This window comes from Abramis brama (genome assembly GCF_963993115.1).
Source record: "Abramis brama genome assembly, chromosome: 20".
NCBI classification, from domain to species: Eukaryota; Metazoa; Chordata; class Actinopteri; order Cypriniformes; family Leuciscidae; genus Abramis; species Abramis brama.
Window position 1 is genome coordinate 30,840,959 of NC_139982.1, and position 115,000 is coordinate 30,955,958.

The 115,000-nt window shown below is 37.4% G+C and overlaps 4 protein-coding genes and 1 long non-coding RNA gene across 6 annotated transcripts in view; 2 read left to right on the forward strand and 3 right to left on the reverse strand.

Annotated features, from left to right (window-relative positions):
• The window catches only part of kcnq1.2 (potassium voltage-gated channel, KQT-like subfamily, member 1.2), a gene marked incomplete at its 5' end in the record, with an annotated part of 148,552 nt that extends 145,117 nt beyond the window's left edge, over positions 1-3,435 (forward strand). The window contains one exon of the mRNA XM_084095240.1: positions 2,170-3,435. Coding sequence (XP_083951366.1) covers positions 2,170-2,322 — 153 coding nt within the window. The 3' untranslated portion in view covers positions 2,323-3,435. The remainder of the gene's footprint in view (positions 1-2,169) is intronic.
• A 16,154-nt stretch (positions 3,436-19,589) lies between these two features.
• Positions 19,590-23,314, reverse strand: cdkn1bb (cyclin dependent kinase inhibitor 1Bb). The gene is made up of 3 exons (XM_084095120.1): positions 22,627-23,314; positions 21,842-21,958; positions 19,590-20,836 (listed from the first exon to the last, which is right to left on the reverse strand). Exons 1-2 carry the CDS (start codon positions 23,057-23,059, stop codon positions 21,849-21,851), a joined length of 543 nt encoding a protein of 180 aa, XP_083951246.1. The 5' UTR covers positions 23,060-23,314; the 3' UTR covers positions 19,590-20,836; positions 21,842-21,848.
• Positions 23,315-24,842: 1,528 nt separating this feature from the next.
• Positions 24,843-33,814, reverse strand: yars2 (tyrosyl-tRNA synthetase 2, mitochondrial). Its single transcript, XM_084095338.1, has 6 exons — positions 33,239-33,814; positions 32,059-32,294; positions 30,375-30,542; positions 28,659-28,814; positions 27,719-27,889; positions 24,843-26,212 (listed from the first exon to the last, which is right to left on the reverse strand). The coding sequence occupies exons 1-6, from the start codon at positions 33,779-33,781 to the stop codon at positions 26,053-26,055; spliced, it is 1,434 nt and encodes a 477-aa protein (XP_083951464.1). The 5' UTR covers positions 33,782-33,814; the 3' UTR covers positions 24,843-26,052.
• A 7,481-nt stretch (positions 33,815-41,295) lies between these two features.
• On the reverse strand, positions 41,296-75,729 carry pparab (peroxisome proliferator-activated receptor alpha b). Of its 2 annotated transcripts, none has more exons than XM_084094199.1 (8): positions 75,531-75,729; positions 60,222-60,467; positions 58,248-58,405; positions 53,083-53,221; positions 50,371-50,570; positions 46,530-46,739; positions 45,538-45,781; positions 41,296-42,393 (listed from the first exon to the last, which is right to left on the reverse strand). In XM_084094199.1, the coding sequence occupies exons 2-8, from the start codon at positions 60,427-60,429 to the stop codon at positions 42,149-42,151; spliced, it is 1,404 nt and encodes a 467-aa protein (XP_083950325.1). In that variant the 5' UTR covers positions 60,430-60,467; positions 75,531-75,729; the 3' UTR covers positions 41,296-42,148. The 2 variants fall into 2 exon arrangements, with proteins under 2 accessions (XP_083950325.1, XP_083950324.1); XM_084094198.1 differs by lacking the exon at positions 75,531-75,729 and adding an exon at positions 63,827-63,964 and having other exon boundaries at positions 42,020-42,393.
• A 5,229-nt stretch (positions 75,730-80,958) lies between these two features.
• On the forward strand, positions 80,959-87,994 carry LOC311071393. The gene is made up of 3 exons (XR_014603821.1): positions 80,959-81,157; positions 81,237-81,347; positions 86,748-87,994. It is a non-coding gene; the product is annotated as an uncharacterized lncRNA (long non-coding RNA).
• The last annotated feature ends 27,006 nt before the right edge of the window (positions 87,995-115,000 follow it).

Sequence of the window (115,000 nt, forward strand, 5' to 3'; positions counted from 1 at the left end):
TATTGTCAACTTTTGACCCTTTCTCAAAATACATTTCATTTAGGATTTTTCTAAATATCTTTGACATGGTCCTTTTTACAAAGTATGTTAAGGTCCCAAAAGATAACCAATAACAGGGAAAGAGCTCTTCAAGAATTTTTTTTAAAATAGAAGATAAAAAATAAGCAAGGATAGGCAAATTAAATATCTAATCTACGATGCAATAAATAAAATACAGTAAACACAATTTTTCAATAACTGATATGGTGGCAATACATTGTGTATCAATATAAGAAATTATTTTTAGGACCATTACGAGTTTTTGCATTGTGACATTATTTTCATGACAATTTTCACCCCACATTCTCATTAATATATTGCAAAAAACAAACACACACACATTTATTTATTTATTTATTTACCTTCTAGGCTCATGGTAGTAATTGTTGTATACTAAATTTAATTTAAAAAAATTATGTTAATGAAAAATGTTATAAATGGCCCTTAAAATAGGCTTTATTTTATTTATTTTGATATTAAGATTAATTTGTGTCAAGGGTTAAACTGACTTTTAATGACTGTTAATGCAGTTCTTTTAGTGTTTAAAAGTAATGTTTTGTTGAAATAACAGTGGACACAATGAAGAGATGTTAGCCTGATGTTCAGACTCTTAAGGGTTAAACAATCGTGTGTCGTAACCTGAGGTTAAGTGCCTCACTGGAGCACAATGGTGATTGTTCATGGATTAACCCCTTGCACGGCTTGAACCTTCAACCTTTTACTTAGTAGCCCAGATTTGGGACGACACAACCACGCCACCCTAAATCTAAACCCTGAAATGAACTAGAAAAACAGCTTTATTTCTCAGCTGAGGCCACGTCTAATCCACATACGCATCCTTTTCTCTACGCTTTGGCCTTCAGTTCATACTGAGACAGCGAAAATTTAGATTTTTGAAGACGCTCTCCCAAGTGAATAAATATGAGAATGGAGGTTATGCATGTTTAGTCATGTGATTTAGATATCTATGTTTATACCAGTATGTGCCTGCGATGTGCAGTGTTGCTGAAAATAAATCTTCTGGATGTTATCCATGTTAAGGCATTCATGCAAAGATGCAAAACAATTGCAATTGCTGTCCTGCGACAAAACATGAGGGCAAATGCAAAGTTCTGTCATGAAACTCTAGATGGCGCAGACTGATTGGTCCTTAACTCATTCTGCTTGCAATCACATCATTCTCTATAGGGCACAGCTGATTGGTTCCTGCTGTATCAGTAGCCAATGAGCTCGCAGCTCAACCTTCAAATACTTGGTCAGCATTTGCTGTATGAGTTGAAGCACGCTTTCAGAAACCCTCCTCCTTCCCCAGCTCCACCTGTATAGATCTGCTATGGGTAATTCATGTATGCTATATTGTACAGCAGCAGCAGCATGTCTTACTTGCTCACAGCAGTGTGTCGTGTGTGTATTGGTAGTAGTAAATCCCGTACTTGACCAAGTACTATTCGACCAAGACCAAACATATCAACAATGTCATATCCATTGCCATGCCAAGCATTTAGAGAGCTGTCGTGACAGAATTGAGTTTTAGACCAAGCATTGAGTTGCAGTTTGGCCAGCTCTCTGTAAGTGGTGAGGTGTTTTGCTAATTAAATGATCTTGGCAGAAATATATCATGAGAACTTGACCTCTGACCTCTCTGTATGATCTTTTGTCACATTTTACCCATTCGTAGTAAGATGATTGTAGCGTTTTCCGACGGTGCGCACTGCGATTTTGTCCACGATTTGACCGTCTGAGACAAACTTTGCAAATCCTAAAAGATTCCTCTGATCCTAGGCTCAAATCTGAAGTCTCTGATCTCTAGTTTGACATGTTCACCGACAGCTGATTAATGACCGTTGTGATCAGATTTGACCTCAGACGAATTTCTGGCGGTGTCAGAAGATTTGAGTCTCAGTCAGTGATTCTTCTACAACCACCGTCACATTGTCTTTGTTTTCATGACCAAAATGAACATTAGAGATTTCTTTGTGGATCATGTTCGTACAGTCTGACAAGCAACAATCGTAAAGGACTACTATAAATCGCAAAGTGTGCACCCGGTTTTGAAACTTTTAGTGGACGGAGAGCGTTTTGTATGTGGATAAATGCAGACGTGGCCTGACATGTGTCTGTGTTTTGTAGGTGCTTCAGATGGACGTGAAGTTGGAGAACATCCTGAAGATCCTAATGGAGCATTTCCAGCCCAAACCAGAGCTACTGCAGAAACCCAGTCAGTACAGCTCTCGCGTCACCGTCATGAAGCGGCCGGGCGTCAGCATGGACGAGAGCCAATGACGCGCTCGCATGGACGACTCGCGCAATGCATTGTGGGAAACGGGGTCCGAGCGGAAGAGCTTGGTGTTTCCTGTTTCTGACTACAAACTGAACATCATATGAGTAGCGAAGTGGGAAAAGTGGTTGTGTGGAGATGCTCAGAATCTCCTGATCCAAGCTAAACTGTCCGTCGTTCATTATTTGGACGCATTATTTGATTGTTTTCATGGTCAGCGCTCTCACAGATGGTGTCGTTCGGACCCGTTTTGGTCAAGCAGGGATCATTAATAACGTTTCCAAACACAGCACTGATCCAGGGTACGACTCAGGCCGGCGTTGATGTATGGCTGTGGTAGGGCTTATCAAAACAGCAAAACACCAATGATAGATGCTAATGAAGTTTAATAACGCGCTGAGAAAGAAGGCTATTCACGGCTGTTGACGTTGAGACGAGAGCCAAGATTCCCGACAGTGGATCAGAACTCCAACCACGCCATAATGCCCTTGAAGCACCTTTTAGATGCGTTTGCTTGATCTGTGATCTATGATTATTTTTCTTATCTGAGATAATTAAACGCTGAAAGGCGAAGTGAGTTGACGGAAAATCAATTAATGAGATGAAAAAACACATTCCACTGATCTTTTCCAGAAACCACAACGCTGTCTTGAGGAAAATACCTTCATCCTGGATCTTTTCTCCAGACGTGTTCATCTGTTGGCCGTTTGCCTGGCACTGAATTAACATTGAATTCTTTCTGTTTTTTCATAAAGCAAAAACACACAATGTTACAGGGATGTAAAACACGGTAAAATCTCTATCTGACAGCTAGATCAGTTTTATCAAACGCCGACAACAGCTATATGAAAAATAAGGCAATGCTCAATAAATAGTTTAAACATTTATTGATTATGATAATAAGTGCAATAAAAATGATTACATTTAAAAAAAAAACGTCTAATACACTACTATTCAAATGTTTGAAGTCTCTTCTGCTCACCAAGACTGCATTTATTTAATCAAAATTGCAGTAAAAATTGTGAAATATTTTTACAATTTAAAAGAACTGTTTTCTATGTGAATATATATTGAAATGTAACTTATTCCTGTGATCAAAGCTGAATTTCCAGCATCATTACTCCAGTCTTCAGTGTCACATGATCCTTCAGAAATCACTGTAATATGATAATTTTCTTATTAACAGCTTCATATTTTTGTGGAAACCATGATACATGTTTTCAGCATTCATTGATGAACAGAGAGTTCTGAACTTTAAATTTTTTTTTTTTTTATAAAATCTTTTGTAACATTATAAATGTCACTTTTGATCAGTTTAATGTCTTCTTGCTGAATAAAAGTATTAATTTCTATTTAAAAAAAAAATCTTACTAACCCTAAACTTTTGAACAGTAGTGTAAACATTAACATAAAACATTATATAAATATTATAAAATATAATTTTAATAATATTTATTATATAGTATATAAAACATTTCACATATTGAATGCCATTATTAATAATAATAATAAATATTATTCATAATAAACATTTAAACATTGTAACTAATTGATAACATGCGGTCACAGGTGTCTGTTTATTGGTATTTTCTATTTTAAAATATATTTTATTCATTACTCTTAATTGTTCCACAGGATCTGAAACCCTGAAGAAGAGAGAGTTTATGGCTAGATAAAGTCTTGTCTTTTTTGCTGCTGCTGACGCGACTCTGTACAGTTTTATAAAACAAAAAGCAATGTAAATATTGTAGTAATGCCTTATTATATGTAGTGCTGAGGGTTTGGATTCATATTCTGATGGAATGATAAACTGATCTGTTGTAATCATTCGCTCCAGAAAACTGTAGTGTAAATAAAACATGCATTTAATTATGTATCACGTTGCATTTTGGCCGGTTGCATGCGGGAGTACCTGTCACGCTTTGAGTCACACATCATGTGTGAATGATTAAAGTTTGGAGACTCAAACGACCCGGAGAAATTGAAAACGACTTGTTTCCATCGGCTTATTTCTCTTCAGCAAACCACGTATTCTGTGCACAATTTAATATGCAGAATATAACTGCACATACATTCAGGTCTAAGCCCAAAACATGCGCCTGAGAGACCAGGGGCCTGTACCATGACGGGAGCTTAACAAACTCAGGGTTACAGGATTAGTTTTGAGTGGACAAAACCAAACTAATCCAACCAGGCTTTGTTGGTACCATGATGCTGATCATCAACTTTCTCTGTCAACTCAGGCTTTATACTGAGTTTAGGAGTGAGGTGTGACATCAGCAGTGAACAGCCAATCACACGCTGAGAAAGAGTGAAACTGCGATTAATTTCTCGCGAGAGAAGCGGCGCGATTCACGCAGAATATTACGAGATTGAAAAATATTATGCATTTAAACAAATTTACACAGCAAGAAGAAAATTAGTCTATGAAAGAGGACAACTAAAATAAAAAGTATTGCTATATCAGTGCAATTAAAGTTAGTTTATACAGTTGATAAAGGTATAGAGAGAATTGAACATTTCAGCTCACATCATTATCTATTGATTCTAAAGCGTATTTATATCACCTTCATATATTTATTCATTTAAACTGTGCGTAATAATAATTAATCAACTAAAATTGTACATGATGTGATCGATTAAGGGTATATCTAATAACTAAATCATACAAAATTATTATTCTAAATAAGCATTAGTGAAAGCCATATGATTTGGTCTTTAAAAATCATTTGCTATTTAGTGACTTTTTTTTATTTATTATTGAACAGATATAACCGCAAATACATAGTTACAACTCAAAACAGAATTAATAATGCAAACCATAATAAAAGCCAGTGAAAGCAAGTTAAATAAAAAGCAAGTAAAATAAACAGACAAAAAAATAATAATAATAAATTGAGCCAGGGGTAACATATGATTTAAAATAAATTCAAGAGAGAGAGAAATGCCTTGAGTCCCTATTTGTTTTCATTTTAAAAAAGCATAAATATTATACTTTGTGCACAATGTAACAGACTTTAAAGCTTTGGCATTGTTGGAAGAAGAGATAGTCCCCAAATAACAATTCAGGTCTTTACAAAAAAATAACAAAAAGAGGTTTGACAGACAAAAATTTACACTTGTGTACAAAAAAACTTGGCTAGAAAAATAAACAGATTTATAAGAAAGTACTTGTCTTTTAGATTCTTGTCAGAGTTATAAAATCCAAATAAGACACCCTTGAACACCAAAGAAAAATTTACTAATAAAGACGCACGTACAAACAGACAAAATGTCTTCCAAAAAGTAGCTACATGAACACAATCCCAAAATTAGTGACCTTTAATGTGGAGTAGAAACAGGTGGAGTGACTCATCACACATGTGACACTTTGCTCACAGCTGATTGGTCCAATTTCGGTTTGCAACCTCTTACCTGGAGCATCACCTGTCCCGGACCAGGTTAGCCGTGGAGCGCAAGTTACTATAGCGATGAACATGCTAAAAGCCAAACCACTTTCATAGTGCCTAAAACCCAGGGTTGGCGCAAACTAAACTGAAACACACCTGGCTAACCTAAACCGCCTCATGGGACAGGCCCCTGGAGGTTTGGTTATGGCTCTGAAGTGACGGGACCTTGAAGGAGAAGTGGAGAAGTGGAGTGTACAGGCCCAGCTGTGTGCAGGACACACACTGACGGCCTTTCATGTGCACAATCTCTGCGCTTTCAAAGGCCGTTTGATGTGTGAGCGCTGGATCATCCTCTATCCTCATGGAGAAGCTTTCTGGATCTGTGACTGCGAGGTTCACTTCTCCTGTGACGTTCCAGCAGATCCTCATGATGAGTGATTCTCTTTAATGCCGTTTCTCACTTCGGTTCTGCTCGCTTAACATCTTTCAAGGCTGAAAACACACTCATATTTCCTTCTTTCTCCCTTAACCCTGTAAAGCCTGACATATAGGTAATGACAACCTGAAATATCAGTTTATTGAACCTTTAGACCAAATACTTTGATACGTCAGGCTGTTATAACCCGGGACATGCGTCTCTAGTGTGTTTATCGTGCAATTCATACGCGAAAATAAGTTTTCACATGCATAGGATATGCATGGGTAGGTTTAGTAGTGGTGTGCGTGTGTATTATACGCTATAAAGTGCGTATCAAATGCACGCGAAAACTGCGCATCATATGCACGTGACATAAAAACTCATTTTCGCATATAAATTGCACGTATTTTCATGAGATCAGGCTGAGTGAGAATATGGAGGAAGAAAAACAGCTCAATTTTATTCAAAGAAAAAATATGCAGTTTGGTGCAGTTGCTAATATTTATATGGCAAATGAAGGAGATCTTTATAGCAGAAAATGCAAATAAATAGCCTATCAGTCGTCACTCTATATCTGCCAATAATATAAGATTATTGTCTTAGTAAGATGAAATTTAAATGATCAAAGCTAGTTTTAAAACATAATGCAATGCAATACAATGATGATTAAAAGATGCACAAATAAACCTTCCGTCTGATGATCATATTTGAACATGACATTAAAAAAAAGATAATCTAATAAATCTTAGTTGCTTCAGTTCAGTAATGTTCATCTTGAAATTTTACACTGAAAAAAAATAAAATAAAAATTTGATATTATCAATAATGTATGACAGCATGTGTTTTTACATTGCTTTAACTCGTCCAGATAAGTTCAGCAATTTTCAACAGTTTTTATAAGTTATAAACTGATTTTTTTAAAGTAATTTTAATGTCATTTATATAGAAATGACTCAAACATCCAAGTTGATTGTACTTAAAAATTGAAGGCAAAATTTTTTACTAACAATTATTCTTATGTTTTTTTCTTTCACAGCATAAAGACGTTTGTACAATTATATTAAAATATCTTTTACTAAAAACTATAAACTACCATCCCGACGACAGAAGGCATGGAGTAGATTGTGTGCAACAGGTTTTTCAGCTTTTTTCAGGATATTTGCATATCAAATATGATAAAGTAGACTTTATAGGGTTACGGTTTTAAGAATATACTGTGAATTTCACTAAAGGTGATTATTGCATTTCTGCAAACATGATTCGCTAGCTAGACGACTCATTTTAATAAGTTCTGCAAACTACACTGAAAAAAACTGTTGTAAAAATTGCTAGTAAATTTCACAATTCATTACAAAGAAATGGTAAGTAACAGTATTTTTAGTAACACTTTATCTTACAATATCTTAGTTACACACATTACATGTAGTTACTAGAGTAATTACTATAAATTGTGCATAATTACATGCAACTAACCCTAATTCTAACCCTAAAGTAATTAGGGAACACATATGTTCTTCTTACCATAGTAATAACAGTAATTAATGCATAATTACATCCTCAACCAATTCCTAATCCTGCCCTAACCCTATAGTAAGCACATGTAGTTATGTACTTAAATATATAATTATATTGTAACAATGACACCTTAAAATAAATTAAGTAATTATTATTACTCAGATGTATAATGTATAATAATTAAATGTATAATTACACTGTAACGGACACATTAAAGTGTAATAGTATTTTCTCATAAACAATAATCTTTGTTTTATTTGCAAATTGTTTTTACAGTGTAACTTGCAACATTTCTGAATAGATAATCTGCTAAAAAAATAAAAATCCGGTGTCTCTAAGGCCAATTTGGTCAATCTAGCGTCATCAGTTCGAGCAGTTCGACCGTCATCTGGTACAATGTCAGGTTTTCTGATGGCTAAAACAGAAGTTGGCAGTAATGCTGTCCAGAAATCCTCCACCTCCTCCATAATGGGGCCTGTTTGAGCCGATGACAAGCCCGAGGCGTGTGCCATTACTGGGGCCCCTGTGGCCCCGGAGCAGCAGCGGAGCCTGTGAAAGCAGACACTGGGGGGAACAGGTGTGAGGCGGGGGGGCGGCAGCTGCGCCTCTACAAATAGCAGAGCAGGAACAGTTGCGCTGGCGGCTGTTGTTGTGTTGGGCGGAGGGGCGGCAGTGACCCGTTCATCCCTCCATCCGTTCATCCAACCATCCATCCGTCTGTCCATCCATCCATCCGTTCATCCATCCATTCATTCATCCATCTGTCTGTCCATCCATCCGTTCATCCATCCATTCATTCATCCATCTGTCTGTCCATCCATCCGTTCATCCATCCAATCATCCATCCATTCATTCATCCATCTGTCTGTCCATCCATCCGTTCATCCATCCATTCATCCATCCATCCATCCATTTATCCATCCATCTGTCCATCCATCCATTCATTCATCCATCCGTCTGTCCATCCATCCGTTCATCCATCCATCCATCCGTTCATCCATCCATTCATTCATCCATCCATCCGTCTGTCCATCCATCCGTTCATCCCTCCATCCGTTCATCCATCCATCCGTTCATCCCTCCATCCGTTCATCTATCCATCCGTCCGTCTGTCCATCCATCCATCCGTTCATCCCTCCATCCATTCATCCATCTGTCCGTCTGTCCATCCATCCATCCGTTCAGCCCTCCATCCATTCATCCATCCGTTCAGCCCTCCATCCATTCATCCATCCGTTCAGCCCTCTATCCATTCATTCATCCATCCATTCATCCGTCCGTCTGTCCATCCATCCATCCATCCAACCATCTGTCCATCCATCCATCTGTTCAACCCTCCATCCGTTCATCCATCTGTCCTTCCATCCATCCGTCCATCCATCCATCCATCCATCCGTCCGTCCGTCTGTCCGTCCGTCCATCCATCCATCCATCCATCCATCCAACCATCTGTCCGTCCATCCATCCATCTATCCGTTCAGCCCTCCATCCATTCATCCATCCGTTCAGCCCTCCATCCATTCATTCATCCATCCATTCATCCATCCGTCCGTCTGTCCATCCATCCATCCATCCAACCATCGTTCATCCATCCATTCATTCATCCATCTGTCTGTCTGTCCATCCATCCATCCATCCATCCATCTGTCCATCCATCCATCCGTTCAACCCTCCATCCGTTCATCCATCTGTCCTTCCTTCCATCCATCCATCCATCCATCCATCCAACCATCTGTCCGTCCATCCATCCTTCCATCCATCCATCCATCCGTCTGTCTGTCCTCATGTCTGCTGCCAGTGTCTGGGAGCGCTGGGAAGGATCCAGGCCTGCTCTTTCTCTTTCTTGCATGACAAAAGTGAATTGACTTTTAGTTGGAAGCCTGATTTGTGACAATAGACCATCCATGCAATGGTACGATATATACAATATTACTGTTTATATAGATACATTTATATTGATTTATATATAATTTGTATATAATTATATGTGGGATTAATTTATATATAGAGAGTTATATTGTATATCAAATATTTTTTTATTTATTCTTATAATTAAATATAAAATTATATAATAAAAGGATTTAATATATAATTATATATAAAATATATAGATAAATGTATATTATATTGTTTTTCATGGAAATTATAAAAATAAATAAAAAAAGATTTTATAATATATTTTATGATATAGTTTTCATAATATATTCCCATGAAATACAATACATATATATAGGTTTTTTTTTTTACATCTATATATAATTATTAAAATATTTGTTGTGTTATTCCACGTCATAAAGCTGTACAAAGTTAATACGTTTTTTTTTTCTTCTGAAAACGTTGCTTTTTTATGCAAATTATTGCAAGTTGCAAACAAATAAATAAATGCATATGCTTATTTGAGGTGGGAAAATGTGTTATTTGGTGAAAATAAATAAACGTGAAAAACACATTTATAAAATCCTAGATGTGCATAAAAAAGTCATGTGACTTTGCCTTTTTTATTTGCATTATATATTACGTGAGGATTCCATTTCCATTTCTAAATATTTTTTGCATAAATTAAATTTAGCATGTTATCTGCATTAATAAGAGTGGCCTAAAATATCGTCCATCGTCGCGCTCGTGCCCGTCCTCACCCAGTCTGCTGTACAGCTGAGGGAATGTCAACTGAAACACATCATGTTGTTATTGAGCACACGTGTGGACTGGAGTGTGTGGTGAACTGGGTCGCATTGCTGTGGACTTCTCTTCCAGACGCGAGGAGGATTGCAGGCCTGGAAACACTTCAGTGCTGGTTTGGCGTCCCGAGGAGAATCAGAGAACAGCTGCAGTCGACTGGACAGTACATGAGCACACAGGCCGGGGACGACTGGACACACACACACACACACACAGAAAGCAGAAGGTGCGTGTGCATCATGTCGCAGCTGCTGCTGTTAAAGCCCTTTAAATCTTGATGAGAAGGTCGATCATCAGCCTTAGAAGGACATGATAAAAGTCCGAAACACTTCACAGATCAGAACTGCTGAGTTCAAACAGGCTGTCCATGACTTTTCTGCTGTTTCGGAAAGTCGTGGACACACAAACAGTTATTTATGGATATTTATGTGTGTGTGTGTGTATTTAATTTTTTTACTGCCAGGAAAAATGTCGTTTTGTAAAAAAAAATTATATAGCCTAAGCCTAGTATAAACATATATGATGACACAAATTAATAATAAACAAAAGTATTAGTTGTTTGTAATCATTTTTGTCTCCTTTATTAACTGATTAGTTAACTACCAGCCTAACTAAAATATAAACTATAAAGTTTGCCCAGTTTAAAATCTGTTTCAATGTTTTATTTATTTACCTATTCAAAATTAAGTGTGTGTGGTAACGTTGTGAAATAAAGTTGATATATATATATTAGGGGTGTGCAAAGCAGCCGGTATTTGTATCTGTATTTGTATTTGTTGAGGGGGGAAAAGTATTTGTATTTGTATTTGTATTCGAGTAAAATTCAAAATAGGTGTAAAAATCCAGTTTTTTTGCGTTACACTTCTAATTTACATTATAGTGTAAGTATTCTTTAATTATATCTATTATAATAAATATAGATATGCAATGTGTAAAATATTTTTTTCAAAACTGCATTCATATTTAATTTTAAAATGGCTTTTTAAACCTGCTAAGAGTTATCCAGCCAATAATAAGCCTAGAACTGCTTTTCTGACGGACTGATATTAATGACATAATGACGGCTTTTTATTTCATTTCTCATCTCCATAAATATATCTAAAGCTAATGCAAGGGCTAGAAATCAATTAATTCTTTGCTGATACTTCCTCGTCATCACGGAGAGCGCAGTTCGCACCGCTTTTTCCTTTCCACAAGCGCTTGTTCTCTCGTGGCGTTTGTCGTTGCTATGCAACCGTGAACATAGGCGCGCCTGGAAAAACGAGCGCTCTGCTCGCTTGCCGCGCGCCTACATTTGAAATCTGCACGCGCAAAAAACGCGCTATGTGAGCGAAATATTTCCATATGTGGCTCTTTCCTCCTATCTTATCAACAAGTGGACAGCCACCACATCAGCAGCACCGCCGGTCGCCATGTCTCATGAGGAAACGCAGCTTTTTGATATAAAGTTTTTCTTGTTCCCGAATACAAATATTTTTAAAGTATTTGTTCGAAATAAGTATTCGTAAAAAACACACTATTTGTGCCTTTCCGAATACCGTATTCGGGTTCGGCTCCACCCCTAATATATATATATATATATATATATATAGGCCTGTTTTTTTTTTTTTTTTTTTTTTTGGTCTTAAGTCAAAAACATTGTCTTTGGAATGTCCAGTGAAAAGTCTTCATTAAAATGTCATCTGTGTGTAACGGTGATGTTTTGACGCACGCACGCACGCTCGCACGCATAGCTGAGCAGATTATCGCGGACGGATAATGAAGTGTGTTCAGAAGCGCCGTGTTTCGGTCTGTGTGCTTCAGGAGCTCGAGCTGATAAAGCCTTTGACTGGCTGCAGGTGAGCCCGTGTAATGAACACTACAGGCCAGAGCTGGCGACAGCTGGGGATATCTGGAGATGTATGAAAGCCAAGCCAGACAGGGCGTGTGTGTGTGTGTGTGATAGATTCTGCGATTCTGTCTGTCAGGTGCATGTTTAATAAAAGTGATTTATGGCAATGACTGATGTTTAGTAGATATTCTCTCTGTTCCACAATCTAGTATGCTGCCGTGTTGTCTACTTCCTGCATAGGGAACAATGTTTTATGGGGCTGTTCACAAAAAAAAAGTGAATTTTTTTTTGTTTAGTTTTTTGCATTTACCTGCTTTTTACAGAGCCCCTAAAGGGACATGGCGAAGAAGAAAAAAATGAGATGGGAGGAAAAATTATTTGTCAATGCTTTTGCATTCACTCGCAAAAAACGCAAAAGTTTCTCAGGGGAATGCAAAACATTTCAATTTGTTTTTGAGTGCTCTACATAGGCAACACCTCTGTGACAAAGTACACGAGTATTAACCGTAGGATAGGCAATTTTGGAGTGGCTAGCAATAGCAAGCTAGCTTTGAAATCATAAGATCCCGCCTCCTTTCAGAGCGTCTCCAAAGCCACGCCTCCTTCAAAACACATGAACTGTACAGCCAGAGCAGAGTCTGCAAAGCGTCATGAGAGACAGCGTTAAATTACCACATTTTTCATTTTTTAAAATGTTACTTGTTTCAGAACGTTCTAAAAACATTCTAAAGTAACATTCAAAAGTAACATTCAAAAGTAAAATTCAAAAGTAACATTCTAAACAGTCCAAAGTTAATGTTTGCAGAATGATAAAACGGAATGTTTCATTAAAGGGACAGTTCACCCAAAAATGCAAATTAGCCCATGATTCACTCACCCTCAAGCCATCCTAGGTGTATACACTGTAATGAATTGCTGTAAAAATACAGTATTATTTTACAGCAACTGGCTGTTTTCTAATAACACAGCATATTGCTGTAAACTGCAATGCATTCTGGGGTAGCAAGGCGGTTTTACTCAAATATACAGAATATTGCTGTAAATCTCAAATCTACAGCGGCATTGTGGGATCTCCAACGGTCGAGTCGTTGAGATTCGGGTAGCGGCAAAAGGAGTGATTCACAACTGTGGTAAGTGATTTATTTTTTCAGGTTTTTTATTTTTCATGTCTGGTAACTATGTTGAGAATTACATGCTTTAATGACAACAGTTGGTATTCACGGGAACTTCGTGTTGATCAGCACACTTCGTCGTGATTATTTTATGGTGTTATCAAATTTGCACACGCAGTCATCTGTTAACATTGGCGCCGAAATGAAAACGCTTTGCTAAAGCCTCATGGAAGATGTGTCATATAAATTGTATTCGTCTGAAAGAAGAATGTCATATCCACCTAGGATGACTTGATGGTGAGTAAATCATGGGCTAATTTTCATGAACTGTCCCTTTAACTTTTGCATGACCACAAAAATGGAATTTTAAAACACTTTGAATAACTTAATGGGAACATTAGCAAAACGTTCTTAGAACATATTTTTGTAATTTTAATATGGGCCGTCCCAAACAGCGCACTCGATGTGGTCTTCACTTGTGCACCTCGATGTTGTAAATGGCCGTATTTCACAGCGAACTGCTTCTCGACAGTCTTCGAATTTAGTATAATGAATTTTTAAGGCCAGACAAGTCATTTGTTGACGTCAATTTGTAAAGAAAGACTAAATGTCTGTGCACATTTATATTCAAACACACATACCTATAGACTAAACGCGTAATACGCATGTGCACGATTCACAGATTCACGTTTTTGAAGTTTACGTGGAGATCAAGATGAAGTCAACGCTTGCTCCTTGGAACCTGTTTCAAGCCGCCAAACACTGTTGTCGTGCGAATGAACGGCCTGAACACATTAAAAGTTTTCAGTGAGAACGGTGTGGTGTTAGCGGCCCCTAAGTTAATAACTAATGATCTTTGTAGTGGAAGTGAATCAATCAAAACTAACTTTATCTGGACAATAACTTTATTCTAGAGCTGCTGTAAAGCCTAAACAATCTCTGTTACTGTAACTTCCTATTATCTCTGTAAAGCTGCTTTGAAACAGTCTATACTGTTAAAAGCGCTATATAAATGAAGGTGGCTTGACGTGACGGCATCACTTCCTCAAAAGCTTGACCTGTGAGACGTGAGACAGGACCTGCGTCAGATCTGTTACTGTAATCGACAGGCTACAGAGCATCAGTCTGGCCTGAATCCTCTTCACAGCCACTGGTTACTGGTCTACCAGCCGTCTGAGGTCACACGCAAGTCATTTATTGAGAATTTCATCTAATGACGTGCGTTGTGGTCGCAGGAGGAAACCAAACGGGGAAGCTCAGAGATTTCAATGAACTGCACAGGCCCTTGTTTACAGGAAAGGGTACGAGACCTGTGGTTAGCATTGCATTAGTGCATGAATATGAAGCACTTTCAGTCAGGAAATATACTTTATATCTGTGTGTTTTTGTTTTTGCTAGTCAAATCTTAAAAGACTGTTGCATTCAGACTACAAATTCTTCAACTTAGACACAGTGTCGAGATCATACATACAGGACAGGACGTTCTCCAAACTATGAGAACTATTTTCATTCATTTCCAAAGGGCCTGACAGTGGATGAACTGAGACTAAAGGTTAAGGTTTGGTGTTTCCTGTCCCGAAACAAGTGAAACACGGAGAGCTTTAATAGGAAATCAGATAATATACCTGAGTATTTCCTGTAGTTTGTGTGGACGGACCTGAAAGCTCGTTCAGAGGCAAAAAACTTTTTTTTCTGGTCAACATGATGCTTTCCTCGGGCGTTGAGAAGTGCTGTTCATATGCATCTTTCATGTAAATAATATTTAAAGTATGTTCTTTCATTCGGGGAAGGTCAAAGTGAAAATAATTTAAATAATTACTGTCCTGAAACAACAATAACTCAAGTGCATCATGCAGGGGATTGTGAGCCGTTTTGAGAGTAAAGTCAGTAATATTCATTAGTTTGTGAATTTAAATAGTCTAGCATACTAGCAGTATTTTTAAGGTAAATTGAACTTTTAGTTTTTAGGGCCTGTTCATGTTCATCGAGGTTTATTATGGAAGCACATTTCCATAAGAATAAAAAATATTTGGTAAATAGTCATAATTATGACATATAGTGTTGAAATTATGATATAGTAGTTATAACTATATAAAAAAGGCGAGATTGACACACTAAGTCATAATCATTATATAAAAAGTCATAATTGATAAAAAGTCAAACTGAATGTCTTATTATGACTTTTTAATCAATTGCGACTGCCATGATTTATCAAGATCAAAAGATTTAGTTTTGTTTCTTATATCTACAGTATATCATATTTCTAAAAAAGTCATTCTGCATAAAGACATGTTCTCCTAATGTTCATAATGACTGAGTGCTTGAATTGTTTAATTGTTTTGCATGTAAATCTGTACATATAAATGTACTTACAGGATTTTGCAATGTTTATTTTCACATTTATCACTATTTCAACAAAACATCACACAATGATATCGCAAGACCCTTTTATGGTACATTTTCATTGTTTTCGCTTTTCTGTGTGAGAACAGCTCAGAGATTGTGTAAAATAACTTGAGTTTCATAGAAGAAAGAAGGAACTACATGAGTGTGAGTAAATGATGATGAAGTGATAATTTGATTTAAGTAACCCTTACTTAAGTAACCCTTTTAACGTGGAAGTTATAACGTGCTTTTGGCCTGATCTGAGACTTTCAGATAGTTAGTAGTGTTTACTTTACCATCACAAAGACAAACAAAGCCTCATTGTGTGATAATTCCCCGTCAACCTTGTAAGAACGTCTAGTTGTTTTGTGTCACGTCTTTCAAACATGTTTCATAATGATCGACTCCCAAACCACTGAAATTGAAAGGAGCCACAGAATTGAAACCACAGACGTTTTATTTCCAGCTCTTTCTGACCGTGTCCTCCCAGTTTTGCCCGTGACTCAATGGACTCCCTGCGGCTGAAGTCCTTTCCATGGAACAATGAAGAGGAAATTTACGTTTTGCCCATTAAAACACACTGAACAGGGCTGGCGTGTTTTTATGCTCGGGTAGTATTGAGTTTCCTCGCATCTGATTGGACGAGGTCAGAGAGTCTCCGCTTGATGTCGAGGGCAAACCCTACATGACTTCTTTCTGGGCGACGTTGTTTTTGTCCTATACGAGTCCCAGACACAACAGAAGAGCGTTTTAACCTCTCGACGGCGAAGTGCACAGCACAAAGACGGCTGAGGTCACACACCTGCGCCTCACGAGACCTCAAAGCACTGATGCAGGTGTCTTCCTGTTTTTATTATGTGCATTTAATCCCTGTTTGCCTTTGTTGTTTTAAAAGGTTTGATTGTGTTGGTCTGTGCATCCATTTCGGTGGAACCAGTTCATGTGCAAATGTCAGTTTGGCCTTTTAATCACTTAAAAAATCGCTAAATGAGGGTGCGGTGGATGTTTTCTTGCTTAGATTTTGCTCTTTCATAGATCACGAGATTCATTTTGCATTTAAGTGTCACGTTTGTAAGGAGCCCTTAAAGGGACATGGTGATGGAAACATTATGTCAATGCGTCTGCGTTCTCTAACAAATGTTTTGCGTTCCCTCGAGAAACTTTGCGTTCCCCCAAAAAACGTGTTCCCTCACAAAACTTTTGCGTTCTCCTAAGAAATTTTGCGTTTCCTCACGAAACTTTTGGGTTCCCCGAGAAATTCTGCGTTCCCTCACAAATCTTTAACGTTCTCACTAGAAACTTTGCGTTCCCCCAAAAAACGCGTTCCCTCACGAAACTTTTCGTTTCCTCACAAAACTTTTGCGTTCTCCTAAGAAACTTTTGCGTTCTCCTAAGAAACTTTACGTTCCCTCGAGAAACTTTTGCTTTCCCCAAAAAATTCTGCGTTCCCTCACAAATCTTTAACGTTCTCGCGAGAAACTTTGCGTTCCCCAAAAAAACGCGTTCCCTCGCGAAACTTTTCGTTTCCTCACAAAACTTTTGCGTTCTCCTAAGAAACTTTACGTTCCCTCGAGAAACTTTTGCGTTCCCCGAGAAATTCTGCGTTCCCTCACAAATCTTTAACGTTCTCACTAGAAACTTTGCGTTTCCCCAAAAAACGCGTTCCCTCACGAAACTTTTCGTTTCCTCACAAAACTTTTGCGTTCTCCTAAGAAACTTTACGTTCCCTCGAGAAACTTTTGCGTTCCCCAAGAAATTCTGCGTTCCCTCACAAATCTTTAACGTTCTCACAAGAAACTTTGCGTTCCTCAAAAAACGTGTTCCCTCACAAAAGTTTTGCGCTTCCTCACGAAACTTTTGCGTTCCCCGAGAAATTCTGCGTTCCCTCACAAATCTTTAACGTTCTCATGAGAAACTTTGCGTTCCCCGAGAAACTTTTGTGTTCCCTTGAGAAACTTGTACGCTCTCCTGAGAAACTTTTGCTTTTCCTCACGAAACTTTTGCGTTCCCTATCACAACTTTGCCTTGACATAATTTTTCCTCCCATCTCATATTTTTTTCCTTCACCATGTCCCACCTTGCAATAAATTAAAAAAAAATCACAATTCCTGAGACTTTTTTTCTTGCTATTTTGAGTTTTCGTCTAGCAAATGTTTATTTATTTTTTTGTTCAATCAAAAATAAGCCAACCTAACAAATATTTCAAATATGATTTAAATATCGCAAGTGACTGTGCTTTGCGAATCTCAGCTGGAAATACAATAGTATTGTATTTTAGCATTGACCTAATGAATAATAGCCTTTCTGGAAGGATTCAAAGAGAAATGTTTGAGGTCATGTTGAGATTTCTGTCTTTTGATTGCAGACTTTGAAGAATCTTACAATACTTTAGCAATGTTTTTAAAGGAGGCAGATGGGACAGGCCCGCTGTTTTGCCTCGATCCGGCACTGAGCTCTGAACCTGTCACTTTCTAATTGCATTTCATACAGGTTAAATCGTAACATCCACACTTGGATTGGAAACTCCACGAAATTCCCTCTGTCTGTCCAAAACGCCTGTGTTTGTTGCTCGTCCCTGATCTCAGCAGTAAAGACGTTCTCAGGCAGATCAACTGATGCCACATGAATAAACACACGTTGTGCTATGCTTGGCACACTCAAACCAGCCATTAAAATATCACGTGGATTTTCTCGCCCCTTTTGGCTGGTGTCAGAACAATGTCGTGGATGAGAGAGTGGAGTGAAGAGTGACGTACCCACACTTTTTACAATGTTTCTGTCATGCAAATTAAATTTGACATTTGTATAGCTATACATTTGACTGAAAATAGCAAGCAAAAAGCATAACTGTGATTAGATGATTTTGAAAACGAGACGTTAGAGAGTTAATGAAGAAATAGACTAGCAGTGAGGAGCACCTGTGCCTCTCGCCACTCCCACTGTCAGTTTGTGTTTGAGTCAGCGCTGTGACTAACCGTTGGCATGTGTGTTTCATTCAGATGAGTAAATGACACGAGCGCCTGCTTGCCAAACCTAGGCAAGAAAGGTCACGCAGGGAGAGGACGTCACATCATTTTTATTTCCCCAGCTTCTTGCATAACTAAAGGATTGTATTGGTCTCTGGAATGGCTAAAAATACTATTTTGTTCTCTTTAGCATGAAGGAAGACTATAACATTCAGTGCATTGTTACAGCTAAATAAAAAAAGTGCATCATTTTTGTTTGCATGCTCAAGCTTTAAATGTGCATTCACTGAAAAAACAATTAGAAAATTTACTTGGCCAGTTAAAGTTTGTTGAGTAATTTTACTTAGTTGAAGTTTAATTTGCAATACTCTGCAAAAATTCAAGTATATTTTACTCAAACAATATAACACTGAATTAAGCCACGCTTTTAAAGTGTACACTTTACTTAGAAGAACATCTAAATAATACAGTAGATACTGTGTAGGTAAAAAGTGAGGAAACCCACGGCCTTAAAATTATTAAGTAAATAAACCATGCGTAATTGAAAAAATTAAGTTATGTGGAATTGTCAAGTTCACATAATTTTTTTTTCTTTAATTGCACATTAAGTTTATTTACTTGATCATTCCTCACTTTTTTTTATTTGTCAACTTATCACTTTTTACAGTGCATCTAATAGAAATAATGTGATTACTAAACCTAACAACAAAAGCAATGATTCAACAGTGTCAAAACAGTGAAAATGCAACCTTATTACTGGGAACACCATCAGAAAGTTAAATAGGTTTTATTTAATTTTATAAGTTTGATATTTACGCTTTAATTTCTACAAACCTAAATTGAGCACTAGTATAGAATTTACTTCTTGCCTAACTTATTCAGGTAGAAATAATAAATAAATAAAAATCTGTAGTATTTAATCACCACACAGGTTGTGTTTTGACAGAATATTATATAATGTTCAAATAAGACAGATGTGGGTTGAAATAATTTAATTCTCTTTTAATTGATTGCAGCACATTGTATAACCACACATAACAAAAAAGCACTTATCAAATATTTTAATCAGGCTCAGTTTGCAACCTCTTACAAATTTGTTAAAATAATATTACAACAAAATAAAAAAAAATAAAAACAGAAAGAAAGAAGCTACCAAAAAAATAAGCATTTACAAAAATAATGACTCAAACCTTGACCAAAAAAAAAAAAAAAACATTTTTAATTTCGAAAAAAAAAAGCTTGATATAAATAAGTTAGTTTTAATTTTCTCAGTGTTTTTACAAAGTTATGTACACAAATACACAGGCAGTGTAAATCGTTCAAATATTAATATTTACTTTCTCTATAAATACAGTTATGCATCAGGTTTCACCACAGAATCTTTTTGTAGAGTGTTTTGGTGGGGTGAAACACCCACTTCTGCAGTGAAAAAAACAAGGCAAAATCAAGGGTGATCGAGTCAAAGTCAAAAAAATATCAGTAGAAAATTTCACTCAAATTATAGATGATCGAGACACATCTTACAAAGAAATAATTTAAGAGGGTGAGAGATGTTTCTCCTCCATGGAAGTGCCTGATAGTAATACTGGTCGATGCTACAAAGGTTTGACCTCAGAGTTTCAACTTTTACATCACCTTAAAAAAAATTAAAAATAATAATAATAATAATAATAATAATAAAACAGGCTGAGATGTTCAGATCCTAAAGGATCCATTCAAAAGAACTGGTATTTTGTGTACCTCATCTGAAAAAGATTTTTTTTTTTTAATTTTTACACCACCAATATGAAAGCAGGCACACCGCCTTCAAAACGTGAAATTATGAACAGCATTTCGGAAATAATCTACACACGGCAATGGTGGCTCTTCAAGTCAAACCAAACTCACACCTCCAAAAAAAAAAATAGATTTGTCAAACATAATACTAATAATGTGCTACATATACGAAAATGAACAAATATATATTTATATACACAGGTAGTAAGAAAAAAAAAATGAGCAAAAAAGGAAATTAAACCTAATTGCACACTGCTACATACACCGCGTTCAGACGCAGTCGCTTTTTTTTTCTTTCTTGAGTGCCAGAACTTTAGTGTTTCTGTTTCAGTGCTTGAACACTCTTAGAGTTGATATGTTTTATTTTCCGCTCCACTTTCTCCCGCCAAAAAAAATCGTTCGTTCACCAAGCACTGAGGTCATCAAACCGCAGACGACGTCTTCAGCCCTGTCAGGAAATATCACAGAGAACACACATTATCGGTCAGAAACATCTTCATACATGCTTTCAATGAAAAAGAAAAACATCTTTATTTGTGCACACTATTATTAAATGCATTTTCAATAAAGATTACGCAACTTTCCATTTTTAGGTTTTTTTTTTTTTTTTTTGGGTCATTATTCACCTAATTTATTTTCTGCACTGATGTGCTTAGGCGATGTTGTAAAGGTTAACAATGGTGGCGATTGTCGAGTGAGTGTTTGAGTCGACTGCACCACAAACCAGACTATAACCCACACCAAAAAACTGAATGAAACTTAGGGAGGAAAAAAAATAATAAAAAAAAACGCTGGAAAATGAGATCATGAAACGTTTCGAGTCCCACCAAAGCAAAACACTCCTCATTGCTAATGTTATGACTTTACAGATGTGCGGCGACCGCCTGTTATTCGCTCATTGACTGGCGGCCCAGTGACACACTGATTTGGCAGGACGTTTCCTCACATGACCGACTGAGGTAACATCATCCTACGGTTACATCAGATTTCTGGACCAGGTGTTCGATCTAGACCTGAAACCTGCACTCACACTGCATGTAAACATTTAATCATGTTTACATGCAATTCTGTTGCAATGCACTGGCCATATTCGCACGGGTGTAAATGCATGCGTATAATAATAATAAACGTCATTCAGGTGTGAACACACTCATGAGTGAACACACTGCTGACGTGTAAAATGTTTTTCACTCTGAAGGAAACTGGAGCTCTCGTAGTAAATGCACCAGATTAACCCTTTCATGCACTTCCATGATGCTTTAAATACACATCAGATGAACATTATAACATAATGGTAAACTGGGTACTAATCCTATATTATTAACTTAAGTTTTTTTTGTTGCATACTACTCTATTTTTTTCATGTGCAAACTGAAAACAGTGTTTCTATCCGCTCTTCTGTGTAAAATTACTCAAATGATAGGATGCAAAAAGAAAAAGGAGTCGTGCTTACCTTGTGTTTATGTGGGTGTCGTTGGGTTGGGGTGTTTTCTGGGCTTTTTGGGTTTTCTGGGCGTTCGGGTCACTTCGTCCACACAGATGTGAGAGTGTTTGCTTTGACACGATGAGTCTGATGAGTCAAAACATGCATTTGTCATCTCACATCGGGTTAAAAACTAATTAAAATACTAAGAAACAGTGTAAAAACATGACTTGTATCTACCAATCTGAATCATTCATTTTAAGCATTTCGCACCAAATGCAACTACATTTTAACTTATCTAGCTTATTTTATCTGTGCATGATTGTAAAAGCTCAAATGCATAATGTTGTTGTGTGTCATAATTTGTCTTGCCCATTTAAAATAAATGCAAACATTTACATCTACATTTATTACATCAAACGGTGTGCTTCACAAACATAAGTTAAAATGCAATGAAAGTGGTGATCATGAAAGTGTGAAAGGCTTGAAGATAGATAGATAGATAGATAGATAGATATGCAAAGTGAAAATTCAGATAGATAATTATGCAAAGTGAAAATTCGGATAGATATTCATTATAGGCAAAGTGAAAATTCAGATATATAACGTTAGATAACTTAGATAGATAGATAGATAGATAGATAGATAGTGCAAAGTGAAAATTCAGATGCGCGGTCTATATATATATATATAGAGAGAGAGAGAGAGAGAGTAGCAGAATATTTTGAAAATTATGAATTATCATGATTATACATTCTGCTGAACTCAGATTGATAAATAAGATAATTTAGGAGAGAGACCGTGAGCGCGCATACCGAGACACGAGGGTCTTTTCCGCGGCTCTCGGGGTGTCTCGGGCGTCTCCTCGCGCTCCTCCGTTACCCGACACTCGTGATTCCCGTTAACATCCACATTATTGTCGTTATTATTCCCAGAGGAGCACATGTGAAGATTGGAGCCCTTCCCTCGCTCGGATCTGCTGTAGAAACCGGGAACCGAGCGAATATCCATCGCTTCCCACTGGAATCTGCCGTCGGCGCGCGGCGTGTGCGAGGAGAAGTCGAAGTTCCACGCGTCCGTCGACGCGTCCTCCATCGCCTTCAACTGCCGCTGGAAATCCTTCTTTAACTCTTCATGGTCCACCGGACCGAACAGGTTCCGACACGCCGATGGTTTGGGTTGATCGGACACTCGCGCCTCCATTCGCTCCAGCGTCGGGCTGCCGTTAGACAAGCGAACGTTAGACATTTCGAGTCGAAAACGCAAAGCCAACAGCTGTTATTAAAGCGTCAACGCGATCCAAAGCGACGGGCGTTAAGGCTAAACTCGCCCCGGTTGCGCCGCATGAGCGAGAAACACGGACAAGCGACGATCATCAAAACAAAAGCAGGCGTTCTCGATGGCCACTCCTGTCAACTGCGCGTCGTAGTAAAAGAGGGGAAGAGAAATAACAAGGCGAGGCTTTTCTGCGCCCAATATGGCGATGAAGGGGGATAGAGAACGAAAAAAAGGCGTGATTGACACAAAGAGCTCTTTAAACCACCAGAGGAACGCCGTGGATTGGTGCCTCAGAGATCCGCCTTCTCTCAACGCACATCCCCCACTCACAGTCCGAGAGAAAGAAGATCAACAAACACCCTAGCCCAGACGAGCCTCCGAGTCGCTTTAATGAACGAGTCGGTTCGTTCGAATGCTTCGTTTTTGAACCGGTTCACTAAATGATTCGCTGATCCGCAGAATTCGCCGCACGGCATTTAACGTGCTTATTGGTTTCAATGTTGTTAATATCGCTAAGTTTTCGAATAACTTTCAGCTGTTTTCAATTGTTAATGAATGTGTTGACTAAATAATTTTTCTGCTAGCTCAAAAAAAAAAAAAAAAAAAAAGCATAGGAAATGTTAGGTTTACTTCTAAATTAAGTTTTCCTACAGGCGAGTGATTCACAAATGCTGTGCACATTGATTCAACTGAATCATTTAAAAGGTCCAGTTCAAAACAAACGATTCATTTGTGAATCACTATCGAACGGCGATGAATGTCAAGTTCTGTAACAGTTAAAAAAAACAATGGAATCTTTTGCAAATGCTTAAAATTTCCAGTGAAACCGAAACTAAAAGTTTGTATAACAGCTTTATCAGGAAACTTACGAAAACCTTTCCTTCATAAATGAATCAAACAATTACTAAAAGACGAGAAATAGTCACTGCCTATTGATGTTTTCTCAGTATTGTCCTTGAAATCCTGAGGGGAAAAACCCATTGTTCAAAAATAATTGGATATATTAAATCTAAAAGTTATATGGGTTTAAGAAATTCGTTTTTTAAAAACTTCATAAGTCTAATGTGAATAAACACAATTTATTCATAGAAACTAATATACGTTTGATTTCATTAACTGTAATGTGTTAGTCTCTGGTATCTGAAGGTGATGTTTAAATTTGAGACAAAAAAAGGGGAAGTACAAAAGATTTACAATAAGTTGTTCCAAGTAATGAGAAGCTGCTATTGGCAAAACATTTCCAGGAACAATAGCACTGCCCTGATTAGACCTCGCAATCATCCTGACAAGAACTGAGACTCACACTTGAGTCTGCATGCGTCACGTGAGGCGTGTCATGAACCGTTTTTAACTAGTCTTTGGGAACTGTGACTGTTTCTAATCTGACAACTTTACACACGGCTGATGATGACCATGATGAGCATCTCATCTCTTGTCAACACACCAAATTTATGAAAGCTCAATAAAAATGTTGATTTGTTCCACAGTATTTATGTAATAAAAATATAGTCTTAAAGGTAGGATAGGCAATTTTCGGAGGCTAGCAATAGCGAGCTAGCTTTGAAAGCATACGATCCCACCCTCCCTTCAGAGCGTCTCCAAAGCCTCCTACAAAACACACGAGGAGCCAGCAAACAAAAGCATCACGAGTTTGGATAGACACTCGGCAGATTATTGTAAAGTGAAAGCACTTAAAAAAAAAAATGAAAGTATGAAAAAGTTTTGGAAGTTTAAATTTACTGTAAATCAAATGCAGTGTACTAAACATTTTTTTATTTTATATAAAATATATATTTTACAAGATAATTTTTACTATAAAATCAAAACCATACATCTAACCAAGTTATGTTCCAAATTTGAAGTTGATATCACAAAAAGTGAAGTTCCTATGCGATTTTGTTTAGGCGCTGTACCAAAAAAAATAAATATATTTTTATGCATTCTCCTGTAACAAAATACATTTCTATCACTTTAATCACAAAAGTGTCACCAAATATGGAACCTTGAGACTCAGACCTTTCCGACGATATGCGTTTTGTCAAGATTAGAAAAGGTTTGATTATAAAGTAGCTAAAATAAATTGTAATATGAAAACTGACCACTAGAGGAGCCCGCTAAAATAATTTTAAGTACCGTTTTTATGGTAAGGCAACATCCAATTTCAAAATGGTTTTCACAGGATGAATTTTGAGTTCGTAAGCTTTAAATGATACCTAATTTATAATTACTAAAATATGTGATACGAAAAAAAAAGGCAATAAATAAAAAGAGCGACAAGTGCACCGCTAGCAGAACGGTGACAGTAAAGGGGTTTTAAAGCGACCATTTAAACCAAAACCGCAGCGTGCGCTTATAATAAACAAAACGTTATCGTGCGTTGGTGTGGACACTAATATAGTTATTGTTCTTGGTGTGAACGGGTTTAATTCTGCATAATTTTGTATTTATTGCATTTTTATGAATTTACTGTACATCATTTGTTACTTTTAAATGTGCTTTAAAAATAAACCTGATCTATATAAACCTAATAATTTAAATTTAACTGATATATAACATAATATTGCAACATGTTAGTTTCACCTCAGAAGCCGAACTGGAAAAACAAAAACAAAAAACGTTAAAATATCACACTTAATTAAAGAGTTGAACAGAACCCAGTTTTCCAGTGTGATTTAAAATCAAGAGCGTATTCACACATCAAAACGTGTAATTTGTCCAAATAAAACAGGCACAAACAAGGCAAAGTCTGTTCTCATGTCTTTGATATATTCCACAGACATTCATATGGGGTTTCTCAACAGCACAATTCAATGTATAATTTCAAAGTCTTTGATGAGTTTGAGCAGACAGAGCACAGGTTACTGTCCTGAACTGAAACAGATCCTCTAGCGACCACTGCTGGTGAGCGCCGGGACTGCAGGACCGATTTTGAGTGCAAAACGTTGTATATCCGAGTTGGAGATTCACATACTAAGCCACTTTATGATGTAAAAGTTTCTCTTGCCCACTCGAATCAGGCTGAGTCCATTAGAGAGAATGTGCTGACCCAGAACCAGAACTTGCTCTGGGTTTGCTGCCCTCTGGTGGTTGATCCAAACTCCACCATCCTGGATCATCTGATACCTAGTCAAGAGAATAAACTAGTCAATTATATCAAGCAAAAAGGCATCAATGCAATTTCAAAATAAATGTAGGTGTTTTATGCTATGGGTCTTAAAATATGGGCTAAAAATGCTTAAAGGGAACTATTATGCACTTTAACCTCTCCCTTATTGTCTAATAAAGCTGTTTGTGCATGTAAACAATCTGCAAAGTTACAAAGCTCAAAGGCAGTGAATCTCTGCAACAGAAACGCCTCGTTTGCAGTCCTGTTATTATTTATCGCGACGTTACAATGTCATGCATTTGCATAAAGCCCGCTTGCTGGATACTAAGGCTGGGCTTGCACTTAAACTCAGTTATAAGGCCAGGAAGAGATCATCACTTTGCTTTTCACTGTTCAATTCCTCTGATTTTGGAAGTCCATGTAATGCTGTTTTCCCTCGAATCAGTGGTTAAAATTTATTTTTAACACTATTCCTCAGCAGTACAACTACAACCTTTTGTCGACTTCTCAGCATTTTTCATTTGCATTTTATTTTACGGTACGTGCACTTATATGTAAATAATAATACCTAAGAAAGTACCGGGTAATATAAGGTAAATACATGGGTTAAGGTTAGGTTTAGGGGTGGGTTCAGGGTTATTACCCAGTTATTACAATTACTATAATAATTACATAGTACATGGGGAAAAGGACTGTAAAATAAAGTGCTACCCATTTTAGCAACAACTGCTTTCTGAAGCGTGCAGTTCAGTGTGTTAATGGAGAAATAACACGGTTATAATAAGCACATCTTAAATGTAGCAGAGGTATAAAACATAAAATAAAATACCACTGTGAAACATCCTGCACAAGTCATGCTTACGAAGGAAGTTCGGGTCGATCTGCTCGTTCTTCTTGACTGTTATTAATCGGACTGATTTACTAGAGGTTTTGACAAAACTAATAAATATGAATGATTTTTTTTGAGTGAATGATTCAATGACTCACTCATTAATACTTTAGATGGATACTGTATGAATCAGTGTTTTTTAACGAATCACTTGAATGAATGATTCAATGACATGCATTTTTAAACAGTCACTTGTCGCCACCTACTGGTGTAATGATGTAATTGATACAATCTTTATTTGAAGTGCCATGTTACTTTCAAAAGGTGATTTACTCTGTTTTGATCACTTCCATAGTCATCAGTGTTTATATCCAAATTATAAACTTTTATCCCAGTAGTTCTGTGATAATATGAATATTTGTAACACCATGTGGTTGAAAAGACAGTTTGTGAAGCTGTTTAATACCTAAGCATGATAACGGCTCTCTCTGGCTCAGAACGCAGATCTGAATGTTCCCGTGTGATTTAGTCAAAGGTTTAGGAATGGGATCGCGTGGGTGTTTGAATCGAGATTCTACTTAAAAGTGTCACTCTTGACTAAAACGTAACAATGTATCAAAATGTGTCAAGAGCATGTGTTACTTTTAAACGGAACATTCCAAAACATTATTAGTCAGATTCAGGCGTCTCTCACCCTCGCGGTCCCTCGGGAATGGCTTGTGCCCGTCTGCAGGCGTCCAGCACCGTCGTCCCGGGATCCAGGAACAGCTCATGGAACGGAGCCTCTCGGAAAAGATCCTGGAGTTCAGTGTCACTCATCTGCTCCAGGGCCTGAATACTGCTGTGGTACAGAGCATTGGTGCACCTGCGTGTGTGTACATGCATGCATATATATATATATGAGTAACATTAATAAAGCATTGCATGCAAAAATATATAAAAGTAACATTAATGAAGCATTTATAGAACAAACAATGAGACTAAAAGGAATTGATTTTATCCATCTGGAATTGATTGGATCAATGAATCAAACAAAGAAGTCAAAAAAATAAAAAGTTGCATCTGAAGCAAAGCAAGTTCATTTAAATATTTTGATGAATCATACTAAAGAATCATGCAAAACTGGAGCAGGAATGTGCATGAATAGAGGGTTTATGCATTGACGGATCAATTATGCTAAATATATGATGGTAAATATTTAATTGATGAGTTATCAATACAATATATAACAATACTATATATAGAGTATGATTTTACCCCTAAATTCAGCATATTGACACAAAATGATAACTGCAAATCCACCTTTCACTGCCTGGAGTCCAGTTATTTCTGTGAATTGCAGCGATTCATTTGCTTCTCTGTTCTGTAGCTTTGTAAAAATATACCTCAGATTTATTGTCAAATCTAGTCAATCTCAAAGCTCTTTCCCGTTTTAGATGTGTTTTGTGTGTTTTTTGCGGGATTAACACTGAAAACCAATGCTGCCGCTCAGTCTTTTTGCCACTCAGCATGTGACCGCAGTCCCTCCGGCCGACTGTGACGTCACACGCATACCCTCTGTACAGTAAATAGGTGTGCTTTTGATATCATGTTGACTTTACAGGCAGAGATCAGAAGTGAGGATCTGCTCTTGCCTTTTAGCACTCTCTAACCCCTCTTTCCCGTGGACTAGCTTGGTGACTTCAGCGGCCAGGCGTTTGTGTGCGGTCCGCTTGCCCGGGTCCCGTCTCTGCTGCTCCATCACCTTCTCCACCTCAGCTAACGGCAGGAACGTGAAGAGCTTCAGGTACCTGGAGGATAACAAGCGTTTCCGTCAAGCTGAAGGAGCTAAACGGGCATTACTTTAGGGCTGTAACAATAAAGCGCAATACAAAAAATGCAACAATATGTATGGTGGATAGTTCACCCAAATTAAAATTCAAGTTTTCAGAGTTTTAGTGTCAGTACTACATTAAACTACTATTTATAATGTTGAATATAGTGTATAATAATGCAATGGGGGAATATGTGTGGGTCCTGATAATGCCAGATGTCTGATGTTAGTAAAAAGTGGCCTACGTTATTTTAAATATATCTAGTCAGTGAAAGAGAACAAGCATATTTGTCTAAAATAATGCATTATTTTCAGCTTCAGAATAATTCTGGTGTCTCTATTGTCCTGTGCTTTGAGTTTCCAGCACCAAGTCCAAGCCTATTCATTTACACCAAATTTAGCTTTTTAATCAACAGTTAATTTTTTGTTAACCTTTTATCATATCCTCCTGGGACCCAGGAATAGACTTTTGTCCACTGTATTGGACATTATATTTTAGTGAGTTTCTCTGACATCATACATGTCACATGTCACACCTGGATCACACCACATTCAGGACTTTTCAGAGACACCAAATGTTTGGAGGTTTCACCATGAAAACAACTTCTCCTTGGTCTTTAAAAATGTCTGACATTAATTTAGGGATCAAATGTAGCACTTATGGAAATATGATAATGTATTGTTATTATAATTTAAATCGGACTACTTTTCAAATTGTATTTCATAATCCAACATCTCAGGAAAACGTTATGGGGTTTCAAATCAACAAATGACTTTCTGTTCCAGGACAGAGCTTTGATTTCATACATGTAGAGACATCAGGACTTACATCATGTTTATCAGGCATTCTGTGAGACACAAGTGAATATGGAGATAAATTATACATCAATATTCCTATGAAATATTAGATATTATTATTAAGATTTTGCTAATTATTACTCCAATTATTACACTTCTTTTTTCATTAAATGTTGCTCCAAGAACACACATTAGATACGGTGTATGGATACGTTGCATTGAATGGGAATATTAATTTATGGCCATTTTACCCACATGTTGCATAAAGTAAAATGGTGCATCAATTAATTCCGTTATATCTTTCATAACATAGTTGAGAATCATCTTTATACAAATTTTAGTTCAAATAAATCCTGAAACCCCAAAAATGTATTGGTGATTGAAAATAAAATCCCATTGTTTTTGCATATATATATAATTTCATGTCCTGGAGTCCTGGTGTCACTACAGAGGACATAGCATAACATATGAATAAAATATCATTTTTCAAAAATGTTTCTTATGCTCTAAACAATGTGATGACATGAAAAAAAAAAAAAAAAAAAAAACGAAATTCTTGGATTTGTCTTGGAGTATCGCAATAATATCGTATCGTGAGTTCAGTATCGTGATATGTATCGAATCGTGACATGAGTGTATCATTACACCCCTATCATTACTGTTCAAAAGTTTGGGGTCAGTTTAAAAGCTCTTTTCCTTCATCAGGACCTGACGTCACGCTCTGTGTGTGCAGACTCACGCTTCGACGCTGTTATCGGGCAGCCGGAGGAAGTACTGGTAGAACTCAAACGGGGATGTTTTATCGGGGTTGAGCCACACAGCGTTTCCAGCCGTCTTCCCCAGTTTATCTCCCATCGAGGTCGTGACGAGAGGAACCGTCAGGCCGAACACTTCCTCTCCTGTCTTTCTGCACAAGAACAAAACAAGATCACACATCAGAGGCTCTGCTATTTCATGACGTTTGCATAAGAACAAGCGTTTTATTTTATGCCACACATACTTATTTGTAGTAAAATTGAGCTCATTTTCATTATAAATTAAGGAAATATCTATTGCCAGTAATGGAAGCAGATAATATAAAGTCTTATTTTTAACATATACACACACATATATACATATATATATAAAATATTATGGTCCTTCATTACCAAAAACACACATTTTTATTATGCCATGCTTAAAAATTATACTGTTAATATGCACAGATAGTCCTTATAAAGAGTATTGTGGTATTACCATGCTATTTACCATGGTACATGTCTGAAAATATGACAGTACACCATGTCCTACTGCACATACAGAACCGGTTGAGGTTGGTAAGATTACTTAATGTTTTTGAAAGAAGTCTCTTCTGCTCACCAAGCCTGCATTTATTTGATCAAAAATACAGTAAAAATTGTGAAATATTATTACAATTCAAAATATCAGTTTTCTATGTGAGTATATAGTAAAATGTAATTTATTCCTGTGATCAAAGCTGAATTTTCAGCATCATTACTCCAGTCTTCAGTGTCACATGATCCTTCAATCACTCTAATATGATGATTTATTATATGAAAACAGTTGTGCTGCTTCATTTATTAGTGGAAACCATAATCATTTTTTCATTTTCAGGATTTTTTGATGGACAGAAAGTTTAAAAGAACAGCATTTATCTGAAATGATCTTTTGTAACATTATAAATGTTTTTACTGTCACTTTTGATAAATTTAATGCATCCTTTCTGAATTAAAATATTAATTTTTAGTATTAAAGTATTAAAGACATTTATAATGATACAAAAGATTTCTATTTCAGAAAATCATTCATTTTTTCAATTTAATTTATATATACACACACACATACATCATGGTATCATGTGTGTATATATGTATATATATATATATATATATAGAGAGAGAGAGAGAGAGAGAGAGAGAGAGAGAGAGAGAGAGAGAGAGTGTGTGTGTGTGTGTCTGCATGATACCATGATGTATGTATGTGTGTGTGTGTATATATATATATATATATATAGAGAGAGAGAGAGAGAGAGAGAGAGAGAGAGAGAGAGTGTGTGTGTGTGTGTGTGTCTGCATGATACCATGATGTATGTATGTATGTATATATATAGAGAGAGAGAGAGAGAGAGAGAGAGAGAGAGTGAGAGTGTGTGTGTGTGTGTGTCTGCGTGCGTGTAGTACTGTGTGTCAGCTTGTGTACCTGTGTATGAGCTCGTGTGTGAACTTGTGTACCTGTGTATGAGCTCGTGTGTGAACTCGTGTACCTGTGTATGAGCTCGTGTGTGAACTCGTGTACCTGTGTATGAGCTCGTGTGTGAACTTGTGTACCTGTGTATGAGCTCGTGTGTGAACTCGTGTACCTGTGTATGAGCTCGTGTGTGAACTCGTGTACCTGTGTATGAGCTCGTGTGTGAACTCGTGTACCTGTGTATGAGCTCGTGTCCGCTCATGATGTTCCCGAGCTGATCGGTTCCTCCGAGCTGGATCCTGCAGCCGTGGATCTGATGAAGACGGTAGAAGTCGAAGGCCTGGAAGAGCTGGTATGAGAACTCGCTGAAGCTCATGCCCTCGGCGCTCTTCAGCCGAGACTGCACGCTGTGTCTGCTGAGCATCGAGCCCATCCGAAAACACCGGCCGACCTCCGAGAAGAACTCCAGCACCTGCCAGGAGGAGGACGGAGAAAACAAGCTCTTCTCTGATTGTTTCGGGAAAAGATTTGAAGCATCAGCAGCTGTGTCGAAAACACTGCCATCTCTTCACGATATGCTGCTTGGTTTTATTGTCAATGTGTTTAACAATGATAATAGTAATGCCTGTTTGTTATTTGAAATGGTTTTATAATTAAAAATAAAAAAATAAAAAAAATATCCTGATACAAAAAGAAAAGAAAACAGCGCCATCTTGTGGCAGGTCAAATGTAAAAGCCGTTGTTTCATTCATTAAGCACAAATAAAAGCCTGACAACGCTACATATTCAGTGGTCTGATTAAATAATTCACATATTAAAGTGTGGCAGTAAATTAAATTTAACAATTATAATAATACTAATTATAATAATGTAAAGTAAATGGTGTTCTAATTATTTTATGGTTTATATACTGTTTATATGGCAGAATTTATGATAATATAAATATATATATATATATATATATATATATATATATATATATATATATATATATATATATATATAAAGTTATTAAATGGACTTGAACTTCCAAAAACCCGTAGAGTAGTGATCTGGGTTCAAGGTTCAAACATTAAAATAAAAAGCTAGATGATATATATATATTTTTTGTATGATGTGTAAATACCCACAATTAAATATTCACAAAGCAAGATACCTTAAGTTCAAACCTAACTGCAAAGTATTTGCTTATGATTTAGTTATTATTGTCATCACTTCAAAATATCCCCTCCAATAAAAAAGCTTTGAAAACATCCTGTATTTTAGAACGTTTTTTTCTAAATTGTAATTTTTTATTATTATTGTTATTTATTTTCCCTCTTCTCTGTTTCCCCACATGTTCATTGTTCAGTATTATTTCCTTTTGTACTGATTTATAATTACGCAAAAAAAAAAAAAAAAAAAAAACATCACTACCTGCCAGTCCTTGTACCAGCTGCGGTTATTGAGCACCGTCAGCCGGCCTAGTCTGCTCGGGTCCGGGGAGAAGTGCAGCTCGTGGTGGGTGAAGAGCCGGTGGAAGCTCTCCGTGATCCCGCGGGCGTTCTGCTCCACCGTGGCCGGGGAGAGGCGCTCTCTCTCGGCAGACCTCCCGCTCGGGTCCCCGATCAGCGCCGTGGCTCCACCGAGCACCGCGATAACCTCATGCCCCGCGGCTCGGAAGTGCATCAGGCCGATGATAGCGAGCAGGTTCCCGGCGTGCAGGCTGTCCGCGGTCGGGTCGAAACCACAGTACACGGTCTGAGGACCGGACCGGAGCAGATCCGGGAGCTCGGCTTGAGCTGCATGCTCAGGGAACGACTCCTTCAGGAGGCCTCGGTTATGCAGGGATAAGAGGAGTCCGCTTCTTGTAGACGAAGAACAGTGGAATAAAGCCCTTAAATAAGATGATTTTGTTAATATGTTATGTGATTTAACTGTAGACACGATGCGGCATGACCGCACAATGGACGCAGCCATGTTTTTATTTTTTTGACGGACACGTTCGCCACCTAGTGGACAGATGTGGGAGTGTAGAAAAAAGTGAGTAGAGTAGCAATTAAAGGGACAGTTCACCCCAAATATGAAAATTCTGTTCTTTCTTTTCTGTCTTTTGTTGAACACAAATAAGATATTTTGAAGAATGTTAGTAGCCAAACAGTTGACGGGCCGAATTGACTTCAATAGTATTGTTTTTCCAAATTATGGAAGTCAATGGTGCTCTTCAACTGTTTGGTTACCAATATTCTTCCAAAAAAATTTTTTGTGTGTGTGTTCAACAGGCTCGGAGCAACTTGAGGGTGAGTAAATGATAGGATTTTCATTTTGGGGTGAACTATCCCTTTAATAACTGTTTTCATTGAGACTCACTAGGAAGCGTGCGGTGGCCTAAAAATCCAAATCCTCCATTGAACCTCACTCAATTCTCTGGGCTTTTTCGTCTTTATTGCGAAATAAAACACATAAAAAAGTACAATCATTTACATTATGTTAGTTCTACGGATTGACATTTAAAAAAATAATAATATAAAAATGAATAATGATTAAAAAAAAATATTTATGTAATAAGAAACGACTGTGATTGGTCCACACTGACCGGCGCTGAGAAAAGTAACACGTACCACGTGACATTGCGGATAGACTAAAAAAAAAAAAGAAAGAAAAAAAGTGCTGAGTAGCCTTTATTTTAATTGTAATTATTAAAGAATAATACAGAAAAACACAAATAACTAGTTAAATATTTCAAAAACAGTTAGATAAACTATTTTAGATTCTAAATTAATCTTAAAAGATTCTAAATAGTATCGACGAAGAAAGAATTTGTACAGGATCCTAATTATGACAATGTATGTAAAGTATATGTAATCGTTCATGTAATGTGATCAAAGTCGTGTTTTTTAGACTACACCACTGGAAGGCGCTATACAACGTGCTTTCTTTTATCAAATAGTATGAAGTTTGGAAGATTAGCATTGGGTTGGGCTTCTTAACTCTTATACCAAACTACTTAAACAGTATATTAAAGATATAGGTTGCCACATTTGAGTTTTGCAAATATGTATTTTATTTTGAGACAGGACTAGATATACATTTATCAAACATTTGCCTGTATTAAGCCAAAGTACAACAAAAACATCACCACTGACAGGCCTTTTTGCAGCAGTATATTAATATTAATAATCAGCTAATAAAGTCACAGATCTGTGCATCAACCAGCTCTTTAAAATCAAGCATTTATTAGAAATAACGCTGTCAGAGGCAGTGACCTGAGCTACAGCGACTAACGGGGAAGACCAAGACACAATTCCCTGATATGACATTGTTAAAATCCCTTCTACAATAAAACATCAAGCACTCTAGTTACAAAAGCAAATTTGCTGACAATCAAACATATCATTTTAATCTGAAAAAAGGGATAACATGAAAAGAGAAAACAACTTAATACTGTATGCATAGGTTTGCTCAATCAGCAAATATTACAAGACCAAAAAAAAAAAAAAAAATCTTCTTGGGAATATTGTGACCTTGTCTGAAGATTATAATAACACTTGATTTGATACTTAATAAAACAGTTACAGATTTTTGCCGTAAAGTGAGTTTCATTCATCCATGTCATGCAGTTTCTTACAATCTGGATCTAAGGCACCTGAATATCACACTACTTACTGTATACTGCAGAAATAGTATGAATATATCATGCAAATTTCATGTATGCATACATTTTCAATATACAACAATAGCACGCATATGCAATGCAATGCACTTGACTTTCATTTCCAGTGTGATGAATGAATCAGAAATGTCCGAAGAACACAAGTGTACTAACAAGTGAATGAGGTGGGAGGATGAATTCAGCTGGGATTTAAACATCACATTTACATGTCAAATCATATGAACTGCTATAATAATAACTGGGCACACACAAAACGATGCACACAAAACGTGTTTTACTGCATTAATGACTAATTTTCTTAAATGTCCTGACAGTGTGACAGCAGGGAGTGCGTCTTACAACAGAGAATCTGTCTGGATTTGTGTCACAGGCAGTTATAGTTGATGATCTATCTATATCATCAGTACCTCTATTCTTTACCTGAGATCTCAGGGATCACAGTACAGTACATCAGGTGAGGAGCTCGAACACCCCGAGAGCTAAATCAGAGCTGAATGAAGATCAGAGCTTTCCAATATCCTGCTTTATGGCAAAAATCATCACTTATGTCATATGTATGGAAGCCCATTTCTGCTATAAAAGGAAAAAATTATGCTTTGGTAAATCTTAATTATGACATAAGAAGTTCTTATTATGACACAGTTATAATTATGATATACAAAATCATATTTATGAGATTAAAAATCAAAATTATGAAATATAAATTTACATACTGTCACAATTGACAAAAAAAATGGACACAGCAAGTCCTAATTATGACATAATTCAAAATTATTAAATAAAATCAAAAATTATAATCAACGTTTTTTTAATTCATAATTCAAAAATAATTTTGACTTATTGGCATAATTTGAGTGTCAAAAATGACTTTGAATGTCATAATTTGTGCTTTTTATGTCATCATTTTTTCTCATGTCTTTGACTTAGTATGTCATAATATGGACTTTGAATGTCATAATTTCTACTTTTTATGCCATAATATGAACTTGGTATATAATAATGACTGCCTCATTAAGTCAAACCTCATATATATATCTTCAATTTCCTGGTGCTGAAATATGGCTTATTCATGCTGCCATATGGTTGCTAGGGTCTTCTAAATGGTTGCTAGGGTGTGGCTAGACAGTTACCAGGATGATACTAATTGACTACATGTTTGACCAAATCAAAAAAGCCAATCGTCGTGTCTCTATGTCACTCTGGTGCTGAGATATGGCTTCTTCATGCTGCCATACGGTTGCTAGGGTGCTCTAAATGGTTGCTAGGGCATGGCTAGAATGTTTCCAGATATTTAAAGACTACTTGCCAGTCTGAGTCAAAAGAGGTCACCCACTTATCTCTATGATGTTCTGATCCAAACGTATCCCTCTCACTTTTTTTCAATGGAAGTGGTTGTTAGGGTATTGTAACTGGTTGCTAGGGTGTAGCTATGACATTGTTATGTCTACTAATTGGCTGCTACTAATGGCTGGGCTGAGTCAAATGACAGAAGTCATAATTATGACACACTAAGTCAAATTATGACATACCCCTAACCCATACTAGAGGTAGCAGTTGGGATATAACCAAAACTGATGATTCATCTTTCAATATGTTTATTATTCCATGTGGGGTCGAAGTGTGCAGGTCCTCACGCTGCGGGAATTAAAAAGGAATGTGGAAATCACGACATGAATTCCCATGCAAGTGTCGTTCGATGACAAATCTTACCCCATATTTACATTGCACTACATAAAACTCGTTCATTTCACAACATCTGATATATATATATATATATATATATATATGTATATATATATATTAATAAAGATACCTTTGCTTTAGTATAAAAAGACTAAATGTCAATCAACAATAATCTAGGTAGTGCATAATACCTAGACGCATGTACAACATCTGAGCCGTTAAAAAGCATTTATCAAAAGTCGAGACAATGCCGCGGTGGGCCGTCATTGTCGCGGTGAAGCCACCGCTATTGACAGGGTAACAAAGCTTCAGCATTTCCAGTTACAAACATAACGTTACAGTTTAAGTGCATCTCAGCTGGCATTGCTTGAATGTGACAGATTGACGGCGTTTTGAGCAACAGTGCGACCATTTTCAATGACAAATGTTTTTTGTGCGACTGTTAAGAAGTGTTCAACTTTATGCAGATGAGAAGCGACACGCTGTGGAACGATTAGCAACCAAAAGACTCGATGACCTCCAGCAGTTTAATCGCCGTCGACTGCGTGAACCAGGGTTGCCAGGTTTGCATAACAAAGGTCCACTGAAGTGCCTTGAAACGCATGGCATTATTCAGTGTGTTGACGTAATTTCCACTGAAACAGCAAGACAGGGCGGGGCATATCGAACAGCTCCTCCCCTTTTTCTAGATAGCCAATAGCGTTTAGTTTATATCATGGCTCAGCCAGAGCTGTTGAACTCAGTAAAGCCGCAGTTTCCTCCTAATCTCCTCAATATCGCTTTAAAATACAGCATTATGTGCAGAATTCAATGCGTCCGATACGTTTTCTGTTCTGCGGCGACTCGATCATATGATCCGCTCTGTGTGTCGTGTCTCTGGACGGTTCGCGTGACACTAACGTGAAACCAAACTTCATTCGCTCAAATGTAAAGCATATGTACACTGTCGTTCCCTATGCCCTATATAGTGCACTATGTGACATTCACCATGTAGAAAATAGTAAATGTGTGAAAAAGTGACTATTTGCGTGTCTAAGTGTCTATTTATAATGTAGGGGGCGGAGCTTCAGATTCAGATTATTTGATTGGACAGAAAATCTGATGAGTATCTGAAGTGCAGAGTGATGTCATCAAAATCATTGATTGGCGGAAGTGAGAGACTAAGATTTGAACGCTTATATGTTTCTTCTAAATGCAATTATTTAAAAAATATTTTTGAAACACACTACTGTTGCTTATAGATAACATTAAGGGCCCTATCTTGCACTCAGCGCAATTGACTTTGTACACTGACGCATGTATCATTCCTATTTTGCACCCGCGCACAGCGGACTTTTCCCTCCACAGACCCACGTCAGTAAATTAGGGAATGAATTTGCGTTCCCAGGGGCGGTTCAGCGAAAAGAGGAGGCGTGTTCCGGCGCAAACGTTCCCTGGTGCTATTTTCTAGTTTCAGAAAACAATTCCGCCACAGACCAGGAGAAACCTCGTCTAAAGTCAGCGGCGCGTTGCGCATGTTATACAGATGCTATTCTAAGGGCGCATGCATGGCCATAATCAGCTTGTGCACAACACACACACACTTTGATTCTCTCATCTACACAGAAGCAGCAGTTTTCATTTTTGCAAATCATAGGTTATTACAAGGAAAAATATTCCACATGAGGGAAATCATTGTTGTGTCCATGAAGATGTGAAAAAATAAGCATAAATCTAGCTTACACATTTACCCAAATTATCATACGCTGTTTAACCGAAGCTAATCTGGGTGTGTTTCTCCATCCCCAATGTCACTTCTCTGTGTTTTACGGCCCTGACGAGAACGTCGGTCTCCTCGGCTGTGAACCGCTCCTGGCAAATCCGCCGTTATAATAGCAATCCGCCATGGAACAAGCGCGCCTGCTCTTAAAGGGAGTGTGAGATGTCGCTCTGATTGGTTTATTTCACGTTACGCCCAAACCACACCTATGAGTAATGAAGCTACTTCAGACCAACAAATTTTAGATTTGCGTCGGGCGCAAGAGTCATTTATCCCGCCGGTATAATAGCAACAGCGCCTGAGATCCGTCCACAAAGTTACTTGCGTTTCGCACTTGATACTTGCGTTTCAGATCATTAAAATAGGGCCCTAAGAGTAACAGTAACACTTTTCATACTAAAAGCCAAATAACTTCAATTATGATTTCATAGGGCTTTAAAAAACCTGCCCAATCGCGTTCCCGAGGGAGGTAACATAGGTATCAAATCATAACATCTAGGTATCAATCCAAGTTCTCTAGATGAATCATCATACTGACTTTTCTCACGTTTCTCATATGAACACAACCGGAGACAACGGAAAACACACGGAGAGAATCAGCTTTAGTTTCTGCTCTGACAGACACAAGACCAGCCGAACGCTGTGAGTGTGTGTTAGAAATCAGGAATGGAGAACATTGTGCTTGGTATGTTTATCATCTTCAAATCAAACTTGGGTCTTCAGCCGATAAAGTTTAAATCCCGTCTGGCTCGAGCTCTTCCCATAATGTCACTCATTAGATCAGTAGACTGAGAGAAGACGGACTTTAGTGGCTGTTTGAACACATTCAACAACATGAGCGTTTACACTACGAAAGCAATCCGGCCGAATGTGTTTTCAACTCCCTCTGTATGTAGTGTCGAAAAACGTTTTAGACCGTTTACACCTGTATTTAGTGTCGTCCACTTGTGATCCGATCGACCGAAACACATCTTAATACCAGGAGTAAACAGCGCCGGAGTCAAACACATCCATCTAGCGCATGTGTACAAACAAAAGCACTGGAAAAGCAGCAGTGGAATGCAAAAACGCCTTCTGTGTGATGCAACTTCACGGACATGTTTTACACTATTAGCCTCTCTTTCTGGTTCATATAGGGAAGTGAAAAAGTCGTTGAAGAATGAGACTTCACTGTGAAGTTGAGAGACGAGCGGAGACGAGCGACGGACTGCTGGAGGGACAGAAGACGAACATGTGAAACGCATTCATACAGGACGGAAATGAAATCACGTGTGGAGATGCAGGAAGACACTGACAGCATCGCTGCGAGAACAAATGTGGGTCTATACAGAAAATAAACTGATTTCTGGGCTACTGCATCGAGTGTTTACTTTAATAACGGCCATATATTATAAAACGGTTATCAGATATTGGCCCGTTCACAAACTTTATAGTCGTTACATCTAATTTACCTGAGTAGGGACGTCACATTCACATGCTGAATGGTATTTAACTGCTTGAATGCATCAAGCCTGACAGACGCCCATGTTCAAGGAATAGTTCACTTGAATATTGCATGTTGCTTAATAAAAGCCAACATTGCATTAAATTGTTTTGCAGAAAAAACACATTTAGTGAGATTGTTAATGTTTTTAAAAGAAGTCTCTTCTGCTCACCAAGGCTGCATTTATTTGATTAAAAATATGAAAAAAACAGTAATATTGTTAAATATTATGAGAGTTTAAAATAACTGTTTTCTATGTGAATATATTTTAAAATGTAATTTATTCCTGTGATCAAAGCTGAATTTTCAGCATCATTACTCCAGTCTTCAGTGTCACTAATAAAATCACTCTAATATGATGATTTGCTGCTCAAGAAACATTTCTCATTATTATCAATGTTGAAAACATTGGATTCTTTTTATTTCAGGATTCTTTGATGAATAGAAAGTTCAAAAGAACAGCATTTATTTGAAATATAATCTTTTGTAACATTATAAATGTCTTTACTGTAACTTTTGATCAATTTAATTCATCCTTGATGAATAAAATTATTGATTTATTTTATTTCTTTCTCCCAAAAAATAAAATAAAAATTCTTACTGACCCCAAACCTGTGAACGGTAGTGTTTAAAAGTACAAAATGAACAGAATGAACTTTCTATTCATCACAGAATCCTGAAATAAAAATGTAAATAACTGTTTTCTACATTGATAATAATGAGAAATGTTTCTTGATCATCAAATCATCATATTAGAGTGATTTCTGAAGGATCATGTGACACTGAAGACTGGAGTAATGATGCTGAAAATTCAGCTTTGAACACAGGAATAAATTAGTTTACAATGTTGTTTTAAATTGTAATATTTCACAATATTACAGTTTTTTTGTATTTTTAATCAAATAAATGCAGCCTTGGTGACCATAAGATCTTACCGATCAATAACTTTTGACTGGTAGTGTGTGAAAGCTGTAACAGGCCTCATCTGTCATGTGTTCAAGCCCTTGAAACGCTAGATTACAGTAAAACAGCACTACCTGTTGTGCTCTGTCAGAAGGCATCGGTCGTGAGGTATCGATCATCTAAACCTGTAAAGCTGCACTGATGGACGCTTGGAGATGTCTAAGTGTCTTCACTGGTCAAACTGAAACGTAATGTCGTGTTGTAACCAGACGTGAACCGAGAAAGCAATAAATAATTCATGTTTTTCATGATCCATCTACAAATGTCAAGTTTTACCTCAGCAAATGGTGAAATACAAAGGCTGGAAACTGTTCAAGATATAAGAATTCCGAGATGCATTTTCATTCGCTCAGTGCTTGATGTTATCAAAAAAAAAAGAACTAAAAAAAAAAAGTGTTCATAACGTTAATCATGAAGCAAAGTCCCTAAAACGTTACAAAACGGTACTTTTCACTAGTTACGGTAGGTGGAAGTCACTTGGGTGGTTTTACTGCAAACTGAGTTGTAAGTGTCATAAAAAGTCAGTATAAAAAAGGATATTGCTGTATGAATAAGTTGGACTTTACGGTTTCTATTCACAGTTTCTGGCCTGAAGTGACCAGTAAGCGCTTATATTATAACATTTCCCCCCCCAAAAAAGTTCCTAAAACCACAGGATGCATTTTAGTTGGCATTGCAACAACCGCAGAAACCATTGTTTAACTCGACGATAATGAAGAGCCCTGACGTCCCTTTCCACGCAGAAATCCTGGAAATAGTGGTTGATGACGATGTGTTTTGAAGGCCTCAGTACATGTCTCTGTAGATCTCCTGCAGTAAGGGATGCAGTGACGTGTCCTCGGTCTTCTTGATCTCCTGCACTAACTGAGCGTGCTCCGTCACCAGCTGCCGAAGGTCCACCAGCTTCTGGAGGAGTTTGGGGAAGAGGAAGCCGTGATCGGGGTGGTTGCTCGTCAGATGCAGATGAAGCACGTTAACGATGGTCTCCTGCATCCGCTCGATGTGCGGGACGTTCACCAGGCCCGGTCGATCTGAAACACAACACAAATAAGTCTCAAATAAATCACTTTTCTTCAGCGATTGTTAAAAAAGCTTCCAGCAAGGGTGAAGAAGACCAATTTAAGAGGATTTGGAGTCCCTTTTTATTATTTATTGAACATGGGGATATTAACAATATAATAGAGGAGGAACAAAATGCTTGATTATACGGAAGAGGATTAGGGCCAAGCAATAATAAAAAAAATAAAACCATCTCGAGATTAAAGTCGTTATAATGCAAGATTAAACTCGTTAAATTTCGAGAAAAAAAGTCAAAATACAATCTTGAGAATAAACTCATTAAATATCGAGAATAAAGTCGTTGTGTTTCGAGAAAAAACTCGTTAAATTTCGAGAAAAAAGTCGAAATACAATCTTGAGAATAAACTCATTACATTTCGAGAATGAAGTCGTTGTGTTTCGAGAAAAAAACTTGGTAAATTTCGAGAAAACACTCGTTAAATTTCGAGAAAAAAAACTCAAAATACAATCTTGAGAATAAACTCATTAAATTTCGAGAATAAAGTCATTGTGTTTCAAGAAAAAAACACGTTAAATTTCAAGACAAAAGTCGAAATAATCGCGAGAATAAACTCATTACATTTCGAGAATAAAGTCGTTGTGTTTCGAGAAAAAAAGTTGAAATGAAATGTAGAGAATTTTTAATTTCACATTATAACGACTTTAATCTCGAGATGGTTTTATTTTTTTATTATTGCTTGGCCCTAATCCTCTTCCGTATGATTAGGTATTATATTCATTTGAAAATATATTTTAATTTGCACTAACCCTATTTTATTGCTTTTATCTGTGGCTATTATTGATTGTAGCTATTATTGATTGTAGTGTATTGTTAACTCTGACTTCCAAAGTACATACTGTGTTATCCGATGTTAGTTTGTGCTATTGCACTTTTCATGTAATATGAGCCCCGGTGTTTGTTTGTTTGTTTGTTTTTGTACATTATATGTGTTGTTACAGACATGTGATGTACATTGTTGTGTAAGTGTTCAAGAAAATGCAATAAAAACAGTATTACAAAAAAAATGTTTCCAGCAAATATAAATTTGTTTACATTTTATTCTCTCTTCAGCGATTCTGAATCATTTCTTGAAAACTTCAGCAAATATAATGTTTTTTAATTCGATTTTCTCCTTAGCGATTCTGAATCGATTCTTGAAAACTTTGGCCGATCTGAAACGCAAGACAAATTAGTCTCAAATAAATCCCTGGCAAGCAAAAGCTTGTCGATTGTTTTCAATAATTGTAATAGTTGATATTACACAATCACAATCTGATTCTGAGATTATTCTTGATCTGCGTATTTTTGCTTATTAATTAATGAGTTTACCAACTCGGAATATCACATTTATTTGTGCATTTTTGTAAAATTACTTTGTATATATTTAAAATAATGACAAAATTAATAATAAATAAAAATTATTGTTGTATGTTAAGAATTATTAAATAACTACAGTGAATATAGCCTAAAAACAGAAGCAAATATAACATTTTTAATTCGATTCTCCCTTCAGAGATTCTGAATCAAATCTTGAAAATTTCAGCAAATATACAAATTTTAATTTGATTCTCTCTTCAGCGATTCTGAATCGATTCTTTAAGATTTTTGTAAATATAACTTTAATTCGATTCTCTCTTTAGCGATTCCGAATCGATTCTTGAAAACTTCAGCAAATATATATTTTTTTTTTACTCGATTCTCTCTTCAATGATTCTGAATCGATTCTGAAAACAGAAGCAAATATAAACTTTTTAATTTTATTCTGTCTTCAGTGATTCTGAATCGATTCTTGAAAACTTCAACAAATATATAAACTTTTTAAATTCGATTCTCTCTTAAAGGAGCATTCCGTAAGTTCTGAAATTTCTAACCGTTACTGACACCAGTGGCCGTTAGAGGAACTGCAGCCAGTCTCATGCTCGTTCTCGGTGCGCACGCTCGTACGAGCACGACCACATCAACCAGGGTTGCCGCGGCAACCACTGACGGCTCATCGAGATTCACCACTCACCAGCATAATGTTTGAGGTAGGAAAAGTTACAGTACTGTAAGGTTATTGTTTGACAGACCATATTTTAGTAAAATGTTGCAGTGCTGCTTTATATTATCAACTAAAGTCTACTTCTAAAAGTATTTTAACACAACACTGTAACACACACTCCCAGCACTCACAGACCCCTTATTTTGACTATTGTAGAGTAACGCTAAATTATATAACTGAGTTGAAGACGTTATGCTTATTTTTAGATACAGTACAATTACTATTATAGTTGTACTACTATACTGTTTTGTAGAATAGCAATAACATTATGGTATTAAAGGTAAAGGAACTCTAACCTTGATGTATGAGCTTGTCATGCTTTATTTTCATTCAGAATACCACATGAAATTTTGCACTAAAAACACTTGTCATAGTAAATAATTAGTTTTTTTTTTTTTTTTACACTTCCGAGGAGTGTCGGTGGGTGTCTGAGTTGTGCTGGGGGCTGGTCGCTTCTTTCCATCCGCAGAGTCCATTTGAAAACACCGATTGCCGCTGCTTACTATAATGGCTGCCGTGCCGTACGGTTGTAAGCCCAAGTAGACGAGAACGCGCATGACGTCACATTTTGTGAATTTTCGCGCCGATTCGGGCCCGACTCCTCCACACACGATTGAGCCTACAGGCTGATAGAGGCAACCGTGGTGGACAGTCGAGGTGTCATTCTTTTTATTACATCATGGTTGGCTCAAACATGTACAAATGAAAACTCTATCTTAAAGATTTTTTTAAGTAAAAACCTACGCAATGCTCCTTTAAGCGATTTTGAATCGATTTTGAATCGATTCTTGAATCGATTATTTCTCCCACCTCTATAGTTTATTAGAATTAAAGATTTTCTACATGAAAGGAATTATAAATGCATAAAATCCAGCTTGTGTTGCTACAAATGTTTTTGCTCACATACACATAATATATTAAGTATTATAGCAAAAAAAGTAATTTTAATGGTAATTTAAAAAACAATGAAAAAAATTAAATTATTGAAATAAAAATCTATTTAAATATATAATAAAAATCTAATTTAATATATCAACATTTTATTTCAATAAAATATGAAAAGACTCAATATACCTCCACAGCAGATGATGGCAGCAACGAACAGCGCGAGGTCACTATCGTCCAGTTCGAGGGAGTTGAACTTCATGGCAAACTGAAACTTGGGCTCCATCATCTCGCTGAACGGTCGCCGTAAGCTCTTCAGAAACTCTCTGGTGATGAACCCGCTCCCGTACGCCACGAGCAGACCGTCTTTATTCATGCATGACGCCAACATGGCAAACAGCGCCTCATGGACGCCGTACTTTAATAACGTCACCTATCGGAGAACAGACTGCGTTAGATTTAATGTGCTTATACAATGTTCATATATAAAGATCTGGGTGACAAACAGGGTTTGAAATTAACACCCGCCAACCCGCCAAATGCTCAAATCATGAGCCAATCTGGTGTGTTACTTATTATGTGTACTCACTTTGCTGGGGAAGTTCGTGTGTAAGCCAAGTCTGCGCAGATTTAGCGCAAATACTCAACTTGTGAGTCTTCATGATATATTAAATACAGCGTATAGCGCAGAATCTGCTCATATCTGGCTTACTTGAACACACACGTCACTACGCAAAACAAATAACGGCGCGCTTGTTCATTTGCATTGCAGCAATAGCGAAGATTAAAAAGCATTTGGTTAACAGAACATTAACATTAACATATTTTCCAACATCCTACATGTTTCTGATGTTCTTTGTACTGGATTTGACTAAAACACATTTTTGGTGAAAAGGATGAAAGAGGAAGCGAGGAGATGCTGGATGACAGGATTTTGTTTGAATAAGAAATGAATGTATAAAATCCAAATATATATGTATATATATATATAAACTGTGACGTAGTTAATCTGGTTTCTTTCTCTTTTTTTGGCTAGTAGAAGTTCTGAATGGCCAGTAACTTAAAAATTCAGCACCAAATTGGCCGGTGAGTGAAAAAGTAAATTTCAAACCCTGAATGTTCATATATAAAGATCTGGGTGACAAGCTTAAAGAGTTTACATGGTGCGATGATGCACTAACCTGGTCATTTAGGTCCAGGTCTGAGAAGCCTGGGACGGATTTGGCGAACTCCGTCAGCTCAGTGACCGTCTCCACCGAGGTGCACTGGCAGCAGTGAAATATCCGAACCTCGGCGTCCTTGTTCAGCAGCCCTCCGGAAGAGCCCACCATCTTCGCCACGAACGTCTGTTCGGCCAACTGCAGCGTCTCCATGTCGTGGATCACGAAAGGCTATACAAAACAATGAGTATGAAGCATAAAGATCAAATGAAGAATAAACTGTAGAGTGCATTTTTCAGATACAGCGCTTTTCACAATACAGTTCTACGCCAGGTGACCATTTCTAGAGTAAAGGTGGCAGATGGGCACTGAAAAATGAAATTCAATAAAATAAACAATGAAATTAAATATAAAAATATAGATATAGTTATGTCCCGCCCCAACATTGAGTTTCAATACTTTGAAAGATTGAAATTCAATAAAATCAATAATATAGAGTAAAAATTAGTACTGCCAAACTGATTAATCGTGACCAACATAAAAAGTTTGTAAATATAGATGTGTGTATAAATACATAAATATATACAGTATATGCATACACATTCACACACATTCATATAGATATATCTATTGTATATACACTCACCTAAAGGATTATTAGGAACACCATACTAATACTGTGTTTGACCCCCTTTCGCCTTCAGAACTGCCTTAATTCTACGTGGCATTGATTCAACAAGGTGCTGAAAGCATTCTTTAGAAATGTTGGCCCATATTGATAGGATAGCATCTTGCAGTTGATGGAGATTTGTGGGATGCACATCCAGGGCACGAAGCTCCCGTTCCACCACATCCCAAAGATGCTCTATTGGGTTGAGATCTGGTGACTGTGGGGGCCATTTTAGTACAGTGAACTCATTGTCATGTTCAAGAAACCAATTTGAAATGATTCGAGCTTTGTGACATGGTGCATTATCCTGCTGGAAGTAGCCATCAGAGGATGGGTACATGGTGGTCATAAAGGGATGGACATGGTCAGAAACAATGCTTAGGTAGGCCGTGGCATTTAAACGATGCCCAATTGGCACTAAGGGGCCTAAAGTGTGCCAAGAAAACATCCCCCACACCATTACACCACCACCACCAGCCTGCACAGTGGTAACAAGGCATGATGGATCCATGTTCTCATTCTGTTTACGCCAAATTCTGACTCTACCATCTGAATGTCTCAACAGAAATCGAGACTCATCAGACCAGGCAACATTTTTCCAGTCTTCAACTGTCCAATTTTGGTGAGCTCGTGCAAATTGTAGCCTCTTTTTCCTATTTGTAGTGGAGATGAGTGGTACCCGGTGGTGTCTTCTGCTGTTGTAGCCCATCCGCCTCAAGGTTGTGCGTGTTGTGGCTTCACAAATGCTTTGCTGCATACCTCGGTTGTAACGAGTGGTTATTTCAGTCAAAGTTGCTCTTCTATCAGCTTGAATCAGTCGGCCCATTCTCCTCTGACCTCTAGCATCAACAAGGCATTTTCGCCCACAGGACTGCCGCATACTGGATGTTTTTCCCTTTTCACACCATTCTTTGTAAACCCTAGAAATTGTGCGTGAAAATCCCAGTAACTGAGCAGATTGTGAAATACTCAGACTGGCACCAACAAGCATGCCACGCTCAAAATTGCTTAAATCACCTTTCTTTCCCATTCTGACATTCAGTTTGGAGTTCAGGAGATTGTCTTGACCAGGACCACACCCCTAAATGCATTGAAGCAACTGCCATGTGATTGGTTGATTAGATAATTGCATTAATGAGAAATTGAACAGGTGTTTCTAATAATCCTTTAGGTGAGTGTATATTTACAAACTTTTTGCTTAAATGCGATAAATCGCGATTAATCGATTTGACAGCACTAATAAAAAGTTATATTATATGCATATATACTATATATATATATATATATATATATATATAGAGAGAGAGAGAGAGAGAGAGACACACACACACACACATACTGTATATGTATATATATATATAGCCTATATGTTTAGATCCAATTAATCACTTTTCATCAATTTTACAGCACTGATAAAAATTAAATAAAATAATTTATATGTATATATATATATATATATATATACAGTATATATATATATATATATATATACAGTATATATATATATATATATCCAACTTCACTTCAGTAGTTAAAAAAAACACAAATATACAAACAAATAAAAATAAGTAATAAAATAACATAAAAATTATAAAAACGATAAAATAAAAACAATAACATTATGATTGATATTATTATTATTATTATGTGTATATGTAACAGACTCAGCTTCCTGTTTCAATACTTTCTGTCAAGCCAGTTAATTGTATCACTATGTAATTGTGTCTCACGAGGACAATACAATCTCAGATGTACAGTATCCTCTTTACACAACCTGATTAAGTTCAGATGATGGCATTTGTAGCCTAAAACTCAAGCCGCTCCCCGCCTCCACAAGAGAGGTCGACATGACACCCCGAGAGGCTCGTGAGAGAACAAGCGTACTGTGAGAGATGAAAGACTCGTCTTAATTCAGCTGCTCTCACTCCCGACAGCTGGCCCGTGTCCTGCAGAGCTCAGAACCAACAATCAAGCTAGTGTTACAGATGCACGTCTGAGGTGGACCCATCCTTACACTGACATACATCTACATCCACACCCAGGCAGGATTCTGTGCAACAAGGTCCACTATAAACCCCTTCCCCATGACCTCGTGTCACACACAGCCTCATCAATAAGAGATCGGTTTTATTGATGGGCTTTGTGCTTTAGAAGAAGGTAGAGAGACAGGAAACTGTGTAAACATGCATTGACCATGCGCAACAGCTCAAACCTGAAAAATCATTTGTAAATCATTTGATCTTGGCATGACATGCTGCCTTAAAATAGTTTTAAAAGGTTATACAGACAGACAAACAACATCTAACATAGACTGAGCGCTAAGGTGTTCTAAGTGGTTGCTAGGGTGTTGCTAAGGTTATCTGAATGGTTGCTAGGTCATTGTTATGTGGTTTCAAAGGTGTGCTGGGTTGTTATTAGGCCATTGCTAAGGCGTTCTGTGTGGTTACTAGGGCATTGCTAAGGTGGTCTGGGTTGTTGCTAGGCCGTTGTTAAGGTGTTCTGTGTGGTTACTAGGGCATTGCTAAGGTGGTGTAGGTTTGTTGCTAGGCCATTTCTATGTGGTTGCAAAGATGTTCTGAATGGTTGCTCTCTCATTGCTATGTTGTTGTAAAGGTGTTCAGGGTTGTTCCTAGGGCATTGCTAAGGTGTTCTGTGTTGTTGCTAGGCCACTGTTGAGGTGTTCTGGGTGGTTGTTAGGCCATTGCTAAGGTGTTTTGAGGGGTTGCTAAGGTGGTCTGAGTGGCTACTAGGACATTGCTATGCTGCTGCTAGGGCACTGCTTAAGTGTTCTGGATGGTTGCAAGGGGGTACCTAGGGTGTTCTGGGTTGTTAGGGCGTTGGTAAGGTGTTCCGAATGGTTGCTAGGCCGTTGCTAAGGTGGTCTGAGTGGCTGGTATGCCATTGCTATGCTGTTGCTAGGGCATTGCTAAAGTGTTCTGGATGGTTGCTAGGGTGTTCTGGGTTGTTAGGGTGTTGCTAAGTTGTTCCGAATGGTTGCTAGGGTATGGCTAAGGTGTTCTGAGTGGCTGGTATGACATTACTATGCTGTTGCTAGAGCGTTGCTAAAGTGTTCTGGATGGTTGCTAGGGTGTTCTGGGTTGTTAGGGTGCCTTTTTTTGTGCCATTGCCCTTCAAATGATCTGTGCACGTCCCTGTTGCTTGGATGACTTACACATGGCAGAATTCTCTTACCGGCGTGCTCGTCTTGCCCGTCAAGATAGTCCGTGCTTTGCATTTGTTCATGTTGAAGTTCTTCATGTAGGCCTCGTAGATCTGCTTAGCCAGGGTTTTTTGATCGGCCAGCTGCGGGTCCTCGACCTCTCGTTCTCCTGTTAGGATCTCCGCCTTCAACCTCAGCTTCTCCGACTGTGGCATTCGCCCAAAGCGGATCGCTGTTCGAGGGATTATAAGGTAACTTATAGATAACACCCAAACCAACATCCCATGTAAGAACTGATGCTCCCCCTGTAGGAAGCTCACTGTATTTTGGAACAAAGCCGATTTCTGACATGTTTCTGCATATCAGCAGTAATATGTGGATATAATCTGACGTGATCATTTGTGTTTAGTTCTTAAAATCCTTCCAAGAGCGCAAATCACATAGAAATACTCTTTTCCTGACTGCTAGATCTACAGCTGTGTGACATACTTGGCACAACGTTCAGCAAGCTTTTGTTCAATATCCCTAATAATTCTAAACTTGTCAAGCCAATTAATTGTGTCACTATGCAATTGTGTTTCACAAGGACAATACAATATCAGATGTACAGCATCTTCTTTTCACAACCTGATTAAGTTCAGATGGCATTTGTTCCAAACGGCTGTAAACCTTCACTCTGCGGATTCTCTTGCAAAACAACCACATGCGCCGCTGATCACGGATGATTAATATTTGCTGAAATCCAAGGCCACTGTGTACAAATTTTGTCAGATCAGGATGTCTGGTGCCTTAGAAACTCGCCCAGAGGAATTGAGTAACACGAGTTTCAATCTGGCCCGAGTTCAAATGGAGTTTGATGGTGTAATTAGACAGGCAAGAGCAGCGGTGGGCATCGTCAGTGTTTCAGAAACTAGCGTGTTTTGGATAGTTGTGAGGTGGTTTCTAACTGTCTCTACTGTCAGTGGTATATATTGCATTCAAATGCGGACATCTTTAGTACCTGAAATGCAATCCTCTCACAGAAGGTACAATCCCCAACAGCTAATGAGCTTAAAGTCCCGGCCTGTAAAGCTCCAGTGCTTGAAACACTATGTTCCAAAAACATTCACCAAACATTTGCATGCTATGAACTATATGCATTGCTACGGCAATGTTTAACTGCAATTAAGATCACAAAATAGCCGTTTTCTATGTGAATTTGTTAAACTGTAATTTATTTTCTGTGATCAAAGCTGAATTTTCAGCATCATTACTCCATAATATGATGATTTGCTGCTCAAGATTCGTTAAAAGACTCTATTTAAAACAAAAAGATTGTGATTCTCAATTGATCCAGAATCGTGCAGCTCTATTGTCAATGTTGAAAACAGTCGTGCTGCTTCATATCTTTATGGAAACCGTGATACATTTTTATAAGGATTTCTTAATGAATAGAAAGTTGTAAAGAACAGCATTTATTTGAAACAGAAATCTTCTGTAACATTATAAATGTCTTCACTGCCACTTTTAATCAATTTAATGCATTCACGTTGTTTTTTTAGTCATTTTTGAACAACAACCCCTGCAGTCCCACATGTAAAAAGAAGGAAATCTATCACTTTAAAGTCAATAATTTGATCTTAAAACTCATCTTTGAAATGACATATTTAAAAGTTTTTTCCTTGAAAAAAAATGTCTTCATGCCTTAAAATATCTTGAATTTAACTCGACACCCTTGCCTCATTTAGTATGCGCGGTTCTATGAATATGCAAATGAGCCCCGCCTCCACTCACTCACTCAGCTCAGAGATCCACTGGTTGACGATCACACGTTGATCTGATTGGTTACAAGGTAGTTTGTGACGTCAGAAACACCAGCGATTTCAAAGCGTGTTTTTGAGACTGTCTTTGGTTCACTGCAGTTTTAAGGAGAAAATACTCAGCAATGGTGTCGACTTATGAATTTACAAATGCTTTGTCTGAAAGCATATTAAAAACACCACATAGACACATAAACAACATTAAAAGCTTGATTTTCACCACAGGGGGACTTTAACAAGCACTTTATGCTACTTTATGCTGGTTAGGTCTAATACTCCAGGGTTTGGAGATAACAGGATGAAAGCAGTGGCGAGGAATGCTGCTGGTTTTAACTTTCACTGGGATGAGCAGATCTGAAGCAGATGCCTATTCTAAAGTAAGCGTGCAATGTCACATATGTTTATATCAGCTTACGACGTGAAAGATAAACCACTTTAATAAGGAAAAGAATGGGACAACCAATATCCGTTTCTTTAGTCTCTATTCCAACACATTTCATAGTTAGTATTTCTATCAAAAGGACTAAAAAACATAAAAGCAGCTAATATTAGCAGCTAACCCACATCGCTGTGAGGAATAGGGCTCGGGTGATCACGCCTCGCTGTGTGTTTTCAAGTGTACACGGTTCGGGTTACGGACTTCGACCATAGCACGATTTCAGCACATGCCTTTGCTGGTCATAAAGTCCATGCAAGATGAGTGGTTCAGCACAGCGGGCCTCATGAAAGATAACCTTTGACTCTAGACTGAAAACAATGCAATGCAACAATGCAAGCCAATGCACTGATATCTCAAGGACAAAGACCTGCTCATTTAGTCAAAGATTATCCAGAACGTTAACCTTGAGGAAGATCACTGGCCAGTGTTGTACTGGTTTCCATGAGATACAATTACCATAAAATTAGGACTGTGTGTTTGAGATGCAAGTTTACAATCATACATACCATTGTGGGACATGCCCACGGACAGGCACTTCTGAAAGCGACAGTATTGGCACTTGTTTCGGTTCCTCTTTTGGATCTTACAGCGGCGTTCACACTTATCATACTCCAGTTTGAGGCGAATGGTCCGACGGAAGAAACCCTACAAAGTAGAAGAAACAAAAATCCAGTTTGATTCTAAGGCTACGTTTACACGGAAACGATCTGAAGAGAAAACGTAAAAGTGATCACATTTTATTCTGCGTTTAGACGAGCGTTATGGGGTGGAAATCTGCGTGCATACTGTGATGCAAAAGTGTGTGAAATTCAATGTAGTATGCACTCCAGGCGGCTAGGTGGCACTGATCGGTGCCTTCACTGTCTAGCAGACTTTTGCGTTTTTACCGTTTAGACCTAGACGGAAACGCGATGGTGGAGCGTTTTTAAGATTTCCACTCTGGAGGGTGGGTTCACTTTTTTGCGTTTTTAAGCCCCAAAAACGCCGTCGCCGTCTAAACGAAAGGCACATCTGATAAAATATTTTTACGTTTTCACCCGTGAGCGTTCTTGTGTAAACAGGGCCTAAGAAAAACACCAAATTACACATATTTTTAAAGGTCAGGTCATTGCTTGTTTTAAGTGTCTGTCCTGTCCTGTACACTTTAAAGACCACTCGTTCCATTTGAAGTTCATATCACTCTATTAAAACGGGACAGAAAATTATGTTCACAATCTAAACCAGGCGCTTCTCCAAATAGGCTGGCAGGACATTCGAAGGTTGTGTTTGTCCTCATTTGTCCTTGGATCCGTCGGGGTTTCCTCTCTTGGAAACACAGCTTCTGCCTTCCAGGCATAGTGACAGAGATTCAAAATAGGAATGAGGTTGATAATCCTATGAGGATCACATCCTTCGTTGATGATTAAAAACAAATATATCGGCACAGTGTATGATTTCAATCCGTGTTATTTGCTATAGTGGAACTATTTTTTCAGATACCTCACAACCGCGTATAAACTTCCGCTCGATATTTGAGTCTGTAGCGCAGTAACATCAACGAGCAATGAGTCCTCCAACAGAAATCAATGGGATTTTACAAAATGCCAAATAAAACATGACAGAAACTGTATTTCGCTACGCTACTTGTTTTTAATCATCAACGAACACCACTAACCACTCGGTGAGTTGCACAGTTTTGAAATCGAACGTTAAGGGTTGTTTTAAGGACATGTTCGTGCATGCCCGTAGCCACTCTGAAGCGATCAAAGGCGATTATAAACGAGTCAAAAAGTCGAGACGGGACCCATCGTCAACATTTCTGTGTCCACCACTCTAGTTCATCCAAAACAAACCAGAAAAGAGACTCAAAGTGCTAAATACCGGAATTATCCTTAACAAACCCCATTTTGTGTTGCTTATAACGTTCATCTGGGGAAACAACGTGCATCATTTCTCCATATTTGTAACGTAAATCACTTATAAACCCTCTGCAACACAGGAGAATACATCAATATATTTCGAAATATGCGAATTGTCGTTGAAATTTTTTTCCGGATTACTCGATTAATCGTCAAAATAATCAAGCGATTATAAAATGAATCAGCCCTTTTTGAACACATTTGACGATTAACCTCTGCTGCAACGGCCAGCATCGCCATATAACCATTTGAAACCTTGATATCAAAGCTTTATTCTCCTCAGTATCCCTGGAAATAACAAACAGGCCAGATCCGAATGTCGTAAATGCATCCAAAGCATGAAATCAAGCGGCTTGCACAATCTGACGACCAGCGGTTTGCCAGCGAGAGCAGAGACTCAAAGTGCAGGCTGGCAAGAAGGGAAGGGTTTGTAAAAACTAATGGATGTTGCTTCACACATATTGAGCCATTTTTGTCCCTGGAAACACTGTTTCGAAAGGGAGATTATATGGAGAGGAAGAGGAGGAGAGGTTGAGTCGAGGACAGAAACTCGGGAGGTGTTGGTCCCGCTGGAAGACGACGTGCTCCGGACCGCATGTTCCTCAGCCGGCCAAATCACGGGCATCTAACGTGACCGAGCAGATGGAGACGCAGGGGAGTTATGAAATCAATAGTTATGGCTCTAAAATCTGATTCAACAAGCTAACGTTTGCTGTAAAGCACATCAAATAAATTCTATATTAATATTAACATGCACCAGTGCTACAATTTCCTGTCATAATCATTTGTTAACAAACAAGTATTCATTACTTCAGTCAGCTCATTGTTTCTGCCTTAAATTTGTACATTTTTTTAAATTAATACATTTTTAGCTAACTGTGATTTGTATATGTACATTTCTGAAATACATAACTATGACAGTTTCCTCTGATAGCAGATCACTCTGAATTGTAATGTGGACTCGTGCATTTTCTGTAAAGCTGCTTTGAAACGATGTGTATTGTGAAAGCGCTATACAAATAAATGTGAATTGAATTGAATATTAGGGGTGGTAATGAGTGCACTTATATCTAAAGGCCATTCACACTAAGGACAATAACTATATCGGTAACGATAAAGATATAGTTCTAAAAATTGTTCTAAATATAAAAGAATAGCAGAGTCCGCACCACAACTATAACGATATTGTTGAAATCATGCTTTTTTCCAGCTGATAAACGATAAAAACACTGACAGCCAATCAGAATCCACCTGACTTTAAAGAGTTTGAGCATTTAAAGTGGCAGACGACAAAACTGCAGCGCGCTTATAATAATGATATGGACACTAATATAGTTATCGATATAGTAATCGTTCCTGGTGTGAACCTGAACGGGCCTTAAGAGTGCTTCATTATGAATATCTGAAAAGTTCTAGACAAGCGCATTTGAGGTATTATTCTCTTTTTCTAAGCATTATTGCTGATTACATCATAGATCTGAATTCGCACTAATGCCGTTTTGACATTTCAGACTTTCAAGTTTTCGGAATCATTGATGCATCGGAGAATCATTTTATCTCCCACCTTTAATTAATATGCAATGTAAATATGTGAGCCTCGACGACAAAACCAGTAACAAGGGTCAATTTTTTGAAATTGAGATTTATACACCATATGGAAGCTGGATAAATAAGCTTCCCATTGATGTATGGTTTGTTATGATAGGACAATATTTGGTCGAGATACAACTATTGAAAATCTGGAATCTGAGGGTGCAAAAAAATCGAAACATTGAGAAAATCTCCTTTAAAGTTGTGCATTTATGTTCGTGATTGTGCTGCATTCACTCACAAAAATAAATGTTTTATATATTTACGGTAGGAAATTTACTAAATATCTTCATGGAACATGATCTTTACTTAATATCCTAATGATTTTTGGCATAAAAGAAAAATTTATAATTTTGACCCATACAATGTATTGTTGGCTATTGCCATAAATATACCCGTGTGACATGTGACTGGTTTTGTGATCCAGGGTCACATATAGATATAATTTTATGGTACTCTGGTCTAGAGTGTGAGTCTTTACCTGGCGTACTGTTCTTACTCCACAGTATTAGAAATGAGTATAAATAAGTATATAAGCCTGTATAAACGATACACACTGCATCATGACATCACACAGGCTTTATTTAACCCCTACAAAAGCATGCTGACCTCTGCAGCTGTGTCCCTGTGGCCTGGCTCGAGCGGTCACATAACTTACACCGGACGGGGCGAGGACGCACCTGTTGCCCGTGTTTGAACATCAGGGTCAAGGCCAGAGCTGACAGGCCTACTGTAAGTCGGGTGACAAATGAATAAATAGCTTCCAGCGTTTCTTTGCGATCAGAGAGCATTGTGGGAGGAGAAGCAAGTTATGAAGTGAGGTGTCAAAATATACAGAACCATAAAGATGAGCATTATATGGAAATGTCATGAGAGATGCAGTGCAAGCATTAGTTATCGGTTTGATCAATGTTTTTAATAATAATAATATTGATTTAATAATAATAATTAATGAATAAATACATATTATTATTATTATTATTAATAGTGCTCAACCGATACGTTTTTTTTTTTAAAGCCGATGCCGATATCTTAGAGAGCAGGGTGGCCGATATAAAGCCAATATATTTATAATTAACATTTATGTATATATAAACATTTAAACATAAACATTTAATATATATAAAAAGAAAAACTAATCGGCCAATATAAAAAAAATGTCCAATATCAGCCGATATATCGGCATTGGCGATATATCGGTCGGCCACTAATTATTAATGCATTATAGTATATTTACCCATTACATGATAAGTTTTGATTGATGTAGTTTAATGATTATTGAAAATAAAAAAGACTAAACAAAAAAACATACATTCTGCATAGTAGTAGTTATCAGGTTAATATTATGATAATATATGAAAACATCCTACTTTGACATCATTGATAAATAATTATAATAATAAAAAAAAACTATATATATATATATATATATATATATAATAATAAATAAAAAAACTATATATATATATATATATATATATATATATAATAATAATAAATAAAAAAACGATATATATATATATATATATATATATATATATATATATATATATATATATATATATCACATATCATTTGCAACAAACAACTGGCTCCAGTATTAGTTATAAAATAAAAATAACAACCGATTTTAAAATACTTTGAAATGCTTTAAAAAATAGAAGGGTCTTTCTGGCCTTCATACAGCTCTTAGACATTAAAACACATGTAAACACATCTGTGGTGAGAACATTTTTGTTGTTTTTCTGACAGCAATATTATGACTAATGTGTCCTTTAGACACAGATCTGAGGGCAAAACATCCTCGATGACCTTTAGTGAGGCCGGTTTTCTGCTCAGAGCCAATCAGGAGAGTGCGTCCTGGGGCTCGAACAGGCCGTCAGTGCATGTGAGAGTGGTTATGCAGAAAAAGGAACGAGGAAGCGCAGAGGATTGAGCAAAACAAAACAACAAAACACACTCTCAGCTAAGCTTACGCTACTCCTACATCATACGTCATGCGTCGGGTCAGAGGTCACTCTTGCGCCGGTACGTGTACGGCCGCTACCGGAAACCAGTGATTATAGTTTATAAAGTTATAAATATGGATATTTTTCTTACAAAAACACTTACAAGAAGGCCTTTATTAACCCCTGGAGTAAATTATGGGTTCATTTTCATTTTTGGGTGAACACCGGTCTCACCTTGCAGCCTTCACATGCGTGAACTCCATAGTGGTATCCTGACGCGCGGTCCGAGCACACGCGGCACTCCAGGTTCAGAGAGGTGGAGGTGAACTCTTCTGGTCCCGCCGGGCCACCGTACACACATGATGACGGGCTGGACGCAGGAGTCAGGGCATCTACACGAGTGAGCAAACAAATGTGCACACTTAAAAGTGATCTAAATCACGACTAGAAAGTCACTCATTCAACAAAACAAGACAAGACAATACAAAAAACAAAATATGCACACTTAAAAATTATCTATAAGGGAATTAGAAAAGCAATGTCATTCAATAGAATAGAATAGATAAAAAAATTTAATAAATAAAAATGACAAAGAAACACAGTAAAATAAATACAATATATTACAATACAAAATCTATCTATATATCCGTCCCCATATACACAACCGAGTTTGGGCTAAGATCTTTTAATGTTTATGAAAGCTGCATTTATTTGATTAAAAAAAATCAGTAAAATCAGAAATATTGTGAAATATTATTACAATGTAAAATAAGTGTTTTCTGTGTGAATATATAGTAAACTGTAATTTATTCCAAGCTGAATTTTCAGCATCATTACTCCAGTCTTCAGTGTCACATGATCCCAATATGATGATTTGATGATCAAGAAACAATTCTGATTATTATTAAGTACATACATTATAAGTACATACACACACATATACAAAGCTTTGCAGTGTAATACCAAAGAGAGTAGTGTGAAATTACTATTAGTCTTCTAATAATCACTAAAATACTTCAAAATCTTTACATTTGACAACATTTTATGACCAAACATTAAGCCAAAGCCACCTGTTTACCTCCTTGTGAGAAATCCAATTCACTGCTCTGACTTTCTGCTGCTTCATCATCACACATTTCCATGATGTCACTTCCTCATTTCTCATGTACGGTGTTTTAACCTCAACACTACAACACTACTCAACCACAACAACAGGTTATGATTCTGAAACAAATCATTTCTGCCCTTGAGATTTAAATTTAGGAATGTGAAGTTTGTTCACAGGAATAATACGGATTCCATGGAGCTTCTAGAAGTCAAAACTAGGTCAGACATTCCAGAACCACAAGATTAACCAAAAACTGCAACACAACGAGGTCTAAAAGGTCAAACATGTCAAATGATTCTAGATAATTTGCACATACATAACATCTGATAAATCAGGGGAATATGCGCTGAAAGCAATGAGGAAACACCTTCATTTTCTGCTTGACAGTATATGAAAGTTAATATGCTGCATAATAACCACAACATTCTCTATGCAAGTACATGAAGGCAAACATATTTTAAACTACTTTGAAACAATTTTTAACAAGCATTTTTTTGTTTGCCAATAAAAAAAATCTAAACATCCCATTATGAGATATGACGATGAAAAAACCCTTTCTTTGGGATGATATTTCTTTCATATATCTTATGTTTTTAGCATATTGGCAAATTGTTTCCATTTTTTTTTCATAAGCATAAGTCTAACAAAATTTTAATGCTAACAATATGTTAACAAAGCAATAACATCTGCATTTGCATTCTTATGTAGAGTAGTTCCTGGTTTTATTCTTTGCAAATCAGCTGCAAATGCAATGTAATGTAATGTAATGTAATGCAATGCAAAGTCATGCAAAGTAATGCAATGCAATGCAATGTAATGTAATGTAATGTAATGTAATGTAATGTAATGTAATGTAATGCAATGCAAAGTCATGCAAAGTAATGCAATGCAATGCAATGCAATGCAATGCAATGCAATGCAATGTAATGTAATGTAATTCAATGCAATGTAATGTAATGTAATGTAATGTAATGTAATGCAAAGTAATGCAATGTAATGTCATGAAATGCAACGCAACGCAGTGCAATGCAATTCAATTGCATGGAAAAGTGTCTTTTCTTAAAAAGTCAGAGTGTGTTTGAGTGGCAGCATCTGGGTACCTAACGCAGTGGAGCTCTCCGATCCGGAGCCCAGACCCGACGACTGGTTCTCGGTCACCTCGAAGCTGCTGAGAGCGTCTTCATCCATGGACTGAGAGATGTCCTGAAGGTCTCCCATTCCCCCGATGAAGTCCCTGCACAACGGGCTGTCCAGCACTGCGTCGTTCAGCGGCGACGGGGCGCTGTAGTGGTTCTCCATGTCTACCATGCTGGCGGACAGGGCCAGAGCGAGAATCACACATCAGCCTGGAGGAACCACATGGACATATTAAAGAAAATGTATTGTATATATAGATACTGTAACCGGAGCACATGATATATATATATATATATATATATATATATATATATATATAATACTTAATATAGTTTTTAAATGTTTATAGATAGATATATAGTTTTATTTCAATAAATGAAAACGACTTTTGATCGTTTTTTTAGCAATAACAACACAGAATCACACCAGGGTTAGGGTTAATCACAGGTTAATCTCAACATAAATCACAGTTTCGTCTCATTTAATTAAGGTACAACAAATAACAGCTTGTCAGATATTAGCCCTTCTAAAAGCTTTACGTTGTCTGCAATATTTTTTATCAGCAGTAATTATGGTTAAGTTCACCCTAAATAGCCTTATCTACACGTCTGTGTTGCGTCTGTCTGACACCGAGAGAAAATCAGAGAGCAAAACCAGGCCACAGGAGCTGCGAGCTCGACAGAGACTGAGCAGATACACAGTGAATATCCTTGATGCGTTAAGCATTTACTCGCATGCCACTAATATAGGTCTATTTTGAGGTCATGCGAGTTTCATGAACTTATGACACAATGCAAGTGTTAATAGTTCATCTGAGTGCTAGATCACATGACTTCAGAGCGAGTTTATAAATAACAGGTTCAAAAAAAGTATGGAGAGTTTCACATGAAATTACCATGGTACTGAGAGTTTTTCTAAGAAATGAGATGAAATGGAGAGCAACTTGATTCTCCAGAGAGAGAAAAACCCATAATCTTCAAATGTTTTATCAATTAAATTTAAGTAAAGTTTAAGTATATTTTCCAAGTATACTTTATGTAGCATGTATACTAAATTCAATGTACTAGAAGTATACCTGTGTACTACTTCAATACTTCTTGGGACTAAATTGGCCCACTTTTTAGTTTATAAAAGTATACTTTTAAGTGTAACAGAAGTAAACTTTGAGTACACAAACATTTTTTCAAAAATGATTTTCTTTTGTATTGCAACGATACTCTGAACTATTATAAACATGTGCATTTATTAGATAACATATGCTGGAGAGTACTTCCTCAGAGGCCAATATGTAAGAAAAACAGTATTTAACTGGGAACTTTCAGTATCAACTTTTGTTAAACTTTTAATAAATCGGTGTTAACTTGTGTTTTAATGATTTAAAACTAATTAGACACCCTTTTTGATTACTAAAAGTTCATTTAAACATTCAAACTGAATTCAGAAAAATAAAAAATAAAAAATAAATAAAAAATGGAATTGGGACAGCAATTTAGGAAAAGTACAGACTTTAACAATTGACCATAGAAATGGTAACAGATATGTCAATAGAAAAGATAACTTATATTTTAAGGGATAAATATACGGTTTATGATGGAGTTTGGGGACCTTTCAGATCGTTCTTAAAAAGTGGTTGAATTGTAAAATGTAAAATACTGAGAAGCAAATTTTTTTTGTGTGTGTGTGTTGTTGTTTTCTATGTTACATGGAAATGTATATGTATGTGTTTAGTTAAAATGTAGTAAAAAAATAAAAAAAATAAAACAATTGACCATTAGCTTTTTTCTATTTATTCTCATAAACCACAGAGGGCTTGAACACCAATTAAATGAAAATGTAAAAAATGACCAGGCGACCAATCAGCCGCAGTAGAATAAATACTTCGCCGCTTCACGATTATGTAAGGCTCGTGCGATTAAACAAAGGTCCTGTATGTAATGCGAGCCTGTTGAATGTGTGCGGCTCCATGTTTAACACCTACTCGCTCCGCCAGGACACACTGTTCCCTGTTCACTCGTCTCAGCCGGACACACACCGAGAGAGCAGCCAGTGGTCACAGTCACAGACACACGGGCCAAACGCCAGGGCATTTCCAACACACCAGAAGTACATGTGTACGGTATTTATCCGGCTGGACAGTACAACCATATGGCATGTACAGTTTTCCAGGGTTCTAGATTAGTGGACGCTGCCAAAACATTTCTGTCACTTATTTTTCTCAATAGAATTTTAGTTTTTTCCCCTAAAGTCCACTTAAATTAATTCGAGTTTTGGCTTGGATAATTGACCGAAACGTAAGCTCCTCCTTGTGTCAATTCTGGAATCTACCGAAAGCTTTGGAAAATGGAAAATAAGTTGTTTATGTTGAGTCAATACTGTCAAGTCAAATTTATTTATATAGTGCTTTTCACAATACACGTCGTTTCAAACTAGCTTTACAGAAAATCACGATGTTAATGTTCATTATATCTTCATATCTCTTAATATCCCTTATAGTTGCATTTAGCAGATTAGAGCTGGACAATAATATTGTTTACATTTTGCAACGATACAAGCAATACTGAGATACATGCTATATATACTGTATGTGTGCGGATAAAGTTCTTCTTATACATTCTTAACTTTGTATAAAGAGCTGGCCAATAATACAGTTCAATCTGACAGCTGACCCTAAAAAATGTGGGCCAAAAATGACTATATTTTAGTTTGTTAAAGTTTTTTATTTAATATTTTGTATTTTTAGGGGATTTTTTTGTACTAAATTATATTTATGCTGTAGTTATAATCCATTTATTCACTTTTTGAGCATGGACCTGAAAACTAAATTTCCAACTTAAATCTTGAATGATTTGGACCACAGACTTAAGTTTCTTTTTAAAAGATGACACTTTTTAAAGTCTCTTTTTAAAGATGACACTTGACATATTATTCCTGAAGTGAAAAAGTTATAAAATTTTACATTTATTGTTATGAGAAATGCAGAAAAATATCATTTTAAATTTTTAGATGAAATATATGTTTTCCAAAACACGTTTTACATGTTAAAACTGTGAGAAAATCAAAGCCATAAATCTAAATAAGCTGTGTACCAAATTTAAGGTTAATATCTCAAAAAATTAGCTTTCAGTAAGATTTTGTTTGGGCGCAGTACCAAACGCTTCCACTAGATGAAATTCGCACATATATCAATTATATATGATTGCAATTTGCATATATATGTGTGAATACTTTGCCATCACCCAAGTCTAGAGTAACAGTATACACTGACTGAACTCTTTTATTTCCCAAGAAGAAATATCCTGTTTTTAATTATATTACCTTTTTAAGTAGTAAGAAACTGATGCTTGAGCAAACACAATATAATTAACAACAAATGAAGTTCATCATAAGGTTAGAGCTAAGACCAACAATTATGAGGAGTAATGGATTAGTTATTAGCTTCAGGACAGAGTCTTGGACGGCCAAGGACGATCTTAGTGAATCAATGACAACTCCTGCAACAGCATTATAATAAGAGTGGATTAAAAGCGAGATATAGGGCGGCCCGGACAGAAACACTACACGCACTTACAGTCTGTTTGAATGAAGTGTCCTGAAAGTCATCAATGCATGAAATCCATCATGACGTCTATCAAAGATACTAGCTAAATATATCAGCAAAACAATAAAAAATACAAAACAACTGAGCTCATTCCCACTAGAATTTGAGTCAGAACAGCAAGTGCAAAGCAACAACAAAACCCCACCTTCCTCTTGAGTTTATACATGTGATCTGATGTTTGTGTGTCTTTACACATGGAAAGTACTCATAGTCCAGCAGGGCTCAGTGGCAAATGCTTCACGCGCCTGGTGTACGTATCTTGTTTCAAGTTGCAATTCAACACACAACATGACCTAAATTGTGGGTTGGGGGTGGATGAGGGGCCAACGCAACAAAACCGGACACCAAACCCGGTGACATCAGGATGGCACACTTCTCACGGTAACATTATCACGGTAACATTAAGGCCGCAGGGAGCGAAACAATCTGAAAGCCTCAAGTCATTCTTTAACAATTTAAAAGTGCTAAAATGACTGGGAAAGTGCTTGAAATATTTGAAATCACTGAATCAGTTGAAATGACTAAACAGCTCTTAATCTGGTTGTGGTCAGTGACGGATCAGTGCACGTTCAGGATTCGACTCCAAGGACAATAAGTCGGCCATGAAAGTATGAATCTAAAAGAAAAAAATTAACCTAAAATAAGCTGAAAATACAAACAAAGACATAAAAAGAGGCTAAATTTAAAACTATAGCAACCCTGCTTTGCATAAAAGCATTCATCAAATATGTAATATGTATTTAAATGTCTAAAGGCCTATTTTTACATAAAACTTGGTGCGACACATCTTTATATATTTTGCTATATTTGGACGTCAACATAAAATAAAAATAGGCATTATTTACTTTCTAAAAAAATGCCTTTATGCTCTAAAGTTGGGGTGTCGAAAAACATCATTGTTCAGGAAACTAAACAGTTTACCTGACCACTTTTATTATGAACTTAAAAAACACTCAAACTATGAGAAGTGACACAATGGAACGGCCAAAAGATGCACGTTTTAATGTGTATAGCTTAAAGCAATGGTGCTCTACACAGGGTGAATTCAAAGACACATCTTTAACAAACAAAGCACGCTAATTAAAAATATCAAAACTAAATCTGCTAAGATTTGAAAAGGAAAAAAGATTCAGAGACTTTCCAAAACGACCGAAAACGCTTTTTCACAGTGCATTTGCTAAAAAAAAAACAAAAAAAAACACTATGCCTGAAAATTACTAAAAATATCAGTAAAAGTACTGGTCAGTTCATCTCCAAATACAACAAATTCCCCTCTAAAACAACTTGCAATCTACACATATGGGGAAAATAATATTAGCCTGTAATACATTTTCATGGCTCAATCAAATACTGTTAAATAAATCAACTCGACCCTTGCCCTGGGTAGGCTATACATCACATTACAGGTGGACTCATGACATTCACCTGTTATCCACTTTAACCTGAACAACAACAAACCAAATCAATGAATTAGCCTACAGGAAAGCTTGTCAAGAAATAAATATTTAAGAAGTGAAAACATAAATCTCAAGGGAAAAATATTGCTTTTGTGTATTACTCTTTTGTCTCTTTTGACTTTTAAGCAACCGCCCAGCATCCACCCAGCAACTGCACAGCAACCAACCAGCAACCACCGCCCAGCATCCACCCAGCAACCGCACAGCATCCACCCAGCAACCGCCCAGCCATCGCCCAGCATCCACCCAGCAACCGCCCAGCATCCACCCAGCAACCGCCCAGCCATCGCCCAGCATCCACCCAGCAACCGCCCAGCATCCACCCAGCAACCGCCCAGCCATCGCCCAGCATCCACCCAGCAACCGCACAGCCATCGCCCAGCATCCACCCAGCAACCGCACAGCATCCACCCAGCAACCGCCCAGCCATCGCCCAGCATCCACCCAGCAACCGCCCAGCATCCACCCAGCAACCGCCCAGCATCCACCCAGCAACCACCCAGCAAACGCCCAGCCATCGCCCAGCATCCACCCAGCAACCGCCCAGCCATCGCCCAGCATCCACCCAGCAACCGCACAGCATCCACCCAGCAACCGCCCAGCCATCGCCCAGCATCCACCCAGCAACCGCACAGCATCCACCCAGCAACCACCCAGCAACCGCACAGCATCCACCCAGGATTCACCCAGCAACCACCCAGCATTCACCCAGCAACCACCTAGCAACCGCACAGCATCCACCCAGCATTCACCCAGCAACCACCCAGCATTCACCCAGCATCCACCCAGCAACCGCACAGCATCCACCCAGCAACCACCCAGCATCCACCCAGCATCCACCCAGCATCCACCCAGCATTCACCCAGCAACCACCCAGCAACCGCACAGCATCCACCCAGCATTCACCCAGCATTCACCCAGCCATCACCCAGCATCCACCCAGCAACCGCACAGCATCCACCCAGCAACCACCCAGCCATCACCCAGCATCCACCCAGCAACCGCACAGCATCCACCCAGCAACCGCACAGCATCCACCCAGTAACCACCCAGCAACCGCACAGCATCCACCCAGCAACCGCACAGCAACCACCTAGCATTCACCCAGCCACCGCCCAGCAACCACCCAGCATCCAGGCAGCAACCGCAAAGCATCCACCCAGCAACCGCACAGCATCCACCCAGTAACCACCCAGCAACCGCACAGCATCCACCCAGCATCCACCCAGCCATCACCCAGCATCCACCCAGCAACCGCACAACATCCACCCAGCAACCATCCAGCCATCACCCAGCATCCACCCAGCATCCACCCAGCAACCACCCAGCATCCGCCCAGTAACCACCCAGCAACCGCACAGCATCCACCCAGCAACCGCACAGCAACCACCTAGCATTCACCCAGCCACCGCCCAGCAACCACCCAGCATCCAGGCAGCAACCGCAAAGCATCCACCCAGCAACCGCACAGCATCCACCCAGCAACCACCCAGCAACCGCACAGCATCCACCCAGCCATCACCCAGCATCCACCCAGCAACCGCACAACATCCACCCAGCAACCATCCAGCCATCACCCAGCATCCACCCAGCATCCACCCAGCAACCACCCAGCATCCGCCCAGTAACCACCCAGCAACCGCACAGCATCCACCCAGCAACCGCAAAGCATCCACCCAGCAACCGTACAGCAACCACCCAGCATTCACCCAGCCACCACCCAGCATCCAGGCAGCAACCGCAAAGCATCCACCCAGCAACCACCCAGCCACCATACAGCATCCACCCAGCAACTGCACCGCATTCACCCAGCAACTGCACAGCATTCACCCAGCATCCACCCAGCAAACACCCAGCAACCACCCAGCATCCACCCAGCATCCACCCAGCAACCGCACAGCAACCACACAGTATCCATCCAGCAACTGCACAGCATCCACCCAGCCACCGCCCAGCATCCACCCACCAGCAACCACCCAGTATCCACCCAGCAATCACCCAGCATTCACCCAGCCATCACCCAGCATCCACCCAGCAACCACCCAGCAACCACCCAGCCACCACCCAGCAACCACCCAGCAACCGCCCAGCAACCACCCAGCAACCACACAGCATCCACCCACCAGCAACCACCCAGTATCCACCCAGCAACCACCCAGCATTCACCCAGCCATCACCCAGCATCCACCCAGCAACCACACAGCCACCGCCCAGCAACCACCCAGCAACCACACAGCCACCGCCCAGCAACCACCCAGCAACCGCCCAGCAACCACACAGCAACCACACAGCAACCGCACAGCAACCACCCAGCAACCGCCCAGTAACCACACAGCAACCACACAGCCACCGCCCAGCAACCACCCAGCAACCGCCCAGTAACCACACAGCAACCACACAGCAACCGCACAGCAACCACCCAGCAACCACACAGCATCCACCCACCAGCAACCACCCAGCATCCACCCAGCAACCACCCAGCATTCACCCAGCCATCACCCAGCATCCACCCAGCAACCACACAGCCACCGCCCAGCAACCACACAGCAACCGCACAGCAACCACCCAGCAACCGCCCAGCAACCACACAGCAACCACACAGCCACCGCCCAGCAACCACCCAGCAACCGCCCAGTAACCACACAGCAACCACACAGCAACCGCCCAGCAACCACCCAGCAACCACACAGCATCCACCCACCAGCAACCACCCAGTATCCACCCAGCAACCACCCAGCATTCACCCAGCCATCACCCAGCATCCACCCAGCAACCACACAGCCACCGCCCAGCAACCACACAGCAACCGCACAGCAACCACCCAGCAACCGCCCAGCAACCACACAGCAACCACACAGCCACCGCCCAGCAACCACCCAGCAACCGCCCAGTAACCACACAGCAACCACACAGCAACCGCACAGCAACCACCCAGCAACCACACAGCATCCACCCACCAGCAACCACCCAGCATCCACCCAGCAACCACCCAGCATTCACCCAGCCATCACCCAGCATCCACCCAGCAACCACACAGCCACCGCCCAGCAACCACACAGCAACCGCACAGCAACCACCCAGCAACCGCCCAGCAACCACACAGCAACCACACAGCCACCGCCCAGCAACCACCCAGCAACCGCCCAGTAACCACACAGCAACCACACAGCAACCGCCCAGCAACCACCCAGCAACCACACAGCATCCACCCACCAGCAACCACCCAGTATCCACCCAGCAACCACCCAGCATTCACCCAGCCATCACCCAGCATCCACCCAGCAACCACACAGCCACCGCCCAGCAACCACACAGCAACCGCACAGCAACCACCCAGCAACCGCCCAGCAACCACACAGCAACCACACAGCCACCGCCCAGCAACCACCCAGCAACCGCCCAGTAACCACACAGCAACCACACAGCAACCGCACAGCAACCACCCAGCAACCACACAGCATCCACCCACCAGCAACCACCCAGCATCCACCCAGCAACTACCCAGTATCCACCCAGCAACAACCCAGCAACCACCCAGCAACCACTCATGACACCCTAGCAACTGCATGGCAACAGCCAGGCATTGTGGTGGAAAGTTTTGCACAAGCAATTACAGTCATTTCTGGTCGACTTTGTGCAGTGCTCAATACCTCCTTTGCTGGGTAAAACTGAAAGAAGCATGCGTAAATTCGACAGTGTGGTTGTAGCAAGCTTGTTTTACAGCACCTGCAGGCCTCAGCAGAGAGTCCTGGCTCATTAACTCACAATCTCTCCTGAGCTGCTTACGGTCTGTCTGTCTCTGACATGGTCATTTAGCGTGATGGACATTTAGAGTCCTCATCAGACGGACTTAAGCAGTGAACACAACTTCAGTATTGTCTGTCAGGACAGAAGCTTCTGAGATTAAATCTGCAGTGAGACAACAGTAGATCAGGTCAAAGCGCAGGAAACGACACGTTTAAAACTGCTCTGTGTTGGCTTAAACTGAAATTCCCCTCGGGGGTCAATTAAGTCAGTCTGTCTTTCCGTCTGTCACTGGGTTTAGAGATACCTGCCTTGCCTGAGTTAACCAAAATGTGGTTTTGTATTTCAACAGGTCTCTTCAAACCCAACGTGCTGATGTTGCAATAAATACGTAAAGTACACGTGCGTGGCTATGTTTAAACAAAGTGGAAAACTCAGTCTGAAAACATCTGAGGGAGGAAGAAGCCGTCTGTGTACACTTTCACAAAAAGAAAACCGCATGTAAAAATTAGTAAATGCAGAATTTGCAGGAAAAAGTGACAGATAAAGGGATACAAATTAACATTTTATTATCATTTCACCCTCATGTTGTTCCAAACCCATTTGACTTACTTTCTTCTATGGACAACAAAAGGAGATGTTTGGCAGAATGTCCAAGTTTCAGTTTTCAAAAGTGCATTGTGATTTGTAAAAGAAAAAACCCCATACAAATATATCCTAACTGACCCCTAACAGTAGTGTACTGTACATGTTCTACTTAAAAAAGTCATTGAGACGTTGATGTTAATATTTACAGAGACGCAGACAGGTGTTTAGGATTGAAAAACTAGTCAGCCCGACCTGAAAATCCTGTTTTAGGAAAATAAACAGTGGGGGAACAGAGCGAGCGAGAACATTCCCATTCTCTTATGCTGAATAACTAAAAAACAAGGGTCTGATTAGACGTGTCAGATTCCAAACGGTAGAGAACACAAGTCAGACAAACATTTTAGCATTAGCATTAGAGAGATTAGCATTTTGCTTATGATTTTGAGAGCAAGAAAACATTGCAGAGAGGCAGACAGAAGAAGCAAAACATGTTCTGACATGAGAGGAAATTTGTGATGATAATTACTTAACACTAAAGACACTCAATCATGTAATGGTGGTACTGGAGGCCGATTTGGTCCATGTTGGTTTCCATGTTCCTTGTGAGTTTTCTGAAATACTTGTTTCTGATTGGTCAAACATGGCCTTCTGCGCCAAATATTTGTGCATGTTTACTGCTAAACTATCCATTAGCCCAGGCTGTTTTTGTTTCACTTTGCTTTCTCTTTCCTCTGAACATAACAAAACAATTCACATGAATTTATTTATTTATTTCTTTGGTAAGTGGCTGTGCAATACGCAGGTCATTTACAGTCAGATGGTCATTTTGCACAATAAAACTCCTTCAGGGTAATACAAGCTTTGCGTTTATTTAGCCTTTATGACCGTCTGACGGTATATTATCTCTCACATGTTTGACACTGGGAGTTATTACATAATCCTGGCTAGTCAGGTTTTGAGTTTCACACTGTACATTTGCATGTCTATGCAATTAAAACAGGAATGGTTTAAGACATCGTAGGTCTCTGCACATTCAAACTAGTGCCCTGCATTAGGTTACTTCAAATGTGAGTATGGTTGGGAATTGAAAATCGATACTTAAGGTCAGGAATCGGATACTTGTTATAAAATTAAAATTTCGATTAGACTAATCGATTCCTATGTGCGCATTTTAATGTGGCTTTAAACCATTCAAGCCAAATAAGATGCGAAAGAAAACTGAATTCTGCTCACGAATACTGAATTGAGTTCTCTTTCACGTTTTCTTGAGCTTGAAAAGAGAAATACACAAAAAATTAAGTCAAAATATCCTCGTAAACACAGTCGGTTAAGTGTTGAGTTAATGCAGACAGTTTAGAAAGAAAACTCACGTGTAACAGTATAATGGATCAGTGCATTAGGTCTTAAAGTGACAGTAGCCTAATATTCTTGACTGAATAACTTTTGTAACTTTAATACGGATTAATATAAAAAGAAAACTATGCAGTGTTATTTTACATTAGATATCAATTTCTGAACTTTGTTCAGTTGTATTTATTTGTGCAAATGCTAATTTGCTTATTTGTTCTCATTGTATTACTGATTGTTTACTTGTCTTTAATAATGTTTGAAATTTATATTAGTTAGTCTAGTTTATTAGTTTGTTCTTTGGGCGGCTGATTTTTGCTCATGTTTTTCAGCTGCAATGGAATGTTTTGCAAAAACACACAGAATAAATATTTTTGACATCGAAATGTTTGACTTAATTTTTTTTAACCATATTACAATCAAAACTGGGAATCGATAAGAATTGGATCCAATAAGCAGAATTGGAATCACTAAAATTCAAACGATACCCAATTATACATGCAAGAGGTTAAAAATTCCATGGAATTGTGTTGCATGGAAAACACAACTTAGGAACGTCTAATGGGCGAGTAAATAATGACACATCTATTACTTTGACATGGGAAAAGAGAATTTTCTGTAAATATATTTTGCAAAGATTAAACACTAAAATACTCCACAGATGTCATGACAGATAAAGCTGAGGCCTACGGCAAAATAAACGTCAACACAACTACGAAAACACAAAGTAAACTCCATGACCCTCACAGAACGTCCAGTTATGCAAGTTTATGGGGGTTGGTGCTTCAAGCAGCGTGTCTGCTTTAGCAATTTAAACACCGGCCCCGCAGGACAGTCTGGTTAGTGTCCAGGGGTCTGTTGTATTAGCCAAGCAATGCCAGTTACAATTTAACCAATGTGTAGCAGAAATTACAAATGTTGGAATTACCGCAATTACGAGTTTCCCATTTGCTGACCTATTTGTCGAACTTGTCGAACTAGTACTAGTTTACCGAGAGCTTGGGACTTTCTAGAACTTTCAACAAATGGAGCAACCAAATATGACAACCTGATCCACCAATAGCAAACCACAACCATCCAATTAATTCCCCACAGACAAAATCAAGCTCCGCCCTACATTTGTTCTTGTTCGAGAAGCCATTTCACTCAGATACACTACCGGTCAAAAGTTTTAGATCGGTAAGATTTTTTATGTTTTTAAAAGAAGTCTCTTCTGCTCACCAAGGCTGCATTTATTTGATTAAAAACAATAAAAAAAAACTGTATTATTGTGAAATATTATAACAATTTAAAATGACTGTTTTCTATTTTAATATATTTTAAACTGTAATTTATTCCTGTGATCAAAGCTGAATTTTCATCATCATTACTCCAGTCTTCAGTGTCACATGATCCTTCAGAAATCACTCTAATATGATGATTTGATGCTCAAAAAACATTCATTATTATTATCAATGTTGAAAACAGTTGTGTACAATTTTTTTTTCAAAATTCTTTGATGAATAGAAAGTTCAAAAGAACAGCATTTATTTAAAATAGAATATTTTCTAACATTATAAATGTCTTTACTGTCACTTTGATCAGTTTAACTCATCCGTGATGAATAAAAGTATTGATTTATTTTATTTATTTCCCCCAAAAATAAAATTCAAATTCTTACTGACCCCAAACTTTTGAACGGTAGTGTTTAATGTTACAAAAGCTTTAGATTTCAGATAAATGCTGTTCTTTTGAACTTTCTATTCATCATAGCACCATGAAATAAAAATGTAAATAACTGTTTTCAACATTAATAATAATCATAAATGTTTTTTGAGCATCAAATCATCATATTAGAGTGATTTCTGAAGGATCATGTGACACTGAAGACTGGAGTAATGATGCTGAAAACTCAGCTTTGCTCACAGGAATAAATTACACTTTACTATATATTCACATAGAAAACAGCTATTTTAAATTGTAATAATATTTCACAATATTACAGTTTTTGTTTGTATTTTTAATCAAATAAATGCAGCCTCGGTGAGCAGAAGAGACTTCTTTTAAAAACATTAAAAATCTTACCGATCTAAAACTTTTGACCGATAGTATATACATCAAAATAGAAAAAAAAAAAAATGAAAATAGTAAAGTAAAAGTAAAGTAAATATGACAACCTGTCATTAACTTGAGATCCACCAATAGCAAACCACAACCATCCAATCAATTCCCCACAGACAAAATCAAGCTCCGCCCACATTTGTTCTTGTTTGAAAAGCCATTTCATCAAAATAGAAAAGACAAATACTATCGCAATCGTTTCATGCTGATTGCTGACTTTAATAAAACATAAAAGAATAGTCCAAATGACTAAAGTAAAGTCACATGATGAGATGTGACAGACACAAGTCATTATCTGGTGAAAAAAAAAGTTTTTCTTGTTAAGATTTTATAAAAAATCAAAAATTTGTCTGTCATATGACTTTGAGAAGAATAAAATGCATGAGTTAGACAGACTACTGTAATGGATTCCTAATTAAATTGCAACCTGAAGAACTGGCAGTGTAAACCTCCCAGAAAATTAAGAAACATCAGTTATTATAAACTGAGATGGAAAAACCCAGACGGCATTCATGTAGCTGGTAAATCTGAGACAGGTACTGCAAGATCTAGGTCAAATTACAGAGAGTCATGTAATGCATGCTGCAACACACCGTCTGTATGCGAGAACCCGTGTCCAGCAACATGCCTGTCTGCTGACAGTACTAGTTTCACCGTCAAAAGTTAAACAGCCTAAATATTTGAGTTTATTGGGGCTCGACAGCAGTTTGTCCCTGAACGCATGCTTGTGCTCGTCACAGTAGAGCTGGAACCAATAAAACAGGTGGAAAAATGAATGAAGATGCTCAGATTTTGGCCAATAAAACTTATTTATCACTAGAGCAAACATCACTATTACACTTACTCTTTGGATTAGGATATGAAAAATCCCACTTACACCGAACAAAGGATCAAAGTGACTATTTCTTAACTCAAATGAATCAGTCCAGGTCTTCTAAGATGCCCATTTACCACATAATAAACTCTCTATTGCAGCTCTGCAAACACATTAAAAGCATAAGCAATCTGTCTGATAACACTGCGACCAGCTTTATCGTGTTGAATATTTGAAGAAGGCACCCTTAACATCGCAGATGTGCTGTGGGAGAGCAGGTTAGAGTGAATTACAGCAGGTTTGGGAGAAAAACAGCGCAGTAAACGCAGATTAGAGGATGCCTGCGGGACGCTGAGAAGGTCTTGTAAATGCATGCTCAGCTAGCTGGTGATACGACACAAAGAGGTCACCATAGGATTAAAGGACAGTATTAACCACTAAATTATTATGTAGTGTGTCTGACATGATGGAACTGGACCTTAACAACAAGTACTGTGGTGATACCACAGAAGTACTGGAATAAAAGTTAGGATATGAACACCTTTTGAAAGTAACTTGATGTTTCAAATTGAGTTCAATAACATTATTACACCAGTAGGTGGCGACAAGTGACTGTTAAAAAATGTATTTGTCATTGAATCATTCATTTAAAAGACTCATTCAAAAACACGTCCAGTAATGATCGCAAAGTCTTTATGAGTGAGTCATTGAATCATTCACTCAACCCGATTTAAATAATAATAATAATAATAATGACCTCAAATTATATTAAAAAAAAACACACTGCAGAAATTAACATTTTGTCAGAACCTCTAGTCAATCACGTTATTTTGTTTAGTTGTCTGTTCAGAATCGTGCCGCTCTAACTCCAAGATAGTTACAAAAAAAACACATGAACTACAAAACAATACAAAAAGTTAACTGCACTTAAAATAGTCAACACAGTCTTTATGCAAATGTATACATTTTTTTTTCTTTTAGATTTTTTGTGAGATTAGCCTATAAATTTAAACAAAGCCTGATTTACATATTTTTCTTGTTTTTCACTAATATTAATAACTACTAATATTAATAATGTCATATAAAAATGTTTATAGTGAGTTTAAGTTTACAGTCAAGGTATACAATGGAATTAACAAATTAAAAATCCACAATTCAAGACAGAGATTAACACTCAAACAGTGTCATAAGAAAGTAACAGAAAACAGTAACTGCACCTGTGATTATATATATATATATATATATATATATATATATATATATATATATATATATATATATATATATATATAATATTATGTAACTTTCACAACAAGAGCAAAAATCTCTGCTCTTCTCAAATCTAAAAGGCATAATGTCAACAAAACGATCTGATATGCTCAGATAAGCGTTGCAAAAGCATTGCTGTATGACTTTAAACAGTCAAATATACTGTCAATATCTAATACATAAAAAACAAATATACAGTACATAGCCAGAGAAACTTCAATAGAACAAAACAGGACATGGCTGAACATAATAGAATAGAATAGAATAGAATAGAATAGAATAGAATAGAATAGAATAGAATAGAATAGAATAGAAGTGCTCTCCTTTCACTTCACACCACAACACTGACTCTGACCTTTAGCTGCAGCAGCCAGTGCTCGTCGAACATCGGGTCTCGAGGCGTCAATGAGCCTGTAACGGTGCTGTCAGTGCGATCACTGCAGCATAATATCATTTATAATAATTAATATAAACACATAACCTCCGCCGAGTCCTGTCGCGCGCCTCCGCCGCTGTCAAACTGCAGCTGTAGGTCTCGCGCGCCTCCCGGAAACGGCGTCATGACGCACAGATGATCATGCAGACGTACAGACACACCCCCCGACACACCTCTGCGCTCGGCCAATCAGAGCGCAGGACGGCCCCTAGGAGCACTGGTGGAGGAGTGTGGTGTGGATGATGGCCAGTACATGATGAGATGGTCTGAATGGTTGGACTGGGTTCAGGGGACATTGCTGCATGTCTGTCGACTGCATACAGTAACATTCAGATACTGTATCATCGCGCCATCATCCTGTGAACTTTAACACTGACAGAATGCAATAGGCCTTCAATCCTGTAGCCTACTGCAGGAAAAAATGTATATCAGAAACATTACTGTTTTTAATTAATTTTTAAATTAATGACTCTGATGCTCATCAAGGCTGCATTTATTTGATCAAAAATACAGAAAAAACAGTAATATTGTGAAATATTATTACAATTCAAAATAACATTTTTATATTTTAATATACTTTAAAATATAATTTATTCCTGTGATCAAAGCTGAATTTTCAGCATCATTACTCCAGTCTTCAGTGTCACATGATCCTTCAGAAATCACTCTAATATGATGATTTATTATCAATGTTAGAAACAGTAATATATTTTTGCAGTTATAGGCTACTTTTTTTTTTTAGGATTGTTTGATGAATAAAAAGTTTTAAAAAAAACAGCATTTATTTAAAATAGAAATCTTTTTTAACAATGTACACTACCGTTCAAAAGTTTGTGGTCAGTAATTTCTTTTCTGTTTTTTAAAGAAATTTACATTTTTATTAAGCAAGGATGTGTTAAATTGATAAAAAGTGATAATAAAGATTCATATTGTCAGAAAATATTTCTATTTTGAATAAATGCTGTTCTTTTTTACTTTTTATTTCATCAAATAATCATGAAAAAAAGTATTTAAAAAAAGCAGCAGAACTGTTTCCAGTGTTGATAATAAAACATCATATTAGAGTGATTTCTGAAGGATCATGTGACACTGAAGACGAGTGAAAATTCAGCTTTGATCTCAGGAATAAGTATATTACAATAGAAAACACACACACACACACACACACACACACAATGTAAAAAATAATTCTGTAAAAAAACGGTAAACTACTGGCAGCTGTGGTTGCCAGCATCATATACCGTAAAAATACGGCGTGTTACTGTTAATGTTTAAACAGCTATATGCAGTTAAATTACAGTTTTATACTGTAGCTGACAAAACAATATTTAGCTGTTAATTTCAAAAACAGTAACATACCGTATTTTTACGGTATGATGCTGGAAACCACAGCTGCCAGTAGTTTACCGTTTTTTAACAGGATTATTTTTTACAGTGACATTTAACCAAAACCAACAGGTTTTATTCTATATCATTATTAAATTATTCTTCAATTCAGAATGAAAAACATCTTGGGATGAGGCAAGCCGGCAGGTTGGCAGAGAGCAGCGTTTAATCCGACTTAAAAACTCTTTCCATTGCAAAAGCACTTTGAGGAGAGACACAGGGCTTATGTTGTGAAATCTTCCAGACATAAATGTTGGGCTTGCAGTGATATTGCCCAGGGGGGCGAGCGGGCCAGATTGCAAAAGAAGAGTGAAGGTGAGGTCCTCTCCTCATGGACAACCTCCAGAAACCCCTGCCAGCCCGGGGACTTGTTGCATATCATTTCGTTGTACTCTTTTGTATAATGACAAATAAAGATTTGGATTCTGACTGGAGCCAGTCACGTAACGCAGGGATCTGGGCAGGAACAGCATGGCTGGCCGGGAACTGGACGCCTCCCAAGGTCTGGAGCACGAGTTTGCTCATTAAAGTGATAGTTCACCCAAAAGTAAAAGTTCTGTCAGCATTTACTCACCCTCAAGTTGTTCTAAACCTGTATAAGTTTCTTTCTTCTGCTCAACACAAAAGAAGATATTTTGAAGAATGTTGCTGATCCCCATTAAAGGCACTCTGAAATTACGTTTTTTAGCTTTTTTTTAGTATGAATATGTTAGCCTTAAGGTTATGAATAAGCTGCTGTGCCCCAAAACAATGACAAAATTCACATTTAGGAGATATAAGTGTTCTCTTATACTGAAACTTACAGTCTCTCACTTCCGCTAAAATGGATCAGGGATTTTTATGACATCACAGCGGACTTCAGCTTCTCATCACATCTTCTTGTCCAATCAAATGCTCTCTAGAATCTAAAGCTCCGCCCCCCTCTGCTATAAACACCAATATGTGTTGGAGATGTGTGTTCGGTTGCTCAAACTCTCGAGTTTTATTCCGTTTTCCAACTGTACGTTGGTTAAGAATGAAATGGATAGTATTTATTCACACCTCTACTATTGAATCCAACATATCATCAGCGCTCAGATTCGCATCCATGGTGCTGTCAAGTACGACTTGCAGTCTGTGAGGTAAACTAAACGCTATTGGCTATTTGAAAAGTGGGAGGGGCTATTCAATATGTCCCGCCTTAGCTTCCTGTTTCAGTGGAAGTTACGTAACTTCCATAGTATTTTTTCGGTAACACTTTAGTTTAGGGTCTAATTCTCACTATTAACTAGTTGCTTATTAACTTGCATAACGTTCTGTATAGTATGAGTGTGTGTAGTATGGATGTAATCTACATCCGCCATGTTGTTATTATCATGTGACCTAGTGTCAGTTGCGTCACTTCACTGTCATTCACAAAAATCCTCTCATAGTAAAGTGTTCATCGTATGCACACTTCAGTAGTAAGTCATCCGGGGACTCTTTGCCTAGTGTTTTATGTGTACTGTGAATTCGGACATACTTCTTTTGTCACATACTGTTTTTGCCTACTAGCAATTGCAGTTGCGGTATTAACGCATGGCACAAGCTGATTGGCCGCTGCTGATCCGGCAGCCAATGATATCGCTTGCTCAACATTTAAATAGTCTGGTTCAGTGTTTGCTGTAAGCTAGTTAGAGTTCCTCTGAACCCCTCCACCTCCCCAGCTCCACCTGTCTAGATCTGACACGGGATTTATTGTGTATCTATTAGCAGTAGCAAGTCTCTACTTCTGCAGCAGTAATAATCAACAGCAGAAGCGTAGCAGATTTAGTCCACCAAGAACAAATACATTAAAGGGATACTTCACCGATTAGCATTAACCTTATCAGTAGAAACCCGGTAGTATTTTCGAGTGACCGTGCTTCCCTCCCTCATGTCCCCCTGAGACGAGAGATTTCTGTATTGTGTGTCTGGAAAAAAACTCTGATGATGCAAAAATCGTCATTTATCGTCATCAGAGGCTTTTTTTGTCCAGAGGCGAGAGACTCCAGCCAGTAGGAGGAGCTCGTCCCGCATGTGTTCAACCCGCCCATAGGGGGATCTCACGATAAAACACCGTCTTTTCAGTTTCGAGTCGACTAGTTGTATCATTTCTTCCGACACTGCCCTCTGTAACCGGTAGGCGTGGCTTGGGAGTGTCCTCGTAGTGCAGCGAAGCAAGTGCATTCTGGGAGTTGTTGTCTTTCATCCACATGAGCCAAAATTACATTTTCTGGCTTTTCTCAGTCTAGAAGGCACCAACTTCTAAAATAATTTCACATTTCTACTACATAAATGACCCAATTTAAATACACATTCATCTTTCCAGCGGTGAAATACCCCTTTAACATTGCTATATTCATTAAAAACAACATGTTGCCTTTATAATGTCACACTTTACATCATTCTCACTCAGTAAAAATGTGTCACATGAAAATATATATTTTCTGACCCTTATCAAAATGCGACCCAGAATAAGATGAACCCAAAATCGAGTTCAGACTAACGTGCAAGTGTTTTTAGCAAAGGAAAAAGGGATTTAGATATTGTGCACAGCAACAGCATGTCCCAAATCAGTGAACAGCATTTAGTCATTTTTTGATGTTGCAAAATAATGAGCTTAGAAAGTGTGTTTGATGAACCATCAGAGAATAGTCATGGCAGAGACTTTGTTTAAAATGGAAAAACAAACATCCTGGACAATGAGATTGCAGGATCCTGAAATAATGGGACTTGCATAACGGATGGTGAAAGTGTTGATTTCTGCAGAACACAGCTGGGATCTCTCCCGAAACCTGTGGAAAATCAATCACTGCCGTCTGAAATGTTTCCTAACAAAAGATCTTCTGATGAGTCATTTTTTAGATTTGTGGTTTTTCTTTTGTGTTATATTGCAACATTTAATTGGTTGTAACCATGGCATAAAAACTAAAACAATGTTAGCACATTCATTAACATTTGATATTGTTGTTTTAGATTAATTTTGTCATTAATACATTTTAGAAATGTATAACATCTAAAACACATTGCCCCAACTTGATATTTATGACAGAACAAGATTCAAATTTACCTTAATTATAAAGTGACTCTTGTCCTAATATACTATATGTCAGTGTGCTTATATTGTGTTCACTTACTCAACCAGATATTACAAAAATGTGATAATAATGGAATTTTAGTTTGTAATTCTAATTCTTAATTCTAATTCTAAGATTCTAAATTCTAACTTTAAATTACAATTCTAAATGACAGCTTTCTGTTTACATTCTTACTAAATATAAGTATGAACATTGTATTTAACATTGCGTAATTATATATATATATATGAAGAGTTCAGATGCAAAAGCCTCTAAGTGCCATCTGAAATTTTCTTCTAGAATGATCATTTTTATCAAGCTCGTATATTTAAGTTCAGTAATTTCACTTAAATGGCAATGAAGATTACCTATTAATTGTCATTTAAGTGAAATTACTGAACTTAAATATACAAGCTTTATAAAAATGATCATTCTAGAAGAAAATTTCAAATGGCACTTAGAGGCTTTTGCATCTGAACTCTTCATATATATATATATATACGACATAAAATTTGACAGCACTAATATATATATATTAGTGCTGTCAAATTCATTAATAATGATTAATGAATATATATAAAATGGGTAAAAAAAAATTATATTATAATTTTTTTTTATTAGCCTAATCATTATTAATCAACCGTATATCATAAAATAATATATTATAAAAAATACAGGAAATTATTAGTTAGCATGATCAAATAGCCTACACAGTAAAAAGTATATCATTGCATGCATGTGTATTTAAAAAAAAAAAAAAAACAGTGATCCACGGGCAGTTCTAGAATATGGTAATGATATCGCATGTCTGTCTACAGTGCAGCAGAGTGACCGATAGGTGGCGCCATGACTCTGTTATAAAGTTATGATGAATGATGATGACTAGCTCAGCAGTTTTCCGTATGATTTAGCGCCATTTTGCAGAAGTAAAGATTGTAGTATAAAGGGTGTCATTAAAATAATAATAATAATAATAATAATTTCTTGCTTTTTCCACCAAATGGCAGGGAACAAATATCTCAAATTGCTCCTGAATCAGGGAATTGATGACATTATGACACTGCTATTTAACGCGGAATCATGGTCAGTATGATATAACAGTATAGCAGAGCTTTATAATGTTTTTTCCTCTGTCTAATGTGTACATCTCTGTTCATGTGAGGCTCTGACAGTGTTTCAGTCCGGTGTGGTCCAGAGTATGATCTTGTTGAAGTCTGTCCACAGTTTCCAGCCTTGAAGTGATGATCCATCCAATATGAATTATGAAGTACAGGTAAGCCAATATTAATGACCACCTAACAAAGTACTAGCATGAAAAAAGTTATTATCTATATGCAATTATGTAGAAATTACACTAAAAGTGTTTACTTGCGTGTTTCTTTAAGAGATCGTTCACCCAAAAATTTTAATTCTGTCATCTTACTCACCATCAAACTTATATAGTCGTAGTAAAAAGTTTACAGAATCTGCTAAATGTTAATTATTTTAACAAAATAAGAGAGATCATACAAAATGCATGTTATTTTGTATTTAGTACTGTCCTGGATAATATTTTTTACATAAAATATGTTACACATAGTCCACAAGATAAAATAAATGCTGAATTTGTAAAAATGACCCTGTTCAAAAGTTTATGTACCCTTGATTCTTACAGTTTTTTCCAATTGCTAACACACAATTTTGCAAACTAGGCTGGTTTTATCAAAATACTTAACACAATTCACACAACCACACACCCAAACTGCAAAATACCTCATATATCCTGCAAAATGAAGCAGTGCAACCAAAACTACATTATGTACGAAATGGCGCACACTTCATTCATATTAGCAGATTTTTGTCTAAACAACTACACACTGTTGGGCATAATGAAAAGCACTCTCATCTTTAGTATGTTTTGCCATAATACTAAAATAGTTCAAATCGTAGAAAATTCTTCAGATTGTTCACATGCACAGGAATATTTGCAGATACACACACATGCTGTTGAAACATTTTTATTTTTCACCAAACAAGTCCATGCAACATATGAACAGCAGATATATTTACATTGGACTGAACAAAAATATGCTCACAAAAAATAACAGTAAACTAAAAAAGATTGAAGTGTTAACAATGAACCATTGAGGTGTTTGGTCAGGTGACGCATGTATCGGCCAATCAGCTCATGGAGTGTCATTTTGAATGGCAATGGTTTGAAATGGCAATCATGTGACTTTCTGTCAGATTGTTGTGTGTTATGCAGAGAACCATGTTCAGTGCAGTTAAAAAGTGCCATTTTTAATTGCAAAATGTGTGTAAAGCAGAAAATGTGTTTAGACTTTTGGAGACTTGAGAAGAGGTTTTGCTCTCTGTGTGTCAGTTTCAATAATTGTGCTGTGCATGTCATTTTAGTGTGTTAGCAATTGGAAAAAACTGTTTTTTTTTTTGTTTGTGATGGTTGTTCGAGTTAAACTGCCCAATGTTCTTCAGAAAAATCCTCCAGGTCCTGAAAATTCTTCAGTTTTCCAGCATCTTTTGCATGGTTGAGCCCATTTTGAGATCCATCTTTTTCACACTGAGGGACTCAAACGCAACTATTACTAAAGGTTCAAACATTTACTGACACTCCAGAAGAAAACACAATCAGACTAAACAACTAAAGGCTACTGATTTAAAATAATTGCATGATATTGAATTCAGTTTAAGTTCTACATAGTCTGGAAATAGTGATTAAACGAGCTGCTTTACAAAGTGTGCAAAAATATAACAATCGTAATTTATTTAATCAGTATATTTCCAAATCCAAGAGTTACATGTTCTTTTACTGTATGTGAGATTTCATTTATAGTCACAAAAAGACACAACAAGAAACATATTTATTAAAAGTCTGTTTTATTGCAGGTTTATTTGTAGACAGACGTGGAATATTAACTGATTCACCACATGTTAAACAGATATTGCAGATATATATTCTCATCATATTTATCTTGTAAAAAGTTTAAGCCATAGCCTTCCAAAATATCAAGATGGCTTAATGAACACAGTATATATCGAAGTTAAGGCTCATGCATTTTTAAAAGGCATTAGTTTTTCTGTTAAACATTTATTTTGTTAGTGTTTAGGAAGTATGCTAGCATATAGATTTTTTCACTGGGTGATTCATATATTTATGTAGTTTTAAAGTCCCCCTGTGGTGAAAATCAAGCTTTTAATGTTGTTTATATGTCTATGTGGTGTTTTTAATATGCTTTTTAAGACAAACCATGTGTAAATTCATAAGTCGACTCCATTGCTGAGTATTTTCTCCTTAAAACTGCAGTGAACCAAAGACAGTCTCAAAAACACGCTTTGAAATCGCTGGTGTTTCTGACGTCACAAACTACCTTGTAACCAATCAGATCAATGTGTGATCGTCAACCAGTGGATCTCTGAGCTGAGTGAGTGAGTGGAGGCGGGGCTCATTTGCATATTCATAGAACCGCGCATTCTAAATGAGGCAAGGGTGTCGAATTAGCTGAGTGAGTGGAGGCGGGGCTCATTTGCATATTCATAGAACCGCGCATACTAAATGAGGCAAGGGTGTCGAGTTACATTCAAGATATTTTAAGGCATGAAGATGAAAAAAACTTTTACATATGTAATTTTGGTGATCAAAGTTGAGTTTTAAGGGGTAAAATGATTGACTACAGGGGGATTTTAAATTGATCGTTTGAATGTACCTGTGTGTCCTGATGATGGCGTGAGATTCAGCGCCTCCTGCTGGTGTCCCGCTGCCGTATCGCTGCCCTTCAGGGAAGGCAGTAGGTTGTATAGTTATCTCCTGATGGGGCAAAATCACTACCCTGAAACCACACAACCTACTACCTCACCCTGTACGAACATCAGGAGCGACGTCAAGCGCAGAGTCATTCGAGGATCCTGTAAAATAATGAACTTCACGGCACAGATTGTGTTCGGAATGAAAAACATCCTCAGTGCCGAGGCCTTGAGATGCTGGAATATTCTCGGGGACTTGCATAATATGAATGAAAAACATGTCACAATATTCCTCATTTAAATAAATAATATGCAGAATAAAGGGGCGGGGCCTGGTTGAGTGAGTTAGTAGTGTGTTAAACTGGAGGTTATGGTAATTAGGGGCGGGACATTTCCCAAACACACTCGAAGCACTCGACCAGTCACAACACACTGATCCAGACGACCAATCAGAGCACAGAGTGCTTTTCAGGAGGAGGGGCTTCATAGAGACAGGAACTAAACAGAGCGTTACTGACAGACTGGGAAGAGAGGAGCCGCAACAATGGAGAATATGAGGAAGATAATCAACATTCAAGCAGGAAAACCTGTTCTAGTAGAGCCAAAAACAACATCAAGACTGTAAAAGGTTGTAAATATGGCCTCTTTAACAAAAGATCATTTAAAACCATCAAATCAATTAATCTTAATCAACATGCACATCATGTAATTCAGTTTTGATATTTGGTTGATGGATGTAGTCCATTCCAGAGACTTCCATCCATCCAAACCCAGTCCTGTATAGTCGTGATCCGGTCCGGGTTTCGTCGCAGAGTTTAAAGAGGAAGATGACGGTGATATTACAGCCTCTTCAGGAAAGACAGTAAGTTGTATAGTTATCTAACAGGAAGGGTGTCACCCTAAAACTATACAACCTACTACCTCACCCCAAAGGACAGTGGGATACGCTGGAGAGACGTCAGCGCTTGAGCCCCGTCTGAAAACACACTTACAATACATCATCACGGAAGCAGGGTTATTATCCTTCACTAAAACCATAAACATTTTCCGTTACTTGAAATAGAATAAACGTTAACTGAAAAAAAAAAGCTTTTTTCCGCAACGGAATTACAAAAATAAAAAGGGAATTGCAACTTTTTATGTCATAATTCAGACATTTTTTCAGAATTACAAACTTGTCTCACAATTCTGACTTTTTTGAACTGAGAGAAACTGGAAATTGCGATAAAATAAAGTGTGAATTGTGAGATATAAACTCACAATTATAAAGAAAAAAGTCAGAATTCCCAGTTTAAATCTCACAGTTCTGATATAAACTCACAATTAAGAGAAAAAAAGTCCGATTTGTGAGAAATAAACTTGCAAATGAGAAAAAAAGTCTAAAATAAACTAATAAAAATGATAATAAAATTCAAAATATTAACAAAAAAGACATGAAAGCTGCACCTAAATAAAGAGCAGGAGTCTTCAATGGGGTCCGCAGCACCTGGTGTTTTTTTTAACCAATTTTACAAATTTACCAATTTAAGGGTAAAAACAGACTAAAAAAGACACAAGCATTAGTGAATGCGTGTGATTGTGTGTGTGTGTTTGAACTGGCACCTGTCATGAGGGGCTCAGGAAGCTTTTCAAACTCATTTCAGTCTGATTATTGTTCGTCTCCTTCCGTCTTCATCTTTCTGCATCTGTAATGAAGAGAAATGAGTCTTCGTCATTATCTGCTGATTTTATGGCAAGCCTTCTCTTCAGGAATAGGTCAGATTTGGGTCTTGGGTTGGTGGGCGATACACACGAGTGGCACAGTGGCGCTTTATGTGGGCAACCCAAGTTTGAGTTCAGTTCGGGTCATTTCCCAATCCCAACCTGCCCTCTCCCTGTTTCTGTCAACACAAAATCATACAAAATATTTATATTTAAATTAGTTCTGTCAAATCTAACATAAGAGTTTGTTTATAATACATGTGTGTGTGTGTATATATACATGCACATATATATACATTATATATATATATATATATATATATATATTATATATACAATTAATTGATTTGACAGCCCTGATTTAAATACGATATCTTAAGTTTAAAATTAGAATAATGTAATACAAATATTTAATCAAATAATTATTTAAATTATGTATTTAATATTTAAATACTAAAGACTATTTATTAAATTAATATTATATATTATAATGTTATATTATGCTCATATAATTTATATAATTCATATTAAATAATAATGATTAAATATTTAATATTAATTTTAATTTAATATAAAATTATTTAAATAGCCTACATTGTTTACTTTTTTTCTTTTTATTTCTTGTTTTATGGTTTTATTGCCACATGACAACAAAATATCTTCCTGCATGTTAGTTATACCACAATGACATTGATTTGATGAGCAGTTTTTTTTATGATCACAGGCCAGTTACACAGCCTTGACCTTGACTTTAAGCCCAACAAAAACAGAATCAGAAATTGAAAACATAAATATAAAAAGAAATGCATTTTTGAATACATTTTTGATTGAGACAATCAAAAACAAAAACTCATAAAACTCATTTAACCTCATTAGGCTACTAATCTCATTACGTCAGCTTTGTATGAGACTTTGAGTTTGAAACTGTTTGAAAAAATAAATAAAAAATCATATATATATACATTTTTGAATACATTTTTGATTGAGACCAAAAAAAAAAAAAAACATCATAAAACTGCTTCTATTGCTAACCGATTTCCTCTTGTGTTTCCATAATGTGGTTACCCAGCGCACCCTTTAATCAGGATGGCGGCCCCGAGGGGCCCCAGGTGCAGACGGGAGGAATCCAGACAGCTGAGTTTGCTCAGCGGATGCTAAATAGGGCAAGAGAGGCTCCGCCGGCCCCGGGTTCACAGGGCAAAGGCCTGAAGCTGCTATTTTTATATGCCAACAGCTCCTGTTACAGATGTGCGGGACTGGACGGGCTCGTGTCTGGCTGTGGGGGACCCCTGCGCGACCCCTGCGTGACCTCGAGGAGCCGAGAGTGCATGAGTTACAGCAGGGCACCGAGAAAAAAGTATGTGCAAACAGGCGATTCACATTCACACAGGCGTGCATCTCAACACACAGTCACACGTGGATGCGAGACTCAGAAACGCACATGTGAATGCTATACATGCATAATCAAAAGTGACAGTAAATGCTTTTATAATGTTACAAAAGATTTCTGAATGAATGCTGTTCTTTTGATCTTTCTATTCATCAAAGAATCCTGAAAAAAAAAATGTATTATGGTTTCCACAAAAAACAAACATTGATAGTAATCATAGCATATTACAGTGATTTGTGAAGGATCATGTGACACTGAAGACTGGAGTAATGATGCTGAAAATGCAGCTTTGATCACAGGAATAAATTACGTTGTAAAATATATTCACATGGAAAACAGCTGTTTTAAACTGTAATAATATTTCACAGTTTTACTGTATTTTACTGTATTTTTAATCAAATCAATGCAGCCTTGGTGAGCAGGAGACTTTTGAATGGTAGTGGATGTAAGAAATCCCCCGACCACACGAGTCTCGCCGCAGGAACATGCATCACATGAAAATAACATATAAAATAATGTATATTCATATGTCACCTGAATGCACGTACCAATGCGACATAACATCAAATCCGGTGCAGACGTGGCATTCAACTTCATCTCGGATGTTTCTCCTAAAATCCCTGAGAAGAGATAAAACAGACACACATGAGTCACTCCAGCTAAGATCATTTGATGAGAAACGTTGGAGTTCATCTTGAGATCTGAGCACAGATTGAGACGTTACTAAGATCTGGAGGATCTAGAGGAGACACATGTGAGATTACTGAGGTCCATCTCTCAGGAGAAACATCTGAGAAGAAGGTTCAGATGTTCAGGTTTGCACTTGCTCTCCATGTAAACTCATTACTCATCTCATTACGTCAGCTTTGTAGGAGACTTTTTTGAGTTTGAAACTGTTTGAAAAAATCGTATTCATTGGAAATCTTAATGCATATGCTTTTTCATTCATTCATAGTCACATATAAAACAATAATAATAACAATATTCATGTGTCCTTTTACGCATGTATTAAAAAAAAAAATCTATCCACTTATTTTTATAAAAATGTCAGGGTATTGCATAAAAATATGGCATTAGAAACAAATCAAATCAAAAAGAAAAATGAATTAAATAAATTATTATTATTTTTTTTCAAAATGTGTATTAAAAGAGTATGTGTATATATATATATATTTTTTTTTATTACAAATATTATACAAGTCTATCTACTTATTTTTATAAAAATATTGGGGGTATTGCATACAAATGCTGGATTAGAAACACATTAAATATAAATGTTAAAATTAATTAAATAAAAAAACTTTTTTTTTCAAAATGTGCATTAAAAACGTAACTTTTTTTTTTTTTTTTTGTAAGATTACATAAATTATTTTATCCAAAGTGAAATAATTCCATCCACTCAATTTTAATAAAATTTGGGGGTATTGCATAAATAAAATGCTGGATTACAAACAAATAAAATAAGTAATTTTGTTTTTAAATACAATTTTCATAATACATTTTTTATTGAAACTTTCACAACAGTTTTTTCTTGGCAAGTGCATAGGCTTTGATGGAAACACATTTACCAAAATGCACATCAAACAGGTCATGTGACTTTATATCTCATCATATGATGTGCCTTTATAATCCATTTCATCTCATTATGAGCATTTTCTTTACAAATATATCTCATTTTTAGCATCAGGGTGTATCCGGTGGCTTAAACATCAAGTGGGCTTCACTAAACAGCATTAGTAATACACCTAAATAATGAAGCTCACTGCACTGAACCTTGCGGAGCAGATGCAGAGGATTACGACACTCCAGATCTCCACGCAAGACAATGAGACAATGAAGGTTTTTTGAGTCGGACCGCAGACTTCAAAGGGCCGAGGAATGTGGAGCAATGATCAATCAATGAAAGCCGGATCGGGTTCCCGAACACATTCACACGGAGGAACAATAGCCAAAGGAATCCGGCTCGCTCTGATTTCCTCCCCGCTATCATTCAAGCAACTGTTTCCACGTCATTTGTTCATAATTTCCCCAAACGTTCACTTCACCGTGTTTGCGAGACAATGCCCAATAGAGGCTCTCGGCCAAAGCAGACCTGTGCACATTGTCCCACGAACAGCGCAGGATTCGTAGCCTGAATTGAACTGTTTTTCAAGCGTGCCAAACTAGCCTTGTTAACGCCAGAGTTTCCTTAGTTCCCTGTAACTGATACAATGTGAAAAAGCTATTTAGTGACAGGCCAGGAAAGACTTATGGTCCATCTCTCTGAGTCAGTCTGAAGGAGAACAGCTGCATCCTGTTATTAAAGCACAGCGTTAACCTTCGCCAACAGCACCTGACAACCCGACTCACTGTGTTCTCTGTTGCAGAGGCTTTACAGTGCCGTGTACTGTACCCGACGCCCGCCAAAGGCCTTAAAGGGACAGCTCACACTGAACTAACCTTGTTTACTCACCCTTGTGTTGTTCAAACTTAATGCAACTTAAAGGGGTGGTATAATGCCCTTTTCACAAGATGTAAAATAAGTCTCTGATGTCCCCAGAGTGTGTGTGTGTGAAGTTTTAGCTCAAAATACCCCACAGATATTGTTATATAGCATGTTAAAATTGTCACTTTTTGAGGATGAGAAAAAATGCACCGTTTTTGTGTCTGTCCCTTTAAATGCAAATGAGCTGCTGCTCCCGGCACAGGGGGCGGAGCTTCAACAGCTTGTGTCCTTTTACCTCACACAGACATGCACTGAAAATTTCAACAACGTTTAGCCTTTTATGTTCAAACCGGAGTCAGACAATGATGGAGAGACTCAAGAAGAAGAGACAACATGTAGAAGCAACAGGACATTTCTGAATGGTTAGTTGATGAAGTTATGAAGCTTATGTGTAGTTATATTCTAGTCATTGATTAGCATATTCTGTCTTGACAATCTATAAATCGTGTTCAGGGGGCGGGTTTATGTAAATTTTAGGGTTGGTGATGTCACTAACCCGGGAGGAATGTGGTGTAGTCTCTACCAGCCGTTTGTTGTAGTCCTTAAAAAGTGATTTCTTTAAAAGCGAATATCTCCCTTTGCTTTGAACTTTGAGCGTCGTAACTTTGCAGATGTTGTTTATGCTCAAACAGCAACATTACACACTAACTAAAGTTAGAAAAGTGAAATCATAATCAACCACCCCTTTAAATATAGCAAACTAAAGTTTATATTCATTGGAAATCTTAATGCATATGCTATGTTTTTCACAGAGAAATATCATGCAACAATAACAATGGCCTGGTGTTCCTCACAAATTTATATTCAAATTTTGTGAATCGTATAAAAAAAATTCTGAATGCTGGATAAAATAAATGGAAAAAGTAAAATTACAAATAAAATATATATTGTTTTATTTTTAAACAGTCAAATATCAAACAACAATAGCAATAAGCTGGTGTTCACTCATTTTTATTAAAATTTTGGGGTATTGCATTAAAAAAAAAAATGCTGGATGGATATAAAATAAAATATAAATATAAATCAAATAACAAATAAATAAAATGTTAAAAATGTGCTTTTTAAAAAGAATATTAAATAACTTTTATATAACATAAATAAATGTTATCCATAGTCAAATATCAAACAATAATAACAATAGCCTGGTGTCCATCCACTCATATTTATTTAATTTTTGTGGTATTGCATGAAAAAATGCTGGATGAAAAAAATTAAATAAATCAAATCAAATATATAGTTTTTTTTTTTAAATAAAATGTTATATAAATTTATGTAGTATTTAATGTGAAATTACATTCATTATCTTTTTTGAACATTCAAATATCAAATATTAATAACTATAGCCTGCTGTCCATCCACTAATTTTTATTCATATTGTGGGGTTAATCATGGGATTAAACAAATACAATTTAATTTTGTTTTTTTTTAAGTGCATTAATTTTTTTTTTTTTAAATGTTTTTAATTCAGTAAATGTGAATACAGATACATTTACGAAATAATGAACTAAATGCACATGAAACAGGTCATTTGATTTACCTCAACAAATAACGTGACTGAATAATTTACTTAAACCATGAATTAAATTCACAACTTCTAGGGGTTTTTTTTGTGTGTGTGTTGTTGCCCTAATTATGTTTTAATGACAATACATTATTTAGTTTTCTTATACGAGTGAGGCTAATGCAAGAAATATCTAGCACGGATTTTCCGATCATTACTACATCCATCCACGATCAAATGTTTTGTGGTTTAGCATCTAAACAACAGTGGCCAAGCATCTGCGATATGATCTGTGATTCAGAGAGACTTCACATGATCTAAACGACTCATTAGCTCAGTCTCTGTCACCTCGTACCGCCTCGCCTGATAGAAACGCTTCTGTTGCTATGTTAATATTAGAGCGGCGTGAACATACTCAACTCTTTCTAATTAGTTACTGTGACTTTTCCATCTGATCTGCAGTCTATGCACACATTAGCCAAGAATGCTGAAGGTTTTAACATCCCGAGAAGAGTTAAAAAGCAGTCTACTATAACTCTTATGAGTATTTACACAAATACAAAATATAGCAATTATGGTAATTCGGGGGAAAATGCTAAATAAGGTTAAAAAATATTATTTTACTTATGTTTTAATGATTTTTTTTTTTTACTATCATTACTATTTTTTACTATTATTTTTTACTATTTATTTACAGTCATATTTTATATATTATTATATACAATGTTGGGTGTAATGCATAAGTAATTAATGTCTGTAATTTAATAAATTTTCCCTTGAAAAAGTAAAGTAAGGGATTACTCCTAATTTTTCTGTAATTTAATTGCAGTTACTTCTGATGTAATTGCATTAAATACTGTATAGACTACACAAGAATTCTAGTCGAGAAACAATAGTGGATTAAACATCCACAAAATGTATCGTCTAATGTTAAAATGTTATAACGTTTTTAATGTAACCTTCTCCCTTTAAATACTTTGGATAATTCATGCAATTTTATATTATTTATTTGAAAGAATGAAAAGAACCGTTTCATGTCTATCCTTGTATTGTTGAAATGGGATTTAGAAAGTAATTAGTAATAAGTAATGCAATTAGTACAGTAATCTAATTACACTGTTGAAGATGTAATTAGTTGCTAGAAATTAATTACTTTAGTAATTACCCAACACTGATTATATAATAGATGTTGTATATTAATTTCTAATTGCGTTTAAGATACTTTTTTTCATAGCAAATCCAGATTATACTTACAGCTGTGGAACATTGCATCTAAAAGTCCTTTACATTTATGCACACTTTCTTCCAAAGCGACTGCATCAAAGATGTAGTCAATCATTTTATCCCTTAAAACTCATCTTTGATCATCAAAATGACATATTTAAATGTTTTTTTCCGTGAATAAAAATGTCTTCGTGCCTTAAAATAGCTTGAATGTAACTCGACACCCTTGCCTCATTTAGTATGCGCGGTTCTATGAATATGCAAATGAGCCCCGCCTCCACTCACTCACTCAGCTCAGAGATCCACTGGTTGACGATCACACGTTGATCTGATTGGTTACAGGGTAGTTTGTGACGTCAGAAACACCAGCGATTTCAAAGCGTGTTTTTGAGACTGTCTTTGGTTCACTGCAGTTTTAAGGAGAAAATACTCTCATGAATTTACACATGGTTTGTCTTAAAGCATATTAAAAACACCACATAGACATATAAACAACATTAAAAGCTTGATTTTCACTAAAGAGGGCAATTCATTATTGTAGGTTTGAACAGCTGTCTATCATGACCTTACACCCTGTTTTTATAGCATCAGAAACTAACTAAAACCAAACCTACTGGGGATGAGAACTACCAAGAATTACATACACCATCTTTAAAAACAAAAATATATATTTGAGGTGTAATTGGATTTTTTTTGTTTGACTCGTGTCCCATTGGATTACATGGAGAGGGCGGGGTTTATGACCTGTACTGCAGCCAGCCACCAGGGGGCGATCGAAACGCTTTGGCTTCACTTTTCAGGATGTGTGCGGCACACTTGGTCAATACATGGGAAAACATTACTTATTTTAAAAAGTAACTTAGTTGTAAATTTAGTTACTTTAGTAGTTACTTGAAAAAAGTAATCTGATTACATAACTTGCGTTACTTGTAATGCGTTACCAACACTGTCAATGAGTCAACTATATTCATAATATACAAGATGGTAGTTTATGGAAGTAAAATAAAGGCAAATGTTTTACGCACAATGTTTTTGCTCTAACTGTTGCTGGTCTTCGTCAACAACACGCGCTTTTGCACCCCCTGCTGGTGAGGTGGACTAACAGCAGATGGAGAGTATGCTCGGCAATCCACTGCTTTTCCTGCAGTTCCTGGATGTCAACATTGAATTTACTGTCGAATTTGAACCACTGAATTTGCTAAGCGAAATAAAATGGACCGAAAATTGCCTGTTGAATATTATAGGTTGTATTTTTAAACAGTTTGAATATTTTGGAAGTGAAATATGAAAGGTGAATATGGATTATGTAATTTTGAATAATGAAAATGTGTTTGAAATATTTTCAAGTGAAATATTCACAGCTTAAATAACCCTAACCATGTTGAATTTCAGCCCATAAAAATGCAAGCCCTAAAAATACAATGCAATAAAATGGCAAACAGGCTTTTTTTGTTTCAAAAACATTTGGCATTATTTTACTCCCATAGTAGTTTTCTTCAGGACTAACTCACTAATATACAGTGAGGAAAATAAGTATTTGAACACCCTGCTATTTTGCAAGTTCTCCCACTTGGAAATCATGGAGGGGTCTGAAATTGTCATCGTAGGTGCATGTCCACTGTGAGAGACATAATCTAAAAAAAAAAAATCCAGAAATCACAATATATGATTTTTTAACTATTTATTTGTATGATACAGCTGCAAATAAGTATTTGAACACCTGTCTATCAGCTAGAATTCTGACCCTCAAAGACCTGTTAGTCTGCCTTTAAAATGTCCACCTCCACTCCATTTATTATCCTAAATTAGATGCACCTGTTTGAGGTCGTTAGCTGCATAAAGACACCTGTCCACCCCATACAATCAGTAAGAATCCAACTACTAACATGGCCAAGACCAAAGAGCTGTCCAAAGACACTAGAGACAAAATTGTACACCTCCACAAGGCTGGAAAGGGCTACGGGTAAATTGCCAAGCAGCTTGGTGAAAAAAGGTCCACTGTTGGAGCAATCATTAGAAAATGGAAGAAGCTAAACATGACTGTCAATCTCCCTCGGACTGGGGCTCCATGCAAGATCTCACCTCGTGGGGTCTCAATGATCCTAAGAAAGGTGAGAAATCAGCCCAGAACTACATGGGAGGAGCTGGTCAATGACCTGAAAAGAGCTGGGACCACCGTTTCCAAGGTTACTGTTGGTAATACACTAAGACGTCATGGTTTGAAATCATGCATGGCACGGAAGGTTCCCCTGCTTAAACCAGCACATGTTAAGGCCCGTCTTAAGTTTGCCAATGACCATTTGGATGATCCAGAGGAGTCATGGGAGAAAGTCATGTGGTCAGATGAGACCAAAATAGAACTTTTTGGTCATAATTCCACTAAACGTGTTTGGAGGAAGAAGAATGATGAGTACCATCCCAAGAACACCATCCCTACTGTGAAGCATGGGGGTGGTAGCATCATACTTTGGGGGTGTTTTTCTGCACATGGGACAGGGCGACTGCACTGTATTAAGGAGAGGATGACCGGGGCCATGTATTGCAAGATTTTGGGGAACAACCTCCTTCCCTCAGTTAGAGCATTGAAGATGGGTCGAGGCTGGGTCTTCCAACATGACAATGACCCGAAGCACACAGCCAGGATAACCAAGGAGTGGCTCTGTAAGAAGCATATCAAGGTTCTGGCGTGGCCTAGCCAGTCTCCAGACCTAAACCCAATAGAGAATCTTTGGAGGGAGCTCAAACTCCGTGTTTCTCAGCGACAGCCCAGAAACCTGACTGATCTAGAGAAGATCTGTGTGGAGGAGTGGGCCAAAATCCCTCCTGCAGTGTGTGCAAACCTGGTGAAAAACTACAGGAAACGTTTGACCTCTGTAATTGCAAACAAAGGCTACTGTACCAAATATTAACATTGATTTTCTCAGGTGTTCAAATACTTATTTGCAGCTGTATCATACAAATAAATAGTTAAAAAATCATACATTGTGATTTCTGGATTTTTTTTTTTAGATTATGTCTCTCACAGTGGACATGCACCTACGATGACAATTTCAGACCCCTCCATGATTTCTAAGTGGGAGAACTTGCAAAATAGCAGGGTGTTCAAATACTTATTTTCCTCACTGTATTTCCAGCAGGGAATACATTGTTTCATACAAAACATAGTTACATTGATCCAATGATGTGTTCACCACGGTTTGTACTACAAACTCTACAGCTGATCTGTGGATGTTATGAACTTTGACTAATTCTGTGGAGCCGTTTAAACAGTCCCATCAGAAAACAACCCATTTCTCCTCACAGAAGTTTCCCTCGTATATATCCGAACGCATCACGCCGCGAGAGATCCCATGCCATGCCGTGTGGCCATCTGTGCGGTGGAAATATAAGCAGACATGTTCGTGGGAGAGCGACTCTGAGAGGTTTGTGTGCTGCGCTCCTACAGGAGGTGGCATGGAAATTCGTGTGCATTGGGTACAGTTATACAATATGGTTCATAATTCATTTTTACACGGCAATATGGATGGTGTTTTATGCCAAAGCCAAAGCAGGGGAGCAGCAGTGACTGGTACAAAGACAATCCTGGGCCTGTTGTGTAAGACTAGCATTGCGAATTTTACTCCTTTTGCTCTAAGATTAATGATTAAGGATGATTATGATTAAGATATAGTTCTAAAAATCATTCTAAATCCACACCATAACCATAACAATAACGGCACAGAGAATTGAAATCGTTGGCTGATGAATATAAAAACACTGACAGCCAATCAGAATCCACCAACTTTAAAGAGCTCGAGCGTTTAAAGTGGCAGACGACAAAACTGCAGCGAGCTTATAATAAACAGAGCGATATTGTCCGCTGGTGTGAACGCTAATATAGTTATCTTCATAGTTTTCGTTCTTGGTGTGAACGAGGCAAGTCAAGTGCTTTAAGGAAAATCTGCATTTTTATATCCATATAGTCAAATATAAATCCATAACAACAATAGCCTGGTGTTTATCCACTCGTTTTTGTAATTTTAGGGTGGAAACATGGCTGGATGAAATATATATATTAAAATCTGAAAATAACTATTTCCATGTAATTGACTGTACATCCGAGATTTGCACTTCTCAAGGCAAATTTGAGTGAATAGAAAGTTTATAATGTAAAGACTCCAGGATTCATTCACGAGCGGCATATGCGCATGCGTATTGTGAGGTTAAACAACAAGTTTGCACTTAATTTTACTCTAAAATACTAGGATTTAAAACAGGAAGGAGTGTTTAGCTAAATACTTTGCTTTTTTGTATTTTGGGTTACACTTTATTTTAAGGTGTCATTGTTACAGTGTAATTATATATGTAAGTACTGTGTAATATTAATCAACGTACTCACTATAGGGTTAGGGTTTGGTTGAGGGTTAATTGCATGTAATTATGCATAATTTACTATTATTACTATGGTAAGTACATGTAACATATGTAACAAGGACACTGTAAAATAAAGTGTTACCGTATTTTGTGAATCAAATCATCAAATTGATTCATTTGCATGGATCATGTGAACAAACTGATTCACTAAAATGTTTTACCACTGACTTGAAATTAAAAATCCATTTGTTTTTGCACAGTATTTGTCTTAAAATGTGTCTTGCAATGCTTATAAAGAATTCAGGCTTGATCATTCGATTTCAGACTTACAGAAATCAGACTTTCCAGTGCAACATTATTATTTTTTTTAGAAAAGGTTCATCACGTCCACATATTATTAACATCAGTACTTTCACAATATAAGCTATGGTTTTTATCATCAAACAGAGGCTTGATCCCAAAGCGACTTATATTGTGCAATTAACATCAAGCACACAAAATATGTGCTAAAATACATGTCTATAGTGTTTGCAAATATTTAATTTTAAATACATTAATTCTGAATGTATAATAAAATCAAAAATATTTGACTTATCCGTGTTTTTTTGGTAACATTATAATAAAGATTCATTTGTTAACACGAACTAACAATGAACAATACTTCAACAGCATTTATTAACCTTAGTAAATGTTAATTTCTAGATTTTTAAAATCAAAAGTTAATGCACTGTGAACTAACAATGAACAATTTTATTTTTTATCAACGAAGGCTGTACAAATAGTTGACTATGTTAACTAATGCATTAACTAATGTTAACAAATGGGACTTATTGTAAAGTGTTACAGTGTTTTTTCTCACTCTAAACAATTAAATTTTGACCTGGTGCAACAAATATTCAGGTGAATATGGTAGATGTTCCCCAACATTGCTATAACTAGCCGAACTAGGTGGGATTTGAGCTGGTAAAGGTGGTGAGAGAGGTCGCAGTGGTGCTGTAGATCTCTCCAATGCTGGGAAAATAAGTTTCTGGCTCGGATCCACGGACACGGCCGAAGGATGCCGTGAAGGAGCTTATTTACTTGCGGTCTGTTGGCAACAATTAAGTGGCTAAATAAGAAGGAATTCTGTTATTTCTTCTTCATCTTTGGACTTCATTGCCATTCTTCTTCTATTCAAAATCACCCATTTCAGAACAACTCAGAAATTTAGTTACGGATCAAGTGACTTATACTCGACTACACTGTTAAAAAAAAGAAAAGAACTAAAATAGTTAAGTTTAAAGTTAAAAATTTCATGTTTAATTTAATGTGTTACTTGCCATTTCTTTGTAATTTATATTTCTGAGTGAAAATTGTATCTGACACCAAGTAAATCCAACACCAATTTTTTTTTTCAGTGTGGTAAAAGCCTGAATTCTTTCAGCTGGAAGCATTGCACTGCAAAAAATGCTTTTCTTACTTTGTATTTTTGTCTGGTTTCCAGTCCAAATATCTAAAAATTCTTAAATCAAGATGCATTTACTAGATAAGTAAAATTAGATAAGATATTAAATTAAGTGAGTTTTTGCATAAAACAAGCAAAATTATCTGTCCATGGGGTAAGAAAACTAATCTTAATTCAAACAGAAACCAGATTATTTTTCTTACCCCATGGACAGATCATTTTTTGCAGTGTGCAATTTGAAGACAAATTTAATGCAAAGACAAATGGATTTTTTCTCTCCCATTTGTTGGAAGCGTTTTGCAGTCAGTGGTAAAACATTCAGATCGAGCTCAACCAGGCACGTCTCTCCACTCAGGAGGAAGAAAAGACATTATAAAAAACGAACACGCCACTGAAAGACACCCGTGGCTTTGTCGTGACTTGTGGGCAGGAAAGTTGAGGACTCGAACGACATGTGGCTCGTGCTCAATTGAGACTGAGGCTGTGTTCACACTTGTAGTTCGGTTCTCAAAAAAGAAAATGATTTATAATGACATTTAATCCTGGTTTACTTTAGCATTAACACCAAACCTAAAGACACAAAACAAAAAAGCAACATATTTTGCGACTGAACTCATGCAATACAATGCAACGAGCTGGTTGTATGTGCGTAGCCTATATATGAAGGTATTTTGCCCAGCTGAGAACTCGTGAAGAGCTTATAAAATGTCAAAACAGCGGCAGGAATCCCTCCGTCACACACACATGACGATCTAATGCAGGGAGACGCGTTTCTGACGCCTGTACCGAACTTTGTTGGGCAACGTAGCTCCTATGAAGAGAAAAAACAGGTATGCTTTTGCATTCTGTCCTTTTAAGGGTCACATCTTTTGGTTCGTTTAAATAACTTCGGTTCATATTTCAGGGTGTGTTCACACTTGGCATGTTTGGCTGGATTAAAATGAAGCCTGGTGCGATTGCTCTGTTAGTACGGTTCATCTGAATAAGTGTGAACGCTGCCATCCGAACCAAACAAGCGGACCGAGGCGCTCAAAAGACGGGTCTCACTCCGCTTCCAAATGAACCTGGTGCGGTTCCAATACAATATGAACACAACACGGACCAAAGACATGCAAACAAACCAAAAATGGTTTGTGTTCATGATGACTGATCATTATCTTGTCTGTTTTGTGCGTTACATTTTTTATTTTATTTCACAATCTTTTTATTAGAGATTGTGAAGCACCTTTGGCAACAGCTGTTATGCTATATAAATAAACAAATGAAATAAACAACTGAAATTAAATTAAAAACAGGATGTGATGTCACAAGATGCGACCCTAAAAAGGACAGAATGCTCAAGCACACCTGGTTTTTCTCTTCATAGTCGTGAGTTTGCCGTGACTTATCACAAGCTGTGTTTCCATTACCCTTTAAATTGCGCAAATTAAAATATACGCCCAATGGAAACACATCAATTTCGCAAAAAAAAGTTTTTTTTTTTTTGGCCAAATCGAAAAAGTAATATTTCGCAAATCTGATCTTTACAGATCACCTGACGTACGTAAAAGTCGATCATTCTTTAAAGATGTGGTGTGTTTGGACAGAAGACGAGACCGAGTTCTTTATTAAACTCATAAAAGACAAAATAATTATGTGAATACTGGATTCTAAACCACAAAGAAATGACAATTTATCAAGAGCTTGAAGCAGAGATGAGGGAGAAACACCCGGAAATACCTCATATGAGCCGCTCACTAGTATAAGGGGTTTTCCTCGCCATTAATGCTTGGATACACGCCTACGTCTCCTTCCATTAACAATAATGGCTAGTGTAATGGCTTAGAAAATATTGCAAAAGGCATCAGAAGCGTGTCTCCTCGTGGCAGATCTGTGTGTTAGTGTGTGTGACGGAGGGATTCCTGACGCTGTTTTGACTCCTTTCCACATTTTATAAGCTCTTCACGAGTTCTCAGCTGGTCAGAATACCATCATATGTAGCTACACACACACAACGAGCGCATTTAGCCCAGAACACAGCATTGTTTTGGATGTTTGGTAAGATCAGTCGCAAAATATACGCAATAAAATGATAAAATGTCAGACAATGATGGAGAGACTCAAGAAGAAGCGACAACATGTAGAAGCAACAGGACATTTCTGAATGGTTAGTTGATGAAGTTATGAAGCTGATGTGTAGTTATCTTCTAGTCATTGATTAGCATATTCTGTCATGATAATCTATAAAGCGTGTTCAGGGGGCGGGGTTTATGTAAATTCTAGGGTTGGTGATGTCACTAACCCGGGAGAAATGTGGTGTAGTCTTTACCAGCCGTTTGTTGTAGTCCTTAAAAAACGATTTCTTTAAGAGCAAATATCTCCCTTTGCTTTGAACTTTGAGCGTCGTAACTTTGCAGATGTTGTTTATGCTCAAACAGCAACATTACACACTAACTAAAGTCAGAAAAGTGAAATCATAATCAACCACCCCTTTAAATACGTCCACAGCGGCTGCGCTGGAAGAGGTTTTACTCTGTCGGACTCAACAAGTTCTCCGTTTACTCACACATTTAGTGATGCTGTTAAAAGCCCTATTCACACGGGACTAGTTTTCATGGAGGACGTTAGAGAAGTTCATGTTTCACAGGCATACTTTCCGATTTGAATCCTGTCCAAATCCATGTCCGTGTTTTCCTAAAGCCGCATTTGGAAGGTAATAGAGATGCGCTATAGTTAAAATGGTTTTCTGTCTTGTATTTCATCTCAAAATGATGGAAGTCATTTGAAATAAGAGGAAATAAGTGAATACAGCCTCTTATTTACACGAGGTAAACATAAAGCTGCTTGGTGTATAATTTTACTGAATATTACTGGCATAATTACGGCCCATTTCAAATGTTTACGTGCTTTTCTTCTCTTTCTCCTTTGAGTCGGTGATATGAAATAATACTGTTCTTCCAGCATTTCAGTAATAAAAAGTCTAGGCTAGATCTTTAAAATGCATCCAAAGCGCAGTGGTCAAAAAGGATTTAAACAGTGAATCTCTTCTTCTCAGAGATGTGGATTCAGACAGAGATTAAATCACAGCATGTGATTGGTGTTTGTCAAAAACAGTAGGTCATTCGGCCGGGGATTTTTACACAGGTGTTGTTGGGAGAAAAACACTGACTTTCTGGATTCAGGCAATAAAATCAGCAACTAGCCCCTGCAAATGTTGAATATATACTATACGACCAGAATAGTAACAATAACCGTCCGAATAGGGCTTTATTTTTATTTTTTTCACACTTCTCCTCGTGTGTTTTTTGACACAAATCTTCCAAAACGCGATATACAATCTGTTTATTCATTTTATTTTTTCGTTGGATAACATCTGTATACTCTAAAAAAATGGGTTGTTTTAACCCAATTTTGAGTGAAATATGGACAAACACAAATGCTGGGTTAAAAATGTAATTTAAGCATTTAACGGCTGAGTTTGTCCATATTTGACCCAAAGTTGAGTTGAAACAACCCAGCATTTTTTTAGAGTGTATGGAAATGAAATGAAAGCATGCGGAAGATTGGTGAGCAAACAGGTTCTCACACGACAGCATCAAACTTCTGTCACGCTTCTGGCACGTTGACCCCAGGGGATCTTCGGAAAAACTTTCAATTGTTTTACTCAAAGTCAGTGAAAACCATATAAAGTTCAGGAGGTATTTCTTAGCAATGGCTGATTAAATGTATTTTAGTCCAGTGCCTGTATATAAGATTAGTATTGACTGTCATATGTGGATCAACTGACTTTGTTGTGTATTTTCAACAGTGTAAATATGAAAAATAACTTTTATATTGATTCAATGGATTAATTGCATTAAAAAAAAAAAAAAAAAAAGTGTAATGAATTTATTGCATTTTGGGGGAAAAAATAATCCGTTTTTATAATAAATTGGATTTGAATTTTTTATGTTATTATAACCTAAAGATGCTATGTGAAAGTTTTACACAGAAAATAGTGGTTGCCACTTTCTTGGTAAAGAAAACACATTTTTACTCAAATTAATCAAAGTGGATTTATCGCGTCTTCAAATAGAGCCAGATTGCAGAAACTGCGAAGACTGGCCATTTTAATGCTCACTTACGTGAGTTTATTATAAACAACCAATTCTATAAACTCGTGTCACTTTCAATAGGGTTTTAAAGCTGAATTAAAGTTTTACATCAATAAGTAAATCATTAAAAGACACGCACGACCTTCTGTAACACACACTCTCATCTCTGTGATGATCTGCGCTCGTGCCGATGTCGTAATTATCGTTGAGATGATAACGTGATGTTATGTATTTCTATCGATGCCTAAATTAATCCGCAGTGGTCAGGTGGTGCGACAAGAGCTCTCAGAAAATTCAAGATGTCATTGCAAGCTCTACCAGGACGTGAACGCTTTCTACTATTTAATTACGTGAACGCACTATAAACACAGATGACAGACGTCAGGTGATGAGAATTGTAACTCAAACATTGTTTAGAAAACTAGTCCCGTCCGAATAGTGATGATTTAACTCTATTACAGTGAATTTTGACGTGCTTTGTGATTATTGTGATCTTGGGCCGGGTTCAGCAGTGTCAGGGCCGGACTCTAGAGGGCGCCACTGTCAGGTGCAAAAGAATGAGCCGGGTTTCCCTTCAAAGCCCATTATATTCATCTCATGCTCCGAAAAACTGTAATATATATTAATTAATAAATAAAATAATCAATGCATTTCAGTGTAACACCTATTGATGTTTAGAGGAGAGACCATCCAATAAAGTGACTACATGTGGGCTAGTTGTTAAATGCGCAGGCATTTATTTTATTTTATAAATTAAAGATTTTATTATTATTATTCACAGAAAAGAAAATAATATCCGTACTGACCTGTGCAGCGCTGCATCTCGATTAGTCCATTTCAAACTCTGCCTATGGAAAAACACATAAAAAAATGTATAATTATAATTTAGCAAAAAGACTTAAATTAATTTGTTTGCTTAAAAAAAGTACAGTTTATACATATAATATTTCAGTTACTGCTGTATTCGTGGTATTTCACTTTACTTTATCCATGTGAGATGCATTTTAAAGCACAACATCTATTTTTTAATAATTAAATCACGCTGCTCGTACATTTTATATTTGTTTAATGAACCATAGCCATCAATATGCTTAATTGATCACTGCAGCAGAGATTTATTTAGTGAATTATTGATCAAAGATCAACAAAAGGTGAAGTAATTAGTGATTATTAAATTTGCTGATCATGAAAAAAAATAGATCATGCTTCAAATCGATGTGAATCAAGAGATAAAATGCGAATATGTCATTCAAAGAGACGTCCTGCGAATTTTCAATCGAGCAATTCTGCAAATAAAACCGGCATAACGTTAGTTGGAAAAATGCCAAACGATTTCTGATGTGTTTCTCATTAAAGCACATGCTCTGAGTTTATGAACAACTAAACATGAGCTTGTACAAATATAAATATATAAGTTGCCATAACATAAAACAAGAAATACAGTATAATCGTATTGTATAATCCAATGAATTCACATGCACACTTTTAATATGAATGATGATTTCCCAAAAAAATATGATTTTATATATTTTATATAACAAGTTATGCATGTTTTTTTTAATTTTTTGACATGCTTTATTATGCCCAAATGCACAGAGTGTTTTAAAAAGGGAACGTATTTTACATAAGTATTTTTAAACATAAATTCAAATATTATTGTGACCTTTAAAGCCAATGCTACTTATTTTATATACTTTTTCATGACTCTAATCTACAGTTTTGCATATGAGCTTGATAAACATGTAAATGATGGGTCTGTATTAGTGTATATTAATATTAAGTTATGCACATGCACACTCTTGTACTCTTTCTTTTGTCTCACTTTTCCTCAAAACATTTGGTGCATATTGCAAAAACACGGAAATATGCGTAAATCTATTTTGCCGATGACAATCGTGCAATAAACTTTATAAAAAGCAATAAATCTGTCAGCAAACACAAATGATTCTGATGTTTATGGGGAAAGTTCGGACTTTGGAGAAGAGAAACAAATTATGATGCAATATAATTCATTGCAGCTAATGTGATGAATGCATATTTAAAATAGCGTATTATATATATTTGCAGTATATTTAAAGTTACACTGTTAATGTCCCAAACACATTACGTGCAAAACAGCAGAAACAAAGACAACTACGAATGTAATAGGATTAAAAATACTTAAACGGATTACACCAAAAATAAACTGAGATAGAATAAATGTGCAGTGTATCATAAAAACCGTGAAATATTAAATTCTGGTTATTTTGGGACTAAACTGACTTCAATACACCATCTAATAGACAATAATACACTCCTACACTTAAAGGTTTATGTATGTTACAATATCTGCAATTCTGATCTTTGTTCGTTTGCAAGTTTAGTTGGAGATAAACATATTGAATATTTTTTAAATTATAATTTTTAAACAGGCGAGTACACACATGCGCAAGGACACACATCTATTTTAGCATAAAATTATACATTTTATATAGAGCTAATTATAATTCAAATAGACGAACTCTAAACCTTAAACGAAACTTTTGCATTTTTAGATGTAAAAAAACCAAAACATAATTTATTTAATCTATGGATCTCTTTTATCCAAATGAAAAAGTAAGTAAAAGTGTGTGTAAACACTGATGTAAGCTAGTATTTCTGTGTTCAACAATGTGCACAAAATAAATGCAAACAGATTTAAAAAGTGTTAAAATTATAAAAATTAAATAATCACAACTGCGTAAAAAGGCGTGTTTGTGTACGTGTGTGTTTTTAGTAAATAAACTTAATAGAAAACGAGTGTCTTAAAATGTAGTCTGTTTAACCTCGTCAGTCATTTTTTTATCCATATTGACTAGAAGTATCGATAGAGCTCGTTTCACACACTGCATCAAAATGGTGGACTTGAACTTCACACACACACACACACACACACACACACACACACACACACACACTGAAACCCAAACTACTGAGGAATGAGACCCCCTCATTGCAGACACCATGTGTGTGTGTGTGTGTGTGTGTGTGTGTGTGTGTGTGTGTGTGTGGGTGGGTGTATGTGTGTGTGCCCATGAGGGAGGCCAATCGAGTTTGAATATTTAGAAATATCCCAAAATTAAATTTAAAGTTGTGTGCTAAATTATTTCCATAATAAATATGTATTTTTGAAGCACTTCTGTCTGTGTGCGCCTGAGGGTGAGCAATCCAGATGCAAATGTTTAGAACTTTCCCAAAATTCCATTTAAAGTTGATATGCTAAGTTTTTACTCTAATAAATATGTATTTTTGAAGTACTTCTAACCGTGTGTGTGTGTGTGTGTGTGTGTGCTCTTGGTCCCTGTTTTGGCAGTTCTCAAGTCGCAAAGTCAGCAAATTCAACGACAGGTAAAGTCATACACACACACACACACACACACACAATCCGGGAATCCAATTGAATAATTCCACACCCACAACGAAAGTTATATCAGGAGTATTTGTCTGGAAGGCATAAATCTACACCACATGCATCACAACAAAACATCACATTTCTTGTCCTAAAAACTGTCTGATAATTATTAAAAAATAAACAAAACAAGCCTTTACAGAAAATACAGTCCGGAATTATTACAATATTAAATAAATATGGGTCACGATCCCTAATTTATTGTCAACTTATTTAAGGAATATATTCATAAAATTAACTGTCTTATAAATGATTTAATTTAATTAATAAAAACCCTTATGCATATGTATGTATGAATTATATTTAAGATTTAGGGATGTCATATTGTCTTTAAAACGTAAAAATTATAAAAGAAAAAAAAAAATCTCCTGAGCAACGCTAGCTATGAAATGAATCATAAATGTGTTATAGCATAACAATCAGGATTATTATATCATAATATTGTTGATTTTTAAATGCATTATGAAAATAAAAATTACCTTAATAGAGCGAGTTTAAAGTTTAAATATTTGTGGTTAAAAAAGCACCAAAAAACAAATCACTGTATATAATGGCAATTAAAAATAAACATATAAAAAATATTGCATGCACTAAATAAAATCACAGTTGATCAAAGGCCCACCGCTGTAATTCAACAGAGGCCAGATACAAAGAGTGAAGCCAGGCCTCTTCTACCGATTATAATTTAGAAGAAAAAACTCAACATTTTGACCCAAATATAAATATCAAATACCTCTTTTGCGGCGATGTATTTAATAAAACAAGAAAAGTTTAGCAAACACAGTAAAGCATCATCTCAACATGGTTGAAAAGTATCAGCATTCGTATACTTGTAAATTGCAATGCATCCGAATGAGGTCAAATGTAATTTGTAAAGATTTACTGCGTTTACATGCGTTTCGGAATAATACTGCGTGATGCTTAATAAATCTGCAAATGCACAAACATTTGTGTCATCAGCATCAGACCCGAATCCGTGCGTTTTAATCCTTCAGAAATGCATGTTTTAGCAATCTGTGCATCGGAGAAGAAAGAAAAAAAGCATGCACACACACACACACACACACACACACTGCTGTGACTTACACACATCTGCGAGGACGTCAGCGTCCGGAGGCAGTGCTTTCCTCAGGCCTCTTTTTCTTCGGATGTTTTTCTGCAGGGAGAAAAGGGCTGCTATTCCTCGAGCCGTCCCGTTCCGCTTTCCCCGTCTGGAATTCCCGTGTTCCCCTCGACAGGCTCTGGCTGGGATCGTCTGGGCCTCTGGAACAATAGGAGGCCTCCGGGGCGTCTGGGAGGCGTGTGTGAACCCCGTCTGCGGACCGGAGCGCGTCTCGCTGAATGCTGCGTGTTAGCAAACACACAATTAGCGTGTCTGTCGCATGCAAATGGTCCACATGCGATCGGCTCTCGGAGGCCCGAGGAGTGTTGAATAAACGCCCCCCCCACCTCCTCTTTCACGATCCTCTTTTTCTGCGTCTTCCCCTCCCCTTCGCGACCATCCTTCACTTTTTTCTGCCATAGTTGCATGGCGTTTTCCTTACACTCCCAACGTGAAGATCACCGATTTTTTAAGAGCAACTGGCACCTGTCCCATATCGGAAAACCAGAATTCCTCGGAACGGATCGGGAACGGATCAGGTCAGTGAGGTTTTCGGCGCCCCGAAGGGCCTGGCGCGGGCTTCGGGTCGAGGCGGATTCGCCCGCTCGCTGAAATCGGAAAAAGAAACGTGTCAAAATGCGACTCTGTGAAGCAAACCTTGCTAAAAATCTTCAATCAGGTGCATGGAAAAGCTCAGGAACGTGTTGGAAAAGCGGGAGCGTTTTAGCAGGTTTGTGGAGGAGCCTCTGTCGCGCTTTAGTCAGGAGGCCCTCGTGGCAAAAAAAAAGGTTTCTTTTCTTTTTTTTCCCCTCTTGCACGCTCTAAAATCTCCTTTCCAGTGGGTCTCCACCTTGCGTGCGGCACGAAGACAGCGGAGCTCGAGGAACCCGTACGGGAAGCCAAAGAACGGGGGAGAGGGAAAGAGATATGAAACTGGAGACGTAGAGGGGTGAAACTCCTCATCAGACGTCCCACATGGCCTTGCACTTCAGAGAGAGAGAGAGAGAGAGAGAGAGAGAGAGAGAGAGAGAGAGACAAATAAAGAGAGAGAGAAGTGGGAGGGCGGAAAAGCAGCAAGTCCAGAGCAGGAGAAAGACGGAGAGAGGGAGAGAGAGAGAGAGAGAGAGAGAGAGGGAGTGTGACATAGATACTCCTCCCCCAGCGCGCAGACTCAGTGTGTTTTCCCACACACACACACACACACACACACACACATACACACACGGATAATCCCAGCAGAAAGAATGAAAGAAAGAGTAGAAATGCAGCAGAAGAACACTGTAAAACTGTCTGAAACTTCTGAACTCCACACCGTTTCTGAACATAAAAACCAGCTGGCTCATTTTGTAGCTCATCTTTCCCACAAACACTCATTCGGTTGCTTTAAAGGTTTGCACTTTAACATGAAAATCAAGCGTCGTACACTAAGTGTAGATCTCTGAATAATCTTCTAAAACGCATGCGTGTCCGAACGCAGTCACCCATTTTGAATTCTGGACGCTGCACAGTTTTTATATTGAATAACAGCGTAAACTTTGGTGTATTCCTCAAATAAAGCTTCATATGACTTCAGACGACTTGGGATATAGTGCACGAGTCATATGGACGATGGTTTGGAAGCACATGGTGAGTAAATAATGAAAGATTTTAGATTTTTGTGTGAACTATTCCTTTAACCAGCCAGTCTTTTCGACTTTGAGGATAATAAACTCTCAAAAAACAATGGAGATTGTCATTTCCACCGCATCTCAAACGGCCATTCATTCTGTGGTGGAAATTACATTTAAGAAAATTATGGATTTATTATCTTAATTGCATAACTAGCATCGTAAATACACATAAATAATATTTTCACACTTTGCACGATTAAAGAAATGACTGGAAATGATGCACAGTACAAATATTCTGCTAACAAATGCTATTTATCTTGAGGTTTTCATTGACATTGCAAGTATACTAACCTTTATCAGGGACAAAATATGAAAATTACACCACAATGAATAACAGACGGCTGTGATTGATGTAAAAATAATAATAATTTTCACAATGCTCATTTCAGTTTATCATAGTTATAAAAATGCATTTTCATAGTTTTGGATGTTTGGCACTTTAACAAAAAAAAAAAAAAGTATGTTAGATAATAAAAATCAGCCACTGGTTCATACAAGTGCCAGTACTTGAAGAAACACCCACATTCAACCAATCAGAATCTCCGCTCTGGATTTAGACAACAACTCTGACCTTCCAGCCAATGAGAAAGCGGGAAACCGAACAGACTCCGCCCCTTATAACGCTGCTCTCCTCATGTGCCCTCTCTCTCTCTCTCTCCTCGTTCATCCCTCCTTCATCCCTCCATCTGCCCCGTTTGCTGAAATCCCTCCCTTGCGGTGGCCGAGCGAGGCTGGGAAAGAAAACTGCACAAACACCCACCGTTAGAGAAGTGTCGCTCTCGTTCCCCTTCATTTCTTCCCAGTGTCTGAAATTGTGGCAGGCGCTATTGTAATAAATTAAAAGGAGACGGACAGAGCAAAAAAACTTTGTTTGCTCTTGTACTCGCGCCCGAAACCCTCGAGGGTCGGACTCGCTGTGCAAACTTTTTTTCCCTCTCTCTCTCTCTCTCTCCCGTCACTCTTCCTCTTTGGCGGCTCGACTAATGAGAGTGCAGAAAGAGAGAAAGCCTGCGAACTGCGAAAACCTCTTTTGGACTTACTCAACACTTGTCTCTGCAGTTTCTCTGGGGACTGAGGGAAGATTGTGCCACTTCAGAAGGTGGGGCTTCTTTCTTAACCAGCGTGTTTCTGTGTCTGAGCGTGCGAATGCTGCGCTCGGACTGATCTAACATGGCCGACGCATTCCCTTCGGCGCTGGCTCACGTCTGTCCTCGCACGCTAACACACCGACCAGGCCGACGTAGAGTTAATGCGTCCGTGTAAAAAAAACTGTTGGACGGTTTTACGCCGTTAAGTTTGGGACCCCGTCGTTTTCCTCCCACGTCACATCTCGCCACGGCTTCTGACCAATCGGTGGCCTCGTTTCTAGGAGGCAGATAAAAACGTGCACGCTTATATTTCGTTTCTAACTTCAGAGATACCAGATTGCATCCCTAAAGACCGAGCAACGGCTTTTTCTTTTGTTATATAGCAGGAAAACTCTCCGTTTAGTAGCTTTTTCTTTTTTTTTGCACGGTTTAAGCATTAACTTACAGGTTACTGGCCAACTTCAACACCGCCTTTATGTCTAAACACGGCCCTGTCAGCACGACGCAGTGACACAACAGAGCAGCGTTTAAGATGCATCACACCTAATCTCAAATGTGCATTCATTCACAATCACTGCAATGCAATGCTATAGCGGAGGAAAGAGAAAATGTGTGAAAGAAGCTACATGCTAAACACACTTGGATTCCTGATTGCACGGTGAATTTGAATAAATGCCGTGAAACTAGAACACGAGGAGTGTTGAAAACATAATGCTAACGTTGATATGGTGCTGCGCAAACGCTCGCACTAATACACGTCACCTCTCTGAGGCCACGGACGGCACAAAATGGCGGCTGCCTCCATCTCGTAGACGGCGACCGTCTTGTATCTGATGCCTTTATGATCATTTCTGTGAGAAACACACGCAAACAGGAAACAATAAAGATTGCATTGTGAAAAACACGTTTTGCTTAATCGTGTGTATTTTTTTTAAACGAGTGTAACAGTAAGTGATGCATGTTTTCTTCTTTACACATGCATGGATGAAACAAATATTTCAGTTTTCTCATTTCATTTTTGCATTAAAATGTAAATTAAAGTGCATCAAAATCACCAATTAAATGCATGAACGGCTTGTTTAATGCATTTGAATTCAGTTTGATGCAATGGAATGCGATGCAGTTTTCTTTCTCTAGAAAGGAAAGCTATATTTGGACGGTTCTCCCATGGATCCTTGTCCTTTGCGAAATCATCAGATGCTCCAGACTTTAACTGGACATTGAAAATGAAATAATATGCCAACTAGCACAAATGTTTTGCTGCACATTTTAGTCAGCACTGCATTCTTTGATATCGTGATGTTGGCCTGGCGTCAGGCCGCGTTCGCATGGGTAAGTAACCTGGACGAGGCACACACACACACACACACACACACAAGTGTTTGTCGCAACAGGAAATGCTGGACAAATGAAAGCCAGCGAGAAAACAGCCGACAGCAGGAGCTTTGAGAGCCGAGAACTGAGATTCTCTTTCATGTTCGGAAACATAAATACTGTGAGTTTCCATGAAATTATTCTTAAAAATAGCAGCATTGTTTGTTTCTACTTTCAGAATTAAACCCCGAAGGCAAAATCAGCGTTTGTTCAAACATGCAAATTGGACACAATTAAAATATGCAACATTAAGACTATGCATCAAATTTCGACTACATTTCAACAGCCGTCTCACGGATAAACTCTTTTCCCGACTTCACACAAAAAAGGCCGTTTGAGGTGGTCTGACCTCTGACCTCCACGCGTGCCTAAAGGACTGCTCCATTGACTCCCCACTGGGTCAGACTAAAAAGGTCACGACCCCCGGGTCAAAAGCGTTACTCAAGGGGCTGTTCAAGCTAAATTGAGAGGGTGCGACATTTGTTTGCTTTGACAGGGTAAAGATTACGCTCACGTTAAGTGTTGCCGACATGCGGGTCAGCCCCTTGGGAATGACCTGTGGGACCTCAGACAGCTCCTCTTATTAACTGCTGCTGACCTTTGACCTCTGGCACCATCCGAGCGACACCGGGTTCTCGCGCGTGCACCTGATCTGAGACAGAAATCAATCACGCGCAGGTTAGCGTCCTTCATAAATGTTGAAATGAAAAAAGTTGGAATTCATTTAAATCTCTTTAACAACCTCATGACGATAATATTACATGCAAAAAGCTCTGTGTAAATCAAATACATTATAAAGGAAAGCGATACAATACTTCAGAGAATTTTAACAATTTAAATTCGGTTTCTCATAATTTAAAACACTAGAGTGGTATTTGAAGGAACGTTTGATGCAATACTTTATAATGCATTATAAATGAATTTTAAATGCATTAATTATGCATCTTATAATGCATCTCATGAATAATTTTAAACCACAGTTATAAAACACCTTTAGAAAGTATAATACGTTAAAATGCATGACAAACAATCAATTTCAGATGTAATAAGGAATCTGCAAATATTATAATGCATTTTCACTTTGGTTACAATTATTTATACAACGTACATTATTAGCACCTTTATAATGCATTATACATGAATGCTTTAAGTAAAGTGTTGTAGTGCCGAATTAATAATTAATTTGATCAGTTATGTAATATAAATTATTACTCTAACCATTTTTACTGTAGATGTGATGCAATATTTATTGTATTAAGTGTGTTAAAAAACTTCAGTGGCATTATCAATTATATAAAAGATTACATTGTGATTGTTCCCCTTTAAAATTTGTGGCAACACCTTAAATATGAAATATATTTATGAATAATTATTATGCATGTATGCCTAAAACTAAATATTGTAAGGGGAAAATATACAGCATCGTTGTGAAAACAAGTGTGTGTGTGTGTGAGAGAGAGAGAGAGAGAGAGTGTGTGTGACGAACAAGACAAAAAAGCAATAAAATATCCATGTTTTTTCCCATGAAAACACTGATATTTAACTAACATTTAACTAACAACACAAAATAGTCATTAAAAATTATTTTTCGATTAACTCTGTCTCTATCAATATATATAAAAATCAGACATTAAAAACACTTTTTAACACCTTTTAAGTATTTAAGTAAATTGTGTGCAAATGTAATTACATTAAATTACTATTAAAATTTTAGATAAACTATAAAAATGTTTAAAAACTCACAGGCTGGCATGTTTTCATTATATAATATTCTATATTCAGTGAACCAAATAACACAATATTTTCTGTTAATAACCCATTTTTAAATAAAAAACGTATTCTTTATACAATCAATAAATGTGTGTGAAAATATAACACACATCAAGTGCAATTCAAACACGTCACATAATTCTTCCACAAAACAGAATTATAAATAAATCATAAATTCACTCAATATCACTTCTCATGATTTCACATTTTTCCTTGGTTGTAAAATAACAAGCAAGCACATCTTATTTTCTTCTTAGATAATCTATCCGTTAACAAACTAAAATATTATGCGCAAATTCGCACACCGATTGATGAAGACGAGCTAAAAATCACTTATGTTAAATACGAGATTATTTACAAAGTTAATAAACAAAAAACTCAGCTTTTCTTCCTTCACAAGAACAAAGTTTGCAAAAACTAACCACCGACGTTTCTCAAACGTAGATAAACGAGCAAACCTAAACATTTTTATACAATTCAAATGGCTTTTTAAACAACATAGTTTGTTCTTGTAGGAATTAGATTGAAGCGTGTTGTGTGTGTTGATCATGAGACCTGTCAATCAAACAAACACATAACCTGAACTCACCCGCTGAAGATGCTCATCGAGTCTCTCGCTGGTTTCCAGGTCTTCTCTCGCAGTCTTCCTGTGAAGCGAGTGTGTGTCCTTGTGTTCGGGCCGCTCTTCATGCGAAGCTGGCACGGGACGCGACCTGGCGCACTGCAACCAAATAAAGAGAGAGAGGGAGAGAGGGACAAACTCAGCTTAGAAGAGAAAAACTCCAGGTGCAAATTATATTGAACCTGAGCGAGTTGAATATTTTGCAGCTCTCAACTTTACAATTTACTTGTGAATAACAGCACGAAACTTCTGAATCTGAACAGCTGAGACCATAAAACACACTTTTTCACGACGGGAAAGCAGGTGATTGTGCAAACTGGCTTAAAGTGCATTACATCCAGTGGCGTTCGGACCCGGATCTGCCACGTCAGCCATGTGCTTTTGGACATCATCATCATCGTCGTCGTTCCTCGTGTCGGACTCGACACACCCAGCGTGTGCGACGTGCATCAGCAAACACACACTCGGCCACCCGTAACACAACAACGCAAACTGTGTGTTTCTCTGATTGCACATAAACACATTAAAATGCACTTCTGCATGTCGCCCACAGATTTCTGAGCAACAAACTAATCAGAGGTCACACGTGTGTGTGTGTGTGTTTGTGTGTGTGTGTGAGAATGCAAACATCATTAACATTAAACCAGCTCTAATTTTTACAACAACTACATCATTTATGATTGTCAAATACATTTGAAAGCCATTTAAAAGAGCTTGAGTTTGTGTGATTGCTTGGAGTAAATCATTTTGAACCACTTTAAAGTGCAACATCTGCACGCAGTTTTGACAACATGTCGTCATCAGGGGCGACATTTAATCAAGTTTCAGAAATTTACACTCTTAGATGAAAAGGTTCGGTTTGGATCCTTCAAGGGTTCATTCATTTTCTTTAATGCATTCTTAATTTTATGAATAAAATGCATCTTTTTCTAATAACTTGGCAATATAAATGCACTAATCCTTCATGATTGTACATACAGTATCATCCAAAAATATTTGGATGCTTAAAAATGCCTGAACGCCACTTTTCTTCATCATTTTCTCCGTTTGAATCAGCCGTTTTAGTGGATGAATGATTCATTTACATCATGTAGAGAATCATATTAACTATTAACATGTTCAACAAACAAACACTGACATAATGATGTCTTCATTTTCAACAATACATCTATTGGTTTAACATTTCAACAGCAAATTGTTTGTTTTAAAGGTGCGCTTGTTCATCTTTCTTTACAATAAAGGACATAAATATCACAGCAAATATGTAATGCAATGATATGCAGAGTTTTATTTGTGTCCGAATACTGTAGAAGACACAGCAAAATAATGAATAATGTCTCTGATCATAAAATAATATTGATCATTTCTTCATTTGATTGGTTTTGGCTTGAGCACTGATCACAATAAACACATTTAGCAATATTCATCACACTCGTTTTGAGGCATTGCTGTCCATTAATATTCTTGTCCAAACCCTGCAATCATATTACATTCTAAAATATACAATTTGGCCTTAAAAGAAAATATTTACTAAACTTAAATGCACATCTAGCACTGCTTTTAAAAACTTATACAAGTAAAAATGATTGACTTATATATTTACTTTAATAATGTTTTCTTACATGGTTCAAAATAACATTTTTTTTTAATTAAAAAGCCAAAACAAAAGCAAACAATTACAAAATACTCTACTCAGATTTCATCAAGTACATAAACAAACCAAATAGTCATTTTAAAAATAATTTACTTCATTAAAACTCAATTAAACCCTTTATTTTATTCCAACCTATTTTCCGAGTTCACAATAAGCCAGCAATTTTAAAATTTCAGTTTCATTTTTTTATTATTTATTATGTGCGTCTGTGTGGTTTTATGTTTCTATTTAGCTTTAATTGATTTATTTTTCATGCACTTCTAATGATTTTTAGTGCTTCAACTTGAACTTCCTCTTTTATGTAGATGTC

Bases quoted from the DNA above. Each gene is read 5' to 3' on its own strand.
- cdkn1bb (XM_084095120.1), bottom strand. From the start codon at position 23,059: ATGTCTAACGTTCGCTTGTCTAACGGCAGCCCGACGCTGGAGCGAATG. The intron at 21,959-22,626 runs GTATGCGCGCTC...TTGACTCATCAG, and splicing joins GAAAAGACCCTCGTGTCTCG to ACTCATCGTGTCAAAGCAAA.
- yars2 (XM_084095338.1), bottom strand. From the start codon at position 33,781: ATGGCTGCGTCCATTGTGCGGTCATGCCGCATCGTGTCTACAGTTAAA. The intron at 32,295-33,238 runs GTAGTGATGTTT...TCCTCCTGGCAG, and splicing joins GCTGGTACAAGGACTGGCAG to GTGCTGGAGTTCTTCTCGGA. The intron at 26,213-27,718 runs GTGAGAGACGCC...TCTCTTGACTAG, and splicing joins ATTCCCGAGGGACCGCGAGG to GTATCAGATGATCCAGGATG.
- pparab (XM_084094199.1), bottom strand. From the start codon at position 60,429: ATGGTAGACATGGAGAACCACTACAGCGCCCCGTCGCCGCTGAACGAC. The intron at 46,740-50,370 runs GTAAGAGAATTC...TGTTTTGTATAG, and splicing joins CGGGCAAGACGAGCACGCCG to CCTTTCGTGATCCACGACAT. The intron at 45,782-46,529 runs GTTAGTGCATCA...GTTCTCCGATAG, and splicing joins ACCTGGACCTAAATGACCAG to GTGACGTTATTAAAGTACGG.